Source organism: Malus sylvestris, chromosome 10 (genome assembly GCF_916048215.2).
Source record: "Malus sylvestris chromosome 10, drMalSylv7.2, whole genome shotgun sequence".
Classification (NCBI taxonomy): domain Eukaryota; kingdom Viridiplantae; phylum Streptophyta; class Magnoliopsida; order Rosales; family Rosaceae; genus Malus; species Malus sylvestris.
In genome coordinates, this window is record NC_062269.1 from 15555507 (window position 1) to 15693927 (window position 138421).

Genomic DNA, 138421 nt, shown 5'->3' on the forward strand with positions numbered 1-138421 from the left:
CATGATCACCCTTTCTTTAATTAATTAACGCTTTAACTAATTAAACTTGAATGCAACATTTTCATTTGGTTTTTGTATCCATAGAATTGTTTTAAATGGAGCTAAATGAAATGAAAATCCAATTCTCATTTAAAGATACAAAACTATTTTGTTCTCAACTAATTTGGGCCGAAAAACAATAACCTCAACCATTGGGCTATATTGCAAAACATAAACTTTTGAGGTCACTTTGTAAAAACACAAAAGTCCACTACTTCATGTAATTACAACTAGAACCCAAACATTTCATCGAATACAAAAACTTCATCAAAGGAGCAAAACAATTTGTCCTTTAGTGATTGGGCCTTTACGTAAAAACGTAAACTTTTGGGTCAAAGTACAAATACACAAAAGTATCAAAACTTTATGTAATTGCATAAAAACCTCAAAAGTACCCTACTTTTAGGGTGGCCGGTTTTGGTAGTGTGATAGTGTGGTTTTTTAATAAAAAACAAAGTCATAAAGTCATGCAAGTTGAAAAGGATGAGTGATGGGTTGGTGTGAAAAAGTAGGTACAGGTGTGTAAGAAAAAAGTACCAATCATGTACAAAAAATTCAAACACTATCAACATTTCAATCACCTTTTCATCTAATTGTCTTGTTGATAGAAAAGTCACATCAACCAACACAAAACAAAGACTTTATGTAATCAACAAAAAACTTTGAATCAAAAACACCAAACTTTTTGTTCTTGGTAAGAACATCAAGAACATTGAAGAACACACATGAAAACTCATAAGAGCTTCATGAATGTTTTCACTCAATAAAATTCAAAATTTCACTACTCAAAAGGGGGTTAACATCCTAGGGTACTTCAGGGTTCCAAAAGTCACCTTAAAACACTTTTAACAAGACAAACAACAACCCAAAAATCCACCCTTTGGATTTGGCCGAATTTCCCTAAAAACATGGCACCAAATTTTAGCTCCAAAATTCATGCTCATATGAACTACATCTACAACATTTGAGATGGCAAATTTTCTAACAAAATTTACATTCAAAGAAGCAAGAATAAAGCTTGCAACAATTACAACATTCAAATCAAAGACTATGAACTACAAAACCCAAAAGGATTCACCAACTACTAGACTTAGGCTCTTGATAACACTTGAAGGAGATTTTGTGAAAAACATGTTCATTTGAGCAACATCTATGGCATGCAATTAATATTTAAAGGCGGAATCATGCTTGTATGCACTCAAAAACAAAACATTACCCATGAAATTCAAAGCCTAGTAGAAAGGTGAACCAAGACTCAACTCAAGAACAAAGTGAGTTGAAAGATTTTATACCTTTGTTGATTCCTATTTGCATAAGCAAAGGCTAATCACCCAAGGAGAGGGCCTTCATTCCTTGCTTCTTAGTTCCATCGATTTCTTGGAGGAGGATGGTAGAAAGGATTCTCCAAGTTCCCAAAATTGAGAACCTCTAGTTTTTCCACACCAAGGAGGGACTTGAAGAAGAGATGAGTGACCTTGGAACATGAGAGATTGATAGCTAATCTCCTCCAAGGGGGCCGACCTCCTAGAGAGAAAGGGAGAGACATGTTCAGAGACATGTTCTCTCCAATTTTTCTCCAAAAGAAACCCTGAGGATGAAATGGCTATAAAGTTGCCTTTATACCACCTCATAATGAAGTGGCAAACTTGCAATTAAAGGAAGTTCATTACCCTCCTCTATTTGGCCAGCCTTAAGGGTTTATTGGGCTTTCAAGCCCTTTGTTTATTCAAGTTGTCATACAAGTTGAGTTAATGGGCTTGACATTCAAATCCCATTCGGCCTTGCGGCCCAAAACTAACCCTAGGTCTATAACAAACTTTTTGTTTCTTCAATCTCTACCTTACACAGTGTACGATCCATTAGGTTCCTTTTAGCGAGGCAGTGGGCGATTGTTACTCTTAACATTCGATTGTGAATTGAAACTTACTTTCAATTCTCCCTTTAGTGATTATACACGTTTAGGGCTTCCACAAACCATGAGTGACACCTAGCAGTATGTCATGGTTACCTAAGCTAATCAGAAGAGGTGGAGAACCTATTCAGTTTAGGATTACAATGCAATATGGTCTTTCTCTAATACAATACTCATGACCACATTGTTTGCTTTGATAGTTTATTCATGTCTTCTATCCAATGTGATTCTCTTACTTATATGATTACCATGAATGTGATTTGGAACGACTTCCTAAATCTCATTCATACTCTGGCCAGAGATTCTTAATCATATCATAGAGTATTCTCCCTCAAACAGTTTGAAGGTTAGAGATCCCTTGTCGCGCATTCACTTGCCTCCATGGCTAAGTGGCTTAACTCCAACTATGTCGTGGACACCCTCGGATGGAGTGACTTTGACATAGTCAAAGATCAAGGACCTAACCACAAGACAACTATGATGCCTCAGGTCAAATGACTACTTTGCATTATCCCAACCATGAGTTCTCATGTGACATGAGTATGAGAACTTCTTGTTGATCGCATTCAATGAACTCATTCTCTATTGAGCACCTACGTACTTGTCTTGGTGTCAGTCACACCAATGACTTGAGACCAGTCACTTTTTCTAAGAGAAGACATAGCACGTACTGATCTTAATGTATTGTCAATGCCCTATTGGCAATCCTATGATCAGGAACGTTTAGGATATGTATACGAAAGAGAATGGTCTCATGAATCTAACTTCTTTAGATCGCATTCTCCCAATTACATATTCCTTGGACTTAGTGTTTAAACGTATAACATTTATATGAGACGGCTTCAAACAATAATCTTTGCCCTTTATATTAAACTATATTAGTTTAACATGTGAAATGTCCGTAAAGTATCATCATATGATTGGTTTTAGGGCACATTTCCAGCACTCACACGAGAACTTCCTAGTGGATCACCCATCATGGGATTCAAAGCCTAGTAGTTATGTGAACCAAGACTTAACTTAAGAACAAAGTGAGTTGAGAAATTTTATACCTTTGTTAATTCCTCTTTGCATAAGCAAAGGCTAATCACCCAACGAGAGGGCCTTCATTCCTTGCTTCTTCGCTCCATGGATTTCTTGGATAAGAAGAAGAGATGAGTGACCTAGAGGAAGTAAGATTGCTAGCTAAAATCCTCTAGGGTGGCTGGCCTCTTGGAGAGAAAAGGGAGCTTATGTTCTAGTCTTTCCTCCAAAAGAAACCCTCAGGATGAAATGGCTATAATGTTGCCTTTATACAACCTCATAATGGAGTGGCAAACTTGCAATTAAGCCAAGTTCACTACCCCACTCTATATGGCCGGCCATTAAGGTTTCATTGGGCTTTCAAGCTCTTTATGGTTTCAAGTTGTCATACAACTTGAGTTAATGGGCTTGACATTCAAATCCCACTGGGCCTTGCGGCCCAAAACTAACCCGAGGTCTATAACGAACTTAGTCGTTTGATTAATTAACATATTAATTAATCCTAGCCATAAATAATTAAACCATTTAATTATCCTTACTCATCTCTATTGTTTCTTCAATCTCTACCTAACACGGTGTACGATCATTAGGTTCCTTTTAGCGAGGCAGTGGGCGATTAGAACTCTTTCAAATCGATTGTGAATTGAAACTTACTTTCAATTCTCCCTTTAGTGATTATACACGTTTAGGGCTTCCACAAACCATGAGTGACACCTAGCAGTATGTCATGGTTACCCAAGCTAATCAGAAGAGGTGGAGAACCTATTCAGTTTAGGATTACAATGCAATACGGTCTTTCTCTAATACAATACTCTTGACCACATTGTTTGCTTTGATAGTTTATTCATGTCTATTATCCAATGTGATTCATTTACTTATATGATTACCTTGAATGTGATTTGGAACGACTTCCTAAATCTCATTCATACTCTGGTCAGAGATTCTTAATCATATCATAGAGTATTCTCCCTTAAACAGTTTGAAGGTTAGAGATCCCTTGTTGCCCATTTACTTGCCTCCATGGCTAAGTGGCTTAACCCCAACTATGTCGTGGACACCCTCGGATGGAGTGACTTTGACATAGTCAAAGATCAAGGACCTAACCACAAGACAACTATGATGCCTCAGGTCAAAGGACCAATTTGCATTATCCCAACCATGAGTTCTCATGTGACATGAGTATGAGAACTTCTTGTTGATCGCATTCAGTGAACTCATTCTCTATTGAGCACCTACGTACTTGCCTTGGTGTCAGTCACACCAATGACTCGAGACCAGTCACTCTCCCTAAGAGAAGACATAGCACGTACTAATCTTAACGGACTGTCAATGCCCAATTGGCAATCCTATGATCAGGAACGTTTAGGATATGTATACGAAAGAGAATGGTCTCATGAATCTAACTTCTTTAGATCGCATTCTCCCAATTACCTATTCCTTGGACTTGTCGTTTAAGCGTATAACATTTATATGAGACGGCTTCAAACAATAATCTTTGCCCTTTATATTAAACTATATTAGTTTAACATGTGAAATGTCCGCAAAGTATCATCATATGATTGGTTTTAGGGCACATTTCCAACAATCTCCCACTTGCACTAATGCTAATCAGCTTGGTCATCAGTGATGATACCTCTTCTGTAGTCATTTCAAAAGTGGTTGAGTAGTAGGCCTAGACAATGGATATCTATATGTTATCCATAGAAGCAACCTTGAGAATAACGACGTCACCATTATACATGATTCTTAATCATGTGGTTTAGTCTCTCATTTGAGTACGGATCATGATGAGACCTTGATTCCCTGGCTTGAGCTATCGCCCCATTAGTGTCGTAGTGTCGGTACACTAGAGACACTTTCTGGTTGGAACCGAATAGAGAGTTCATGAATGAACTTTCTCATCCAAACAACATTGTTGTAAGCTTCTATATGGCAATATATTTTGCATTCACAATGGAACACACTAAAGTCATTACTTTTAATGTTTCCATCCAAATATCTCTTTAGTCATAATAAAGAGATATCTGATTATCTCTTCATTCATAATGAAGAAACATCTAATGATGGATTAGATTCATAATCTAATACATTAACGCTTCCATTACGTTACTCTAATTCTTCCTCATTCTTGAGGAATCCATCCTTTATTATTTCTCAAATACTTAAGGATTCATTTGACAGTTACCATGGTTTTGATCCTGGGCTTGCATTGATATCGTCTTGTACCGATCTTGGTACAACTCATATCAATGTTTTTCATACAATATGAAATACATAAATCACATTTCTGCGTATACATAAAGGATTCTATTTACGCATTATTTCTTTGGGAGTCAAAGGGTAAGTTCCCTTTCCGAAGAGCTACCTCCAAGTCTCACTAGAGTTGTTCTTCTAATTTAAGTTTATCATCATATGAGAAACTTCCTAGCATCTTTCGTCTATCATTAGGGCTTGACATAATCCAATTATATCCTGAAATCTATCATTATAGATTTCCATCCCATGTTTATAGACTATGTCTCCCATATACATTCTATCATTATAGAATGTTTAAAGTCATAACCTTAACGAAGAAGTATTCTTTTCATTTCCAGAATTAATTTATCATATATGTATATATTCAAATTTAGGAACATGATTGACTCCCACTAATCTTTTGTAAACCTAGTAAACAAAAGATTCATTTACATCTTTATGAGAAATCAAACGATTTGATCTTTCTCTCATAAGACGCTTATAGCTCCCACTAGCTTGCTAAGATTCATGATGGATGGATCTCTACAACTTACATGTCTTGTGATTCATAGTTTTAGACATATATTATCAAGACTATCTTAATAATGGTTTCGGAAACCCATATTATGTCCAAACATTGAATCACCATTAAGTTGTAGCTAGCAATCTTTGAATTAATTGAAACCAAGACTACGTCAAAGATGGTTTCTTCCAAGTCAACCAATCTCTTTGATTGTAGTCACCTTAAGCTACCAATTAGCTATTAAAGGTTTCACTATTTCGGGTCAAATGGTACTTTACCATTTCCTCGAGTATATTTTGTATATACACTCAATGTAGTCATAAGGATTTTCATTCTTATTTCTTTCGAATTCAGAGGTGTAACTCTATGACATAGTCATAAAGTTCAAACCATTCAACTGAGACGGTTTATAAATCCTTCTCGACTACCTTGGAGCTTGTAGGAACTAGGTTGTTATATTTGTTGATTACCATCTTGTCTCTCGAAGAACCCATTCTTTGAGTTCTATCTCTCGCTCATTTGTGCTTTAGACAAATTATATTGTAGGATTACAATGAACTACCCAACAAAACAACATTTCTTAGTTGGTTTATAGAAGTGATATCCAAAGGTTAATTTAAGGATATCCACAAGATAATTCTCAAACAAATATTGCTTATTAGCACACTGTTGGAAATGTGCCTTAAAACCAATCATATGATGATACTTTACAGACATTTCACATGTTAAACTAATCTAGTTTAATATCAAGGGAAAAGATTATTGTTTTAAGCCGTCTCATATAAATGTTATATGCTTAAACGATAAGTCCAAGGAATATGTAATTTAAACAAGTTAGATTTATGAGACCATTCTCTTTCGTATACATGTCCTAAAAGTTCCTGATCATAGGATTGCCAATTGGGCATTGACAATCCGTTAAGATCAGTACATGCTATGTCTTCTCTTAGGGAGAGTGACTAGTCTCGAGTCATTGGTGTGATTGACACCAAGACAAGCATGTAGGTGCTCAATAGCGAATGAGTTCACTGAACACGATCAACGAAGAGTTCTCATACTCATGTCACATGAGAACTCATGGTTGGGATTATGCAAAGTAGTCCTTTGACCTGACGCATCATAGTTATCTTGTGGTTAAGTACTTGATCTTTGATTATGTCAAAGTCACCCCATCCGTGGGTGTCCACGGCATCGTCGGGGTTAAGCCACTTAGCCATGGAGGCAAGTGAATGCGCAACAAGGGATCTCTAACCTTCAAACCGTTTGGGGGAGAATACTCTATGATATGATTAAGAATCTCTGGCCAGAGTATGAATGAGATTTAGGAAGTCATTCCAAATCACATTCAAGGTAATCATATAAGTAAATGAATCACATTGGATAGTAGACATGAATAAACTATCAAACCAAACAATGTGGTCAAGAGTATTGTATTAGAGAAAGACCGTATTGCATTTGTAATCCTAAACTGAATAGGTTCTCCACCTCTTCTGATTAGCTTGGGTAACCATGATATACTGCTAGGTGTCACTCATGGTTTGTGGAAGCCCTAAACGTGTATAATCACTAAAGGGAGAATTGAAAGTAAGTTTCAATTCACAATCGATTTGAAATGGTTTTAATCGCCCACTGCCTCGCTAAAAGGAACCTAATGGATCGTACACCGTGTAAGGTGGAGATTGAAGAAACAATGGAGATGAGTAAGAATAATTAAATGGTTTAATTATTTATGGCAAGGATTAATTAATATGTTAATTAATCAAACGAATAAGTTCGTTAAAGACCTGGGGATAGTTTTTGGACCTTAAGGCCCAATGGGCTTCGAACGTCAAGCCCATTGAATTAAGTTGTATGACAACTTAATGAATAATGATTCACAAAGGCCAAATTAGCCCAATAATACCCTAAGGCCGGCCATTTAGAGATGGAGTGAGTTTTGGACTTATTTACAAGTTTGCTACTCCAATGAATTAAGGTATAAATATGACTTTATAGCCAAAATTCATTTAGGGTTTTCTTTTGGGGAAAGGATGAGAACATAAGCTCTCCTTTCTCTCTAAAGTGGCCGGCCTCCTTGGAGGGTTTAGCTAGCAATCCTACTACTCCAAGGTCACTCATTTCTTCTCCAATCTAACCTTGGTGAAGAGACTTAGAGGTTCTCAATTTTGGGAACTTGGAGAACCATTTCATCCATCCAAATCCATAGATCTAAGAAGCAAGGAATGAAGGCCCTCTCCTTGGGTGATTAGCCTTTGCTTATGCAAAGAGGAATCTACAAAGCTATAAATTTCTCAGCTAACAAATGTTGTTTTAAGTTGAGTCAAGGTTCACCAATCTACTAGGCTTTGAATTTCATGGTTAATGTTTTGTTTTTAAGTGCATACAAGCATGATTCCACCTTTTAATTGTTAATTGCATGCTATAGATGTTGCTTAAATGAACATGTTTTTCACAAAATTTCCTTCACACACAACCCCAAATCTTAACACGATTAAGACTTATCTTTCTTTCCAACTACATCCTATGGAGTCATGAAAATTTTGGAAGATCTTCTATTTGATAATCATATTGTCTTAGAAGTATATATCCTATATATGGGTAATTGATAACATCCAACAAACTAAATCTTATTCAAGTTCATTCTTCTCCTAATGGAGAAATCCATTATCTTATGATGCTTCTTTCCTTGATATCTTTCAAGGAAACTGTTCTAAAGTGTTACCTTTCCTTGGATCAAATCTAAGGAGGTTGATGCGAAAGTTATCTTAACACACAAATTTAACCGTCTTTTGACAATTGTAGTACAAGTATAAGTAGGGATCGTTCTGGACCGGGGATTAGGAGGGCTTGCTAATAACCTCTAAACTGACTCAAAAATATAAAACTAAACTTAAAAACACTTAACATGACTCACAAGACTCAAAGCAAACTTAAAATACTCAAAACAGCTTAAAACAACTAAATAAACTTAAACTAGACACTAGGAATGACTTTGGATGAAAATTGACTTTTACTTGAATCAAAACACTTAAAAACACAAACTAAAACAGATTTGAAACAAAAAACTAAAAGGGGGGTTTTGATTTGGATGAAGTTGTAACAAACAAACAAGTATGAAAAACTAGACAGATTGTAAAACAAATTTGAGAAATAAGATGATGGATGGGATAGCTAGAGGCTTTTTCTCCACACATGACATGTATGCAAATAATTTGATTTCCAGTTACTACTTCATTGAATTATGAACGACAATGCTTCAAATTAACCGTGACATCACTAGTTAAGTCTCAGATTTTCCTTGTTTTATTGGATTGGATGACATCATTCGACAACCCAAAACATTCTTCTAAAGTTCCCTACATGACATCATAATAGAGATACAATCAAAGATCATTACGTTTAATGAAAATCATAAGCATTGACAAAGCACTTGCAACTATGACATCATGTCACTCATGCTAGGAATTGAACTTAACGCGATCGTTTATAAGCGACCTTCACTACATATGAATATAAGTTTGTAACGATTATGTGAAACTCCCTTATATTCTAGCAACGGATTTATGCATGCCAATTAAGTGTCGACCCTTAATTAACAAATACAAATAAGTTATCAATCAAATAGTTAAGCCAATTGCATTCATGATTCAAGAGTTGATAACTGGAATTTATCAAATTATATTGCACACATAATCATGGCTTTGAAATCACCCCTAGCTAAGAGGGGTTTAGCCACTCATATTTACAAAAAAACGAAAGGAAATGAATTTAAACATTAGAAACAAAAGAAAGAAAACACCTAAACGCTCCAACGATCCAAGTGGGACAACAAGCACGTCCAAGCACTTTCCTTCCCTTTCTTTGCTACGGCACAAGGTGTTGGTGAGTGTTTGAAGGTTTGTTTGGATGGAGGAATGGATGTAAGGATGAATGGAAGTGTTTGGATGAAGTGGTATTGAAATGGGGATGAATGATCAAGCCAAAAACTAAGCTATATGGCTGCCACACACACTTCCTTTTATAGAGGAAGTGCACGGCAATGGAGGGGAATTGGTGGTGTGTGTAATGATTCAAGGGTGAAAATGAAGTAATGATGCAAAGCATGGGGGGTAAAATGGAGTGGTGTTGCAGCAATGAGTGCATTGAGTGGTGTTTGAAATGATTCAAAGGTGAAAGTGCAATGATGATGCAAAGCATGGGGGGTAAAATGAAGTGGTGTTGCAGCTAGGGAACATGAATGATTATGCACATGGTAGAGAAAGAAAAGGGAGGTGGAATGGTGCAGAAATGAGTCAAAGGTGGAGCAAGACTCATGATGCAAGGCATGGGATTCCAAATGTGGTGGATGGTGCATTAAGGAGTGCATGTAGTGGAGGTAAAAGTTGTATGAAATCTGATGGGTGAAAGGGACAAGAAATGTGCAGAACTTCAGTGCAATGATTCAATGTTTTGATGCATGAAATCATAAATAATGAAGGAGACAAGGGTGGTGCATGGCATGGGTGGATAATGAGTGTAATGGTGCATGAAATAAGTGCAAGAAATCTAGTGCATGAAGGGGAGAAGGGTTTATGCATGGCATGGAGTGATTTATGGCAGAAAATAGGAAAGGAATGGCTCCCTTGCACGACAAGGAAGAGAATTGGTGAATGATGGTATGGCTTGGACTTGTAGGGCAGGTTTAGGACTTGTAGAATATGTAATGAAATGTCCCAAAGTATTTAGGAACCCTTCGTGTGACTAAATCTTTGGTAATTTAGGATTAGGAAAGGTAACGACAAGATAAGGAAAGTTTGACTAGTCTTTCCTCATTCTTAATGGTTTCCTTGTCTTCCTTGGTCCTCAATTTATTTTCTTCCTTTCCTTGGCACATTCCAAGCTTCTTTAGATCTTTAATTTTGTCCAACCACTTTGCTCCATGCATGTGATATCCATTCCATGCCAAAACTGCTCCAAAAGGCACCAAAATGCACTTTTTTTGCCTCTTTAACCCTTTGTACCAACAACCACACGAAAATGGCTTGAAATACTAAATCAACTAAGAAATAACAACATAAATGCACAAGAACAAGCTAAGTAAGTCGTATAAATATTCTCCTATCAGAGGTATATACTTTAGATGTCTTACTCATCAATTTGCATTCTTGAATTCTTTGAAACCTTTTGCAAAGTATTCGGACTTGTGTTTATTCAAAATAAACGATAGTCCAACCGAGAGCAATCTTTGGTGAATGTCATACATATTATGTTGTGGACAAGTGCCACACACATCTAAGTGAATTAACCTTAACAACTTTGTGATTCTTTTTTCCTTACCAAAAGAATAAAGATTCAAACATTTTGCCTCTATACAATTTTAACAAGAAGGCATTGGATCCGGATCTAATGATCCAAAGCATCCATCTATGACCAACTCGTAATTTATGTTTTAAAGGTATTGCAACTCAGTTGGGATTAGTCACTACCTTGCAACCTTTTGGGTTTAAAGCATCGTTATATTCTAAACAGTTAACACTACCATAACATCTCTACTATAGAGATAATTAATTAGATTACAATAATCTAATCATTCATTAATAAAGAACAATATTTTGTCAAACAAAACATTCATCCATTTCTCCTACAGAATTATGTTCCTTTATTCAAATTGGAATGTAAAGACAATCTTTGTTTTTCCATTTTCTTTGGTAGTTCATATGAGGAAGTAAGTACTACCTGCTTTCGCAGAGATCTACATTTGATTCATGTTCCGAATGGAACATGAAGTACTTTCTCTTCTCTCATTAATCTTCTACTTCTTATTAGCCACACTTTTACAACGATTGTAAAACATAGTTATTAATACGTAATCAAGCATTCAAGTAGAAGAACTAAATATTTTGAACTATTCAAGAACAATTTACAACACCTTCGAAAGGTGTGTTCTTGACATTTGCAAGACATTTCTTGCAAATACCCCTTCCAATATCCATCCTTTCATAAAGAAAGTTTGTTCCCTTGGAGTTATTTCGCCTTCTTCATTTGACTTCTCCTTTGACTACAATAGTCATGGTCCCTAAACTCCCACTATCTCTCTTGAAACTTATTTCAATTGTGTTATATACATCAAATAATTTGGAGAGCGTGTGGTTATTGTTCACTATATATAGTTTACAATAAACTTAGTGAACCATTTGGATAGGGACACAAAAGTGAAGTCCTTGCCTAGTTTTCGTCTCGTGGAGTGGTTTAACACTTCAACACTCAATGATTCAAGATCATCATAAGTCCATGTTGATGGACTATTTTTGTCAACCAACCATTATGTTCTAAACATAATTACAAACTTTCAAGAGTTGTTCAAGGCAACTCTCATTTCTTCATACAACAATTTGTAAGTGAAGAATCATGGCACAGAAAGTGTCCATGCCCTTGTGCTTACTTCTTAAGTTCCTTGTTCATATAACAAAGAAACGAGCACTAATGTTTGCGTTAACTAAGAGTTGTTCAAAGCAACTCTTACTACTTCATACAACAATTTGTAATTGAAGAATTATGACATTAACAGTGTTGTGCTCTTTATGATAGACTTATCTAACATGTTCTTCCAATGATACATTATCAATAGGAAGATTGTGAGGATGAGACTACGTAGGTACATATACAAGCCATTAAAGACAATCTATGGGATTGTAGTACCAAGTCCGGAAACTAAAGCTTTCAGCTTTTTCTTTGTCAAGTTTTGGATAGCGTTTGCAAATATATTGGTAAATAAATACATAATGAATATAAATTTATTGATTTTATGCCATTTGATCCGGGTCTTTAAATCAAATAGCATCACCCACTATTTTTGGCAAATTCCATATCCCTCATCGGAATTCGAGAGTTTTGGAGGAAACTCTTAGTAGGGTATGGGAGACTCATCATTACCAAGCCCACCTCACAATGATATGATGTTGGCTAGCATCAATAATAATGAGAGAGTACGCTTACTCATTTGCATCTCTTGCAAGTACCCATCTTATTTGGCCTTTAGAGAATGAAGCCTCACAATGATATGATGTTGGCTCCATTGCACTTAGTTAAGTGATTCCCACCATGCAAGTTCCAGTAAGGGTTCAAGAACAACCTCACAATGATATGATGTTGATCATTCTCGTTGCCTACCTTCACAACATCATGTATGCATATAGAACTCCTCCTGAGTGTAAGCACGCACTTTGTACTCCCCCATGATAGGGTGAAGTCGGTGTACGAGTCATAAACGATCGGAGCCTACCACGGTGGAAGGCCACGAAAGAGTGTTCAAAGCACTCTCATGCTTATCAACTTAATAATGGTTTGGTTGAGGGTTTTAGGTCTCATCACATATAAGTATGCATTTTAATCTTATTAAAACAATTTGGTCCTATTACAACTATTGGTCCATGTGATTGATTTAGTTGTATATGATACTCCCACTGTGCTTGTAAAACGGTTTTTAAAGCAAGAGTATATGGTACTACTAACATAAGGTTTGCATTCATTGATGGACTATATAGTTGCCTTAGGGCCTTAGGATGACTATGAACCTTTGATTCGATCCAACACGAGTCTAGTGTTGAATCTCAGTCTAGGGATGGTGATTGATTTTAGTTACACGTTTAATCACATTAAGGCATGTTTTCTTATTGGGCGTTGGACCCTCTACTTCATTTTCATGCATATCAAATAAAGCAAGGAAGAAGTACTTCAAAGTAAAGAACAGCTTATGCTCTTTTACAACATTTGATCAAAACAAATTACTTTAAAGTAAAGAAGAGCTTATGCTCTTTTAAAATATTTGATCATATCAAATTACAACCAAAATCTAATCTACACATCCCCATGGTTCAAACAAATTTGTGACGGCCTTTTACATAGCTCAATTATCGTAGGCTTAGGTTCATGATCACCCTTTCTTTAATTAATTAATGCTTTAACTAATTAAACTTGAATGCAACATTTTCATTTGGTTTTTGTATCCATAGAATTTTTTTAAATGGAGCTAAATGAAATGAAAATCCAATTCTCATTTAAAGATACAAAACTATTTTGTTCTCAACTAATTTGGGCCGAAAAACAATAACCTCAACCATTGGGCTATATTGCAAAACATAAACTTTTGAGGTCACTTTGTAAAAACACAAAAGTATCAAAACTTTATGTAATTGCATAAAAACTCCAAAAGTACCCTACTTTATAGGGTGGCCGGTTTGGGTAGTGAAAAAGGGGGAAGTAGGTTTTGGTGAAAATTCAAAAAAATTTAAAGAGTGTTGAAAAATGTGAAAGGGATGGGTGGGTGGAAAAGTTGATTGGTATGAGTGTTGATTGAAAAATGACAAATCATGTCATATCATTTATTACAATAAAGTCACACCAACCACCATAAACAAAACTTTAAGCAAAACATCAAACACTTTGAATCAAAATACCAAACCTTTTTGTTCTTGGTAAGAACTTCAAGAACTTTGAAGAACACACATGAAAACTCATAAGAGCTCCATGAATGTTTTCACTTAATAAAACTCAAATTTTCACTACACATAAGAGGGTTAACATCCTAGGGCACTTAGGGGTTCCAAAAGTCACTTTAAACTCTTTTAACAAGACAAACATGAATCCAAAAATCCTCCATTTGGATTTGGCCGAATTTCCCTAGAAACATGGCACCAAATTTTCGCTCCAAAATTCATGCTCATATGAACTACATCTACAACATTTGAGATGGCAAATTTTCTAACAAAATTTACATTCAAAGAAGCAAGAATAAAACTTGTAACAATTACAACATTCAAATCATAAACTATGAAAATACAAAACCCAAAAGGATTCATAAACTACTAGACCTAGGCCCTGATACCACTTGAAGGAAATTTTGTGAAAAACATGTTTATTTGAGCAACATCTATGGCATGCAATTAACATTTAAAGGCGGAATCATGCTTGTATGCACTCAAAACAAAATATTACCCATGAAATTCAAAGCCTAATAGTTATGTGAACCAAGACTCAACTCAAGAACAAAGTGAGTTGAGAAATTTTATACCTTTGTTGATTCCTCTTTGCATAAGCAAAGGCTAATCACCCAAGGATAGGGCCTGCATTCCTTGCTTCTTAGCTCTATGGATTTCTTGGATGAGGATGGTTGAAAGGATTTTCCGAGTTGCCAAAGTTGAGAACCTCTAAGTCTCCACACCAAGGTAGGACTTGAAGAAGAGATGAGTGACCTAGAGGAAGTAAGATTGCTAGCTAAAATCCTCTAGGGTGGCCGGCCTCTTAGAGAGAAAAGGGAGCTTCTGTTCTCGTCTTTTCTCCAAAAGAAACCCTAAGGATGAAATGGTTATAAAATTGCCTTTATACCACCTCATAATGGAGTGACAAACTTGCAATTAAGCCAAGTTGAGTTAATGGGCTTGACATTCAAATGGGCCGTCATACAACTTGAGTTAATGGGCTTGACATTCAAATCCCATTGGGCCTTGCGGCCCAAAACTAACCCGAGGTCTATAACGAACTTATTCGTTTGAATAATTAACATATTAATTAATCCTAGCCATCATAATTAAACCATTTAATTATCCTTACTCATCTCTGTTGTTTATTCAATCTCTACCTTACACGGTGTACGATCAATTAGGTTCCTTTTAGCGAGGTAGTGGGCGATTAGAAATCTTTCAAATCGATTGTGAATTGAAACTTACTTTCAATTCTCCTTTTAGTGATTATACATGTTTAGGGCTTCCATAAACCATGAGTGACACCTAGCAGTATGTCATGGTTACCCAAGCTAATCAGAAGAGGTGGAGAACCTATTCAGTTTAGGATTACAATGCAATACGGTATTTCTCTAATACAATACTCTTGACCACATTGTTTGGTTTGATAGTTTATTTATGTGTACTATCCAATGTGATTCATTTACTTATATGATTACCTTGAATGTGATTTGGAACGACTTCCTAAATCTCATTCATACTCTGGTCAGAGATTCTTAATCATATCATAGAGTATTCTCCCCCAACCAGTTTGAAGGTTAGAGATCCCTTGTTCTGCATTCACTTGCCTCCATGGCTAAGTGGCTTAACCCCAACTATGTCATGGACACCCTCGGATGGAGTGACTTTGACATAGTCAAAGATCAAGGGCCTAACCACAAGACAACTATGATGCCTCAGGTCAAAGAACTACTTTGCATTATCCCAACCATGAGTTCTCATGTGACATGAGTATGAGAACTCCTTGTTGATCGCGTTCAATGAACTCATTCTCTATTGAGCACCTATGTACTTGTCTTGGTGTCAGTCACACCAATGACTCGAGACTAGTTACTCTCCCTAAGAGAAGGCATAGCATGTACTGATCTTAACGGACTGTCAATGCCAAATTGGCAATCCTATGATTATCAACGTTTAGGATATGTATACGAAAGAGAATGGTCTCATGAATCTAACTTCTTTAGATCGCATTCTCCCAATTACATATTCTTTGGACTTATCGTTTAAGTGTATAACATTTATATGAGATGGCTTCAAACAATAATCTTTGCCCTTTAAATTAAACTATATTAGTTTAACATGTGAAATGTCCGTAAAGTATCATCATATGATTGGTTTTAGGGCACATTTCCAACAGCCTCATGCTAGGTAGAGATGGGAATATACATATATGGCTTACAGGATCCACTCCCCTGGGTGATACGGGATGTAACACTGACATGTAAATGTTCAATAATAACCTGAATAAGAACTAAACAGATTTGATAAAATAAATAAAGTTTCAATTAATGAAATAGAAAAATTAGATATAAGAACCTATGTCACATCTCGGTTCGGGCCCCCACCACATCCCGGACTCGACTCCACCGTAGCACGGTATTGTCCGCTTTGGGCCATGACCACGCCCTCAAGGTTTTGTTTCTGGGAACTCACGCGAGAACTTCCCAGTGGGTCACCCATCATGGGATTGCTCTCGAGCGTACTTGCTTAACTTCAGAGTTCCGATAGAACCCAAAACCAGTGAGCTCCCAAAAGGCCTCGTGCTAGGTAGAGATGAGAATATACATATAAGGCTTACAGGATCCACTCCCCTGAGCGATGTGGGATGTTATGACACACCTCGCCCCGAAGGAGGGCATGCTGGCCATCACGTGAAAGTGACGTAACCATTTACACAGTTCGGAAGCTTTTAAAATACAATTACTAAAATGGAAACCCCCCGAGGGTGAGTCCTACTTTTGTGAATTCTGTCAGAACGCCGATGGGTTCCTCGTGGCCACCAAAGCTCTGCTAACTTGAACCTGGAGGGGCGAAAAACAAAATTGAGTGGGTCAGTAAAACCAAAGCTTTTTCAAAAACATTTCGCCAAAAATAATTCTAACCCCTCTCTGTAAAACATGTATACTTTTCCCAGAAAATAACATAATAGTATATATAAAAAAAAATCCTCATATCTCAAATCATCAATCTGTATCAAAATCCAGAAATCATGCCATGCCATAAGTCAAAACAGAATATGGATGCATCAATATAACAGGTGAAATAATAAATCAATCGGAGACCCTACAATGGTCCTGTACGGCTGATTTTAAAGCTGAACATCCCACTCAGCCGGAGTCACCACAGTGACCTATACGGCCCTGCCGGAGTCACCAACTGTAACCTGTACGGCACTACACTGCACATCACTCGGAACTACCTATAGTAGTCTGTATGATGAAAGGTGTATAAATACGCTCTAGTGCTTCTCTCATCAATCATCAGCGCGCATAACTAAGGTCACCCACTAGTCAGAATCACATCTGGTGATCTATACGACTAGCATGTCAGAACCCTCACATGGTCTATACGACATCCACCTACTTGGATCCAAGACGAGCGTGCGGTGTGGTGAATAATAATATAAGCACTAACACCTAGGGTCCAGGTTATGAGCTTTCAATGCAATTTTCATAAATAAATCGTATGAATAATGTAAAAACTCAAATGTACGTCCACAGCGTCAATTCACATATATATGTATCAATTATTAATTCAAATATCTCATCAATTGCATGCATGGCATTTAAAAACAGATTTTCATTAAAACTCAATTTCTGGGAAATTCAATAGCATATAGGTGTAAATAGAAAATACTGCCCACTCACCTGGAGTTCGCCCTACAACTCCCTAGCACAATACGCCAAGGCGTCACGACGATCGGCGCCTAAAACAATAATCAAATCCAACCTCAGAATTCATATCGATAGAATATATAACTTATATACAATACGTCACTACGTAGTTCGATCCGGAAGATCTGCCACTCAAATTTTAAATCCATAACTTCCAGAGGTCCACAATATATCTCTAGGACAACATCCTAAAATTTCATTACCATCCAACGGTCGGATCTCCGTCAATTTCCAAAACCAAGTGACGGTTAACATTCTATTTTATGAACTTACAACTCCAATTCCGGAAGATCCATAAATCGGATTCCCGATCCATAAGTTCCTATAATCCTCAAATATTACGTATTACAACGTATCAAAGTTTGGTGACGATCCGACGGTTGGATCGTAAATTCACATTTTTTCCTAACCACGAATCGTAACCAACTTAGGTTCAATTACTTAATTTACGTCCATCCATTATCAAAACTGAACCTAGAACCTTAAACACATGCTAAGAATGACATTGGCGGGCCATTGGCCACGCGCCGCCGCACGGCCGCCGCGGTGAATACTATATAAACGTTGTTTAAAGCATATAACCAATAATTCTCAATAACTTCTCATACGGTGCTCAATTTGGGTACATGAATATACCACAGTGACCTACTTGACATCACGGACGTCGTGATATTTTTAGAAAAATTTTCTGAGGCCGCACGCGCCAGGAAGGTCACGGGTTCACGATGATTCTGAGGGTTTTAAGTTCCAAAAATCACATATACTAACTCACAAGCTTACTAGGAGTTCAAATCTTACCTTAGAACCTTCGATCCGTGAAGAAATGGGAGGTTCCTAGCTTGTCCGTACGTTCGAGAGTGAGGGAGAGACACTGAACGGAGAGGAAGAGAGAGAGAAGCACGAGGAAGAGAGAGAGAAGGGTTGACTGGATGTGTGGTCCAACCAAAACCATACATACTAATTTTAATCCCTAACCACACAAAATACAATCCAATTTAATCCAACTTAAATTATTTTCTCCAAAAGTTTAGGAATGTATATTTAGTCCAAATAATATATCATACACACACATACCTTAATACCCGTCAAGGGTAATTCCGTCTTTTCATGTCCTCGATGAATAAAATCCCGGGACGGGCTGTGACAATCTTCCCCCCTTATAGAATTTCGTCCTCGAAATTCATACAACCTACCAATCCACTTAATACTCATAAAATAACCTCGGATACATCTCTCTCATCCGATCTTCGATCTCCCAAGTAGCTTCTTCCACGGAGTGGTTCCTCCACAATACTTTTACCAAGCTCACTGTCTTATTCCTTAGAACCTTGTCTTTCCAATCAAGTATCGTCACCGGCTCCTCTTCGTAACACAAATCTAGGTTAAACTCTAAGGGTTGCAGAGGGATCACATGCGACGGATTTGTAACATAATGTCGAAGCATCGAAACGTGAAACACATTATGTATGCTGGACAGCTCTGACGGTAATTCAAGCCTGTAAACATCTTCACCGACTCACTCGGTGATCTGATAAGGTCCGGTGTACCTAGGACTCAACTTACCTTTCTTTCCAAATCGAACAACACCTCGCCATGGTGATAACTTCATAAATACCCAATCACTTACCTTGTACACTCGATCAATGGCATGTCTGTCTGTTAAACTTTTCTGGCGATCTTGGGCCGCTTTCCAAGTTAAAATTAATCACTCGAACATTCCAAGTAGACTCATTCATAACCTCAGGGCCCGCAAGAACTCTTTTGACAACTTCTGTCCAACACAAAGGTGTACTACAATCTTTACCAAAAAGTGCCTCAAATGGTCTCATACCCATGCCGAACAAACGCTATAGATGTAGGCAATTCCCCTCAAATCCAACCGCTTAATCTAAGGGTCGCCAACTGCAATACTGAAGATCTCAGCATATCCTCCAAAGTCTGGATAGTGCTCTCTGATTAACCATCTATTTGAGGTCGATAAGTTGTACTATAAGTTAACTTGGTAACCAAGCTTCCTGTACGCTATCCAAAACTTAGAAGTAATCAACATACCCAAAAAGCTTAACAGTGTACATCGTCAAAATTGCTTTATTTAATTCCACATAATTTGGCACATACGTCCCATTCTCTTGCATAAACATACCATCCAATTCTGCCTCGGTTAATTCTTGAATTCCTTCGTCAAATTTCTGGGCATCAAGTATACAATCAACTAAAATTGGTCTAACCTGAAAATTAGTCAATAAAGCTTCTTCTCAACTTTTACCTTAAGTTTCACTCCAGGGTCCCAAATCCGCAAGAAGGGAAAACACAACAAGCATACAAAGCATTAATTCTTACTGGAGCCTTCCTACCAAGTGCATCAGTCGCAACAATTTCACGATCACCCTGGTCGTGCAATCATAATTATTTAGTAACTCAATCCACCTTTGTTGCCTAAGATTAGAATACCTCCGAGTAAGCAGACATTGGAGACTCATTTGGTTCGTAAAAATCTTACACTTCTCACTATAAAAGTAATGTCTCCAAAACTTCCAAGTAAAGATGATAGCTACTAACTCCAAATTGTGAGTAGAGTAATTCATTTCATGCAGTTTCAATTGCCGGGAAGCATAGGCAATCTCCCTACCTTGCTGCATTAACACTTATCCAAGACCAACCAAAGAAGCATCACTAAAGACCTCATAATTACCGCTATCTTCTGGGAGTGCTAAAATACGTGTATGAGTGAGGAAATACTTCAACTGTTGAAATCTTTGCTCACAATTATTATCCACTCAAACTTAACCTCTGTTCTCGTCAATCTCGTCAGTGGCAAGCAATGACTGGGAAATCTTTCACGAACCGTCCACGATAGCCTGCCAAACTAAGAAAACTTCGAATCTCAATCACAGTTCGTGGTTGTTCCAAATTCTCAATTTCCGCTACCTTTTAAAAATTCACTTGAATACCTTTAGCAAATATAACTTATCTCATAAATGCTTCTTGATTCATCCAACATTGGCATTTGCTAAACTTAGCATACAATCGACGTTCCCTCAAACTTTGTACCATCAACTTAAAATATCTAACATGCTCTGCTCTAGGCTTAGAGTATCCCAGAATATCGTCAATGAAAACAATAACAAACTTGTCAATGCATTCCTGGAATACTTCATCCATCAAACTCATAAAACAGCAAGATAATCCATCAATCCGAATAACATCACTAAAACTCATAATGACCGTAACGAGTCCTGAACACAATCTTAGGAACGTTATCATTAACTCTTCAATCGGTAACAACCAGACCTTAAGTCAATCTTAGGAAATACGCAGACCTCTAAGTTGATCAACAAATCATCAATACGCAACAATGGATAACGGTTCTTGATCATTACCCGATTCAATTGCCTATAATTAAAACATAGCCTTAATGTCCATTTTCTTCCTCACCAATAAACTGGTGCTCCCCCAACGTGATGTACTTTAAATGATACCTTTATCAACCAATTCCTGTAACCGAATTTTCAATTCCCTTAACTCATCATGAACCAATCTTTAACATAAAATTTGTGCCTGGAGACAAATCAATAGTGACGGCAATCCAAGTAATTCCTTAGGGAAAACATCAAGAAAATGTCTAACCACCTTTACATCTCCCAAACTACTAGAAGCAACATCATTTAGCACCATATGAGCTAAGTATCCTTGGAAGCCTTTCGATAACAATCTCTTTGCTCTCACAGCATAAATAACGGCCTAACTCAATCCACTTTGCATACCCACAAAAGTAACCTCTAGTCATCCAAATTGGTGGAAGGTAACTGGTTTCCCGTAGCAATCTAACTTGTTATGATTATAACGCAACTAATATGTGCCTAAATTCACATCCAAATCCACGATGTCCAACGAAATAAGATTCACTGGCATAACTATATCTTCCACCATCATTAGGCATCCTGAATAAACCAAATCAACATAGAGTGCCCTACCTGTTTACTTGCTTAACGAATCTAACAAATAAGTTATAAATATTACGGTCTGCAGCCCGCAATACAAATAACTCACTGTTGTCTCGATAAGTAAGTAACAATTCCTGAAGGTGTAATATTATCATCTTGTTCTTCCTTAGAAATACATAAATACGCCTCGATCGTGTTCCAACATTACTCTTTTTGGCAACATCGTCCATAATAAGAAATATATCAGCCGGAGTCAGCTAGAATGACCTGTACGGCTGATTCTCTAGCTTAACCAACCATTCCAGCACATAAGTCGGAGTCAACTATAGTGACCTGTACGACTTACTCATCAATTTTCCAAATAATATGTCCGCCGGATCCACCTCTTGTGGCCTGTACGGCTGGACTTATAACTCATCAAATATCCCTGTACCCACGGCCCATCTGACCAAACTATTAAGTCCATAAACCTGCTGGATCGATATTGTGGTGTCAGGGAAGACTACTGGGTAACAACTGATTCTAGGGACCATTCATAACTCTATGTCCCATCTGTACACATGAACACATTCACTGATTCCCACACTTTCCAAAGTGTCTAATATTGTACCTACGGCACAAAGGTATATTTCCCTTACTCGAGTCACCTTGTCCTTAAGATCTGGGATCACCAGTAAATCTATCACTTCGCCTCTGACCAGTGGCATTAAAACCTAAGCTGGAAGAATTAGTTCTAACTTCACTTCCTTTGAAGCTCTGAGTCTTTCGATGTCCTTGATATGACGGATCTTTAACTTTATCGTCTTTCCTCTAATTACCATTCTTTTCTTATTCTTCTTTACTCTCACTGATCATGCTCTCAGAGTCCTCAATTCTCAACAACATCTCGTAAATTCTTGGTAAATAGTACATTGGATAGTGGTCGCCAAAGAACGCCACTTCTTATTATCCAGCCAAAAACGACATAACACCTCGACCGGATTAACAACAACATCCGAATGGAAACAAGGCAAGTCTGTTAACTTTCTATAATATTCATCCGTCGTCATTTTCCTTGTCTCACATTTGCAAATTCTTGCTTACTACCATCACATTATGCCGGAGGAATGAACTTTTTCTTAAACAATTCTTTAAACAACTTCCAAACAGCTGTCCTTCCAATATCATCGGATAACATTCCTATCTCCATCAGAATGCAGATTCAACACTCAAAAACTAGGTAGTCATCTCGACCCACCTGTCGGGAGAAAGATTCCCTTAACTTTGCATAATCCGAAACGCCTTTTGCCAAATGATTAAGCCATCAATCTGCTCCCTTAGGTCCTTCATATCCCTAAAGGGATTCAAATTTAACTTATAACCAGTCTCAAAGGTTCCTTTAGATAATAAACTGAATCATAGTGGCAATAATTTCCCCCCAAACTACTATATCAGGGAAATTAGGTTCATCCGAACTACGTGGCTCGCTACGAGGCGGTATAGTTCTGACAAAAGACACTAGGAAATTCTCAAGATGTCCAGAATTGCAACCTAGGCTCTGATACCAACTGACACACCCCGTCCCGAAGGAGGGCATGCTGGCCGTCACGTGAGAGTGACGTAACCATTTACACAGTTTGGAAGCTTTTAAAGTACAATTACTAAAATGGAAACCCCCCGAGGGTGAGTCCTACTTTTGTGAATTCTGTCAGAACGCCGATGGGTTCCTCGTGGCCACCAAAGCTCTGCTCCTGGAGGGGCGAAAAACAAAATTGAGGGGGTCAGTAAAACCAAAGCTTTTCAAAAACATTTCGCCAAAAATAATTCTAACCCCTCTCTGTAAAACCTGTATACTTTTCCCAGAAAATAACATAATAGTATATATAAAAAAAAATCCTCATATCTCAAATCATCAATCTGTATCAAAATCCAGAAATCATGCCATGCCATAAGTCAAAACAGAATATGGATGCATCAATATAACAGGTGAAATAATAAATCAACCGGATACCATACAATGGTCCTGTACGGCTGATTCTAAAGCTCAACATCCCACTCAGCCGGAGTCATCACAGTGACCTATACGGCCTTGCCGGAGTCACCAACTGTGACCTGTACGGCACTACACTGCACATCACTCGGAACTACGTATAGTAGTCTGTACGATGAAAGGTGTATAAATACGCTCTAGTGATTCTTTCATCAATCATCAGCGCGCATAACTAAGGTCACCCACTAGTCGGAATCACATATGGTGATCTATACGACTAGCATGTCGGAACCCTCACATGGTCTGTACGACATCCACCTACTTGGATCCAAGACGAGCGTGCGGTGTGGTGAATAATAATATAAGCACTAACACCTAGGGTGCAGGTTATGAGCTTTCAATGCAATTTTCATAAATAAATCGTATGAATAATGTAAAAACTCACATGTGCGTCCACAACGTCAATTCACATATATATGTATCAATTATTAATTCAAATATCTCATCAATTGCATGCATGGCATTTAAAAACATATTTTCATTAAAACTCAATTTCTGGGAAATTCAATAGCATATAGGTATAAATAGAAAATACTGCCCACACACCTAGAGTTCGCCCTACAACTCCCTAGCACAATACGCCAAGGCGTCACGACGATCGGCGCCTAAAACAATAATCAAATCCAACCTCAGAATTCATATCGATAGAATATATAACTTATATAAAATACGTCACTACGTAGTTCGATCCGGAAGATCTGCCACTCAGCTTTTAAATCCATAACTTTCAGAGGTCCACAATATATCTCTAGGACAACATCCTAAAATTTCATTACCATCCAACGGTCGGATCTCCGTCAATTTCCAAAACCAAGTGACGGTTAACATTCTATTTTATGAACTTACAACTCCAATTCCGGAAGATCCGTAAATCGGATTCCCGATCCGTAAGTTCCTATAATCCTCAAATATTACGTATTACAACGTATCAAAGTTTGGTGACGATCCGACGGTTGGATCGTAAATTCACATTTTCTCCTAACCACGAATCGTAACCAACTTAGGTTCAATTACTCAATTTACGTCCATCCATTATCAAAACTGAACCTAGAACCTTAAACACATGCTAAGAATGACATTGGCGGGCCATTGGCCATGCGCCGCCGCACGGCCGCCGCGGTGAATACTATATAAACGTTGTTTAAAGCATATAACCAATAATTCTCAATAACTTCTCATACGGTGCTCAATTTGGGTACATGAATATACCACAGTGACCTACTCGACGTCACGGACGTCGTGATATTTTTAGAAAAATTTTCTGAGGCCGCACGCGCCAGGAAGGTCACGGGTTCACGATGATTCTGAGGGTTTTAAGTTCCAAAAATCACATATACTAACTCACAAGCTTACTAGGAGTTCAAATCTTACCTTAGAACCTTCGATCCGTGAAGAAATGGGAGGTTCCTAGCTTGTCCGTACATTCGAGAGTGAGGGAGAGACACTGAACGGAGAGGAAGAGAGAGAGAAGCACGGGGAAGAGAGAGAGAAGGGTTGACTGGATGTGTGGTCCAACCAAAACCATACATACTAATTTTAATCCCTAACCACACAAAATACAATCCAATTTAATCCAACTTAAATTATTTTCTCCAAAAGTTTAGGAATGTATATTTAGTCCAAATAATATATCATACACACACATACCTTAATACCCGTCAAGGGTAATTCCGTCTTTTCACGTCCTCGATGAATAAAATCCCGGGACGGGCTGTGACATGTTACAACCTAATTTCTCTATTAAATAATATGCCAAATTAATTCAACTTTGAAACTCAATTATTTCTAACAAAAATTAGTTATGAGAACCTAATTTTCTATTAAATAATATGCCAATTTTATTCAATTATGAACCTACTTTCATAACCTTAATATTCTAACAAATAAGCCTCTAACCATGCGTACAACAACATTAATTTGGGAGTTTTGGGTGGATAAACTTGATACAAAATATTGCCTCAAACATTATTGATTTTTTTTTTAACATATTGATGCGAGAATTACTTGACACACAAATTAAACCCTCTTTTTGACAATTGTAGTATAGATGTAAGTAGGGTATCGTTCTAGGCCGGGGATTAGGAGGGATTGCTAATCTATTCTAAATTAATTTAAAAATATTAAACAAGACTCAAGGACACAAAACTAGGCTAAAAACTCTAATAACTCGAAACACACTTAGAATGAATCAAAATAATGAAAACAATCAAATTAGACACTAGGAACTGAAATAGACGGAAATTGAATTAAAAGACTAACAACAATGAAAACTAACTAAATAATATAATTTAATAATGGGGGGTGTTTGGTTTTGACGAGAAGTAAATTAAACTTAAATAAATTACAGAATTGACAAAAGCATGAATTAAGGTGAAAGGATAGGTGACGGACTAGCTAGAGGGTTCTTCTCCACACATGACACATATGCAACCTAAATTGATTTTCAGTTGTTCTTTCAATAAATTGTAAATCTCAACGCCCCAAATTAACCGTGAATTGCACTAATTAACCCTCAGTTTTTCCACAAGTTATTGGGTTGGATGATTGCATACGACAACCCAAAACATTCCCTACAAGTTCCCTACATGAATTGCATAATAGAGATACAAGCAAGAATCATTAAGTTCTATGAAAAACATAAGCATTGACGAGGCACTCGTTACTATGATTTGCATGAAACTTATGCCAAGAATTTACTTAACGTGATTGTGACTAGCAACCTTCACTACTTGTGAATATAAGTTCATAACGATTAGGTGAAATTCACTTATATTCTAGCATCAAATTCATGCATGTAAATTAAGTATGCATCCTTAATCGACATACAAAAATTAGTTATCAATCAAGCAGTTAAGCAAATTAAATCACAACTCAGAAATCACAACTGAAGGTAATCAATTCATATTACAAATATATTCATGGCTTTGAATTAACCTCTAGCCAAAATAAATTTAGTTACACATTATTAAAACAGAAATAAAATATGAGTTTGGAAAGATTTAACCAAGAGAGAAAGAAGTGAAGCCTTGCTCTCTGCCCTCACTGTGCTTCCTTATTCTTGCTGTCCCGTACTCCCTGACCTCCTTCTTTCCCGCAGCTCCTCGCAAGTCTCCCCTTCTCACCTTAGTCTCTCACGTTTTTCTGGTTTTCCACGCTGCCCAAAGGAAGCTTTCCTCCCCTCATTTTTCTGCGCCTGCTCTCTTTTATCCCGTTTTCTGCACTACTTTGGGCAGCATCTTTTTATTATTTTTTTCCTTTTCCTCCTGGCAGCCTCGCTGCCCTCACTAACTTTTTGACTTTTCTTTTTCTTCTTGTTTCTGACCTATCCAGCTGCCAAAGCAGCTCCTCTGCCCGCCTTGTCCAGCTGCAAAGCAGCTTCCTTTTCTAACGCTGGCCTTCTTCTTTTCACGCCAGCTGCAAAGGCAGCTTTGCTTTCCTTATTATTCTCCTCTCAATGCTCTTTAAGACTTTCAGTATATAATCCCACTGACTGCCAACTCTGAATAAAGAGATCCTGCATGCAAATTTCACACAAACATGTCGAAAATGAGTTTTTCATTAAATTACTTTTCAGTTTATGTTTTTGGCTAGATAGGAAAGACGTTAATTACTCTATGTACTTATTTCCAACTTATTTTAATGGAATACAATCTTGACGAAGTTATTACATAAAATTTCACTTGTTCTATTTTTATTTTCTTTGCATAACAAATCCTATAAACACAAAAATAACGTAAATAGCTCAAAAATATAAGGAACTAACTAAGAAAAGACGAGTGAATTTGAAGTAAAAATATATATAAATATGATCCGATCACATATATGAGATTAAAGTGGTTCACCAAGTCTCAACCTAAAAGAATTATAGAGAAACTACCACGGGGTGGTTCAATGGTTGGGGACTAATTCTAGGCCTATATTTCACATGGTACGTCTTGATTTTGATTCCTAACGCTCGTGAATCACACGATGGTGCTCAGAGAGAGGTTGAAATGCCTCTATGAGTCTTCTTGGCCTGCAAAAAAATATATTACCGTGGCTAAATATTTTAAGGGGTAAGTGGAGTTTAATCCTTGGCATAGATCAACTTTTCATAAAAACCTGGTACAAGATAAAAAATTTAAATTAGTCCCTTGACTGGATGTCCACCTTAGAATTAACATTAAAACTCATATTTCATTGGATTTAATGTCTTTATGTGTATTTTAGTTCCTAAAATACCCCCACAATTAATATTTAATTTGAGTGCTTCATTTCCTCCTATAAAATAAGAAATTCAGTTACATACCAAAAAAGAAAACGAAATTATTGATTAGAATTCAAAAAGTTTCATATCACAATGAAACAAAACTCTAGAAATCAAATTTTAATGAATACATCATACAAAATAAGTAAATAATATACCTAAACCATGGTACCTATACCACAGTATCTATAGCATGGTTCCTATAATATGGTACCTAATACATAGTACTTGCAAATTAAAAGACATTATTAGAATTTTAATGTACCTAAACCATGGTACCTATGTTGGATTAGTGTACCTCATTTCTATAGTGCGCCAAAATATAGAGGAGCTAATGGCATGAGAACTATTTGAAACCATGTGCAGCACAAATATGCAGATCATATACAAATATTGAACTAATATATCAAGTATTCCACAAAACAAACAACAAATCCTAACAAAAACCCATGTACACGATTTTAGTGGAAATGCTAAACTTCCTAGACAAAGAAAAGAATCTGCACAACACCATAGAAGAGGATGATGAAAGATTCATACAACTGAACGTTTTTGTTTAAAATGGACAACAATTGAAAATATATTAAGTAATAATTGCACACTCATAACTCAGCATTTAAAATTTGTTATTGTCCATAATCACATATGGGCAATGTTGGAAAAATAGAATCAATAAAACCACCAAAAAAAATAAAAGCTGACATGGATGTATAGTCAAAGGACTATAATCAATAATTAATCTTGCATAAGACATTTTTCTAACTGTAATCTTAACCAAGGATTAAAATCATATTTTCTAAATATTTTAATAGAAAAGAAAAGAAAAGAACTATAGAGAACAAATAGTCAAATATGAGCAAACAAGAAAGGCTGTCAACAAAAATGGTTGGTGAGTTGGTGAGTTGGTGGATGGAGTCCCGCACCATGACCACAATCACCACAATGACAAATTTCTATTGATTTTTATTTTTGAAATTCTTCAACTAGAAGATTCTATTCTTTTTTGTTTTTGGTTTAACGATAGATTTGTTAAATTAAATGTTAAATTAAGAACTCGATGGAGTTCGAAACTATGCCATAATGTAAGAGCTAACACTCATCTCTATAACTGTAATAAAAGACCACTTGCATGTTTACTTCAAACACAATTTAACCCAGAAAGCAAAAGAAACTAGAAAGTAAATTATTGCAGCAAATTTTGACAAGGGATTTTGCCGTATAATAATTCTCCCACATGAACATGAACATTCACAATCAATCCAAAATACAAAGTAAATTAAGAAAAATAATAAAAAGAAACACCATTTTTCTTCATCATATATGCATGATTGGCAGACCAATTAGGGTTGGTCGATCATTTGATCCGACGGCACAGAGTGATGCCATCACCAACAGGAAGCCTGCAAATCTCGATCCTAGGGTCAGCAGCGAGTGCCTTGTTGAGCTCGAGCACGAAGTCCCGGTAGTACCTGACGTACTTGCGGAGTGGAGCATCAGGGGGCGCGACCACAGACCCATTCCATAGGGTGTTGTCGTAGCCAATGAGACCCCCAACCTTGACCAAATCAATCAGCCTCTTGTGGTAGTTGATGTAGTTGTCTTTGTCAGCGTCCACGAAGATGAAATCGTACGACCCATGATTCTTCTTCTGCAATAACAACATTAATTCTGAGTTCCAAAGAATGCGTTTTATGTACCATGGTACATTGTCTCCTCGGATATGACCAAAAAACGACATAACATATTAGACTGTTAGGCGAACAATTTTTGAAAATTTGATACTTACATTTTCGATCAATAAGTCGAGCATTGGGAGGGCGGGGCCTTCTCTGAAGTCGATCTTGTGGGCAACACCGGCCTTTTCGATTATCGGAAGACCCAATTCATAATTTTCTTTGTTTATGTCCATGGCCAAGATCTGTGACATTTCCAAATCAATCAATATACAAAACTGTTAATAAATTTCAAGTTTTATTACTTTATTTTTTTAATATTTTTAGGTATTCTTTTTGTTGAAGGTGAGGCAATGAAAATTGACCTTTCCATCATCAGGAATGGCAAGGGCAGTGGCAAGGAGGGAGTAGCCAGTGTAGACTCCAATCTCCATGGTGTTTTTGGCATTGATCAACTTGAGAAGCATGTTCAAGAATTGGCCTTCGTCAGCTGATGTGGTCATGATGTTCCTATTTATTTACCATAAAAAAAAATTGAAATTATAAACAACAAATTAAGAAAATAATGTCTGAAAATTAATCTCCCAAAAAATAAAAAATCTGAAATTAATGAATTTAATTAGGTAATTGATGAAAATTAAATCAAAATTCACAAACCATGGATGCTTTGCAGTCACTTCTCTGAGCTCCTTCATGGATTCAGGCTCCCTTGGGTACACACTTGTCTCCAGTATATACTGCACAAATCAAAACCCAAAATCCAAAGCATGAGCTTCGTCATCAACCTTAATCACCTTTCAACTTTTGCACGCCTACGCATAGCCAAGTTGACGAGGGCAGTTTGCCCTTGACACCCAAGTTTATATTCCATTTTATTCCATCGTCGTAGTTTATATTAGATTATGATTGCTCGAATCAAAGATCGCCCACAAGATTACGAAAATATATACCTGGTAAAGAGCATCACTTTGGAGAAGGCTCTTGTGGCCAACCTCTTGGTGCCTTCCTGCCTGAGTTTGCTGCTCCTCTCCATTGGCGGCCATTGCTGCTCTGTGTTTTTTTTTTTCTTTTACTTCGCTTTGGATAGCACCAGATTTTCTTCTCTTATATGACTAAAAGGTACAAACAGGAAGATGAAGCTGAATTGTGAAAGAGGAAAGAACGGGTATATATATATGGAATGAAGTCTCCGGTTCAAACCGGATGGTTGGTTGGACCTGCCACCAGGAACCGGTCCGGGGTTGGTGAGTGGTTGGCTGGGCTCTCAGTTAATGGAATCAGGGAACCGGATACCCTCGTAAACTAAGCTTCCTAAGCAAAGGATCAGACCGTTGAAATTTGATCAAACGGTTATAAACTGAAAAGTCTTCTAAAAGTTATAATAATTGTAGCCATTTGATCAAATTTCAATATCTCAGATCCTTTGCTTAAGAGACTCTGTTTACAAAGCTCAGGAGGGGATCTGGTTCCTGGAATAAGACTCAATGCTTTGGGAATTGGGGCCCACCGATATGGTGAATAGTATCATCATCGGTTGTAGGACGTGTTGTGGTTGGGTTTTGGTGGGATGAGGGATCCTCTTCCCATTTTTCATAATCTTCATATTCTATTCGTTCGTCGTATATTTTGCAACAAAAAATTATTAGGTACTGTTTGTTTTTAATTTCAAAATCAAAAAATCAAAAAATCAAAATCTATTTTGGTGACACCATCTTTTGTAGCTATCACGTCATCATTATTTTGCCTTATATTGGTGAAACTGCAGCCACAATTTGCTAATCATATGGAAATAATACATTCACTAAGATTTCTTTAGAATTTCCTTATCAAATTTTGGGAATAAATATTGGCCACTCAAGGTAAGTAATTTTGCACTCTTTCTTCACGAAAACGTATGAGAGAAACTGCACAATGTGGAATTTATAGTATTATACTATGTATTTTTAAAGTACATTTGAAACCAAAACTATTTGATTTTTCACATATAAAATGTCATATCCCGGAAGGCATAGAAGATCCTCACCCCTGGGCGATGTCATATTTTTGAAGCCATCGAGCTCCCGAAAGGCCTAGTGTTATATGAAGGTGGACATGTACATATAAGGCATAGAAGATCCTCACCCTTAGGTGATGTGGGATCGAACAATCCACCGCCCTTAGGGGCTCGACGTCCTCGTCGGCACACTTCCGGCCAAGGATTGACTCTGATACCAAATTGTCACATCCGACCTCACTTTCGTCATAGCACGACATTGTCTGCTTCGCGCCCCGACCAAGCCCTCACGATTTTGTTTTTGGGAACTCACGCGAGCAAAACTTCCCAGTGGGTCACCCATCCTGGGAATGCTCTGGCCCATTCTCGCTTAACTTCGAAGTTCCTACGGAACCCGAAGTTATCGAGCTCCCAAAAGACCTTGTGCTATATAGAGGTGGGCATGTACATATATGGCATAGAGGATCCTCACCCCTGAGCGATATGGGATCTAACATAAAAAGTCATGCCTCATTTCAGGCAATTGTAATTTAAGAGTAATCATAAATTTTTCTTATTGTAATTTCAATAACATATTTTCACATTCACCGGGAGGATCACCCTTCCAATTCAAAGTTTTTCCTAGAAGTTCACACATCTCAAACAGTGATTTGTAATCGGAAAAAGTGACTTTTTTTCTATAAAGAGTCAAACAGAATTCGAACATGCATCATGTTTGTGAAAATTTTGGAATGGATGACCAATTTCCTTGGTGTATTATCATGTATCACTTGTGTGACATCCCACATCGCCTAGGGGAGTGATCCTTAAATGTATATTCCCATCTCTACCTAGCACGAGGTCTTTTGGGAGCTCACTGGCTTAGGGTTCCGTAGGAACTCCGAAGTTAAGCGAGAAGGAGGCCAGAGCACTCCCATGATGGGTGACCCACTGGGAAGTTGCTCGTGAGTTCCCAAAAACAAAACCGTGAGGGAATGGTAAGCCCAAATCGGACAATATCGTGCTATGATGGTAAAGGCTTGGGAAGTGGACTGTCCCGGGCCGGGATGTGACAAATGGTATCAGAGCCAATCCCTGGCCGGAAGTGTGCCGACAAGGATGCCGGGCCCCTAATGGGGGTGGATTGTGACATCCCACATCGCCCAAGGGAGTGATCCTTAAATGTATATTCTCATCCCTACTTAGCACGAGGCCTTTTGGGAGCTCACTGGCTTCGGGTTTCGTAGGAACTCCGAAGTTAAGCGAGAAGGAGGTTAGAGCACTCCCAGGATGGGTGACCCACTGGGAAGTTGCTCGTTAGTTCTCAAAAATAAAACCGTGAGGGAATGGTAAGCCCAAAGTGGACAATATCGTGCTATGGTGGTAGAGCGGGCCCGGGAAGTGGTCCTCCCCAGGCCGGGATGTGACAACTTGACACTTTCATGTTTTGGACTATAATTATATATATCGAGCTTAGTTAGTTAATGAATTTCAAAATTCTGACTTGGTTACTCCATTATAAAAATAGAATTTAACATAGTTAGGTAGGATCCACTTTCATTCCAATTGAAAACATAAGTTGGTGAGAGTTGGATGGACTTGGCATTTAGGCGTGGCAGTAAGTGAACTCTTCCTCCTTTCTTCCACTTTTGAGCCTCCTTTTGTCTTTTATTATTTTCTTTTTTCAAAAAAAAGAAAAAGATAACACATGTTAGATAGACAATATTTACGAGATTTGATAAGTGTGCCTACGTCTTAGGTGGAGCAGCATTGCTTTCTTTTATTATTTGAAATAATATGAGTGCACTATTTTTCTCTCTTCTATCTTGTCATGCCCGAAAAAAGGGCACGTAACAATGGCACGCTTTATTAGTAACGCAATACTATAGTGTTAAATTCCAACACTATAACACTGCAGTCCTAACAGAACATAAGCCTATTTAAGGGGAAGTAAAATCATTTATTTTTAAGCATTAGGGAAGTGTAAATCATTTTGGCAAGACGAAGAATAAAAAGGCAATGGAATTTGAATAATTTATTTTTGTCATTAAAGACGAAGTTTACAATTTACAACAAAACCAACTCTTAGGTACGATTTGGAAAGTACAAAGCGCTAAGTTTAGCTACAACAGATTCCTTCAAGATAGAGGGAATCAAGCATATGTACAAACAAAAACATGTGGAACGTCAATTAAAAATTAAGAAGTTGACAAGTAACAAACAACTCTTGTCCCATCTTTAGTCTAGATTGTCCAATTGTAGGTGCACCGGTCCTGTAATAAAGTAGTGGTGAGCATCACAAATGTTCATCACTCCACCTCAGGGAATCCACCCAGCTAAGTTTGAAAATAATATACAATAATATATATACTATAGGAAAATGATTGATGCACAACAAAAGCATTGTTTAGTTTTGAAAATAGATTGTATTCTCACACAATTTCCTTTTAAAAAGAAAGCAGGGATCCCAATAAATCACTACATGCCTGATGACCGGTCCAATGACCAACTACACCCTTACTTGGACCAACTCCAAACAAACATACTTATGGTAAGGTGTAGCGAGAGTGTCCTTTAATTCTCTACCCTTAGATATCCTAGTATCTCTCCTAGAAAGGTAGCGGTACTAATCCCTTAGTAGTAGCCCCTCTAAAGGTTTAGGGGATCGAAACCCAAGACGGTCGCTATGCCCCCTTCACTCCCAAGACGGTCGTCATTTTTTCTCATGGTTCTATCAAAGCAAAATATATACAGCTTTCACAGGTATTCGTATATTTACATATACATACACTCACAAAATTCCATAACTAGGGTAAGTGAGGATCCCCCTACCTGGTCTCCAAGCCAAGCAAGCAATATTCCTCACCAATACATTGATTGAAGGCAAGTGTCGTGACTAATTGGAGTCCTAGTTCAACAATTAAAATATGTCACTATGTGTCCATATATAATGACTAAACTTTATTCCTATAACACAACTGTAACCAATAGGGACCTTCACTTAACCAAAATAAAAATTTTGTATTTGAACTTTTATTAATTCGAATAGGTCCCCAAACTTTTGATAATTACACAATCGTCCTAATACAAAAACTGTTTTTGTTGTTCAGTCCCTAGTATGAAAACCAACAGCTTTGAGGTTTATTTTTCCCAGAATTTCAACATATCTTTCAAGCCAAAACACAATCCATCAACAGTAAAACTCACTTCTTCCATACAAACATCCTTTAAGGACCAAATTTGATGAATTTCAAGTCAAACATTAGATTTATCTAAATCTCATCCATATGAAACTTGTAAAAAATCCTAGAAATTTGATCATATGTAAATCTTAACCTTAATGTCTCAGAAATCATTGTCCAGTCATCAAATAGGCTTCAAAGCCCTCAAATTGTGCAAGAACAAGCTTGAATAGAAGATTTAAGCCTAATTAGTCATAAATCCAATCTGAACGAATTATTCAAACCTAAATAATAATTCCTCAAAATTTACCTTAGAATGTTAATAAATTCTTGGGATCTTACATATCTAGCCTTGTCAATTTAGGGTGGTGTTTGTATCGTGTTTTCCGTGTTCATGTCATTTTCTTGACTTACCTGATAATGTGTCGTGTAACACCCGTTAAAATGAACAGAGTAATATGACTCGACCCGAACTCGACCTATTAATATTAACGGGTAATATGGCCCGATCCTTTACCTGTTAAAAAATACATGATACTTCAATAAATAATCACATGATAAACATAAAATTAAATTAGTATCTTCATACCACATTGTCACATAAATATTACTTCAAAACATAAAAACACATTTGTCTTTCAAATATTACATACCCAATAAAACATTAGTACATAACCACGAGCTAGTGGCCCAGTGATAAAAGGCAGATTATGAGGTTTCCTTAAAACTAAAAACTGGAGGTCTTGGGTTCAAAACCCATTGTTGGTGTGGAAGCCCGACTTGTAGCCAGTGAGAGTCTGGAATGTCTCTGTGAGTCTCCCTAGCCCTCGTAAGAGGTGGATAACCATGGCTTGCCACCAGTTGTCTACCTTAAAAAAAACATTAGTACATTACTATATCAGTAAGATTAAACCCTAGAGCTATTGTTGTATTGTTGTAGCAAGGTTTTTTAATAGTTTTTAATTAATGTAGAAGTGTGAAAAGGTAAAAAAAAAATAATATACAAACACTCGTAATGATTCTACAGCTTTTATGAAAAGGTCAACTCTGAAATTCACCACAATAATCCCATAAACCATCGATTTAAATTTGACCACTGACTGTCGTTTATGTTATGCTACATTATTCTCACCAAATTTTGTTTTTCCAGATTTTTTTTTTGAAACCATGATCTTTTAGCAGATGCAGAAAGATAAACAGGTTCAGATTGTTGATATCACGTTCAGATTTTTATAGTTAATGGAAATATTGCTTGGAGTTTATTAAGTCTCTAGAAACTACAAAGCATCAACTCATATTTCAGTTAACCATAAACATCAAAATATGATATCAACGATTTCATTTTTCTACATTCGCTAAAAGATCATATTTCCACAAAGGAAAATCTAAAAAATAAAATCCAGTGAAAAGAATAGAGCATAAAGAGGGGTTTATGGATCATGGTGTCAAACCTTGTAGTTGACCCGACCCCTTCACAAAAGTTTTGAAGCTAGTCATACGTGCGATTGTTAGGACCCGTCCCTGATTTTACGATATTGTTGACCTTAAAAACTACCATGCCTATGTGGCGCGTAGGCTAAATAACTAATAAGCTAACTACGTCATTCGGTTATGTGCGGGGTGTGTCAACTCGACAGGCGAGCTTGGTCGAGGAGTAAAATATGCTGATGTTGCGTTGATCGTGTTGCTGACTTCTTGATCTTGTGACTGTGGCCGAGGAAGGAACACATCTCGACCTTCGGGTTCTAGAGCCTGAAGACAAGGCTACTAGTTCTGTGAAGTTCACAAATCATTGGTGCTGGGTTCAGTCACGTTAATTATATTCATAAGAGTATAAACACGTCGAACTAGCACCAAACTATCTAGGCATAAATACTTGAATGAGATAAATGTCTTAAGGGTAAATGTGGTTCGGCCATCAGAATGCCAAACTCTAAAATGTACTTGTGAATACCCAATCATAAAATAAAACTTGGCTTTCAATGTGCCGAGCCTAGTAACCTGGTAACACCTCACTTCGCCGAGAAGGCTAATAAGATGACCTTAACCAACAAGGATTCGAAAATCCTTGTCGACCGAGACTTGGATAATAACCAGTATGCCTCGAAGCAGTGCTGTCTATCCAAACTGAAGGTGCTCCTCGATCGGCTTGATAGGAGCATATTTATGTGACTTTGTTATCTTATTTCTTTGCATTTACTTAGTTAATTTCCATTTATTGTAGTAATTTAAGTTATTTTCGTATTATTGTAGGTCCAGTTGGTAAAGATGACAATAAATAGCTAAATGGAGCAATTTGGAGCAGTTTTGGACTTATATTGGATAGCCTGTGTGGATAGAATATGGGCTGGACGTTTTTGGTGTTTAAGAGGTACTAAACATGTGCAAAAATCTGGTGAAATTAAAGTAGAGGCTTGGAAGGCAAGGAATTACACAAGAAAAAGGAATCCTAGTTGGAGAGGAACATTATCTTATCTTATCTTATCCTATTTTATCCTATCTTATCCTATCTTATCCAACCTTATCTTGTCTTATCTCTAGCTACAAGGAGGAATCCTAATCACATTCCAACACTATATACCTGATTTTTAGAGTCCTAAAATAACTCAAAAACGCCAAAACTCTTTCCTCCTTAGATTCAACCATTTTGCCTTATATATATGAAATTCCTGTAGAGATTTAAGGTGTGCCATGCTTACCATTCATCCATTGAAGTTGCTGAAATTTTCAGAGTTCTTTCTATCTTTATTTTAAGTTTCAATGTTTATTTTATATTGCTTGTCAGTTATGATGAACATGTGTAACTAGGTTTCTTTATAGTTAGAGGTGAATTCGAAGCCATGATGATATGTTTTATATAAATTGATTACATACAATTATTGTTTCATAAAACATGAATGCGATTTACTTATCTGCTTTATAGAAAACTTATTCTTGTATGTTTATTAAGGGTGCATACTTAGTTTGCATGCATGGATTTGATGCTAGAATATGAGGAAATTGCACCTAATCGTTATGAACTTATATTTGCAAGTAGTAAAAGTCACTAGTCATGATTGAGTTAAGTAAATTCTTAGCAGGAGTATCATGCTTTTCATAGTTACAAATGTTTTATCAATGCCTATGATTTTCACAGAACTTAATGATCTTTGAGATGTATGTCTATCATGCTTTTCATATTTAGGGAACTTGAGAAGAATAATTTAGTTACGTCGCTGAGTCCAATTCAATGAACTTAGGAAAATCTGAGAGTTAATTAGTGTTGTTCACAGTTAATTTGGGGCTTGTCATTCATGGTTTATAAGAAGAATAACTGGAAATCGATTTGTATGCATATGTTTTATGTGTGGAGAAGAATCCTTTAGCTATCCTTTCATCCATATTTCATTCACAACTTAATTTACTTACTGCACTTTAATTTTGTTTTAATTAAATTCGTCCAAAATCCCCCCAGTCATTGTTTTGTTATTAGTTTAACTTAGTTTTCAGTTTTATAAGTTTAATTTGTGTTGATTAGAATCCCCCCAATCATTGTTTTGTTGCTCCTCGATCGGCTGATTCTCCGGCTTCAGTGTTGTTTATCCAAACTGAAGATGTTGCAGGTTGCTTTCACAGTGCTGTCTATCCAAACTGAAGATGTGTTGGCGGGAAGAAAGGGAAAGAGGATAAATCTCAAGGTTGTTGAGAAACTTTGCGTATGGCAATATGTGTGTTGATTTAGAGGGGTTGAATGATGCACTCCATTCTCTATTTATGGTAGCGAACCCCTTTCATGACCGAACTAGAAATGTATTCGGATTAGAATTCCTCAACCCAATCGGATTAGGTTTCGGCCAATCCTAGCTCCAATAAGACTTTGAACCAAGCTCCATAACGAACCAGATTCATCCCTTAATTCTAAGCATCTTCAGCTTTAGGACTCCTTGTTGCACTAGGGTTCGACTACCTCACCCTTATCTGAACCAATCCTTCTTGCAACAAGATTCAACCGACCTCGATTGGACGACCCATAACAAGATTCTAGACGAATGCTACTGGGCCGAGAATAACTCTAAGCTCGGCCCAAAACAATATTTTGGGCCCAAACATATATTTTATTACTAAATGAGTGAATTGACCAAAATGCCCCTAGAAGAGTAAGGGTTGACTTTCATCAACTGTCATGTTGTGAGATGTACGACCCATTTTGTTAGTATATCCTAGTAGTACTTGTCGTTATGAACGCATGGATGCTAGCGAAATTAAATTCGAAGCTACGATGAAGATTTTATGGACTTGCGAAGACGAAAGGCAATTTAGTAAATTCATTTTTCTAGATATTTTCTTTCTTGTTATTTTATTATTTTTCTATTTAGATTTCTGTATAGGGGGCCTTCACCTCAACTTTCCTTCTTCTCTATTGCTGCGTGTCTCTCTTTTCTTCCAATTCGCGGAACTCTTTCGATCTCTTCTCCCTCACTTCATCTCTCTCTCTCTCAGACTTTTCTCTCTTCCTCTGTGAAATACAGCATCACCACCACCATGCCTTGACAACTCCGATGAGCTGCACCCCAACCACAGTGTTTCCTTTTCTCTCTCTCTTTCTTTCTTTCTTTCTTTCTTTTTCTCTATCTCTCTCTCTCTCTCTCTCTCTTTCTCTCTCTCCTGTCACTCTCCCTCTATCTCAATCCTCTATCTCCCTCACCTTCCCTATGCGCACAGCACAGAGGCACCGAGACAACCACCGACATCAACTTTCCCTATGAATCCCTGTCGTTTAGGTCCTTAGTAAGCCTTAGAATACTCTAAACCCATCCTATTTGTCCTAGTGATTCGATTTTGGTTGTGTTCATGTGCTTTGGACAACAAATTATCACAGAAACACCTTGGGGAGCTTTTCCTCAGTTTTTTGGCAAGGAACACGAGATTTTGCAGGATTTTTCCGACCAACACTGGCCATGGCTCAATCTCACTTAGGTATGTTCTTGTTCCTTACGTTGTTAGCTTCATTTTGGCTTTTGAATTTTTGAATTGAGTTGAGAAATGAGCTCGAACAGAGCTCTAGAAAACAAGCCCATAATTTGGCAAGGTTGCAACGGCAACCAGCCTTAAGTTGGGTCGACCTGACTAACAACTCAAATTTGGATATAAACCTGGATCTGTGAATCAACACAAACCCAGGACCTGACCCGTTGATCCAGACCGAACTCAGATCCGATCCAAATTCATTTCAAAATCTAGAGGGAATATTTTGTTAACTTTATGTTAGTTTTAACAGTATATTCTGTCCAGTGACGAAATATTCTATACGCTTAACTGTTGACCTTGTTAGTAGACTTTTTGTTGACTTTTTTGAAATTCTATTGGGACCTCTACTAGGCTAATTTCCATTTTTGGTATTTGTTTAGTGAAATTTTAGAGTTTTAACATAGTTGACCTCCTCGGCGGCTCGGTTGACTTTTGGTTGACCGTTGACCTTTTACAAAATTTGCTCGAGACCCGTCTTAGGGTATTTCGACGCCCTGATTTCAAATCTACCATCCATTTTTCCAAATTCAAATGTTTTAACTGAGTTTTACTAATGGGCCTAATATTATGTTTAGGTTCGATTATTGTTGGAAAGTCCCGCTTTACTAGTTTGAACGGCTGAGATCTTGGAAGTAACTGTGAGTGGGTCTTTGCTTTCAAATATTATATATTTATTTAGTTTTCATATATGTATAATTATTAAATAATCTTTTATGTTATACTATGATTAGCATATTGACAGATTTAAGAAATTTTGATAAATTCTATCGGATGCACGTTTATGCATAATTATATAATGCCAAGATTATATGTATGTGTGGTAGTATAGTTATAATGCTGAGAATTACTAACCTACCTTGGTAAGATGATATATATTAATGCTCATCATGCATGCTACACTGGTGTTTGTACTCACTCGGGGCTAGGGCCAGCCTTCACGTGTATGTTCACATCGCACCGTTACGCTCACCTTGGATCCATGGTAGGTGCAAGTCCTGTCCTAGATTCACTTAGATAATTAGGACTCGTATGTGATGCACATAGCGCCAGTCTTCACATGATCGTAGTACTAGAGAGTAAATCATTATTACACCCAGTCCTGTTCATGTCAGAATATGTCTGCATGAACTCGTGTGTCAGCATATGTTGATGAGCACCAGATGTTATATGTTTTATATGCAAAATATTGTGCATAATTGCATTTTCAAGATATTGCTGTTTACGGTAAGTATTTTCATACTGTACGTGGTATGTTATATTTGGAAACTATATTTTATTTTACTGCGAGGGATTATTATGTTTTCGAAAAAGGTTTTACAAAGCTTTGTTTTTAGGTCAACTCACCCTTATTTTTCGCCCCTCTAGGATTTAATGACAGAGTTTTTGTGTCGACGAGGATCCTGGCAAATGTTGCCATAGGAGACTACTACCAATAGTATAATTCTTATAACTTTTATTGTACTTTACTTATGCTCTGACATCATGTGTGAAAATGAGTTCAATCCCACTCACATGTGCACTCTCTCATTTAGTCACTTTTAGGTTTACATTTATTCATATTTTCCATCTCACTACACTTTATGGCTTCGTCACCTTCTTGGTGTCGGCCAGCACAACTTGACTCGAAGTCCACTTGGACATTATGGGTCGGGGTATGTGATGATTGTTAATTATGTACTAAAACAAAAACACTATGAGTAGAGAATGTAATCACGAGCGTTTGTATATATATATATATATTTTTTTTTTCTTCACTTTTTTACACTCGTACATTAATTATTATGATTTATTTATTTATTTTGAACTTCACTAAAGACACTGTTCACAAGAGTTTGTAAGGTTTAGAAAATCCAAACAACAATGTACCCATTGGCTAAGCGTAAATGATGCGATCACAAGCGTTTGCTTGAATGTGCAAGCCATACAATATACAATAATTGTTACACTCATAACCTTTTGCCATTCCTTCAAGTTGGAGGTTGTGATTTTAATGTACTTTGTTTCCGATTGTAAGTCTAGGAATACCGAATAAAGGACTGTCTACGTACGAAAATGAACCCTTTATCATTGTCATCGAAGCCGATACACGATTAGAACTGATTGTCAAAGCCTTAAAAACAAGCTTCTGGGAATGGGTTGTGTAACTAAAAGCCACAATGTTGGTCTAGAGACCAACCGCCATTCTCGAACTGAGCTGCATATGAGCACAGCCTATCATTCGCGAACCGACTGGCATACCAAAATACTAGTCTACTCTTTCCTCCATATCCAACCAAATATGCAGATTTAGGGTGAAATTCTAAATCCTAATCCACTCAATTATCAAATGGTCACATAATTAAAGAGAGAAGTGGGATAGAGGTTTGGTTAGATTGTTTTTGTAGGATTTATACACCCAATATATGGTGTGTTATTGATATGTGGTATTTGTCACACATTGACCATTTTCCTTTTCTCTCTTCCCTCGTAGCCACTATATAAAGAGGGCTTTGGGAAAGGAGAAAATACACCAACAAAAATAATTCTTCTTGCTCTAGAGAGGAGATAATGCTCTCCACTCTCAGTAATGTTTTTCTCTCTTAGTATAGCCTCTAGGGTATCACCTTTACCTTAGGATTAGGAGGCTACTAAGAACTACGACGGTTTGATCCCTGTGCATTAGCATAAGGTACGTAGGAAATATAACGGGACTAGATGCAACCGAATCCTCCCTTGGATGACGCTTTCCTTAGTGGTTTGTGCAACAGTTCGTAGAAAAGGGACGACGATCCAAAATTCGCTAATTCCGCAAGGTATGTCCTATATCAAATTCCTTATATTATTAGTACGAATTAGAGCCGTAGTGCTCGTTCCTCGCTTTACAATTCGATGTAAATTGCGAGAACCACTATATCCACCATGGTTGCATAAACCCGAAAAAATCACGCTTTGATTCGTTGTGTTTTTTGAGAATTTCTTTTGAGAAGTATGTTATCCTATGTGTGAGAATCATTCCCTCTAAACTTCGTGCAAATATTTGTGATTTCTTGAAAATTTCAGTTTTTTTCAGCCGTTTTGCGGGCTGAATTTAGGGTACCTATAGCTGATTTTTCTGTGGTTTTTTGCTTGGGGTTTGTATTCGGCCACATAAGCTTCAAAAACATATAAAATACACGTCATTTGGATGAGTATTGAAGAAGATATGCCTTCACAAACATCCCTTAGCGAATATGTGAAATCTGCGATTCCAAGGGAAAAAAAAACGTGATTTTATGTTCAGATTTGGGAGCTCTTTTTCGTGCTATTCGAGTCCGTTTTTGAAATTTGTTCCTGAAACAGAAGTTGTAGCTCGTAATCTGGGCTTTCCAGTGGTATATAATATTCATCAAACGGACTCATATCAAGTGAGATACAGTCTTGGGAAAGTGGCCTTACGAAATTGAAAATCTAGGTTTTTCAGATTTCTTGGAGGAAGATAATCTCTAATATTTTGAGATATTATGTTAGTTTAAATTACTCATCTCGATTGAGTATTTTAAACGGGATAATATATCATTTTAATTGCTCCCTCTGAGACTTGAGCATTTAAATGGAGAAAAATATTCTTTAGTAGAATATTATCAAAACTTATTGTTAATCACTATTTATTGTATTATGTGTTTAAGCAATAAGGGAATCCAAGGAATGTACTTAATCTAAGAGAGAAGTGATCTAAGTAAGTTAGATTAACGAGACATTTCTCTTATGTTCATTCCTAAAACATTCCTAGCCATAGGATTGCAAATTGGGCATTGACTATGACTAGTATGTGTTATGTTAACTCAAGCGTGACTATGACTAGTCTCAAGTCATTTAATGTTAGACACTGAGACAAACACATAGGTGCGAAAAAGGTTAATTGAGTACACTGAACTATGATCAAAAGCGAGTTCGAACATTACATGTCATGTAAGAACTCGTAAGTTGTAATATGCAAAGTAGTCATTTGACTTGAGGCATCATAGATGTCTAATGGTTAGGTCCTTGATGTTTGATCATGTCAAAGACATTCCATCAAGAGTGTCCACGACTTTGTTGGGGTCAAGCTATCTAGTCATGTAGGCATATGAATGCACAACAAGGGATCTCTAACCTTCCATGGGGAAGGGAGAATACTCTGAGATATGATTTAGGAGTCTTTGGCCAAAGCATATTAATATGACTTAGGAAGCTTGTTCCAAATCATATTCAATTGAATCATATAGAGAAGTATCACATTGGATAGTAGACATAAAACAAACTATCATCAAATAATGTGATTAAGAGTATTGTATTAGAGAAGGACCATATTGCATTGTAATTGTAACTAGATAGGTTCTCCAACCAATTCTACTTAGCTTGGGTAGCCATGACATATTGCTAGGTGTCACTCATGGTTTGTGGAAGCCCTGAAGATTTGCAAACACTAATCTTCATCAAAGGGAGAATTGAAATGTAGTTTCAATTCACAATCGATCGTTAAGAGTAACAATTGCCCACTGCCTCGCTAATTGGAACCTAATAGATCATATATCGAGTAAGGATGAAAGTAAAGAAATATAAATGAAATGGATAAGCAATTAAATGGTTTAATTGAGAATGGTCAAGATTAATTAATTAGTTAATTAATTATTCGAAAGGTTTGTATTGGGATTTCAAGTTAGTTTCGGGTCTCGGGGCCCAAAAGTATTTTGGTCCACAAGGCCCATTATGTTTAAGTTGTATGACAACTAAAACAAAATGGGCAATTAGCCTAATAACTAAAGGATGGCCAGCCATAGGGTGAGTGGTAGTGAACTTGGCATAATTGCAAGTTTGCCACTCAAATGTGAGGTGCTATAAAAGGAACTTTATAGCTTTACCACATCAAGTTTTTTTTTTTTTTTTTTTTGAGGCAAAAGAGAAAAAATGGTTCTCTCTCTGTATTCCAAAGAGGCCAGCCACACTTAGAGAAAAATAGCTAGCCATCTTCCTTCCTCTAAGTCATCCATTTCATCTTCACACCTCATCCTTGGTGTGGAGACTTAGAGACACCAAACTTTTGGTGTTCTTGGAGTTCCCCTCCTCAAATCCTCAAGGAGCAAAGGAGAAGCAAAGAAGCAACCATCCAAGGAGCAAAGGAGGTGACTTGAAGGCCCTCCACTTGGGTGAATCCAATGTGTAAACAAGGATGAGCTTCAAGGGTAATGAAACTCAAACTCTCTCTTCTTTTTATTTTGTTAAAGAGTCTTTTGGTTCACCATTCACTAGGCTTTGAAAGTCATGGGTTTTAGAATTGTTTTTTAGTGCATGCCTACTTTAAAGTGTTAATAGTTTGCTTTTGTATTCAATGTTCTCACATGTTCTTAGCTTGGACAAATTTTTTTTTTCATTATCAAATTAGAATTAGAATTACTAAGAGATTATCTCCTATTATCACTTGAATTAATGTGGATTGATTATATAAGTGATTATCTTCTGATGATTGTTTATTCCTCATTATTTAATTATGAATAATTGAATATTGTTGTTGGGCTTATTATGAGCATGTCATTTAGTAAATTGATCCATATTTAGGATGTTCATCAAACATGGACTGGGGTTCACTAATGGTCACCTCTTACTTGATGAGGTGTCTAGAAAAATCTTTAAAGAGACACTTTGGGTGCCCAAGAGGGTCGGTTTTTAAAAGCTTAGCTCTGCCACCCCTCCCGGATTTTACCTAGCCACACTTACGGAGGCCCAATTGTCGAGGCCATTGTCTAAAACTCAAATTTAATCCCAATGAAAGGCCTATTGTATGCATGAGTACTATATGATTGTTTATGCTTTTGCCCATAATTATTTTTTTCTTGCACTCAATTGGATGTAGCATGAAAATGAAATGGAAATGTGTTTGGAAAAATGTTTGGACAATTTTTTCCAAAAATAAATATTTGTTTCCCTAATAATTAAAATTGTGAACTCAACCTATAATATTGAGTGGTAATTACGAGTGACTTAGCGAATTTTTCGATCTTAATTTATAGGATAGGTTCATATTTCTTAATTAAGACTTGTGAAATAAATAAGTAAAATGTGTAGTTAATATATATCAATGTTTATATATTACTTTTGTGCATAGTGATATGGCTTAAATTATTGAGAGTTGCAAAAGATATTTTTTAGGGAAATTTTATTTAAACCCACATAACCTCTCTCTACACCCAACTTAAACTTTAAATGTGAACTGTCTTTTATACTCTATTGCATAATTACCATAAAGTACAATGACACACCCTGCCTCGGAATGTGCACTAAGACTCCGAATCGAGTTGTGCTGGCCAACACCTGGAAGGTTACGAAGCCATAAAGTGTAGTGGTGTGGAAAATGTGAATAAATTTAAACCTAAAAGTGCCTAAATACAAGAGTGCGCTATGAGTGGGAATGAACCAATTTCACACATGATGTCAGAGCATAAGTAAAGTACAATAAAGTGGATAAGGATTATACCCTCAGAGGCAACCACCTATACTGAGATTCTCCAAGGAATCCTCGTCGATAAGATAGTTCAGCTACTAAAATCTGGAGGGGCGAAAAACAAGGGTTAGTGGGCCTAAAAATAAAGCTTTATAAAAACCTTTCTGAAAACATTGTAACCCTTCGCCGTAAAACAAGTATAGTTTCCCGAAAATCATTCTACATATAAGTATAAAATCAAATGCATGCCATCAATAAATCCAAAAATATGCCACAACAAAATTTCTCAAAGGCAATATGAATATAATCATAAGCTCAACAATATATACTAGCATGCAAGTTGGAGTCACCAAATGTGACCTGTATGACTGCACCTATAGCTCATCAATCTATGCTAGCACACGAGTCGGAGTCACCTGATGTGACTTGTACAACAGGCTAGGTGCAATAATATACGTTCTAGTGCTACGATAAAACGAAGGCTAGCGCTATGCGTGGGTCACCTACGAGTTGGAGTCGCCTAATGCGCCCTGTATGACAGGCTAGCACCTAACTTGGATCAAAGACGAGCGTGCGGTGCGAGAGGTGAACAATCACGTGAAGGCTGGCCCTGGCCCGGGGCGGGAACACTAACACCAGGGTGCAGAAATGATGAGCGAACTATATGAGTATAAGCATGCCATAATGATGCAATAATTCCAATCAACATAATAAACTTACCTGAACTTACTTGTGCATCTCGTAGGATCATCTTGGTATTTCATAGCAGTGCAACATTTCTCATAGCATAATTTAATCATAGCTTGAAGTGCATGAATCAATTCAAAAGTATTTGTGGAAACTATCAATCAAATATCTATACTATAAAAAAGAAAAGTCTCACTCACCTGAGGTCCGCGCTACAACTCCCTAGCATGAATATCGAGGCGCCACGAACGATCAGCGCCTAGAACAATTATCAAATCACGTCTCAAAATTCTTATCGATAGAACATGTAACTTACATAAAACACATCCCCAAGGACGTTCTAGAATGATTTGAAACCCATTGACCAAAAGGACATGCTTGGAACACAAGGTTGGGATGAAATTGAAGAGTTCGAGATTTGAGGTTTCCTACTTGAAGTAGGAAAGCTAAGCCTAAAAGTTTCCATTTTGGGTTGATCTTTCCTAAATCGGAATTGGCAACCAAAGTTTCTAAAGTTGGAAGTTTCTATTCTTGGAGGTTTCCATTTTCGTGAGTTTCTATTCTCGGCTTTGGGCTTTTAGATGACTTAAACCCTAATTCCTTGTGAACCCTAAGTCCATGCCGCATCCTAGGGCCTCATCATTCAAATTCTGCCATGTTAAACCCTAATCCAATTCTCCTAAGCCCATGCCGCACATGCCCATCCTAGAAGCCCTATTTCACAAACCTTAACCCTAGCCCATTGTTTCAATCTGATTTAATTAGGGTTTTAGGTGCCTATATATAGGTGTTTTACCCCCTTTGCCGCACATCACATCCCTCTCCACAAATCAGAAATTATCTAAACCCTATTCCCCCACCTTGCCGCAGCCACCATCACCCATACACCTCCTTGCCGCAGCCTTCATCCATTCCAGCCACTTCCCAACCTTGCCGCAGCCACCATCCACCTCCATACACCATTCTACACTTCCCTACACCACCCACACACCTTGCCGCACCACCATATCATCCTAACTCCATTCTCAAACCAAAACCACATCCAAAACCCCCAAAACCATCTCTGCCGCAGCAAGGAGAAGAGAAGAGGAGCTTGACGTGCAGAAATTTAAAGTGGAGTTCTTGAGCGTTTTAGGTGTAATCTTTCTTATGTCTTCGATGTTTCGATTCAATAAACTTTATGTTGTGAGTATGAGGAACTAAACCCCCTTAGTTGGGGGGGTAATTCGAAACCATGTACATGCTTGCAATATGATTTGATTATATTCAGTTGTTATTTCATAAGTTGTGAATTCAATTCGTTCATCTATTTGATTGATAACTTATTTGTGTATGTTGATTGAGAGTGCACGCTTAGTTTTCATGCATGAATATGATGCTAGATTATGAGGGAGTTTCACCTAATAGTTACAATCTTATAATCACAAGTAGTGAAGATCGCTTGAAAACGATCGCGTTGAATGAATTCTTAGCATAAGTTTCATGCAATTCATAGTAACGAATGCTTCGTCAATGCTTATGTTTTTCATAGAACGTAATGATTCTTGCTTGTTTCTCTATCATGCAATTCATGTAGGGAACTTGTAGGGAATGTTTTGGGTTGTCGTATGCAATCATCCAACTTAATAACTTGTGGAAAAACTGAGGGTTAATTAGTGCAATTCACGGTTAATTTGGGGCGTTGAGTATTCATAATTCATTGGAAGAACAACTGAAAATCGTTTTGTTTGCAAGTGTGACATGTGTGGAGAAGAACCTCCTAACTAGCCTTTTACCCATCTATTTCACCAAAATCGTTTTTACAATCTGACCTATTTCCAATCTGTTTTCGTTATTTCAATTTTCGTCCAAAACAATTCCCCCTTTATTTTGAGGTCTTAGATTAGTTAGAAAGTGTTTTGATTTGTGTTTCTAAGTGTTTTGATTCAAGTTTTCACCCAATTTCGTCCAAATTAGTGTAGGTGCTCAAAACTGCCCAGAAAGTGGTTTTTAGGCAGTTTTGAGCCTTCTAGTTGCTGTTTTGAGTTCTAGGTTTGTTTAAGTGTTTTAAACTTTAGTTTTGCATTCTTTGAGTCTAGTTTAGTGTTTTAACTTTGTTTTTGAGTTTTTACGTCAGTTTCCAAGTGTTTAGCAATCCCTCCTAATCCCCGGTCTAGAACGATCCCTACTTACATCTTTACTACAATTTGACAAAAAGAGGGTTTAATTTGTGTGCTTATCTATTTCGCATCAAATTTTTGGCGCCGTTGCCGGGGATTAGCAATTTTGCTAATCCCTTGGATTGTTTTTGTTTCTTTTATTTCATTTTGTTTCTGACTTTGTTTAAGTTTCTGACCTAATTTTGTTTCTTGTTCTTAGGTACTAATGTATGACTAGAAGCTCTCAACCGATTCGTGCGAACATCTTGGATTTTGACGACGATTTTGAGAGGAAGTTGAGAAGAGCTAGAAATCAGCAAGAACACCCTCCACCCAATTCCGAATCTGACCTTGAAGAAAACGTACAAGAAGAGGAGGAGGAAGCCACGGCAGGGATATTTGAAGAAGTCCAAGGCATGGCCATGGACAATCATACACTCAAGGAGCTTTCCGCCTCGGGTTTGGATAATGCCACACCCTTGTGCATCCAATACCCCGCGGCTGCCCAAGGTAAGACGGATGAGTTTGAATTAAAGTCAAGTTTGCTTCATCATATTCCTAAATACCATGGCTTGTCCATGGAAGATCCTAACAAACATTTGAAAGAATTTGAAGTAGTTTGCTCTAGTATGACTCCCGTCAATGTTGACGTAAATATCTTGAAGATGAAGGCTTTTCCATTCTCTTTGATGGATAAAGCCAAGGATTGGTTATACGAGTTAGCTCCCGGCACTGTCACTTCTTGGGAGAGTATGAAGAGAGCGTTCTTGGAGAAGTTCTTTCCAACTTCTCGCATCATCCTCCTACGTAAAAAGATAAGCTGAATTCAGCAAGAAGAAGGTGAGTCTTTCCCTACATATTATGAACGATTTAAATCACTTGTTGCTTCTTGTCCACATCATCAGATGAAGGAGGAGTTGCTTTTGCAATACTTCTACGAGGGTCTCCTACCTCTAGAACGTCAAATGCTTGATGCTTCGGCGGGGGGAGCATTGGTGGACAAAACACCCATGGCTGCCAAGGTCTTGATTGCTAATAGAGCGTTGAACGCTCAACAGTACGAGGGTGTAGGCCAAAGAGGACCCCCACGGCACCAAGTACATGAGGTAAGTACAACTTCCGATCTTCACTCACAATTGGCTAATCTTACTTCTCTTGTGTCTCAGATGGCCGAGGGCATGAAGATGCAAGGACCAATTGTATGTGGTGTATGTACCATCCAAGGACATGTCTCTGAAAAATGTCCACAGTTGATTGAAAATGGTGGATGGGAAAGCGCCCATGCAATTGGGTTTCAAGGTCAAAACCAACCAAGGCACGATCCATATTCAAACACATATAATCCCGGTTGGAGAGACCACCCAAATTTCAAGTGGAGGGAGCCCCAACAACCTCAAAACCAAGGAGGCTTTAGGCAACAACCCCCGGGGTTCTTCACCAAGCCGTACACACCCAACCAAAATCAAGCCCAATCCGGCCCAAATGCCTCAGGTACGTCTCTTGACAATGATGCACTTCTTAAGATACTAACTAAGTTGTCTAATGGGCAGGAAGATCAAGCTAAGGCTATGCAAAACCAAGAAAAAAGGGTGGATCAACTTGAGAAACAAATTGGGCAGATTGCGGAATTTGTTGGGCAGTTTAGAGAACAAGGAAAGCTTCCTAGTTCAACCATTGCGAATCCAAAATGAGGCTTTGAAACCGCAAATGCAATCATGCTAAGGAGTGGAAAAGAAGTTGGGGCAGGTCCTACACCACCAAAATCAGGCCCCAAGGAGGATGAGAAGTTGAAAATTGAAGAGGAGGACCAAGCAAAGGCCACGGCAAGGATTGAGCAATCCTTGCCGCAACCACCCAAGCATTCCAATTCGGCCAACACAGGTAAGAAAGGTCCAATTCCAGTTAATTCTAATGTTATTCCTCCGGATGTACCCTTTCCTAGCAGATTTTTGCAATCCAAGAACGAAGAGGAGGCGAAAGATATTCTAGAGACATTTAGGAAAGTTCAAGTCAACATACCCCTTTTGGATGCAATCAAGCAAATCCCGAAGTATGCCAAGTTCTTAAAGAAGCTTTGTACAACAAGGAAACGTGTCCGGGATAAAGAAGTGGTACATGTTAGCGAGAACGTCTCCGCCATCTTGCAACGCAAACTACCCCCCAAATGCAAAGATCCGGGGAGTTTTACAATCCCGTGTGTCATTGGTAATACCCGTTTCAAATCTGCCATGCTAGATTTAGGAGCATCTATTAATGTTATGCCATATTCTGTTTATGCATCTATGAATCTAGGAGCACTTAAACATGATGGTGTAATAATACAATTGGCTGATAGATCTAACGCCTATCCAAAGGGAGTTTTGGAAGATGTTCTTGTGCAGGTTAATCATTTAGTCTACCCGGCGGATTTCTATGTCCTCGAAATGGATGAATCGGACCATGCTCCTTCATTGCCTATTCTCCTTGGACGGCCTTTCATGAAAACGGCTCAAACCAAGATTGATGTAGCCAAAGGAGAAGTAACTATGGCATTTGGTGGTGATATGATTTGTTTAAAATTCCTGAATCCATTGAGACTCCTAACGTGCAGAAATTCAAAGTGGAGTTCTTGAGCGTCAAGCTCCTCTTCTCTTCTCCTTGCTGCGGCAGAGATGGTTTTGGGGGTTTTTGGATGTGGTTTTGGTTTGAGAATGGAGTTAGGATGATATGGTGGTGCGGCAAGGTGTGTGGGTGGTGTAGGGAAGTGTAGAATGGTGTATGGAGGTGGATGGTGGCTGCGGCAAGGTTGGGAAGTGGCTGGAATGGATGAAGGCTGCGGCAAGGAGGTGTATGGGTGATGGTGGCTGCGGCAAGGTGGGGGAATAGGGTTTAGATAATTTATGATTTGTGGAGAGGGATGTGATGTGCGGCAAAGGGGGTAAAACACCTATATATAGGCACCTAAAACCCTAATTAAATCAGATTGAAACAATGGGCTAGGGTTAAGGTTTGTGAAATAGGGCTTCTAGGATGGGCATGTGCGGCATGGGCTTAGGAGAATTGGATTAGGGTTTAACATGGCAGAATTTGAATGATGAGGCCCTAGGATGCGGCATGGACTTAGGGTTCACAAGGAATTAGGGTTTAAGTCATCTAAAAGCCCAAAGCCGAGAATAGAAACTCACGAAAATGGAAACCTCCAAGAATAGAAACTTCCAACTTTAGAAACTTTGGTTGCCAATTCCGATTTAGGAAAGATCAACCCAAAATGGAAACTTTTAGGCTTAGCTTTCCTACTTCAAGTAGGAAACCTCAAATCTCGAACTCTTCAATTTCATCCCAACCTTGTGTTCCAAGCATGTCCTTTTCATTCCAAGCTCACTTTTTGCTCCAAAAGCTCCAAATTGCATCATTTCATGTAATATGTCCTTTAAACCTGAAAACACATGAAAGTAGCTTAAAAGACTACTTTAACGAAGAAAACATAACAAAGATGCATAAGAACTAGCTAACTAAGGCGCATAAATATGCTCCTATCAGAAACTATCAATCAAATATCTATATTATAAAAAATAAAAGTCTCACTCACCTGAGGTCCGCGCTACAACTCCCTAGCATGAATATCGAGGCGCCACGAACGATCGGCGCCTAGAACAATTATCAAATCACGTCTCAAAATTCTTATCGATAGAACATGTAACTTACATAAAACACATCCCCAAGGACGTTCTAGAATGATTTGAAACCCATTGACCAAAAGTCAACCGTTGGTCAAAGGTCGACGGTAGAGTCCACTACCCTACGTAACTCAATCTGGAAGATATGCACCTTGAATTTCCGATCCGTAACTACCCAAGAGTTTCAATACCCTTCCAGAACAACGTCCTAAAGTTTCGGAACGATTCAACTGTCGAATCTCCACAAATTGCTAAAATTAAGTGGCGGCCGACGTTTTATTTTACGAACTTACAAATCCAATTCGGGAAGATCCGTACGTCAGATTCCCAATTCTTAAGTTCTTATTGTCCTCAAATATTACATACTATAATGTGTTAAGGTTTGGTGACAATCCAATGGTTGGATCGTCAATTCATATAAGGATCAAGTGGCAGTCCCTATCGAAATTATGTTCAAATGATAATATTTCATCAATCAAACGTCACATATGAAATTAGAGTAACCAAATTAGTCTAGGAAGGGCAGGTGGGGTCTTAGCCCACGCGCCGCCACACGCGGTGGCTGGCCGCCCCTACTTGTCCGAAAATTCAACTAATTCAAAAAATTCTCAAATTTTACAAAAATGAAGATCTTAATGAGTAGAGCAATTTTTATAATTGTGGCCAAGTACAATTTGGCCAGGAAAAGCTTCAAATAGTCTTCAAACCGTCGGAAACCCTATAAAGGGTATGCTTGTCAATTCCAAAGCTCTGCCGCCCCTACCACTGGTTGTGTCTTGTTCCTAAGTTTAAGGAAAGGCTAATGGTGGTGCTAATCGAAGGAAATTGTTGCAGGAGTGGCGGATTTGCCGCTGTGTACCATTTAGATTCCCTGTTCGTTTTCCAAGAATTGGAGCCCCAAATGACTCGGGTTTTTGGTGGAAATGGGAAATGAGAGGTCATGAACAAGTTCCCAAGTGAAAGCTCGATGAATTTCGCCTGAAAATTGATAAAGGAGCACCGGAATTTAGATTGTAGCCGCCGAGTTTACAGCCGGGTCATAGGTCCGAAACGGGTTAAAGAGAAAGGGTCCCTGATCCTCTGTTCTCTCCTTCCATCCTTGGCCCTTTCTTTTCTCCTCACGATTGGGCATCTCCTCAGCTCATTCTTCTAGTTGGCCACTTAGTCCCTCTTCTTTCTAATTGGGTAGTAGCCTTCTCTTTTCTTCCTTCTCTCGTTCTCCACTTCTTCTTTCCTTCACTTTCCATTCACAGCCACTCATGTGGCTCCCTAAAACAAGTCGCAAGAAAAACATCTCCCAAATAAGAAATTTATCAACTTGTCTTCGATACTCAATGTTTCGTAAAATTTTTATTGTAGCTCCGATTTCTATTCCGCTTGCGCCTACGCATTCATATCGTTAAGTATGTAAAGAATACGCTAAAACAATATTTCGTACATCTCACTATACGTTGGTCAACGAAAGTCAATACCCTCGCCTCTAGGGCATTTTCGTAAATTCACATTTTAAAAATTTATAAAATCGTAGAACTAGGTATGGGTTGTCACAATCTACCCAACTTAAAAAAATTTCATCCCCAAAATTTGAAATCATTTGTTGTACCAAAATATACTCAAGATAGAAAGAAAATATATAAAGAAGAAATCAAGCTAGAGTGGTTGCATAAAAGAGAATGCCATTCTGTCGTGATCGGAGTGGAGTGATTCCTTCTTTCATGCCCCCAAACTCCAACTTTCCTTCTCCTTTAGTATAATACTATAATACACTACTTTTATAAAACAGAAAGTCAAAATAGGTATATAATAACATACGCCAAAATATGTGTATATTAGCGTAAGATTTAAAATAGTTGTACTGAAATCCAAACTAAACATAGAAGGATTTCACCTACGCACTGGTAGCTTCACATACTCCGAGAATAAGTGTTTAGTATCTTTGGGTCACGCCCAAACAATAAATAAATAAATAACTAAATGAAAATATTGACGTAAACAAACCTAAATGTCCACTTGCTTAACGAGTTCAACAAATAAGTTCTCAATATTACGGTCTGCAGCTTGCAATACCAACAACTCATTGTTGTCCCGATAAGTAAGTAACAAATTCCCGATGGTGCAATATTACCATCATGCGCATAAAGTCTCCATACAATGTCTTAAACTGTGTCATATCCAAACCAAAACTTGTAACCGTAGTTACAAGCAACTAAAATAAAAAATAATTGTATGTTGTAATCATGCTAATTGTAGGACAAACAAAATGCAACACGTCCACTAAGGTCTGTGCAGTTCATTTTAGACTAATCATTAGCTTAGGGGTGAAATTGTGGTACCATACAAAACTTAGTACTCATAACCTTCAAAAAGGCTTCCCAAGACTTGGAAATAAAATGCGTGTCACAGAGATATGCAATCGTGATATGCACACCAAGTAGTAAAACAATGTAGTCCAGGATGTCTTAGCGAGCAACTTTATATTGAATTTCCCTCTCAAATTTAATGAAAAATGGCATCGAGAAGGCTAAAAGAATAATCAAGAATCTGAGGGTCAAAACAAGTCCAACAAATCTAGAATATAAGGTAACTCAGATTAATGCATAACATCTCGATACCTTGGTAGTTTCTAGAACATTCAATCACCAACAGTTAAGATTCAATTCGTAGAGTATTTGCTGGGTGATTAAGAAATTAATGATCACAACTAGATTTCAATGTCCGAGCAACTCTTTTAGACGGTTTGTCTGTTTCAAGAATAATACAAAGTGTAGTAGGGTAGACACAAACCCAAGATTGACTAGAATACCTTCCAGCATAAAGAGGTGAATATGGAATCCCCATCGGAATAGACGCTGGTCTAAATGCCTGAGAAATCTGATAATTTTAAGAATGAGGAATTTTACCAAGTGGTCGAAAATGTAGTCCCTCTGGACTAATGGAAAGTAAGCGAACTTGTCAAGTCGGTCGATTATCACCCAAAACATCACCATAATCTAGACATGTGCAAGATACCTTATACTTGGAGTCTATGGTGATATTTCCCCAATAGCATTTGGATACATGAAGTCATTATAACCACTCGAACAATTTCTTGATGATTTGAAAGTAACGTCAAATTAATGCTCGTGGATTCCAGCTAAAATGGAATAGGACAGGCTAAAAGTATTTCAAGGGTACTTAATGTCTTTTTGCACAACCGGGATAATACACGATAGTGTGTAGACATTGATTTAGTTTTTCTACTGCCGCTGTCCGAAGTTTAGCTCTTTCCAAAAGGAGGTGTATTTAAGAGGTTTAAGATTAATAAATGTCCTAGACATGTTTTTCCACTGAGAAATACCATTCGGTTTGCAAATGAAAATGACAACTGTTGACTTTAGGTCGTATATGATGGTTCATTTTGAACGGTTCTACACATTGAGGAAATATAAGCGATACTCCACCATGATGCCTCTACACAACCGAAACATCCAAATAATACGTCATCATGGATTTCCAAAATGATCATTATCCTCGAAAGGTGTAAAGCAAAGGTAAGTTGAGACAATAGTTAAGTTGTTAGAAACTTTATTCATAATCAACATCCCAAACCAAACTAATTTTCCTAGGTCGACAAGTGAGGAAATACACTATATTCAAAAAATCGATAACAATTTGTCAATAAGGTCGACAAGTTACAGGAGAAAACTTGAGTTCCAAAGATGGTCGGGTAGACCATTAATTCGAAGTCTGGGTTAACGGTTTTAATCGTTACCTAATTAAGTTACTAAAATCTAGATACGATCTTAAGATTCAGCCTTTCACCTTCGCAGATAAGTTTGAGGTTACCAAGATAAAGTGTTTAGTCCCTGGTTGGGTAAATGCCTAATTGGTCAACTTTGTAACTAAGTTCTCTTAATGATGTAGGAGTGGTTCGATAAGAAATAGGGAGATTAAATGTGGTGTTAACAAGGTGGGTCGATGGTGTATTCTACTTCTCACATTTGGTTGCATCCCAAGTAGAATTTTGAGAAATGACGCCAAAGGTATACAGCCTCGAAACGTACTATACTACTAACCAACTCTACGACACGAACTAAAAAGTCTTCACAATTTTCTTGACACTCAAAACATTCTAACAATGAGATATCCTTTTGTATTTCGATCCTACTGTCTACCTGTGGAAGTGATCGAGAGGTGGCTAGTCGACGAAGTTTTGATTGCCTAAATAGGTAATATGGTTAACATAAATGTGAGTTTACTGTCTCAATACAATATCTGCTCCTAAGTTTCCACGATTTAGTTTGTTCGGCACAAGTAGTCACTGTTAATTAGTTTATCAGTCACGCTGCTAATTAACGCATATACGATATTTTGATATTGTTTGCTACCTTGAAACTGTAAACCGGCGTCCTGGCATAAGGGTATCACTCCCGGATACTAGCATGTGTTCGGTATCAGAAATCATACCGCCTGAATACTGGTTGACAGTTCCTGGATATCGGACAATATCATCAATTAATAGTGCCACCATAGGCTGATTACAGGCTAGAGCTCACTCGGATAGTTGGTTTTGGATGATTGGTAAGGAACTGGTCCGGTGAGGTGGTTTCATTAATTCTAGAGAAAATACTTACTACTTCGGGGATTTCTACTAACTGTAGGTATAATAACTCGTACACCGGTGCCTATGCTCATCGAAATAACGAGTACATCACCAAAAGAAAACTTAGGAACTAGCGTTAGCTGTAACGTCCTAAGACCGGAAAAAGAATTTTCTAATAATCTACTTTAGGATAGACATAAATGGAAGTCGATCTTCCTCCTGAAGATCTGGAATGATCACTAGTGCATTTGGAAAGATTAGTGCTATTAGGGTTCAAAAGTGATTGTCCCCCTGATATTCTTACGTCGAGTGTTACCCCTTTAGTACCACATTGTCACTAGAGGCATTTCCAGAAGTTATGACAAAAGTACAACTTCGTAGGAATTCCAATAAAAGGTATACTAACGGATACTGCCAAGGGATCAAAATTATTCTTAGGTTCCATTCTCGAAAGGATTGGTAATAAGGATGGGCAGATGGTAAAGTCTTCGGTCGTACTCAATTATCGACACATTAGCCCTGCTTCAGGGTCATAAACTTGTCTCAAATCCATATCTTTCCTTGGCAGGGAGGTTCATCGCTTAAATTTAGAGGCTTCCACCAAAACGATGTTCTAAAATGTCGATAAGTCGTCTAAGTCACTCAAAACTTAAAGAAAAAGTTAACACATTCTTCGTACTCGACAAGGTGGCAAGATTCGACGTTTAGGTTCAAGAATCAAGAATGCTTACATCACACGTGTGATGAGCGCAATACTGCCCAACTTATGCTCTGATACGAAACTATTATGTCACATCCCAGTCTCGGCTCTGCTGTAGCACGATATTGTTCGCTTTCGACCCCTGCCACGCTCTCACGGTTTTGTTTCTGGGAACTCAGACAAGAACTTACTAGTGGGTCATCCATCCTAGGATTGCTCTCGCCCGAACTCGCTTAACTTCGGAGTTCCGATGGAATCCAAAGCCAATGAGTTCCCAAAAGGCCTCGTGCTATAGGGAGGGGAGCATGTACATATAAGGCATATGACCCCCTCTCTATTGGTTGATGTGGGATGTTACAACCATAGTCTGAAATATCGATAATATCAACAAAATATCGAGGATATTTCGGTTTTTTCGAATCACGGATATTTCGGAACATATCCATGTACATATCGTACAAATATCCACAATATTGACGATAATATCGGAAAATATCGATGTCGATAATTTCGCTCACACTTAAGCAATATTTTGTCAAAATATCGATGTAATATCGCTAAAATATCGAAAATATTGATGTAAAGGAAGGAAAAAAAAAAAGAAGAAAAAAAGGGAAAAAAGGGAGTAAAAAAAAACACAAAGGGGATTTGAACCCCTCCCATTTTACTCCTCCAACACCGTAACCACCATATATCACTTATGTTTTAGTGATAATATGCTAAAATATTTATATTTATATGAGTAGCATGTTAACAATTACATGCAAAACTATTTTGGGGATTTATCATTTGATGAATTCTCTTCACAATAAACTTACTCTACACATAGAGATGATGAAGATAGTGAAAATTTTGAACCTCATAGGAACTTTATGTGGTACTAAATCACTCATGTATCTCACCATGCAATGTATAAAGTGTAAAATATTGTAGTAAATCATTATATATAAATGATTATGGTGTGTTTAATCTTTTTTTCATTAATTACTACATATTTTTTACATTCACAGTGTTTGCCAGCTCACTGTATAATCAACTTAAATCAGTTAAATCCATCACGTAATGCATTTCCTTCTAATTTTTTATGATAAACTAATAGATAATTGACTAAATAAACCTTCTCCAAAGTTTCAATAAAAATTTCCAAGTTTTTCTTACAATTTCTGTGGTTTTTATTCAATTTTTATCGATATCGATAATATCCCGATATTTCCATCGAAATTCCATGTTTTTGGACTACCGATATTTCCGATATCATCGATATTTTATACCATGGTTACAACAAGATGAAGTTAACAATAAAACTAAAATTTATGAATAAACCCACACCCTATAATTAAACTGTACCATCACTCCTTGTTTATCCTACATTCATTCCGACAAAACCCTAATAGCTCTTATAATAAAAACAATGGTTTAAGAAAAAGATCAAATCAAGAAATCTTTCTACATCACTAGTCTCTGCTGGGTTGGGTTTTCAAAAGTCCATTTGGAAATTTGAAACTTTAGGAAAAAGATCAAATAAAAATTCATTGAAGCAATTGATAGAAAAATTAAAAAAAAAATTAAAAAAAGCAGAAATCTCTATTTTTAAAGAACTAAAAATTCAAAGAAATTTTAAACCCACATAACCGTAGATCTTCCAGCTCTCAAAATGACATTAATTTGTAAGAATTCAAAATTTTCAAGGAGGACCATTTGAAGTTTTGTTGTGGGTTTGATGTCTGAAATAATTTGGGGTTGCCTTTCATGTAGATGCAGATATTGGGCATGAGGCAATGCTACATTGATAGGTTCTGGAAAATTGAAGGCAGAGATTTTGGTGACTACATTGTAAATAAATAGGTGTATAGCTAAATTTACAAATTGAATTGGGTTTGTGAGGATAGTTTAGGTAATAAATTTGCATTTAAAGAGATATTAGTATCGTAATTAAAAGTAATATGGTTGTAAAAAGTAAGTTGGGTGTAGAAAGAGGTATGGGTTCAAATAAAATTTTCCTATTTTTAATGCTTAAGTAGATAACTGCTTCTCATGTAATTAGAGCAAAAGGCTCCATCACGAGGTGAGATGTTGGCTATAATCGAACGTCTCTAATGCTCCTAGGAATTGGATACACTTTGACCCTTAAGAGAACCGAGATCTTGATGAGAATTCTCATCAAGAATTAGCTTGAAAGTTAAGGAAGTGGCCTAGGTGGCATGCTAAAAGTAGTCCAATTGAAGAAGTCGAGAGAGAAGGGATAAAATTTCTCAAGTATATTTGGTTCTATTAATGTTAAAGATAAGACATCTCACTCGCATTGGTTGAGTGAGTACTACTATGATCTTCAATTTTAACTCTCTACTTAATGAAGTATTCACGGTGAAAATTTGGCTTGTACTTCTTTTCTAGTTGTACTCAAAGCAATTTTGGCATATGTGGTGATAACTTAAATGAAGATAAGATAACTTGGTTATCTAATTCTATTCCTTGAATTACTAAGCGATTTGCCAAGAAAAGTATTGTCACACACCATATAAAGTGGTGTAGGCACAATTGAACTCTTCCAACCTAGTGGGAAATGTTTTTTGGAAGTTTGCTACCAACAATTAGTCCATAAAACCCTAAAGCAATTGAATGAGCAAAGTAACGACTTTGAATTTTCAATTAGCTTGCACCAGTTCTCACATATGATGAGACGGTTGTCTAGGATATAAATTGAAGGGTTCACTAATTTCTTGTGACATTTAAATTGCAATAGACTAAAGTAAGTGTACCATTAAACTACAAGAATCTTCCACCTTAGGGAAGTACAACCGAAGAAAATGTACTAAACAACAGTGGGAGTACAACTTATGGAATCATACCATTGCAGTTTTGCGAGAGGAACAAAGTTTTCACAAAACAATATAGGTTGTGAATATGATATAGTCAATAAATTGAGTGGCTTGTGATAGAAGTCATACAAAGAATGTGAATTGAAACTTATTATAAAAATAAATAAATAAATGTTCTTAGAAGGTGCATAATCCCACTTAGTAGTTGAACCAGTAAAGTTGTTGACTTTTGTGGATCTTTGAACTTAAGAACCTGGCACATTGCGAAAAGGCTATTACATCTTAAAGACATTGAAAAGAGATGGTCCTCATAGACAAATCTTTCATTAATGAGCGAAATTGAAAATTTTTCTTTTTATAAAAGAAATGATTTTTCAATAGGAGATGGAAAGTATGAGATGTCTTCCCAAGGTGGGGTCAGACGTGACTCTTTTTTTTTCATGACCTAGCCTATGTGAAAAATTCTCAATCCGAGAAGAGAATTGGATTCACACACTATTTTCTAGACAAGTGTCCTTATTTGTGTTGACATTTGAAAGTCCTTCTAACTGTTGTTGTTGTACATTAAGACTTAGAGCCCAAGGTGTTCCTGTTTTTCCATGAGTACTGACAATTGATGTCTTTATTGAAAAATAGATCGTCTCCATAATTGTGGTGTGAGACACAAAGCATTTTTGACATGCTAGAGAAGTTTAAGTGATACTCTTAGATGCTCCTTAGTTAATTTGCTAAAGATTAACATATAGAAGCTCTACGGTTGCCATTTGGGCTATACTGAAACTCAAGACATCTTAGAAGAGATAGAGTGCCGTGTGATTCTAGACCAAAGCTTCCTAGAATATGAAATGAGGAATAATGTTAACCATTGTCTTAACATGTGCATCTCGACGATAAGATAAATCATACGTGCGCCAATTGTAAGGCACCATGTATGACCCACGTGTCTATATCTAGATAGTAAAAGAGCTAATACGTGCCTCAATGTGGGATGCCATGTATGACTTTTTTTGTCTATGCGCTAATTAAGTAGCGGCAAGTATGACACACAAGTGTGGACAAGAAATAATATAATTATCATTTTTGAAGGTGTTTATATATAAACTCATCAGTCCTCGTGATAAAATGGTGTACGCCGGCTATTCACTAAGCGTTGATGCGTAGTCTATCCGAGTAGTGGATGATTGTCTAAACCAAGCCATTTTGAAGTAATCATAAGTCATTGACTTAGAGCAATAAAAGGATTTTCGATGTCCATAAAACATCATTTTGGTTCTTATATCATCTTAGGGTTGACATAAGATCGTTCATGGAAAAAATGATTGTTCAAGGTACAAGTAATTCCATGTTTACTCATGGTTGAAATATTTTCTCAATACAGTGATAAAAATATACTTGCATTTACCTTATATGGAATTGAAAGAGCCCACCTACTTTTGAAAAACATAAGTTCTCCTTATGGAATTATTTTGGAGGTATTTTGCATTAACAAGAGAGATTTTATGTGAGTCTACTCTGATCTATGCAAAAGAAGTCCGTAAGTTGGAGGGAACCCGAATTTGTTCATGATTACTTGCAATAGCACAAAGTAAAAGAGTCTAAAAGATGTAGCCTTGGTGATGCGAAATATATAAGCACACAAATTAAACCCTCTTTTTATCAATTGTAGCAAAGTATGTAGTAGGGATCGTTCTAGGCCGGGGATTAGGAGGGATTGCTACATCACTTGAAAACTGACTCAAAACGTAAAAACAAAGTTTAAAACACTAAACTAGACTCAAAGAATGCAAAACTAAACTCTAAATCACTAAAACAAACCTAAAGACTCAAAACAGCCCAGAAACACTCAAAACTGCCTTAAAAACACAATCTAGGCAGTTTTAAACACAAACACCAATTTGGACGAAAATAGGTTATAACTTGACTCAAGACACTTAAAAACACAAACTAAATTGATTTCTAACTAATCTAACACTTCAAAATAAATGGGGATTGAGTTTTGACAAAAATTGAAAACAAAAACAAAACTTTGTAAATTGAACAGATTCTAAAACGAATTTGATAAAAGTGAATGGATGGAAAGCTAGCTAAGGGGTTCTTCTCCACACATGTCACACTTGCATACAAAACGATTTCCAATTGTTTCACAATAAGCCATGAATTCCGAACGCCCCAGATTAACCGTGAATTGCACTAATTAACCCTCAGATTTTCCTAAGGTTATCGAATTGGATGAATTGCATACGACAACCCAAAGCATTCCTCACAAGTTCCCTGCATGAATTGCATAACAAAGATACAAGCAAAGATCATTAAGTTCTATGAAAATCATAAGCATTGGTGAGGCACTTGTTACTATGAATTGCATGAAACTTATGCCAAGAATTTACTTAACACGATTGTGATCAACAACCTTTACTACTTGCGAATATAAGTTCATAACGATTAGGTGAAATTCCCTTATATCCTAGCATCAAACTTATGCATGAAAATTAAGCGTGCACTCTCAACCAACACACACAAATCAGTTTTAATTCATATAGATAAGTAAATTGAATTCACAACTTATGAAACGCAATTAGAAGTAATCAAATCATATAGCAAGCATAAACATGGTCTCGAATCCCCCCTAGCCAAGGGGGGGTTTTAGTTCCTCATACGCACAAAGCAAAGATAAATAAGTTTAAACATTGAAATCCAAGGAAAGAAAACACCTAAATACTCCAACTTGGACAGCAAGTGCATCCATGAAGTTCCTCCTTCCTCCTTGCTACGGCAAAGAGTTTGTAGACAGGTTTTGGGTTATTAAATGGTGTAGAATGGATGGGGGAGAGTGTGGTAGTGCTTAGGGTTGATGGTTGGTGCGGCAAGGGATGATTTTTGGCTGGAATTAGAGAGAATGATGGTGGAAGGCTGCGGCAAAGAGTGGTGTATGTTTCTGGCGTGAATGATGTATATGGGAGGTGGTAATTCAGCCAAGGGGTGAATGAGAGTATATATAGGCACTTAAAACCCTAGGGTAATCAGATATGGACTTGGATAACCCAAATCCACAAGGAAAAAGGCTTAGAAATCAGAATTCACAAGGAAAAAGGCCTAAGGGTGCGGCAGATAAGGATAGGGTAGGATAAGGCTTCTAGAAAGCCTTGCAAGGCAAGAAAACAAGTTCTAGAAAGGGGGAAGTGCGGCAAGGGTTAGGGGAAAAAGGATAGGGCTTCTAGAAACCCAAAACTAAGAGGAAATAGACCCTACCCCACGACAAGGATAAGGAATTGCTCTCTAACCTTTCTTTGTGTCTTCCAACGCTTAAGAACCTTCTAATGTCGCTGAAACTTAAGGCCATTTAGGTTTAGGAAAGATCAACCCAAAATAGCAACTTTTAGGCTTAACTTTCCTACTTCAAGTAGGAAACCTTGTTTGAGTTCTTCAAGGAATCCATCTTCAACTAGGAATCCCTCGTTGATTAGGAATCCTTCTTCAATTAGGACTCCCTCGTTGATTAGGAATCCTTCTTGGACTAGGAATCCTCAAATCTTCAAATCTTCAATTTCGTCCAAACCTTTTGTTCCAAGCATGTGCTATTCAATCCAAACTCACTTTTTCTCCAAAAAGCTCCAATCTGCATCTTTTTGTATAATATGCCCTTAAAATCTGAAAACACATAAAACTAGCTTAAAAGACTACTTAAACTAAGAAAACATAACGAAAATGCATAAGAACTAGCTAACTACGGCGCATAAATATGCTCCTATCACTTGGCGATAATGCTGATATGTCACACTCTTTGGTATAAAAGCTACAAGAGACTCATTAGAATTAATGTTTTTTCAGAGAATGTTATGATGAACATTTTTTTAGTGTCACCAAGCTAGAATCAATTTCACTCATACAAAACGATTTGCCCTAACGCTGAGGTGCGAGCAAGATGTGACATATATGTCTGAAACACATTTGAGTGCGAGACCAAACATGTATGATTTCACGTACAAAACATATACTAGATATACGTAGATGTCGCCTTAGATCTGTCTAAGATGAAACCTAGCAAAGGTCGAACATGGAGATTTTTTCGCTTGAAATCCATGTTAAAGCTTGTCAAGCTGGATGTGAGTAACTAGGTAGGTGCCGAGATGAGTGACTAGGGTAGATGCTCAAGTTAGGCATTTGTGTAGCAGTTAGACTAAGATCCATATGGTGTATGTCCAATAGACATGTGACACACTCAAAAAATTGAGAATACGCCATAGCATACATTTCATACTGTATCTGGTTGCGGCTGACAATGGGATTGACGAATGGCCACTATATCTATGTGATCCTACCCTTATACCATTTGAACTAAAGTCTATGTAAAAAAGAGAAGGTTTGATGATCACTACTTTAGCACGTTTATCTAAGACTGTGAAGTTAGTAACTGTCCCAAGAGGCTTGTCTAGGCAAGTAGTTAACCTAAATTAGAATGACATGAGAGCTTGGGGAAGATAGTTTAAAGACTACACTATGTCATGTGATTCATTAGCTGGCCAGTGTCTGTTTGATATTAGTTGTCAAGTGTAAAACATGGATACTTGATACTTGTGGAACATGACATTTCTTTTAATATCGTAACGAGGGATAAAGAATGTCATGTTCGGTGTATGACGAACTGTCTGGGGTATAAAGCAATGAACTTCTGAGTGATGCACTCTTGTTAAGTTTGGTGATAGCTTAATGACAACGTTCCTGGATATGTACATTCATTCTTGCAAGGTCGCGTGTCCCATATCTAGTATGAGGAGGTAAATTGTAATGGATGAGAATTAGATGAGCTAATTGAGATGAGACCAACACCCTATATGGGTGAGTGGGAAATGTAGGATTTATACACCCAATATAGGGTGTGTTATCAATATGTGGTATTTGTCCCACATTGACCATTTCCCTTTTCTCTCTTCCTTCCTAGCCACTATATAAAGAGGTCTTTGGGAAGGGAGAAAATACACCAACAAAAACAATACTCTTAGGTCTAGAGAGGAGAGATAATGCTTTCCATTCTCAGTAATCTTTCTCTCTCTTTGTTACCCTCTAGGGTATGACCTTGGCCCTAGGATTAGGATAATACTAAGAACTACGGTGGTTTGATCCCTGTGCAATGGCACAAGGTACGTAGGCAATCTAACAGGGCTAGATGCAACCGAATCCTCCCTTGGATGACATTTCCCTATGTGGTTCGTACAACAGTTTGTAGAAATGAAACAACAATTTAGAATTCGTTAATTCTGCAAGGTATGTCCTATAGTGAATTCTTTATTTTATTGTACAAATTCCCAACATCAATCGAATTCTCCTCCAAACTTGTATCCCTAAAATATTGAGAGTTGTGATCATACAAGGAGCAAACATCCATCCCACCACACATTGCAGAAAAGTCCTCCCTACTCAATAAACTATTATGCAATATCGAACAAGCACCGATATAAATAATTGCGAGCTTCATCTCCTCTTGTATTGGTTTGCTCAAAACACCCTAATTCTTCAGACTAACAATCGTCTTAAGTGTCAAAAGGCGCATCACATTGTGTGCTGCATTGAAATGCTCTTCATTTGAGCTCTTTGAAGCATCAATAAAAGGCAACATGTTGAAGGAGAATAAAGTGTGTTCTAATGGGTTTAGGGTTAGCTACCACATGTGTATCTCAAGGGTAAACTTAAGGCCTTATCGTTGTAAATAAGCTTTTCCTTAATTTAAGGGAAGTGACTAATTAGTGTAAAGTAGATAAAGCTCTTTTCCTCACATCCTTAAGGAGCAAAGGAGTATCAAAAGGAAGAAAATCACAAGGAAGATCTAAGGAGCTAGGAGGTGACTTGAAGGCCCTCCACTTGGGTGAATCCCTCATGTAAACAAGGATGAGCTTCAAGGGTAATGAATCTCAAAATCCTTTTTTCTCTTTAATGTTGTTAAAGAGTCTTGTGGTTCACCATTCACTAGGCTTTGAAAGTCATGGGTTTTAGAATTGTTTTTGAATGCATGCCTACTTTAAAGTGTTATTAGTTTGCATATGTGTTCAAATGTTCTCACATGTTCTTAGCTAAGACAAAATTATTCCTTCAAGTGGTATCAAAGCCTAGGTCTATTGTATGGTGAATCCTTTTGGGTTTTGTGTTTTTGATGGTTTGTGATTTAAATGTTGTAAATGTTACAAGCTTTGTTCTTGCTTTTGAATATAAATTTTGCTTGAAAATTTATCATCTCAAATGTTGTAGATGTAGTTCATTTAAGCATGAAAATTGGAACTAAAATTTGGTGCCATGTGTGTGGGGAAATTCGGCCAAATCGAATGGGTGGATTTTTTGGTTCATGTTTGTCCTGCTAAAGGAGTTTTAAAGTGACTTTTGGAACCCCTAAGTACCCTAGGATGTCAACCCTCTTTTGTGTAGTGTATTTTTGAGTTTTATTGAGTGAAAACATTCATGGAGCTCTTATGAGTTTTCATGTGTGTTCTTCAATGTTCTTGATGTTCTTAACAAGAACAAAAAGGTTTGGTGTTTTGATTCAATTTGTTTGTTGTTTTTCATAAGGTTTTGGTTTGTTATTGGTTGGTGATGGATGATTGGTGATGGCTGATTTGTGTCCTTATTGTTTGACTAACCTTTTCTTACAAATCATACCAATCAAACTTTTCAACCATGCTAATCAACTATTCAACCCATAGCTTTCACTTTTTCAACACACTTTAAAATTTTGAATTTTCACCAAAAACCAACCCCCCTTTTACACTACCAAAACCGGCCACCCCTTAGTGGGGGTACTTTTGGGGCTTTTATACAATTATATAAAGTTTTAATACTTTTGTGTATTTGCACTTTGACCCAAAAATTTGCGTTTTTACGTTAAGGCCCAAAAACACTAAAGGACAAATTGTTTTGCTCCTTTAATGAAGTTTTTATAATTGTTGAAATTTTTGGGTTCTAGTTGTAATTACATGAAGTGGTGGACTTTGCGTTTTTACAAAGTAACCCCAAAAGTTTATGTTTTTGCATTGTGGCCCAATAGTTGAGGTCATTGTTTTTCGGCCGAAATATGATGAGAACAAAATAATTTTGTCTCTTTAATGAGAATTGGATTTTCATTTCATTTAATTCCATTAAAATCAATTCTATGAATCCGAAAACCAATTGTTTAAGTTGCTTTCTTAGTTAATGTGATTGATTAAGAAAAGGGTGATTATGAACCAAGGCCTCGATAATTGAGCTATGTCATTGGCCGCTTTACATTGTGAATGTTTGGGTTAAGTAGTTTAGATTTGAATGTAATTTGATTAGTTCAAATGTGTTGTAAATGGGCCTAAGTCCATCAATGTGTTGTAAAAGGGCATAAGCCCTTCTCTTTATTTCTTGTATTCCTTTTTGTTTATTTGCATGAAAAATTGGAATAGTTGGGTCCAACGCCCAATAGGAAATAATGGTTTAATTAGATTAAACAAATAACTAAAATCAACAACTACCTACCTTAGACCCAAGGTCAAACACAAGGCTCGCGTTGGATCAAATCAAACGGTTCATAATCATCCTAATACCTAAAATGACTATATAGTCCATATGAAGATGCTATGCATTCATTAGTAGTTCCATATAGTCTTGCTTGTTTCATTGAAATAGTGGGAGTATTATATGCTACTAATTCATATAAACTTGGACCAATTGTTGTGATAGGCCTAAGTTCTTTTAATAAGATTAAAATGAAATTAATGTGGCCTAACACTACTCCCTCGACAAAACGAATATTAAGTTGATAAGCGAGAGATGCTTTGAACATCTCTTCGTAGCCCTTCCACCGTGGTAGGCTCCAATTGTTTAAGACTTGTACACCGGCCTCACCCTATAATGGTGAAGTTCAACGTATGTGCTTACACCCAGGAGGAGTCTATAAATACATATGATGAAGTGAGTGTAGACAACGAGTGTGACCAACATGATATAATTCTGAGGTTGTGCTTGAACCCCTACATAAACTAGCATGGTGGGAATGACTTAACTAAGTGTAATGACGCCAATATGATATAATTCTGAGGCAATCATTCTCTAGAGGCCAAAAAATAGATGGTGATTACAAAAGTTGTAAATGGCTAAGAGTTATCCTCTCATCATTATTGTTGCTAGCCAAAATGATATAATTCTAAGGTGGGCTTGGTAATGGTGAGTCTCCCATACCCCGCTAAGAGTTTAACATAACTCTCGGATTCTATTGCGGGATGTGGAATTTGCCAAAAATAGTGGGTGGTACTATTTGATTTAAGACCCAATCAAGTAGTTTTAAAATCAACAATCTAATACGATTTCTGTTATGTTCTGTAGTTAACGACATGCCTAAAATTACTCCTACCATTATACTTGACAAAAGGGGCTGATAAAAAAGGCCTTAGGGGCTAACATTTCCTTGCTTGGTACCATCACATTGAGAATGTCTCAAAGATGAATAACATATCATATATGCTCAAGCAATCTGATGTGATGAAAGTTAAGCACTCAAATTAAACCCTCTTGCTGTCAAATTGTAGTATAAATGCAAGTAGGGATCGTTCTAAACCGGGGATTATGAGGGCTTGCTAAAACCTCTTAACTAACTCAAAGACATAAAAACGAAGTTAAAAACGTATGAATAGATTCAAAGGACTCAAAACAGATTCTAAAGACGCAAAACAACTTAAAAAACACTCAAAATTGCCTAAAAACACTTACTGGGCAAATTTGACTCTAACACAACTTTGGACGAAATTTGGGTTTTGACTTGAATCAAAACACTAAAAAACACTAACGAAATAGAAATTTAACACTTTGAAACAACAAAGTAAAAGGGGGATTTTGGTTTTGACGAATTCGAAACAAACAAACAACGTATAAAATTAGACAGATTGTAAAGCGAATTTAAGAAATGAGATGATGGATGGATTAGTTAGAGGTCCGTTCTTCGCACATGACACACTTGTGCATAAATTGATTTCCAATTGCTTTTCAATAAACTATGATGCTCAACACCCCAGATTAACCGTGATGCACAAATTAACCCTCAGATTTTCCTTTACTCATTGAATTGGATGAATGCATGCGACAACCCAAATCATTTTCTATAAGTCCCCTATATGAATGCTGATAGGAGCATATGTATGCGACTTAGTGGGCTTGTTCTTGTGCATTTATGTTGTTTTTCTTTAGTTATTTTAGTGTTTAAAGTCATTTTCGTGCAATTTCAGGTTTAGAGACGAAGTATGCAAAGAAGTGCGAAATGGAGCATTTTAGAGCAAAATTGAGCCGGAATGTTGTGTATGCTAATGGAGCACGAGGAATGGACGAGTTTGAAGGTCAAAGGAGCTTAAGAAATGAAGAAATAAAAGTGAAGGACAAAGAAGTCGGAATTGGCAACCAAAGTTTCTAAAGTTGGAAGTTCCTATTCTTGGAGGTTTCCATTTTCGTGAGTTTCTATTCTTGGCTTTGGGCTTTTATGTGACCTAAACCCTAATTCCTTGTGGATCCTAAGCCCATGCCGCACCCTAGGGCCTAATCATTTAATTTCTGCCAAGTTAAACCCTAATCTATCTCCCCTAGGGTTTGGGCCGCACCTAATGTTCTAGAAACCCATTTTCTGATGGACTTTAAGCCCTTTGCCGCACCTAAACCCTAGCCCATTGCTTAAACCTGATTTCCCTAGGGTTTGTGGTGCCTATATATATGTGTTCTAAAGCCTTGCTGCACATATCACCCCCTCCACAATTCAGAAATTCGTAAAACACATCCATCACACTTTGCCGCAGCCTTCATTCACCAACCAACCACTTCCCACTCCTTGCCGCAGCCATTCCTTTACTCCAGCCACCATTCTACACCTCCATACACCACCCATACCCCTTGCCGCACCACCATACCATCCTAACTCTCTTCCAAAACCAAAATCACATCCAAAAATCCCCTAAACCCTCTCTGCCGCAGCAAGGAGAAGAAGAAAGAGGAGCTTGACGTGCAAAAATTCAAAGTGGAATTGTTGGGCGTTTTAGGTGTAATCTTTCTTATGTCTTCGATGTTTCAATTCAATAAACTTTGTGTTGTGAGTATGAGGAACTAAACCCCCCTTGGTTAGGGGGGAATTCGAAACCATGTACATGCTTGCAATATGATTTGATTACATTCGGTTGTTATTTCATAAGTTGTGGATTCAATTCGTTCATCTACTTGATTGATAACTTATTTGTGTATGTTGATTGAGAGTGCACGCTTAGTTTTCATGCATGAATATGATGCTAGATTATGAGGGAGTTTCACCTAATAGTTACAATCTTATAATCACAAGTAGTGAAGGTCGCTTGAAAACGATCGCGTTGAATGAATTCTTGGCATAAGTTTCATGCAATTCATAGTAACGAATGCTTTGTCAATGCTTATGTTTTTCATAGAACTTAATGATTCTTGCTTGTATCTCTATTATGCAATTCATGTAGGGAACTTGTAGGGAATGTTTTGGGTTGTCGTATGCAATCATCCAACTCAATAACTTGTGGAAAAACTGAGGGTTAATTAGTGCAATTCACTGTTAATTTGGGGCGTTGAGTATTCATAATTTATTGGAAGAACAACTGAAAATCGTTTTGTTTGCAAGTGTGTCATGTGTGGAGAAGAACCTCTTAACTAGCCTTTTATCCATCCTTTTCATCCAAAACGTTTTTACAATCTGTTTGTTTTAAAGTTTCTGTTTTGTTTTCAATTTTCGTCCAAAACAAATCCCGCTTTATTTTGAAGTCTTAGATTAGTTAGTAGGTGTTTGATTTGTGTTTCTAAGTGTTTTGATTCAAGTTTTCACCCAAATTCGTCCAAGTTCCTGTTAGGTTCTCAAAACTGCCCAGAAAGTGGTTTTTAGGCAGTTTTGAGTCATTAGGTTGCTGTTTTGAGTTTTAGGTTTGTTTAAGTGTTTTAACCTTTAGTTTTGCATTCTTTGAGTCTAGTTTAGTGTTTTAAACTTTGTTTTTGAGTGTTTAAGTCAGTTTCCAAGTGTTTAGCAATCCCTCCTAATCCCCGGTCCAGAACGATCCCTACTTACATACTTTACTACGATTGTCAAAAGAGGGTTTAATTTGTGTGCTTATCTATTTCGCATCAAATTTTTGGCGCCGTTGCCGGGGATTAGCAATGCTAATCCCTTGGATTGTTTTTGTTTCTTTTATTTCACTTTGTTTTTTATTTTGTTTAAGTTTCTGACCTAAATTTGTTTCTTGTTTCTTAGGTACTAGTGTATGACTAGAAGCTCTCAAACGATTGGTGCGAACATCTTGGATTTTGACGACGACTTTGAGAGGAAATTGAGAAGAGCTAGAAATCAGCAAGAACACCATCCACCCAATTCCGAATCTGACCTTGAAGAAAACGTACAAGAAGAGGAGGAGGAGGCCACGGCAGGGATATTTGAAGAAGTCCAAGGCATGGCGGTGGACAACCGTACACTCAAAGAGCTTTCCGCCTCAGGTTTGGATAATGCCGCACCCTTGTGCATTCAATACCCCACGGCTGCCCAAGGTAAGACGGACGAGTTTGAATTAAAGTCAAGTTTGCTTCATCATATTCCTAAATACCATGGCTTGTCCATGGAAGATCCTAACAAACATTTGAAAGAATTTGAAGTAGTTTGCTCTAGTATGACTCCCGTCAATGTTGACAGAAATATCTTGAAGATGAAGGCTTTTCCATTCTCTTTGATGGATAAAGCCAAGGATTGGTTATACGAGTTAGCTCCCGGCACTGTCACTTCTTGGGAGAGTATGAAGAGAGCGTTCTTGGAGAAGTTCTTTCCAACTTCTCGCATCATCCTCCTACGCAAAAAGATAAGCGGAATTCAGCAAGAAGAAGGTGAGTCTTTTCCTACATATTATGAACGATTTAAATCACTTGTTGCTTCTTGTCCACAGCATCAGATGAAGGAGGAGTTGCTTTTGCAATACTTCTATGAGGGTCTCCTACCTCTAGAACGTCAAATGCTTGATGCTTCGGCGGGGGGAGCATTGGTGGACAAAACACCCATGGCTACCAAGATCTTGATCTCTAATCGAGCGTTGAACGCTCAACAATACGAGGGAGTAGGCCAAAGGGGACCCCCACGGCACCAAGTACATGAGGTAAGTTCAACTTCCGATCTTCATTCACAATTGGCTAATCTTACTTCTATTGTTTCACAGATGGCCGAAGGAATGAAGATGCAAGGACCTGTGGTGTGTGGCGTATGTTCTATCCAAGGACATGTCTCCGAGAAATGTCCTCAACTCATCGAGAATGGCGGATGGGAGAGTGCGAATGCCATTGGGTTTCAAAGCCAAAATCAGTCAAGACATGATCCATACTCCAACACGTATAATCCGGGGTGGCGAGACCACCCAAATTTCAAGTGGAGGGATCCCCAACAACCTCAAAATCAAGGAGGCTTTAGGCAACAACCCCCGGGGTTCTTTTCCAAAACCTATGGCCAACCCCAAAATCAAGCCCAATCCGGCCCAAGTGCCTCAGGTACGTCTCTTGACAATGATGCACTTCTTAAGATACTAACTAAGTTGTCTAATGGGCAGGAAGATCAAGCTAAGGCTATGCAAAACCAAGATAAAAGGGTGGATCAACTTGAGAAACAAATTGGGCAGATTGCCGAGTTTGTAGGTAAGTTTCGAGATCCCGAACAACTCCCTAGTTCCACCATTCCAAATCCAAAAGGAGGGTTTGAATCAGCCAAAGCAATCACCCTAAGAAGTGGTAAGGAAGTTGGGGAAGGTCCTACATCAAAAACAGGTCATAACGAGGATGAAATTTTGCAAATGGAAGAGGAGGAATCAAGGCTGCCCACGGCAAAGGTGGTTCCACCTTTGCCGCAAGCTCCTAGTATCCCAAATCTGCCCAATTCGTCCCACAAAGGTAAGAATGTGTCCAATTCAGTTCATACTAATGTTTTCCCTTCAAATGTGCCTTTTCCTAGTAGGTTCATGCAAACGAAGAAATAAGAGGCAGAAAAGGATATCCTTGAAACCTTTAGGAAAGTTCAAGTTAACATACCTTTGTTAGATGCAATCAAGCAAGTTCCGAGGTATGCTAAGTTCTTGAAAGAGTTGTGTACCACTAGGAAGAGGATGTCGACTAAGGAAGTGGTAAAGGTAGGCGAGAATGTGTCCGCCATCTTGCAACGTAAACTACCTCCCAAATGCAAAGATCCAGGTAGCTTTACCATTCCTTGTGTCATTGGGAACACTAGATTTGAATCTGCCATGCTTGATTTAGGTGCTTCTATAAATGTTATGCCATATTCCATTTATGCATCTATGAACTTAGGAGCATTGAAAAATGATGGGGTAATAATACAATTGGCCGATAGATCTAACGCCTATCCAAAGGGAGTTTTGGAAGATGTTCTTGTGCAGGTTAATCATTTAGTCTTCCCGGTGGATTTCTATGTCCTCGAAATGGATAAATCGGACCATACTCCTTCGCTGCCCATTCTACTTGGAAGGCCATTCATGAAGACGGCCCGGACGAAGATTGACGTGTATAGTGGAACTTTGTCCATGGAATTCGATGGGGAAGTTGTTAATTTTAATCTTTCTGATTCCATTAAATACCCTAGTGAGGACCATTCATGTTTCTCTATTGATATAATTGACTCTTTGGCGCAGGGATATCTCGACGATTTGAATGACGATGCGCTTGAAAAAGTCATTACACGAGGCATGGAACTCACAACTAAGGGGGCAGATTCTAGTGTAACCCACGGCATACATGGACTAGGCCATGCCGTGCCCCCTAGTGAGGATCTAATTGAAGTTGTGGCTGCCCTTGAGTCCTCACCTAAGCTTGAAGGTAAGTATATTAACCGTGAGTCCATTCCCATTTCGACTAACAAATTGCTTCCATCCATAATTCAGGCACCTACCCTTGAACTCAAGCCTTTGCCAAGCCATTTGAAGTACATTTTCTTGGGAGAAAATGAAACACTACCTGCCATCATTTCCTCCTCCCTCACGGCACAAGAGGAGGAGAAATTGCTTCGAGTTTTGAAGGAGTTCAAATCTGCTCTAGGTTGGACATTGGCCGACATCAAAGGTATAAGCCCTACGACTTGTATGCATCACATATTTCTTGAGGAGGGGGCCAAACCAACTCGAGAGGCTCAACGCCGTCTCAACCCTCCTATGATGGAAGTTGTGAAAAAGGAGATCATAAAGCTTCTAGATTGTGGGGTTATCTATCCAATCTCGGATAGTAGGTGGGTTTCGCCCGTTCAATGCGTACCAAAGAAATCCGGAGTGACGGTGGTAGCTAATGCCGAGAATGAGCTTGTCCCTCAACGTATTCAAACCGATTGGAGGGTGTGCATTGACTATAGGAAGCTAAACACCACCACGAGGAAGGACCACTTCCCATTGCCGTTCATTGACCAAATGCTTGAGAGGTTAGCGGGTTATGCTTTCTATTGTTTTCTTAATGGTTATTCTGGTTATAATCAAATTGTCATTGCACCCGAGGACCAAGAAAAAACCACTTTTACATGCCCGTTTGGAACATTTGCATATCGTCGCATGCCTTTTGGTTTACGTAGAAAAGATAATTGAAGTGTTTATGGATGATTTTAGTGTATTTGGTGATTCGTTTGATAGTTGCTTGCATAATCTAAGTTTGATCCTAAAACGTTGTGTTGAAACTAACCTTGTACTTAATTGGGAAAAGTGTCATTTTATGGTTAAACAAGGCATCGTTTTAGGTCATATAATCTCTGAAAAGGGTATTGAGGTTGATAAGTCGAAAATAGATCTTGTACGTCACTTACCCTCTCCGACTTCGGTTAGAGAGGTTCGTTCGTTTCTTGGCCACGCAGGATTTTATCGTAGGTTTATCAAAGATTTCTCGAAGATAGCACAACCTCTTTGCCGACTCCTACAAAAAGAAGTGGCGTTTGAATTCACCAAGGAGTGCACGGCATCATTCAACCAACTCAAGGAGTTGTTGACCACGGCACCCATCATTGTTCCACCGGATTGGAGTCTACCTTTCGAGCTCATGTGTGATGAGTCCGATTATGCTTTAGGAGCTGTTTCAGGAAAAAGAAAGGACAAGAGGCCGCATGTCATTTACTACGCCTCACGGACGTTGAACGATGCACAATTGAACTATTCCACTACGGAAAAAGAACTCCTTGCCGTTGTCTTTGCTTTAGATAAATTTCGATCATATTTAATTGGAACTAAAGGAATTGTTTTCACTGATCATGCAGCTCTGAAGTACTTGCTCACCAAAAATGAGGCCAAGCCACGGCTAATTCGATGGATATTGCTACTTCAAGAGTTCGACATAGAGATTTGGGACAAGAAGGGAAGTGAAAACGTGGTGGCTGACCACCCAAGCCGAATGGTGCATAATGAGGAGTCTTTGCCGATTTTGGAGACATTCCCCGATGAACAATTGCTGTCCATTAAGGTTAGTGCACCTTGGTATGCCGATATTGTTAATTTTTTGGTGTCAAAACGTATCCCAAGTGAGTTCACTAGGCACCAACGTGATAAACTTAGGCATGATGCACGGTTTTATGTGTGGGATGACCCGTACTTATGGAAATTTTGCCCCGATCAGATTATACGTCGTTGTGTGCACGATTCTGAATGTTATTCAATTTTGAGTTTTTGTCACACATATGCATGTGGAGGGCACTTTGGCACACAACGCACAGCCCTCAAGGTGTTACAATGTGGATTCTATTGGCCTAGTATTTTTAAAGATGCTAAAACTTTTTGCTTAACATGTGATAAATGCCAACGAATGGGTGGTATTAGTGCAAAGGACCAAATGCCGCAGGTTTCTGTCCTAAATGTTGAAATTTTTGATGTTTGGGGTATTGATTTTATGGGTCCCTTCCCTTCATCGTATGGTTTCATGTATATTTTGCTTGCGGTTGATTATGTGTAGAAATGGGTGGAAGCCAAGGCCACCCGGACTAATGATTCTAAAGTGGTTGCAGATTTTATTAGAACTAACATTTTTGCAAGGTTCGGAATGCCACGAGTGATCATTAGTGATGGAGGGTCACATTTTTGTAATCGGACCATTGAAGCATTATTGAGGAAATACAGTGTCACCCATAAGGTTTCTACACCTTACCATCCTCAAACGAATGGCCAAGCCGAGGTTTCCAACCGAGAGATCAAGCAAATACTTGAGAAGACCGTTGGGCCAACAAGGAAGGATTGGAGCTTACAGTTAGATGATGCACTTTGGGCGTATCGTACGGCATACAAAACCCCCATTGGGATGTCCCCCTTTCGACTTGTCTATGGCAAGGCGTGCCATCTTCCTGTTGAATTGGAACACAAAGCACTTTGGGCCATCAAGAAGTTTAACATGAACCTCGAGGAAGCAGGAAGTCAAAGGAGATTGCAATTGAATGAGCTTGATGAGATACGGCACGAGGCGTACGATAATGCAAGCATTTACAAGCAAAAGACCAAAGCTTTCCATGACAACATGATCCGTGGGAAATCATTCTCAATTGGGCAGAAAGTGCTATTGTTCAATTCCCGTTTACGTTTGTTTCCCGGTAAGTTACGTTCTAAGTGGATTGGACCGTTTGTTATTACTAATGTATCTTCTTATGGTGCCATCCAGATTCAAAGTCTCAAAACAGGTCATGAATTCAAAGTGAACGGACACCGTTTGAAGCCATATTATGAGAACTTTGTTGAACAAACCGTGGATGATATTTCTTTGGGTGCCGTGGGCACAAATGGAGAATGACTGAGCTCTTCGTCCGGCTGTACGACGTTAAAGGAAGCGCTACTTGGGAGGCAACCCATGCAATTCAACAATGGAAGACCAAGGAATTGCTCCAATTCCAGATTTGCGTTCCTAAACTCTTCCCTTTGTTGTTTATTTCGAATCTGCCTATTTAGTTGTTTTAGTTGCTGTTTGTGTGTTTCTTTTTGTTTAGTATCATTTTATGCTTGAAACATTGAGGACAATGTTGGATTGAAGTGGGGGGGGGGGGGTAACTAAGTGTTTTAGATGCAAATTCGTGGGATTTTATCACCCTTAACTTGGAGACTTGTTCCTTGCTGTTTTTAAGTGTTTTTGAGCAATTTTGGTGTGTTTTAGTGTGTTTTGAAGTAAAAATCCGAAAATCACATAAAAATTTGAAAAATTTGTTTTAAAAACCCAAAAAGAGTTGTTTTTGTGTGTTTGTTTGTGTCTTAGGGTACCTTCCAACACAATGATGAGGATTTGGTTTTTAATTGCATGACTGTTAAAGAGAGTGATTAACATGGATGAAAGTTTGAATTACTCTTTGTTTATGCTTGGTTGTGGTTATAACTTATGAATTCACATGCAATCATAAAGGAAAAATCAGTTTTTGTAACATGCTTGAAGGAAGGAACTCGAATTAACGCTACAACCTTGTGAGACTTGAGCCTACACATTTATTTGGAGAGTTAAAATCTGTGCATTCTTTGTTTTCTAAGTCGTTGCATGATCTCATTATTCCTTGCTTGGTTGCTACTTAGAAGGCGTTTCATCATTTAGTTCCAAATGCTAGAACTCATGCCCATTTCATTCAAAGCATGTCATTGAATTGCATAACACATATTCAAGATGAAGTTGTGTAGTGACCACCACCTTAGCCAAAATGCCGTGTGCCCTATGTCATTATGTTTTGTAGGTTTTTAACGCCGTTGAGCCTTGTTTAGCCTATTCTTTGTTAACCCATGTTTTCCTCACCTAGCCTAGTTTAGGACCATCCATACCCTTGTTCTTAAAGCATAGTAAAGCATGATTCAAATTGAATTCCTTTTGATTTATGTTGGCAGAAAACAAGTGTGGGGGAAGTGTTGTTCATGAGGAATTGTGTGCCATAGGCACAGCAAAGAAAAGAAAAGAAAAAAAAAAAGAAAAAAAATTTCGTGGAAAAAGAAAAATTGAAGAAAAAAAATATGAAAAGTTTGAAAAAAAAAATATGAAAAGTTGAGAAAAAGAGTTCCAAAGTATTGTTTGTTGAAGTAAGGGTCCAAAACAATGAATTCAGCCCTAAGGAGTTGTTTAAGTCTTCCCCTTGTGTTTTAAAGTTAATTTCTGCAATCTAAGTGAATTCTAAGTCTCAATTTCAGTGCTTTGCTTACTATTGCTTGAAGAACGTTTGTTTTCCCTATCCTTTCCGTGTTAACCAACACCCCAAGCCCCATTACAACCCTTAACTTTTATCTTGAGTGTTATGTGTTTCAATTTGTGGAGTTTGAATTTGGTATGAGCATATGGTGTCACTGGTTCTCGCATCTAAGTAGTAGCATTCCATTAATGAGATCATATCTAAACATGCTTCTTAACTCTAGAAATTGCGTTCTTTGTGAAACATATATGTGAGCATTCGTTTTCATATCTACATCAATCTTCTCACATATGACTAGTGTAGGGTGTGGGGTTAGATAATCTGAGTGAAAATAGAGTGTATATCCTGTAAGGAATTGAGGAAATTCTCTAAGGCATGTTACCACATTCAAAGCATTGTTTTAATTGATTACTTGTGAACTAGTAAGTAGTGGCTTTAATTAAGTATGTGCTTACGAGTAAAGATGACTAAAATTTGTGGGGATAACAATCTTTAACATGTCATGTGCATTGGAAATCCCTGAGGCAAACGTTGGAAGGTTTAGGTTTTGTTTTGGTTAGTTTGTTTCGTTTTGTTTTCTTTCTCTTGTTTGTTTTGCTCGAGGACTAGCAAAAGCTAAGTGTGGGGGAATTTGATAGGAGCATATGTATGCGACTTAGTGGGCTTGTTCTTGTGCATTTATGTTGTTTTTCTTTAGTTATTTTAGTGTTTAAAGTCATTTTCGTGCAATTTCAGGTTTAGAGACGAAGTATGCAAAGAAGTGCGAAATGGAGCATTTTAGAGCAAAATTGAGCCGGAATGTTGTGTATGCTAATGGAGCACGAGGAATGGACGAGTTTGAAGGTCAAAGGAGCTTAAGAAATGAAGAAATAAAAGTGAAGAACAAAGAAGTCGGAATTGGCAACCAAAGTTTCTAAAGTTGGAAGTTCCTATTCTTGGAGGTTTCCATTTTCGTGAGTTTCTATTCTTGGCTTTGGGCTTTTAGATGACCTAAACCCTAATTCCTTGTGGATCCTAAGCCCATGCCGCACCCTAGGGCCTAATCATTTAATTTCTGCCAAGTTAAACCCTAATCTATCTCCCCTAGGGTTTGGGCCGCACCTAATGTTCTAGAAACCCTATTTTCTGATGGACTTTAAGCCCTTTGCCGCACCTAAACCCTAGCCCATTGCTTAAACCTGATTTCCCTAGGGTTTGTGGTGCCTATATATATGTGTTCTAAAGCCTTGCCGCACATATCACCCCCTCCACAATTCAGAAATTCATAAAACACATCCATCACACTTTGCCGCAGCCTTCATTCACCAACCAGCCACTTCCCACTCCTTGCCGCAGCCATTCCTTTACTCCAGCCATCATTCTACACCTCCATACACCACCCATACCCCTTGCCGCACCACCATACCATCCTAACTCTCTTCCAAAACCAAAATCACATCCAAAAATCCCCTAAACCCTCTCTGCCGCAGCAAGGAGAAGAAGAAAGAGGAGCTTGACGTGCAGAAATTCAAAGTGGAATTGTTGGGCGTTTTAGGTGTAATCTTTCTTATGTCTTCGATGTTTCAATTCAATAAACTTTGTGTTGTGAGTATGAGGAACTAAACCCCCCTTGGTTAGGGGGGAATTCGAAACCATGTACATGCTTGCAATATGATTTGATTACATTCGGTTGTTATTTCATAAGTTGTGGATTCAATTCGTTCATCTACTTGATTGATAACTTATTTGTGTATATTGATTGAGAGTGCACGCTTAGTTTTCATGCATGAATATGATGCTAGATTATGAGGGAGTTTCACCTAATAGTTACAATCTTATAATCACAAGTAGTGAAGGTCGCTTGAAAACGATCGCGTTGAATGAATTCTTGGCATAAGTTTCATGCAATTCATAGTAACGAATGCTTTGTCAATGCTTATGTTTTTCATAGAACTTAATGATTCTTGCTTGTATCTCTATTATGCAATTCATGTAGGGAACTTGTAGGGAATGTTTTGGGTTGTCTTATGCAATCATCCAACTCAATAACTTGTGGAAAAACTGAGGGTTAATTAGTGCAATTCACGGTTAATTTGGGGCGTTGAGTATTCATAATTTATTGGAAGAACAACTGAAAATCGTTTTGTTTGCAAGTGTGTCATGTGTGGAGAAGAACCTCCTAACTAGCCTTTTATCCATCATTTTCATCCAAAACGTTTTTACAATCTGTTTGTTTTAAAGTTTCTGTTTTGTTTTCAATTTTCGTCCAAAACAAATCCCCCTTTATTTTGAAGTCTTAGATTAGTTAGTAGGTGTTTGATTTGTGTTTCTAAGTGTTTTGATTCAAGTTTTCACCCAAATTCGTCCAAGTTCTTGTTAGGTTCTCAAAACTGCCCAGAAAGTGGTTTTTAGGCAGTTTTGAGTCATTAGGTTGCTGTTTTGAGTTTTAGGTTTGTTTAAGTGTTTTAACCTTTAGTTTTGCATTCTTTGAGTCTAGTTTAGTGTTTTAAACTTTGTTTTTGAGTTTTTAAGTTAGTTTCCAAGTGTTTAGCAATCCCTCCTAATCCCCGGTCCAGAACGATCCCTACTTACATACTTTACTACGATTGTCAAAAGAGGATTTAATTTGTGTGCTTATCTATTTCGCATCAAATGCATAATAGAGATACAATCAGAGATCATTATGTTCAATGAAAATCATAAGTGTTGATGAGGCAATTATAACTATGAATGCATGATACAATTGCCAAGAATTCAATTAACGCGATTGTGATAAACAACCTTCACAACTCATGAATATAAACTTGTAACGATTAGGTGAAACTCATTTATATTCTAGCATCTAATTCATGCATGAAAACTAAGTATGCATCCTTAATAAACATACAAGAATCAGTTATGAATAAAATAGATAATTGAATTGCAATCACAACTTATCAAATCACAATTGGAAGAAATCAATTCAAATCTCAAGCATGTTCATGGCTTCAAACTTCCCCCTAACTAAATAGGGGTTTAGCCACTCATAATTGCAACAAAATTAGAAAATAACAAAGTAGACATTGAAAGCAAGAACGAAGTACACCTAAAATGCTCCAAAGTTCCAAGCTTGAAACTCCAAGGACCTTTGTTTTCACCACCTTGTTGTAGCACAAGTGTCTAGGATGTGTATGGATATATGGATGGAATGGATTTGCACGGCATGGAAAATGGAAATGTATGGAGATGTGCTTGAATGTATGGATGAAATGGAATGGAGCTCAAGGCAAGGGACTTGTGTTTGTGAATGAAGCTCTTTTGATGGATCCAAATTGTTCTTAGGAAGGGGAATGGTGGATGTATTTATAGGCTAAGGAGAGGACCACTTCAATTCGTTGCATGTGCAGTTTGTATGGGTGTGTGATGTCCATGTTTCCCTTTACATTTGCACACACATGACCTCCATCATTTCAGCCACAAATCAACCCATTTTCTGCCCATGTGTGTGTCTTTCCTTTGCCCATGTGTGTGTTTTTCTTTGCCCATGTGTGTGTGTTTTTCCTTTACATTTTCACACACATGTTCTTCATTATTTCAGCCAACAATCCACCCATTCTCTGCCCATGCCAAGCCCTCCATGCAGTGCCTTTCTTGTTGTGTGTGTGCTGTCCATGTAGAGTGTGTGTATGCCCTCCAACCTGTGCAGTTTGCATGTGTGTAGCTGTCCATATTTCTCTTTTTCATGTGCATTTCCACTTGCTCCAAAGCCCAATGAGTGCAATCATAACCTCATTTGCTGCTGAGTGTTGATGACAAAGCAAAACACAAAACAAGTGCCTTTACTTTCTCATTTTATTAGCCAAATCTGCTTAGCCCTTTTCTGAACCTTTTAGTGTTACAATGCCCATAACTTCTTCTAGAAAAATGATATTAACAATCTGTAAATTTCTCCAGCAAATAGACATCCGTAGCTTTCCAAGCATATAAGGTTCATTCTCTCATTCATTCTGAGCTGTTCTTAACGTGCTTCCAAAGTCAGCTAATCTGCACAGGCAGTTTTGACGAATTTGTTACTTAATATCTCACTTGTGCTACTTTTCTTTTCTTTGCTTGATAAATCACACAAAACACAAAAACATAGTAAATAACTAAAAAATATAAGGAACTAACTAAGAAAAGACAAGTGAATTTTATGTAAAATATATATAAATATGAGCTTATCACAATCCCCTCCTCATGTACCTCCTACGAAACTAGCTTCAAAGGAGGAGTGTCAAAATTATGCTAGACACTTTGAGGATGACTTACAAACCAAATGCTTAATCCTCACTTCACTTAGCAAGGAGCTTAAGAAGTTATATAAGCACATCGACACTTCATGTGCCATGGTTGATAGTTTGCATAGGATGCATGACATTGAGACAGGTAACGTACGATTCTCAATTGTTTGTAGTCTATTGAATGCCAAAATGGCAAATGGGGCATCAGTCCATAAACATGGACAAAAGATGGAAAGGATCTTTCAAGATCTTGAGAGTTTAGGAACTTCCATCAATTGGAAAATGGCCCAAGACTTTTTCCTTGCATCTCTCTCGAATGATTTCACTAAGCTTATAATAAACTATAAAGTTAATAGATTTGATCATACTCTTTCTGAGATGATTGACATGTGTTGTAAGTTTGAACAAGGTTTCAAAAGGGACAGTGGGAGTGAGAATGCAATCACAAGGAAAAGGTTGCATAAGAAGAAGGCAATAAAATCCAAAGGAACATGCTTTCATTGTGGAAGGGATGAACATTGGAAGAAGAAATACAGGGTGCGTATTGCGAGCCTTATGACATGAAATTTTGAAGGGACTATTTCTGTCATAGAGAGTGCTTTTATAGTAAGCTCCAATTCCTGGATATTTGATTCAGGCGCTAGTCAACATATCTGCAATTCGTTGCAATGACTAACAGGGAGCAGGACACTGCACAATAGGGAGATAATTGTGTGAGTTAGGAGCGACACTAAGATCTCTACAAAAGTCGTAGGCACCTACATGCTTAAACTACCCTTTGGGGAAGTCTTGGAACTTACAAATTGTTTATATTTTCCTTCATGTATAAAGAATTTGATTTCTATCTCTATGCTTTTACAAGATGGGAACTCAGTATTGTTTGACAAAAAAAGTTGCACTTTATACTTGAACAGTCGTATTATCTCTCATGGTAATATGATAGAGGGACTTTTTCACCTAGAGACAAGTAGTGGGATGCACTATATCGAGAGCGGGAATACCTCAAAACCCAAAAGAGCTAGAGAAGAAGTTAACCAAGTTAGACTTTGGCATTTTAAACTTCAACATGTAAACTAGGATAAGATTAGCAAGATGTCGAAAGACGGATATCTTAGCCCATTGGGTAATGACCACATGGGCACTTGTGAACCTTGTCCACTAGTGAAGATGTCTAAATCTCCATTCACTAGGAAAGGAGAGCGGGCCAAAGATATACTAGCATTAATCCACACAGATGTATGTGGACCTATGTCGACGATATCAAGGGGAGGCTTCTTCTACTATATCACATTCACCGATGATCATTCTCGGTTTAGCTATGTGTATCTTATGAAGTACAAGTCAGAATCCTTTGAAAAGTTCAAAGAATTCAAGAATGAAGTGGAGAAGCAAAATGGGAAACATATAAAGACCCTAAGATCAGATCGAGGGGGTGAGTATCTGAGTACTGAATTCCCAGATTATCTCAAAGAGTGTGGAATAGTATCACAGTGGACTCCACCAGGAACTCCTCAACATAACGGAGTTTCTGAGAGGAGAAACTGAACCTTAATAACATGGTTCATTCTATGATGAGTTCTGCTGATCTACCAATATCATTCTAGGGATATGCACTACACACAGTAGCTTATTTGCTAAATACAGTGCTTTCTAAATCTGTTCCACAAACACCATATGAGATATGGTATGGGAAGAAGCCAAGTCTTCAACATTTTAAGATTTGGGGTTATCCTGCATACGTTAAGAAACAAGATGTAGGAAAGCTTGAAGCAAGATTTGTTAAATGCTATTTTGTAGGGTATCCTAAACAAACCTATGGATAAGAATTCTATCACCTTGACGACCAGAAAGTCTTTGTCGCCAGAAATGCTATATTCCTTGAGGATGAATTTGTTCTCAATGGAACTAGCAAAAGAATGATAGAATTAAAGGAAATTCCTGATGAGCCACAAACAAGCAATCAATAGATGGACAACCCTGTTCCTAAACGCTTAGCTCTACGTAGATCTGAACGGGTTAGCAAGCCACCTAGGAGGTATGGCTTGGATAATGACTTTGGGGAATTGCACCTTCTAGGTGACAATGACACAAAGGAGGACCCTAAAGACTACACTGAAACAATGTCTGACGTTTGCACCTTCTAGGTGACAATTGCACCTTCTAGAAGGTATAATACATGTTGGAAACAAATGGGTCTTCAAAAGGAAGATAGGCGCTGATGGGAACGTGGAGACTTATAAGGCTAGACTAGTAGCCAAGGGTTACAGGCAACGAAAAGGGATTGACTATGAAGAAACCTTCTCTCCTGTAGCTATGGTTAAGTCCGTTCGGATTTTGCTTGCTATAGCTGCATACCATGATTATGAGATATGCCAAATGGATATGAAGACGGCCTTTCTTAATGGCTACCTAGAGGAATAGCTCTATATGACTCAGCCCGAAGGTTTCGTGTCCAAGTCTGAAAAGACTAAGGTATGCAAGCTTCAGAGGTCCATTTATGGACTTAAGCAAGCCTCTAGAAGCTGGAATATTCGTTTTGACATTGACATCAAATCGTTTGGTTTTAGTCAAAATTAAGACGACAATTGTGTTTATCAAAAGGTCGTTAGGGATGTAGTTGTATTCCTAATGTTATATGTAGATGACATATTACTATTCGGGAATGCAACTGCAGTACTTTCTTCTGTAAAAGTATGGTTATCCAAAACCTTCCACATCAAAGATTTGGGAGATGCATCTTATGTACTTGGGATAAAGCTCTGTCGTGATAAATCTAGAAAATTAATTGGATTATCCCAATATATGTACATAGATAAGGTGCTAAGTAGGTTCCAGATGGAATAGTCTAAGAAAGGTTTTCTTCCTGTGAGACATGGAATTCATCTTTCTAAATCCATGAGACCTAAGACTCCTGAAGAAATACGGCAAATGAGTGCTATTCCATATGCTTCCACCATAGGAAGTCTCATGTATGCCATGATATGCACAAGGCTTGATATCGCATATGATGTGAGCATTACTAGTCGATATCAATCTAACCCAGGATCAGAACACTGGGCAGCTGTCAAGACAGTCCTTAAGTACTTGAGAAGAACTAAAGACATGTTCCTCGTTTATGGAGGAGCAACAGAGTTGCGAGTGGAAGCCTATATAGACGCAGATTTTCAATCTGACGTCGATGATAGAAGTTCCAACTCCAGATATATGTTCACTCTAAATGGTGGGGCTGTCAGCTGGAAAAGCAAGAAATAAGATGCAATTGTTGATTCCACGACAGAGGCTAAATATGTCGTTGCAACTGAAGCCGGCAAAGAAGCGTTATGGATGAAGAAGTTCATTACTGAACTTAGAGTGGTTCCAACTATTACATCACCAGTAACTTTGTATTGTGATAATAGTGGGGCGATAGCTCAAGCCAAGGAACCCAGGGCTCAACAAAAGAACAAGCATTTTGACAGATGCTTTAATATCATCAGAAGATATGCCACCGAGGGGAAAGTCAACATCCTCAAGGTTGCCTCAGTCGATAATGTAGCAGATCCACTGACAAAGCCAATGTCTCAAATCCAACTTGACCACCATATGAAAAAGATGGGTATTAGATACATGGGAATGTGGCTTTGAGTGCAAGTGGGAGATTGTTGGAAGTATGCCCACAAAGCCACTCATTTGATGTAATAGTTTTTGGAATACTTATTGTGTTAAACTATTACATGTTTAATGCAAGGCAAATCTTATTGTTAATCATTATTTAATGTATTATGCGTTTAAGCAATAAGGGAATCCAAAGAATGTATTTAATCTAAGAGAGAAGTGATCTAAGTAAGTTAGATTAATGAGACCCTTCTTTTATGTTCATTCCTAAAACGTTCCTAGCCATAGGATTGCCAATTGGGCATTGACAATCTGTTAAGGTTAGTATGTGTTATGTTAACTCAAGCATAAGTATGACTAGTCTCAAGCCATTTAGTGTTGGACACTGGGACAAACACATAGTTGCTCAAAAGGTAATTGAGTACATTGAACAACGATCAAAAGGGAGTTCGAACATACATGTCATGTAAGAACTCTTAAGTTGCAATATGCAAAGTAGTCATTTGACCTGAGGCATCATAGATGTCTAATGGTTAGGTCCTTGATCTTTGATCATGTTAAAGGCATTCCATTGAGAGTGTCCACGACATTGTTGGGGTCAAGCTATCTAGTCATGTAGGCATATGAATGCACAAAAAGGGATCTATAACCTTCCATGGTGGAGGGAGAATACTCTGAGATATGATTCGGGAGTCTTTGGCCAAAGCATACGAATATGACTTAGGAAGTTTGTTCCAAATCATATTCAATTGAATCATATAGAGAAGTATCACATTAGATAGTAGATGATCGGATCATATTTATATATATTTTTACTTCAAATTCACTCGTCTTTTATTAGTTAGTTCCTTATATTTTTGAGCTATTTACGTTATTTTTGTGTTTATAGGATTTGTTATAAAAATGGCACAAATGAGTTTTAAATAATAAATTCGTCGAAAATTGCTTTAGTCGTTCTCATTCTGTCATGGGTTATTGGTAGAATTATGTCACGGATTATAGGTCATGGAAGTTAGGCTAAATTTGTTAGGTATGCATTAGAAATTATATGGCGTGACATCTTCCATACCCACTGATGATATACTTCCATATCCACTGAATTCAGGTTGGTGCATCACATTTATATATATATATGATATATCTAAAAGCTGGTAAGTGTGGTAGGTGAGAGAAGAGAAAACTGAGTGGAATGATTAAAGCGGCTTGGGCAGGGTGAAAAGGCAGGAGGAGGGAATAAGAGGTCAGAGGGCAGAAAGACTGGGAGAGACAGCTGCCTTGCGGAGCAGAAAATCGAGGGGGCTGCCTGGCGCAGCGTGAAGCCTCGGAGGGGGAGAAACGAAAGAGGACAGAGGAGAGGGACGGTGTGCAGAAGAGGCAGGTCAGGGAGAGGAATCAGAAGCAGACAGCTGCCTTAGGCAGCGAGAAAAACAAAGAAGAAAAGCTGCCAGGCAGCGAGAAAGAGAGGGAGCTCGCAGAAAATGGTTCAAAGGCACGGACAGGCAGAGAGCAAAGCTTCACTTTCTTCTCTCTCGGTTAAATCTTTCCAAACTTATATTTTATTTCTGTTTTAATAATGTGTAACTAAATTTATTTTGGCTAGAGGTTAATTCAAAGCCATGAATATATTTGTAATATGAATTGATTACCTTCAGTTGTGATTTCTGAGTTGTGATTTAATTTGCTTAACTGCTTGATTGATAACTTATTTTTGTATGTCGATTAAGGATGCATACTTAATTTACATGCATTAATTTGATGCTAGAATATAAGTAAATTTCACCTAATCGTTATGAACTTATATTCACAAGTAGTGAAGGTTGTTATCCACAATCGTGTTAAGTAAATTCTTGGCATAAGTTTCATGCAAATCATAGTAACGAGTGCCTCGTCAATGCTTATGTTTTTCATAGAACTTAATGATTCTTGCTTGTATCTCTATTATGCAATTCATGTAGGGAACTTGTAGGGAATGTTTTGGGTTGTCGTATGCAATCATCCAACCCAATAACTTGTGGAAAAACTGAGGGTTAATTAGTGCAATTCACGGTTAATTTGGGGCGTTGAGATTTACAATTTATTGAAAGAACAACTGAAAATCAATTTAGGTTGCATATGTGTCATGTGTGGAGAAGAACCCTCTAGCTAGTCCGTCACCTATCCTTTCACCTTAATTTCATGCTTTTGTCAATTCTGTAATTTATTTAAGTTTAATTTACTTCTCGTCAAAACCAAACACCCCCCTCATTATTAAATTATATTATTTAGTTAGTTTTCATTGTTGTTAGTCTTTTAATTCAATTTCCGTCCATTGCAGTTCCTAGTGTCTAATTTGATTGTTTTCATTATTTTGAGTCATTCTAAGTGTGTTTCGAGTTATTAGAGTTTTTAGCCTAGTTTTGTGTCCTTGAGTCTTGTTTAATATTTTTAAATTATTTTAGAATAGATTAGCAATCCCTCCTAATCCCCGGCCTAGAACGATACCCTACTTACATCTTTACTACAATTGTCAAAAAGAGGGTTTAATTTGTGTGTCAAGTAATTCTCGCATCAGTAGACATGACACAAACTATCACTTAAACAATGTGATTAAGAGTATTGTATTAGAGAAGGACCGTATTGCATTGTAATTGTAACTGGATAGGTTCTCCAACCATTTCTACTTAGCTTGGGTAGCCATGACATACTGCTAGGTGTCACTCATGGTTTGTGGAAGCCCTGAGGATTAGCAAATGCTAATCTTCATCAAAGGGAGAATTGAAATGTAGTTTCAATTCACAATCGATCGTTAAGAGTAACAATCGCCCACTGCCTCACTAATTGGAACCTAATGGATCGTACACTGAGTAAGGATGAAAGTGAAGAAATATATATGAGATGGATAAGCAATTAAATAGTTTAATTGAGAATGGTCAAGATGAATTAATTAGTTAATTAATCTTACAAAAGGTTTGTATTGGGCTTTTCAGTTGGTTTTGGGTATCAGGGCCCAAAAGGGTTTTTGGTCCACAATCCCTATTGAGTTTAGGTTGTGTGACAACTAAAACTAAATGGAAATTAACCCAAAAACAAAGTCAAAAGCAGCCTAGGGTAAGCGGATGCAAACTTAGCTTAATTGCAAGTTTGCCACTCACATGTGAGGTGGTATAAAGGCAACTTTATAGCCATTATCTCACTAAGGGTTTTCTTGAGAAAAGAAGAGAAACTTTTTCTCTCTTTTTCTCCATAGAGGCCGGCCATATAGGGGAAGGATAGCTAGCAATCTTTCTTCCTCTCAGTCATCCATTTCATCTTTACATCTCATCCTTGGTGTGGAGACTTAGAGACACCAAACCTTTGGTATTCTTGGAGACCCTTTCCTCACATCCTCAAGGAGCAAAGGAGTATCAAAAGGAAGAAAATCACAAGGAATATCTAAGGAGCTAGGAGGTGACTTGAAGACCCTCCACTTGGGTGAATCCCTTGTGTAAACAAGGACGAGCTTCAAGGGTAATGAATCTCAAAATCCTTTCTTCTCTTTAATGTTTTTAAAGAGTCTTATGGTTCACCATTCACTAGGCTTTGAAAGTCATGGATTTTAGAATTGTTTTTGAATGCATGCCTACTTTAAAGTGTTATTAGTTTGCATATGTGTTCAAATGTTCTCACATGTTCTTAGCTAGGACAATATTATTCCTTCAGGCAAAGTGTTGACCACGAACACAACCGATTGGTTTCTAGTAAAGTATCCAACCAAGTTTTTGCTAATCTAAAGTTTGGAAATTCTGATGTTAGGTGTGTTTTTGAATTTTTTTAAGTGTTTTACAACCATTTTGGTTTATTTTATAATTATGGACAAACGTATTGTGAGCGGGAGCCGTTTTCTACATCATGGTTGGTGGATGTGGAGAAGGTGTACAAGGCCATCAACCTTGATCACTATTGGATTGTTGTTGAGATGAATCTTGCAGTTGGGAGAATAATGGTGTACGACTCATTGATGTCTACAAACCAACACACATAAAGCAATTGCCAAATTGGCTCCCTTCCAAAGCTTATTGAATGAGATGAAGAACCAACCTTGGCTCATCATTGCAAGTCCAAAGTCCCCAAAGCTAGCCAATGGGTGAGGGAAAATTTAATTACATTGTTAGTCAGTTTAAATTGAATTGTCTATGAATTGATTTTCAAAGTTGTTGAATTGTTGTGTGCAGCAGGGGGGATTGCGGTATTTTCACTTTAAAAGTGATTGAGTTCTTATCATGTGGCCTTCCTTTGGATAGAATTATGGTCGCCAATGTTCTCAAATACCAACTGAGGATGGCGATCGACATGTTACATAGCCTTCACAATGTGTAGTGCGTGGTGTATGATTCAAACTTATGGTTCACAAACAATTTTATGTACATTTACTGCTAAAGAACAATGGTAGTTTGTAAATAAATATTACATTGTTTGTGTTTGGTGTTGGATAATTTTTTAATTTCTTGAGATTGTTTGTAGTTTGTTTAGATGAATTATGTTTGTTCAACACCTGGTTCATTGTGGATGTTTGTAACTGATTTCTCCATATTATTACTTCTTAAGTGACATCCCTCACACTTTTATATATTGAAACATTGTTTGGGACAATATCTGAAACCGTCCCTTATGTTTTATTGTGGTGTCACAATTGCTCAACCGAACATTATAAGTAATGAAGGTTTGTCACAATATATGAAACCACCACCTATGTGCCATGAGCGTTTGTGAACGTTTATGAAGCAGGAATTTTTCTTAAGAAGCTATCACATTTCTAGCAACCAACCATTATGTGTTATGAAAACTTGTGAATGTTTATGAATCAAGAACTAATTATTAAAGAGCTGTGATAGTTCTAGCAACCAACCATTATGAGTTATGAAAACTTGTGAATGTTTATGAAAAACACACTTGGCGAGAGACAACCCTAATCTATCATGCCTAAACCCTAAACTGAACAAAAACAAAATTAAAGTTATAGGATTATCAGGTCGTAGCCACAATCCAGCTTCAATCCACCTTTCCCTCTCTTCCTCTCTTCAACGCATGCAACACCTAACCCCTCTTTCCCGCTTACTCCTATTTTTGTTCATTAGACAAAAGATACCAGTTGAATACAAAAAGTTGAAAATTTTCTATAACCACCAAGTTCTACGCGTGAGCTCGTCCATTCTCAACCATTAGATCCTTGTCCGCACAGATGATCCCCACGCTTCGTCCGCACCTTAGAAATGCCCTTAAAAACATTAGAATTGTGGGCCACAAACTCTTAACTCACTTTAACAAGGCCCAATATTGCGGAACTGGATTTCCTTCATAAAAATAGTAAGGGGTATATTGCAAATAGATCCATGCATAGAAACAACATCATCCTTTGATTAATTTCAGAATTATAGTGCGACAGGAGGAAGACTCACTGTATCACAGGGGAGCACACTTGCAACAAAGGAGCACGCCACGTGCACTTGCACTTGCACATAAAATAAATAAACAGAATTATACAAATAAAATAGAGAAAAACTTGGCTTGCTTAAGGTTAAAGAGAAGTTCCTAGCTCTCCAAAATATTTTGGGGTCTATTCAAATAACTTCGTGCTTATAATCGAAATTGATCATATTATAAATACCTTATACAAATTTTCTTTGCAAAAAAATCAATTTAGACTAAGATTGTTTAGTCAAACAATTATAACAGATAGATAGACAGTTCATAATGTTTTTACCAAATCCGTCTTGTTCAAATGGTGCTTGTGTGTTACTCTTCCTACTGATTTGGTTTTGTGTTTTGAATTTGGCCAATTTCATATCTACGTTTAACTCAATTACTTAATGTTTCAAAATCATTCATATTATAAAATTAAGAATGAAATGTACAAACATGTTTCAAATTGATAAAGAAAAATAATAAAATTATGCAAATAAAAAAATATAAAAGAATTTAAAAATAAAGACGAGAAAATAATATAATTTCATTAAAAAAAAAATTGAAACTCTTCTGCCTCGTACTGTTCCCATAATAGCACCTACCACCATCATCTAATCCATCCAAAACCAACACTCCAACCACCATGAATCGCCCCATAATCACCCATCCTATCTCTTTTCGAACAAATTTTATTTCACTGTTGTCACGCCCGCAAACCCAAGGCCTATATTGAGAAACCACAATCTACCTTAGAATAGAAACATTATCAATTTTCCTTTCCTCAAATCGAAAAGTACACTGGACTCTCTCGTAAAATATAACTGCAGCAGAATATTACTTGACAATACAACTTTGATGACATAATATTACTTGGCAGTACACTGGACTCTCATTAAAAGTCCTGCAACACGACATGGGTGTATTAGTATTTCCTTGTCAGTATAACTTGACAATACTTAATATAAAAACTCGTACACATACCTCGCAAATCATATAGCACTATTTGTTGTAACTCCTCTAGAGTACAAAGCCACCACTATTTGTTTCATAGCCACAACTTTGATGACATAATATATAAATACTTCTTGTAACTCCTCTAGAGTACAAAGCCACCACTATTTGTTTCATAGCCACTCTTGGCCCAACAATCTTTCTCATAAGTCCTGTAACATAATACAGGTGCATGACATTTATACCGAACATGTATTTCCTCATAATTTGTGTAACACAATACAGGACGTGTATGATAAACATGGTTCGTAAGTCCTACAACATAATACATGTATCACCGAACATATATCTCCTCCTCATAATTCGTGTAACACAATACAAGTGCATGTATATTGAGCATGTATCTCCTAAAACATGTATCTCACCGTAATTCCTGTAACACAATACAGGTTCCTGTGTACTTGACAAGCTGACATCATACTAAGGTTTAAACTTCGGACCTGGATTGTCTGTCCTCCCTCATCACATCCCATACTCATCCCCTCTTATTTCTGTGGTCACAGTTAAGCCACGTCAACATTTTATATTGATTTTTTATAAAAATAATAAGACAAAAAGCAATGGGAATATAAAATATTGACGTGACTTAACCGTGATCACAAAAATAAAAGAGGATGAGAAGGGTATAGGATGGGGAGGGCAGACAATTCTGGTCGTTAAACTTCCACATTTCCAAAATATGTATACCCAATGTGTCAGGGTTCTCATTTAGACACGGATGGGTATAATAATGGACTCTTATGTGGGACACCCCTATACACACTAACGGGTTGGTCACATAATGCTAAGGTTTAAACTTCCAGAATTCCAAAGCATGCAAACCCGAGTATCGGTAACCCACGAGTATAATAGTCCAATATCTACACAGACTAGGGCCCATAGCTTCACATCCACAAACTTTCTAAGTATATATATGTATATGAATGATGTATGTATGAAAGATCATCATCAAACTTCTCATTTCGCTCGGGACTTATTACTCCTTGTAATCCCGACTTCATAACTACACATAACAAATTCATTGTAATATATAATATTACTCAAATATATAAAACTCGTGATAAGACTATGATTCAGCACCATCCATGTAAATAAATCTATAATAATATGAAGAGGGTTATGACTTCACACCTCTAAAATGATACTTACTAGATATAGTCGATATTAGTTTGTACTCAAGTGAGACGTGTTCATACTCAAATAAGGCCGCATAGGCTAACATTAACTATGTGACAACCCATCCCAAATTTTATTATTCTATAAATTTTAAAATGTGAATTTACGAGAACACCCTAGAGGCTAGGGTATTGATTTCCGTTGATCACTAGTTCATGATGCGTATGAATTATTATTGTTATTATTTTAAGGGTTGTGGTTGGAAAAAAAAATAAAATAAAAGGAAAGAGGGCTGCCTGATGGCAGCAAAGGAGAGAGGGGAGAAGATGGGCGCTACCCAATTAGGAAAGAAGGGGAAAGTGAGAGGGGACGAATCAGAGGGAGAGACGGGAGGGAAAGGAGGAAGGAGAGAATGAGAGGACCGGCCGGGTTCCCCTTGGACCCGCGCGACCCGTTTCAAAACCCGGCAACCCCGTGTGATTTTCCGATGGTTTTGCACCATTCCTCCGGCGAATTTCAGCCACCCACCATCTGGAAATCAACTCAGCATCATCTCCGCTTCCATATTCAACCATAAACCAACACGAATTGATCATGTTTTCGTGAGATAACACCGGAGGGGTGTGCGGTGCATGGTGGCAAAATCCATCATTTCTAAAATGAATTTCCCCGATCTCCACCACCGTTAGACTCCCCTTAAGCCCCTGAACAAAGCCCAACCAATTATGTATGTATATAATGGGAAATGCTATAACATGGTTGAGTATCAGATTTCATTATGGTTTATCTATATGTATGTTACCTGCACATAATTATTATGAACGCTTTGAAGTGCAAAGGTGAACGCAGGACACCCAGGTAAGTTTAGGTGATTTTATGGTATTAGCTGAAATGATGGGGTTATGGTATGACTACATGTATGTTTAGGCAACTCCAACCTTGTCTTATAGGTTGCAATGATAGGCAACTCCGACACTGTCGTACCGATTACCCATGAATCGTATATGTTACAATAGATACAGTTAGAGCTCATAAACCTGCACCCCGGTGTTAGTGTCAGGGCGCAGTCCTTCACGTGATGTTCACCTCCTACACCTTACGCTCACCTTGGATCCAAGGTAGGTGCACAGTCATGTCGTACAGACCACTATAGGTGGTTCCGACTCATAGGTGACCCGTGATTATTCGCACAATCTTCATGTGATCGTATCACTTGAGCGTATTTATTTACACCCAGTCCTGTTTTATAAACCACTTTAGGTGGTTTCGACTCGCGTGCAGGTATGCTTATTGAGCTATGGATAAGTCGTACAGGTCACTAAAGGTGACTCCAACTTATAAGCTAGCATATGTGATGAAATATGTGATAAGCTAGCATATGTGATGAGATATGTGATAAGCTAGCATATGTGATGAAATATGTGATGAGCTAGCATATGTGATGAGATATGGGTAAGTTGTATAGGTCACCATAGGTAACTCCTACTTGCATGCTAGTATGGGTTATTAATCACATGATTATTGATATTGGTGATGAGATGCTTTGTTGTGGTATATTTATGATTTTTCTGGAAACTATACAGGTGTTGTAGTGAGAGGTTATAATGTTTTATACGGTTTCTATTAAAATTTCATTTCCAGGACCACTCACCCTTGTTTTGTCTTCACCCTCCAGTTTTATTAGATGAGCTTTCTTATCGTCGAAGATTCGTGGCGATTCTTAGTATTGGAGATTATTTCGAGGGTACGATTCTTAATTCACTCCACTGTACTTGCTTATGCTCTAATGTCACGTGTGAAGTGGGTTCATTCTCGCTCACCAGCACATTCTGGTATTTAGGCACTCTTAGGTTTAAATTTATTCACATTTTTCCACATCATCACACTTTATGACTTCGTCACCCTCTAGGTGTCGACCGACACAGCTCGATTCAGAGTCCTAATGGACATCCCGGGTCGGGGTGTGTCAGTTTGGTATCAGAGCATAAGTTGGGCAGTATTGCGTTCATCACACACGTGATGTGAGCATTCTTGGTTCTTGAGTCTAATGTTTGAATCTTACCACCTCGGTAGATTTGACGACTTGTTGATCTTTAGAAGATCATTTTGTCGAGTGTCTCTATAGTATAAGCAAATGACTGTTTGCCAAGGAAAGGTGTGGGATTAAGACTAGTTGATGACCCTAACATGGGGTTAATGTATTATTATTGGTGTATCGGCAAGGATTTATGGGTCAATCTCATCACTATTGTTAACCGTCATTATTAAACCTTTTGGAGAGTAGAAATCAAAAATAGTTTTGATTCCTTGGCGATATCCGTGAGAATACCACCATTTCATTTCTTCGTACTACATTAGTTTTCTTGCATTTTTTCGCACAAATCCTATTTCAAGTTGGTGGTCTATGTAACAAATTTTTGAAAGTCAGAGTTTTCTCGTGAAGCTTGTTAAATCCATAGTAGTCTCATCAATGTATAGAACCATTTAGAATGAACTATTTTATCCATGATTTAAAGTTAACAATTATCATCTTTGCTTGGGAAATAGAATGTGTGACAGCCCGTCCCGAAAGATATTCTCTGATGGTGTGAAGTGTCTAATTTACCCTTAAACGTTTGTGGTGTTATGTGATTTAAGTTGTGTTGTGGACCAATTATTTTCTTTCCTAAGTACTTGGACCCAATTAGAACTTAAGGTTTTAGTTGTTTTTGGTTTGGTTGGCCAAACCTGGACCACACACAAACACACCCTTACTATCAAACCTGGACCACACACAAACACACCCTCACTATCACCTTCCGTTGACACTTTCTCTCTCTCCTCATTCCCTCAGATTTTAACCATTTTTCATACAACATACGGACAACCTTCAAACCTTCACTTCCAGTCACAGATTGGGGTTGTAGTTGGCACCTTTGAACTCCTAGTAAGTTCAGGAGTTGTTCTATACCATTTTTGGTACTTGAAACCATCGAAAACCTGAGAACCCAAGAACCCCGATTTGGAGTACTGTTCATCCACTTATGATTGTGAAACGTTTTAGTAGTTTTAAGGTTATAGGAAGCCTTAAAACGCCTTCACAAAGCTCGGGGAAGAAAGTTGGAGTGTTTTGGACGTCGGGAATTCCCAGTTCGTGAGTTTCAAACTTTGGCCCGATTATCGAGGTTTTTTCGGTAAGATTCCATGGATTTTAGGGCTTTAAATTGGTAAGGTTTTGTTCTACTCGTTGTAAGCTTCAAGTTGGTATAAATTTCGTGAATTTTGGTTAAGAATCTAAGAAGATATGAAGGTTTGATTATTTTTCAAGTTTTCGGGAATAGTAGCTGCACCATCGCCGGGCTTTGGCGACCTAAGGAAGGAGGAGGAGAATATTCCGTCAAAATTGACGGATTATTCTGATGCCGTCAGGTAAACATAATGGCATATTTTGATTTTTGACAGAATATTCCCTAATGCCGTTAGGGAATCCGTTTGGTGTGCTAGACACGTGGGTCAAGTGGGTCGCGCTTTTGGCCGTGCCTTGGCCAGTGCGTGAGGACGCATGGGTGCTCGAATTTTTTTTCTAAAAATATGGGGATGTTCGTGTTGCTGAGTAGATCATGTTAGTATATTCAAACACCCCATTTGAGCAGTGTATGAGAAGTTATTTCCTAGTTTTGTATATGTGCTTTAAATAACGTTTATTCAGTTATTTCGCATATGGGTGAGACCTATCCCGAGGATGAGCACCATCAATCGAGGTTCGAGGGCTACGACCCTTCAACATATCAGTGAGTGGGCTTTTGGTTTTCCGTATATACCTATATACTTGAGATTTTTCCCAAAAAATAAAAATTGAATGATTATACGTTTTGAAATGCCATGCAAAGTATCTGCCTATTTTATTTATGCATTAGTAGTGCTTTTCTCCTATAAAAAGGCTTAGGAGTTTTCTAACATCTGACACATTTATATCCTTAAATTGACTCTCATTTTTAGCTCATTACAATCAGCTTTGAGTATAGGAGTAACTAAAAACTAGCTGTTATCAGAATTTGTAATTGAACAACTCCTCTTTATTTTGTCATAATTTCTGGTCGAAACCTCCAAATCACAAGTTGTAAAGACCATCAGAAATAAGACTTCCAGGGCTTTCCAACCATATATGGCCCATTTTATAATTCATTATGAGCACTTCAGGGCAAAGCTCGCAAGTTGGCTATTCTGGAAGGGCCTTTTTATGGCAAATCTTGGGTCACTTGTGGGCTATGGTTTGGTCTTGGGTGAGTTGGGCTTCAAACTATCCATTCTAGGCTCTTAAAATATTCAAAATAAGATTATTTCTTCAAGCCATTACTTTCATCCTAAAATACAATATAAACAACAAAATACCTTGTGATGCATAGAGATTTTAAGTAAAAAACCTAAGTAAAAGAAGGCATAAAAGTATAACTTTATGCACTCAACACAAGCTCTTCTAGAGTCTTAGTGACATCCATGTCAATGACAGCAATTCAGAATATGACTTTATAGTTTATCACGCAAGGGCATAATTCATCCCTAACTGATTAAATAATCACTTAGACAAGTATACCACATCCGTCGGATTGCTTCAATCTGTAAGTGAACGCCTTAAACGAGTTGGCAGGGTATTCTGTGGTTTGGAACTATTTGAGTTAGTCCATTTAAATCTTTGGGAACTTACATGTCAATCTCTATATCAATATCCCCATGAAGAAACACTAACCAAATTTGTAATGCTGTAGTAAATCACAAAGAGTTTGAGAGAAACCTTAAGCCGTAACGCGTGCATCATATTGCACTATTTCATTCATCTCATTACGCTTCCTTTCTCTCTTGTAACACAACAAGGTTACCTTGGGCAGTGTAGGAACGATAGGTCCAAAACACATTTTGGTAAGGAATTTAAACCTAGATTGTGATTTTGGTTGTCCAATCAGTTCTACGTTGTCACTAATCAATGGAACACAGTTTGATATCGTCACTTTTCATTTATTTCAGTAGCTACCATATAAGTGAAAACATCATCAATGATAATCTCATTCCAATTCCATTATCTCACCCAAACTAGTATACTGGACCAAGAACTTTAAGTCTTGGGAGTAATCTGGATTATCTCATAAGATGGAAATGATTTGAGATAGTGATCGAGTATAGATTCATTTTGTGTCGTGACCTTCATCTTCTAGGGAAGTGAATCCTATGAACCAAGTGATCTATTGTGCTTTAGGCTGAGACAGATTGATTGGCTATCCATCGATGTACCAGACTATCCAACAAGAGTGGCCAAACTATCCAATAGAAGCGGCATACTCTTCGTGGACATTGACTCGACGTCCGTTAAGTACGTATATCCTTACAGGCATATTTGCAATTGGTATATGATCTCGTCACTTTAGCTAGATCAGAGGAATGCATCTGGAGCAACATTCTGAAAGCTAGAATACATTGTACTTGCTTATCACACTTGTGCGGTACGGGAATCAAGATGAGACATAGTGGGCAACGTCCACAGAAATTCATGCTGTTCTACATGAATGTTGATGTTCATATCTTCTCCTAACGGCGGGAAGACTATCTCATTGAAGTGACAATCCGCAAATGAGCGATAAAGAGATCACATGCAATGGCTCTAAAAGAGCTAGTGTGAAGGAGAATGATGATCGACAAAGATTCACATCCTTCTTTGAGGACCCATATTGGTACATTGTGGTAGCGCAACTTGGCACTTTGAATGCACAACCAAATACGTAAGTACAAAATGTTAGGTTCGTACCTAGTAACCAATTGTAACGTCCAAAATGGTTGGGTGGCAATGGGCCTCAAGGTAGACCAACATAACTGCGTGCAAGATTGCATAGCCAAAACGAAAGCTTGGTGTGTTCACCAAGGTCCAAGTGATCATTGAAATTGCACTTTATGATTGATGCGAAATATATAAGCACACAAATTAAACCCTTTTTTTATCAATTGTAGTAAAGTATGTAAGTAGGGATCGTTCTAGGCCGGGGATTAGGAGGGATTGCTAAATCACTTGGAAACTGACTTGAAAACGTAAAAACAAAGTTTAAAATACTAACTAGACTCAAAGAATGCAAAACTATACTTTAAAACACTAAAACAAACCAAAAGACTCAAAACAGCCCCTAAACACTCAAAACTACCTTAAACACACAATCTGGGCAGTTTTGGGACTCTAACACAAACTTGGACGAATTTTGGTTTTCTAATGAACTAAAACACTTAAAAACATAATCGAAGACAAGTTCTAATTAATATGACTCAAAGAAATAAGATGGGGTTGATTTTGGACGAAAATAATTAAATTAAGACAAGAACAAAGTAAACAAATTCTTAGACAAATTTAAGTGAATCAAAACAGATTGTAAAATGAATTTGAATGAAACTTATGGATGGAAGGCTAGCTAGGAGGTTCTTCTCCACACATGTCACACTTGCATACAAAACGATTTCCAGTTGCTTTTCGATAAGCTATGAATACTCAACGCCCCAAATTAACCGTGAATTGCACTAATTAACCCTCAGTTTTTCCACAAGTTATTGGATTGGATGATTGCATACGACAACCCAAAACATTCCCTACAAGTTCCCTACATGAATTGCATAATAGAGATACAAGCAAGAATCATTAAGTTCTATGAAAAACATAAGCATTGACGAGGCACTCGTTACTATGATTTGCATGAAACTTATGCCAAGAATTTACTTAACGTGATTGTGACTAGCAACCTTCACTACTTGTGAATATAAGTTCATAACGATTAGGTGAAACTCCCTTATATTCTAGCGTTAAATTCATGCATGAAAACTAAGCGTGCACTCTCAACCAACATACACAAATCATTTTTTATACGATCGGATAAGTAAATTGAATTCACAACTTATGAATCACAACTGGATGTAATCAAATCATATTGCAAGTATGAACATGGTTTCGAATCACCCCCTAACTAAGACGGGTTTAGTTCCTCATACTCACAAAGCAAAGATACATAAAATTAGACATTAAAATCAAAGGAAAGAAAACACCTAAAATGCTCCAACTTGGGTAGCAAGTGCATCCAAGAATTCTCCTTTGCTTGCTTGCGGCAGATTGCTTTGTGGACGGATTTTTGGGTAGTTTTATGATGTAGAATGGATGGGGAATGGTATGGAAAGGTTTAGGGTAAGTGTGGAGGAGTGTTTGAGGGTTGGAGGGTGGTGGAGAATGATAGGAGCATATTTATGCGACTTAGTTGGCTTGTTCTTGTGCATTTATGTCGTGTTTCCTTAGTTATTTTAATGTTTAAAGTCATTTTTGTGTGTTTTCAGACTCTAAGTACAAAGTATGCAAGAAGATGCATTTTGGAGGCCTTTGGAGCATGTTTCGGGCTTGGAATGGATAGCAAATGCATGGGCCAAGTGGATGGACGAATTTGAGAACTAAAGAGACCAAGAATATGAAGAATTATGGTCCAAAAGATGAAGAAAATAGCCCAAAAATCTGTCACCCCAACTTGCATTTCTTGCCATGCAAACCACATAGAATTCCCTTTGGATTCCATGCCATGCTTGATCACTCTTGTCCCCTACATAATTTCTAATTTCATGCTTCAATTCATTTAATTATTACACTCAATTGCTTGATACCTCTTGTTCCCTTCACTCATTAGATTTTAGACAACATTTACATCTATTACATGCACCAATTGATGCTCCATCATTCACATTTGGAATCCCATGCCTTGTGTACCACATGTTGCTGCACCTTTGACCCATTTATTGACACATTTTCACCTCCCTTTCCATCTCTATGCAATGTACACAATCATTCATGCCCCCTAGCTACAAGACCACTCCATTTTACCCTTCACACTTTGCATCATCACTTCATTTTCACCCTTGGACCATTGCACACCACACACACAAATTGCCATGCATTTCATCCTTAACCTAACCTGATTTTCTAAGGTTTTTGGGGCCTATAAATACATGTTTACACCCCTTGGCCAAAGAACAATCCCCCATATTCATCATTTTATCACAGAAATTCGTCCATACACACCTTAGGAAGCAAAACACCCCAAAAACACCATTCTAGTGCCTAGAAAACATAATAGCCACTCCACCTTCTTCCACCCTCTTTGCCTAGTTGATGCGAGAATTACTTGACACACAAATTAAACCCTCTTTTTGACAATTGTAGTATAAATGTAAGTAGGGTATCGTTCTAGGCCGGGGATTAGGAGGGCTTGCTAAAACCTCTTAAAAACATAAAAAAACAAAGTTAAAAATATTAAACAAGACTCAAGGACACAAAACTAGGCTAAAAACTCTAATAATTCGAAACACACTTAAAATGACTCAAAATAATAAAAACAATCAAAATAAACACTAGGAATTGAAATGGACGGAAATTGAATTAAAAGACTAAAAACAATGAAAACTAACTAAATAATATAATTTAATAATGGGGGTGATTGGTTTTGACGAGAAGTAAATTAAACTTAAATAAATTACAGAATTGACAAAAACATAAAATTAAGGTGAAATGATAAATGACGGACTAGCTAGAGGGTTCTTCTCCACACATGACACATATGCAACCTAAATTGATTTTCAGTTGTTCTTTCAATAAATTGTGAATCTCAATACTCCAGATTAACCGTGAACAGCACTTTTTTAATCTTCAAGTTTTCCTTAAGTTATTGAATTGGACGGGAAAACGCATACAACAATTCAAAACATTCTTCAAAAGTCCCCTACGTGAAAAGCACAATAGAGATACAATCAAAGATCATTAAACTTTGTGAAAACTATAAGCATTGACGAGGCATTCGTAACTATGAAAAGCATGATACTCTTGCCAAGAATTTACTTAACGTGATTGTGACTAGCAACCTTTACTACTTGTGAAAATAAGTTCATAACGATTAGGTGAAATTCACTTATATTCTAGCATCAAATTCATGCATGTAAATTAAGCGTGCACTCTCAACCAACATACACAAATCAGTTTTTATACGAACGGATAAGTAAATTGAAATCACAACTTATGAAATCACAACCGAAGGTAATCAATTCATATTACAAATATATACATGGTTTCGAATTAACCTCTAGCCAAAATAAGTTTATTTACACATTATTAACACAAAAATAAAATAGAAGTTTGGAAGGATTTAACCGAGAGAGAAGGCAGCTTGCTGCTTCTGTCTTTCAAGGCTGCAAGGGCAGCCTTTCTTCTCTTTCTCCCCGCGAGCTGCCTTTCTTTCTCGCTGCTCTCCTTTCCGCTTTCCCTCTCTCCCCGCGTCAATCTCTCCCCGTCTCTTCTTCATTTTTTTTTTTATTCTTTTTCTTTCTGGCAGCCTTGCTGCCTTCCTGTCCGTGACCTCTGACTTCTCTCTGTCCTCTTATGTCTCTTCCTCTCTCTCACGCTGCCAAGGGCAGCTCCCCCACTCTCCCCCCGATTTTTCTTCTTTTTTTTCTGCGCGCACCCGTCTTTACTCCCTTATCCCCTTTTTCTGTTCCTCCTTTTAATCTGTCAGTGGGCACTCCACTCTCCACTCAGTCTTCCACTCTTCTTTGTCTTCCTTGGATTCTTCTTTCCGCCAGCTGCAAAGGCAGCTTTTCCAGATATATCAATTAATTAAAAATTAAATAATGTCCAAACATGACAAGATAAACGCCCCAACGACTCCATCATTTTCTTATTATTTTTTTTTTCTTTTCTTTTCTTTACAAAACATAAATCATGATTTTTTTTTTATTAATTTATTTAAAAGCTGATCTACACAGTTTTGACGAATTTATTACATAAAATTTCACTTGTTCTATTTTTATTTTCTTTGCATAACAAATCCTATAAACACAAAAATAACGTAAATAGCTCAAAAATATAAGGAACTAACTAAGAAAAGACGAGTGAATTCGAAGTAAAAATATATATAAATATGATCCGATCAAATACCCCCACACTTAACTTTTGCTAGTCCTCGAGCAAAACAAAGAAAACTAGAACAAGAAGAAACAAGAAAAACATTAGCTTCCTCCTATGTGACCCTCATAGAATTTCATTCGAGAAAACAAATCATCAAGAACCATAGCTAACACCAACAAACTAATCCAAGTTCATCTTCCTCATTCAAATATTAGCAGTAATCTTTAAATCATCCTTGAAGTGTAGTGTGTGAGATAGCCATGCTAATGCAATTTCAAGTTTTTATTTTTAAAATCATCATATGCAAACTAGCGACATTCTCACGGGATATGCACTCAATCACACATGTGTTTAGTTTTAATGTGTTTCGCTCAAAGAATCAAATGTGAAAGTTCTACCATAAGCTTGCATAAAGATCACTTCTCCACAGTCATAATTGCAAAACTTAAATCAAGAGGACTTTTATTGGATGTAATGAGGTTTAGGGAGAGGGTTATTGAAATGAAAGAATAGGTAAACACAAGTTCCAAGCTACATTGCAAGCAATTCTTTTCTTTAAATTTATAAGAACTCAACCTTTCCAACGATTCTTTTAGCACCTCCAACCACACCCTTAAACTGAAATTTGAACAACTTTTTATTTTCTTTGTATACAATCTTTCTTTTTTTTTTTTTTTTTTTTTTTTTTTTTAAATACAAACATGAAATACCCCCACACTTATTCTTTTGCCAAACACCTTCAAAGTACTTCACAACCGTTTCTCATAAGACAATCTCGCATTGCTCGCTTGGAAAGGGTAAGGAAAAAAAAGTTTCAGGTATAAGGGTAGACATATCTGGTGATAAGAAATAAAAGGCTCAACATACACGGCTCAAATTGGCAATCTAATGATATCATTTTTCTTTTGGAAAACATGGTTATTTGGGCCATGGTGGTAAACCTAATGCCTCTATCATTTCCAAGTTCATGCAATCAATGACAAACATTTCGAAAGATCGTTACGCAAGTTCTAGAGATGTATCTCACATAAGTTCATCACACATGAAAGAATAGGAGTGTATGAAAAATGCACACACTTTCAATCGGCTCAAAAACTCACATAGGATGTATATGGTCACTAAATTCACATATGAAGCTTTAAGTCATACTTTAGTTTCACATTAACAAGGCTATGTGCATTTGGTTTTTCAAAGATGATCAAACATGTACAAAACTAACAAGAGAATTAGGAATTTCACAAAACACATGTTAACTAAGTTCTTGATGATCATGGTTCAAATTTGATCCAATTATATCATTGGGTCGGGAAACTAACAAAAAATCTAATTCAAAACAATAAGGGAAACAAGACAATATTTTTGGATTTTTTAAATTTTCCGATTTTTTTTTTTTTTTTTTTTTTATAGAGAAAACAAAACTAAAAAAAAATAAAAAATAAAAAGCAACAACACAGAAACAAATGAAATTCTAGAGATTTCTACCCCCACACTTAAACTTGACATTGTCCCCAATGTCAGAAAACACTATAATGCAAAAATAAATAAAATAAACAAAATAATAAAAAAAAACAAAATAAAGCAATTGGACTGAAAACTTCCCTAATTTGCAGTAAAATCAAGCGATGACCCTCAAGCTAAAATTCTGCAATCAACTTCAAGGGTGGAAATAACCAAAAGTTCCTGCAAAGAAAAGGAAAAATTCAGTTAAGTACGCAAGAAAATTAATTAAAAAAAATATTGCAAACGAAACATTGAAAATTACGATAAAAGATAATGAATAAAACTAATAAGTAATCATTGGTCGTGCTTGTTGACTTTCCACAGCTTTCCTCTTGAACAGGGTGACACTTAGCTTTTTACTTGCAAGTGATGATTTGATGATATTGTACGGCGAAGCTTTGCTCTTTGGTTATGTTGCAGTTCCTTATTTGTTCTCCAAGCAGATGTGGCAGCTTCTCTAGTTCCTCAGTTCGGACTCCTTCCGCTGGGATGATTGTGCAAGCTGCATTCTTCTCTGCTTGTTTCTTCTGCACAACGGGCAGGCACGAGGGAAAGGTGTTGGTCCTTATTTCTTTCTTCAATCTTTCCAAGTGCCCACCTCTTGCTCTCTTTCTCCTTGTCCCTAGCTGAATTGTCTCCACATGCTTCGAGGTATCATTTTCACTTCCCTTACTGTCCCCCAGGCAGATGTGGTAGACGAAGAGAAAGCATAAAATGATGAAGATGAGTACTCGAGAGCAAGGCTAGGTAAGCAATCAGGAAAGGGTTCCAGGCAGTTGGCTCCAGATTGGAAGATTGATACCAAATGCTGGCTGATTGCTCTCTTTCTCCTTGTCGGAAAACAAAGACAAGGAGAAGGACATGGAGAAAGCATGATATGAGATACTCTTGCTTTCAACCTTTATGATATGAAATACTTTTGCTTTGAATAGGTTGTTCGCAGGAGTATCCCAAGGAATGAGGAACACAGAGTGACTCGAGAGGATTCTTTGGGAATGCATTTTCGGAGATGAAGAGGTGTTGAGAGGGTGTGCTGAGAGAGTGTGCTTTTGCTGTGGAAGGCGAAGGTAGAAACTTATAGGACTTGTCTTCACAACCGGAACTGTTCTCTCACTTAGTGTCGGCAGCCGGTGGATGGGTGAAGAATACAAATTACGCGCTTTCTGACAAAGCTGCCCGTAATTTCCGCAAAGCTGATTCCTCATTGATATCTGTAATCGGCGCTTCGAGCTCTGAGCATCGTCGATTGTAGAGGTAGCATGTGACACGTGCGGATAAATCTGGAAAAGAAGATTTTCCCGTGGGTTGAAGCCCAGCTTTTGAGAAAGCTAGCGTGTCTTTGACTGTTGAATTTCCCTCTTCGATTTCTGAATTGGTGCTTCGACAAATTGCCCGAGATTTCCGCAAAGCAATTTGCGTGTGACAAGTGACGACACGTCTGGGCAAATTGATCTTTTGAAATCCGGGGTTCGGCTCGTGGTTTCTGAGCAAGCCCAGCCTTTGAGAAATGAAACGCCTCTTTTGAGAAAAGAATCCGGCTTTTGAGAAAGGAAACTCCTCTTTTGAGAAAAGAATCAGACGTTTGAGAACGGAGCCCCGACTCTTCGATTTGCGAGAGGACGCTTCTCTGAGGAGCGCCTCTTTGATTTCTTCCTTTTTATAGAGACGTTAAGCTTGTTCCACAACACACTTGAGCTCCCTCCTGTAAACACTCCCTTCTTGCACTTGTTTAATCTTGATCATTCCGACTCTCTTCTTTCTTCACCACCTCTGAAAAATGTCTGGCCCTTCCGATCGTCGTTTTGACTTGAACCGTGGTGAAGAGGCAGCTCCGCCTTCACCAGACAACATATGGCGGCCATCCTTCATATCCCCTACCGGTCCCCTTACCGTGGGGGATTCGATGATGAAAAATGACATGACCGCTGCGGTGGTGGCCCGAAACCTTGTCACTCCCAGAGATAACAGACTGCTCGCAAGGCGGTCTGATGAATTGGCGGTCAAGGAGTCTCTGGCTCTCAGTGTGCAGTGTGCGGGTTCCGTATCCAACATGGCCCAACGCCTATATGCCCGAACCCGTCACGTTGAATCCTTGGTGGCTGAAATACAGAGTCTCAAGCAAGAGATTAAAGGGCTCAAGCATGAGAATAAGGAATTGCACAAGCTCGCACACAGCTATGCCACCAGCATGAAGAGGAAGATTGACCAGATGCAGGACACCGATGGTCAAATTTTACTTGATCATCGGAGGTTTGTGGGTTTGTTCCAACCGCATCTGCCTTCGTCTTCTGGAGCGGCACCGCGTAGTGAAGCTCCAACTGATCAACCTCTGCCGCCTCCTCCTTCCGTGGCCCCGCCGACTGCTGAAGCCCCGCCTACTACTGAAGCACCACCCGACCAATGAATACTATTAGTTTACATTATTGTAAAATATTTGCTTTTTTTTTTTTTTTTTTTTTTTTTTTTTTTTTTTTTTTTTATTTTTTTTTTTTTTTTTTTAATTAACATTAATTTTAAATTTATCTTTTTTTTTTTTTTTTTTTTTTTTTTTTTTAATTTTTTTTTTTTTTATTTTTTTTTTATTTTTTTATTTTTTTATTTTTTTATTTTTTTTTTTTTTTTTTTTAAATTAAAGTAGAAAGACTTTGGTTAACCTTCCCCCATACTTAAACTAAATAACACAAACTCACAGAAATCAAACAAATAACACAACTAACTAAACAAAACAAAATGAAAGCAGTAAAGATAAGGGTGTAAAATTGCAAATCTGATTGGGTTAGCGATTCCAAAGTCTCCCTTCGTTGAATGCTTGGGTTGCCTCCCAAGAAGCGCTTGATTTAACGTCTTTAGCCGGACGCATCTTTCCTTTAAATTTCCCTCAGCTCCATTTGAACCTAAAATCAAAGAAAGAAAAATAAATCAAATATCAAAAGTAAAATACACAAACACCAATATAAACATAAACAAAAACAAAAATAAAAGGATTAGCAAAGTTACTAATCCCCGGCAACGGCGCCAAAATTTGATGCGAGAATTACTTGACACACAAATTAAACCCTCTTTTTGACAATTGTAGTATAAATGTAAGTAGGGTATCGTTCTAGGCCGGGGATTAGGAGGGCTTGCTAAAACCTCTTAAAAACATAAAAAAACAAAGTTAAAAATATTAAACAAGACTCAAGGACACAAAACTAGGCTAAAAACTCTAATAATTCGAAACACACTTAAAATGACTCAAAATAATAAAAACAATCAAAATAAACACTAGGAATTGAAATGGACGGAAATTGAATTAAAAGACTAAGAACAATGAAAACTAACTAAATAATATAATTTAATAATGGGGGTGATTGGTTTTGACGAGAAGTAAATTAAACTTAAATAAATTACAGAATTGACAAAAACATAAAATTAAGGTGAAATGATAAATGACGGACTAGCTAGAGGGTTCTTCTCCACACATGACACATATGCAACCTAAATTGATTTTCAGTTGTTCTTTCAATAAATTGTGAATCTCAATACTCCAGATTAACCGTGAACAGCACTTTTTTAATCTTCAAGTTTTCCTTAAGTTATTGAATTGGACGGGAAAACGCATACAACAATTCAAAACATTCTTCAAAAGTCCCCTACGTGAAAAGCACAATAGAGATACAATCAAAGATCATTAAACTTTGTGAAAACTATAAGCATTGACGAGGCATTCGTAACTATGAAAAGCATGATACTCTTGCCAAGAATTTACTTAACGTGATTGTGACTAGCAACCTTTACTACTTGTGAAAATAAGTTCATAACGATTAGGTGAAATTCACTTATATTCTAGCATCAAATTCATGCATGTAAATTAAGCGTGCACTCTCAACCAACATACACAAATCAGTTTTTATACGAACGGATAAGTAAATTGAAATCACAACTTATGAAATCACAACCGAAGGTAATCAATTCATATTACAAATATATACATGGTTTCGAATTAACCTCTAGCCAAAATAAGTTTATTTACACATTATTAACACAAAAATAAAATAGAAGTTTGGAAGGATTTAACCGAGAGAGAAGGCAGCTTGCTGCTTCTGTCTTTCAAGGCTGCAAGGGCAGCCTTTCTTCTCTTTCTCCCCGCGAGCTGCCTTTCTTTCTCGCTGCTCTCCTTTCCGCTTTCCCTCTCTCCCCGCGTCAATCTCTCCCCGTCTCTTCTTCATTTTTTTTTTTATTCTTTTTCTTTCTGGCAGCCTTGCTGCCTTCCTGTCCGTGACCTCTGACTTCTCTCTGTCCTCTTATGTCTCTTCCTCTCTCTCACGCTGCCAAGGGCAGCTCCCCCACTCTCCCCCCGATTTTTCTTCTTTTTTTTCTGCGCGCACCCGTCTTTACTCCCTTATCCCCTTTTTCTGTTCCTCCTTTTAATCTGTCAGTGGGCACTCCACTCTCCACTCAGTCTTCCACTCTTCTTTGTCTTCCTTGGATTCTTCTTTCCGCCAGCTGCAAAGGCAGCTTTTCCAGATATATCAATTAATTAAAAATTAAATAATGTCCAAACATGACAAGATAAACGCCCCAACGACTCCATCATTTTCTTATTATTTTTTTTTTCTTTTCTTTTCTTTACAAAACATAAATCATGATTTTTTTTTTATTAATTTATTTAAAAGCTGATCTACACAGTTTTGACGAATTTATTACATAAAATTTCACTTGTTCTATTTTTATTTTCTTTGCATAACAAATCCTATAAACACAAAAATAACGTAAATAGCTCAAAAATATAAGGAACTAACTAAGAAAAGACGAGTGAATTCGAAGTAAAAATATATATAAATATGATCCGATCACTAGTTCTCCACCATCTTCCAACCATCAAACACTCTTCCACACTCACCCTAAACCCCTCCATATCATTCCCCATCCATTCTACACCATAAATCCACCCAAAAATCTGTCCACAAGCTTCATGCCGTAACAAGGAGGAAGGGAGATCCATTGATGCACTTGCTTTCCAAGTTGGAGCATTTTAGGTGTTTTCTTTCCTTTGATTTTAATGTCTAATTTTATGTATCTTTGTATTGCAAGAATGAGGAACTAAACCCCCTTAGTTGGGGGGTGATTCGAAACCATGTACATGCTTGCAATATGATTTGATTACATTCAGTTGTTATTTCATAAGTTGCGGATTCAATTCGTTCATCTACTTGATTGATAACTTATTTGTGTATGTTGATTGAGAGTGCACGCTTAGTTTTCATGCATGAATATGATGCTAGATTATGAGGGAGTTTCACCTAATAGTTACAATTTTATAATTACAAGTAGTGAAGGTCGCTTGAAAACGATCGCGTTGAATGAATTCTTGGCACTAGTTTCATGCTCATCATAGTAACGAATGCCTCGTCAACACTTATAGTTCTCATTGTGCTTCACGATTCTTGATTGTATCTTTATTGTGCTCATCACGTAAGGAACCTTTGAGGAATGCTTTGAATTGTTGTATGCGCTTTTCCATCCAATTCATTAATTTAAGGAGAACTTGAAGGTTAATTTAAGCGTATCTAATTAACTTGGGGTGTTGAGTTTCATAATTTATTGAAAGAACAACTGAAAATCATTTTGTTTGCATGTGTCATGTGTGGAGAAGAACCTCCTAACTAGCCTTTTATCCATCCTTTTCATCCAAAAACGGTTTACAATCTGTTTTGTTTTAAAGTTTCTGTTTTGTTTTCAATTTTCGTCCAAAACAAATCCCCCTTTATTTTGAAGTCTTAGATTAGTTAGAAAGTGTTTTGATTTGTGTTTCTAAGTGTTTTGATTCAAGTTTTCATCCAACTTCGTCCAAGTTCTTGTTAGGTTCTCAAAACTGCCCTGAAAGTGGTTTTTAGGCAGTTTTGAGTCATTAGGTTGCTGTTTTGAGTTTTATGTTTGTTTAAGTATTTTAAAGTATAGTTTTGCATTCTTTGAGTCTAGTTTAGTGTTTTAAATTTTGTTTTTATGTTTTTAAGTCAGTTTTCAAGTGTTTAGCAATCCCTCCTAATCCCCGGCCTAGAACGATCCCTACTTACATACTTTACTACATTTGATAAAAAGAGGGTTTAATTTTGTGTGTTAACTTATTTTTCACATCAGAGAACTAGGCAAAGAGGGTGGAAGAAGGTGGAGTGGCTGTTATGTTTTCTAGGCACTAGAATGGTGTTTTTGGGGTGTTTTGCCACCTAGGGTGAGTATGGACGAATTTCTGTGATGAATGGTGAATATGAGAGTGTGAACCCTTTGCCAAGGGGTGTAAACATGTATATATAGGCCCCAAAAACCTTAGAGAATCAGGTTAGGCTAGGGAGAATGCACGGCAAAGAGTGTATGTGGTGTGCAATGGTCCAAGGGTGAAAAATGAAGTGATGATGCAAAGTGTGAAGGGTAAAATGGAGTGGTCTTGTAGGTAGGGGGCATGAATGATTGTGTACATTGCATAGAGATGGAAAGGGAGGTGAAAATGTGTCAATAAATGGGTCAAAGGTGCAGCAACATGTGGTACACAAGGCATGGGATTCCAAATGTGAATGATGGAGCATCAATTGGTGCATGTTATGGTTGTGAAAGTTGTATAAAATTTTGTGGGTGAAGGGAACAAGAGGTATCAAGCAATTAAGTGTAATAATTAAATGAATTGAAGCATGAAATCAGAAATTATGTAGGGGATAAGAGTGATCAAGCATGGCATGGGAATCCAAAGGGAATTCTATGTTGTTTTGCATGGCAATGAAGGCAAGTTGGGGTGACAAATTTTTGGGCTGTGTTCTTCATCTTTTGGACCATAATTCTTCACATTCTTGGCCTCTTTAGTTCTCAAATTCGTCCATCCACTTTGGCCCAAATATGTGACATGCATTCCAAGCTCCATTTTGCTCCAAAATGCTCCAAAATGCATCTTCTTGCCTACTTTGTCCATAAAATCTGAAAACACACGAAAATGACTTTAAACATTAAAATAACTAAGGAAACACGACGTAAATGCACAAGAACAAGCCAACTAAGTCGCATAAATATGCTCCTATCAAATTCCCCCACACTTAGCTTTTGCTAGTCCTCGAGCAAAACAAAGAGATAAAACGAAACAAAGTAAAAAAAAACACAACCTAAACCTTCCAACATTTGCCTCAGGGATTTCCAATGCACATGACATGTTAAAAATTATTATCCCCACAGATTTGAGTCATCTTCACACTTAAGCACGTACTTAATCATAGTCACCACTTACTTGTTCACAATTAATCGATTAAAATAATGTTTTTGATATAGTAACATACCTTAGAGAAATCACTCAATTCCTTACAAGATATGCACTCAATTTTCACTCAGATTTTCTAACTACACACCCTATACTAGTTATATGTGAGAAGATTGATGTAGATATGAAAACGAACGCTCACATATATGTATCACAAAGAAAGCAATTTCTGGAGTTAATAAGCATGTTTAGATATGATCTCATGAATGGAATGCTACTACTTAGATGCGAGAACCAGTGACACCATATGCTCATATCAATTTCAAACTCCACATATTGAAACGCATGACACTCAAGATGAAGTTAAGGGTTGTAACGGGGCTTGGGGTGATGGCTAACAAATGAAGGATAAGGATAACAATCGTTCTTAAAGCAATAGCAAGTAAAGTAATGAAATTGAAACTTAGAATTCACTTAGATTGCAGAAATCAGCTTTTAGACACGAACAGAAAATTCAAGCAATATTTAGGGCCGAATTCTATGTTTTGGACCCTTTCTTCAACAAGCAGCACTTTAAAACTCTTTTTCGCATATTTTTCAACTCCTTTTTTTTTTTTTTTTTTTTTTTCTCAACTCTTCTTTTCTTTTCAACAAGCATAATAACTCACACTTCCCCCACACTTGTTTTCTGCCCTACATTAATCAAAAGAAATTCAATTTGAATCATGCTTTACTATGCTTCAAGAATAAGGGTATGGATGGTCCTAAACTAGGCTAGGTAAGGATAATGTGGTTTAACAAAGAATGTAGGCTATCAAGGCTCAATGGGGTTAACTTAAACATATAACGATATGGGATACATGGCAGTTTGGCTTTGGTGGTGGTAACTACACAACTTCATCTTGAATATGTTTTATGCAAATCAATAGCATGCTTTGAATGAAATAGGCATGAGTTCTAGCATTTGGAACTAAATGATGAAACGCCTTCTAAGTAATAACCAAGCAAAGAATAATGAGATCATGCAACGACTTTAGAAAACAAGAATGCACAGATTTTAACTCTCCAAATAAACGTTTAAGCTCAAGTCTCACAAGGTTGTAGCGTTAGTTTGAGTTCTTTCCTTCAAGCATGTTACAAAAACTAATTTTTTCTTTGATGATTACATGTGATTTCATAAGTTATAACCACAACCACGCATAAATAAAGAGTAAATCAAACTTTCATCCATGTTTATAACTCTCTTTAACAGTCATGCAATTACAAACCGAATTCTCATCATTGTGTTGGAAGGTACCCTAAGACACAAATAAGCGCACAAAAACAACTCTTTTTTGGATTTTCAAAAACAATTTTTCAAATTTTTATGAATTTTCGGATTTTTATGTCAAAACACACTGAAACACTCCAAAACAGCTTAAAAATACTTAAAACAACAAGGAACAACACTAGAAGTAATGGGTGATAAATTTCTACGAATTTCATGCAAAACAATGGTTACCCCCCACACTTAAATCAAAGATTGTCCGCAATGTTTCAAGCATATACTCACACCAAAAACAAGCAAATAACAAACGACAAATAAACATGACAAATATGGCAAAGTAAAAACCAGACAGAGTAGAGTTTAAGAACGCAAATCTAGTTTTGGAGATAGTTGATCTTGTTGACTTTCCACAGCTTTGATCTTGAACTGGATTGGAATTGTACAGTGAAGCTTTGCTCTTTGGTGATGTTGCAGTTCCTTATTTGTTCTCCAAGCAGATGTGGCAGCTTCTTTAGTTCTTCATCTTAGACTCCTTGTGCTGGGTTGATTGTGCAAGCTGCATTCTTCTCTGCTTGTTTCTTCTGCACGACGGGCGAGCACGAGGTAAAGGTGTTGGTCTGTTTCTTTCTTCAATCTTTCCAAGTGCCCACCTCTTGCTTTCTTTCTCCTTGTCCCTAGTTGAGGATGAATCAGCACGTTGTCTCCACATGCTTCGAGGTATCATCTTCACTTCCCTTATACGTGAGAGACGAAGCGGAAGCATAAGATGATGAGTACTCGAGAGCAGGTGCTGGCTGGAGAAAGGACAGGGAGAAAGCATGATATGAGATACTCGTGCTCTCAACCTTTATGATATGAAATACTTGTGCTCTGGATGGGTTGTTTGCAGGGGTATCCCAGGGGATGAAAAATACAGAGTGACTTGAGAGGGTTTGTTGGAAAGCCATTTCAGAGAGGATGAAGGGTTAAGTGAGGCTGAAAGTTGGGTGAGACTGCTTCACTTTGAAGTTTAGCATTTATAGAATTTTCTTAATGGCTGGGAAGGCATTGTTCCATTACTCGTGTCGGCAAGCCTGGGATAATTTAATAGTAGTTTTCACGTGCATTCCGCTTCTCCAAAAATTTTTGATAGATTGCGCGTGATTTACGCAACGCAGATGTGCAAATTGACAGATGCTGACACGTCTCGATAAAGCAGAGGCCTCTTTAATATCCAGAATTTACGCTTCGAGTTCTGAGCTTCGTTGAGGGCAGAGATTGCATGTGACAAGTGCTGACGAGGCTGAGAGAGACAGATGGTTGGAATCGGTGCTTCGACAGACTGCCCGTAATTTTCGCAAAGCTGAGTTGCGTGTGATCGGTGCTGACGAGGCTGAGACAGTTGACACTCTTCGGTATCTGGAATTGGTGGTTTGTGAGCAAGCCCAACTTTTGAGAAAGCTGGCGCCTCTTCGATCTCTGAATGGCTTCTTCGATTTCTGAGCTCACCTCTTCGATCTCTGAAATCCCATCGCATGCTGATTTTTATAGAGGTATGCAGGACATTCAAAGCACTCTTGAATTTCTGCCTGTAAAAACTCCCGTTTTGCACTTCTACGATCTTGACTTGTCCGATCTCCTCTTTCTTTAACACCTTTGAAAAATGTCTGGCCCTTCCGACCGTCGTTTTGACTTGAACCTTGGTGAAGGAGCAGCCCCTCCTTTTCCAGACAACATATGGCGCCCGTCCCTCATATCCCCTACTGGTCCTCTGACCGTTGGGGATTCGGTGATGAAAAATGACATGACCGCTGCGGTGGTGGCCCGGAACCTTGTCACCCCCAGAGATAACAGACTGCTCGCTAGACGGTCTGATGAATTGGCGGTTAAGGAGTCTCTGGCTCTTAGCGTGCAGTGTGCGGGTTCTGTGTCCAACATGGCCCAACGCCTATTTGCTCGAACCCGTCACGTTGAATCGTTGGCGGCTGAAATACAGAGTCTCAAAGAGGAGATTAGAGGACTCAAGCATGAAAATAAACAATTGCACAAGCTTGCACACAATTATGCCACAAACATGAAGAGGAAAATTGACCAGCTGCAGGAAACTGATGGTCAGATTTTACTTGATCACCGGAGGTTTGTGGGTTTGTTCCAACAGCATCTGCCTTCGTCTTCTGGGGCGGCAGCGCGTAGTGAAGCTTCAATTGATCAACCTCCGATACCTCCTCCTTCCGTGGCCCCACCGACTGCTGAGACTCCGCCGACTACTGCAACCTCTCCCACGCAGCCTTTGTGAAGGCTCCCTCTTGTATTATGCTATGTTTCTTTATTTCCCAGTTTCCTGTTCATTTCCATGAAGTTTAATGTTAAAATCCTTTGCATATTTGTTAATGTTTCAAAATAGAAAGTCACAACCAAAAATAATTAAACAAGTAATAAAATTGACAATCAAGCAGAATAAATGGGTTGCCTCCCTTAAAGCGCTTGCTTTAACGTCTTCCAGCCGGACGATGAACACCTTGATCAACCTTCATGGGAACCCATGGCATAGTGGGTTGTCTCCTCCACATCTTGTTCTACAAAGCTCTCGTACATTGCATCCTTGAACGGAAATGGATAGTGATGTTTGTTGATGGGTGTGTTGTGTTGCCTAAGGTTCACGTTCCTGTGCCCACCGTCGGGGATCTCTAACCTTCAAACTGTTTGAGGGAGAATACTCTATGATATGATTAAGAATCTCTGGCCAGAGTATGAATGAGATTTAGGAAGTCGTTCCAAATCACATTGAAGGTAATCATATAAGCACAAGAATCACATTGGATAGTAGACATGAATAAACTATCAAACCAAACAATGTGGTCAAGAGTATTGTATTAGAGAAAGATCGTATTGCATTTGTAATCCTAAACTGAATAGGTTCTCCACCTCTTCTGATTAGCATGGGTAACCATGATATGCTGCTAGGTGTCACTCATGGTTTGTGGAAGCCCTAAACGTGTATAATCACTAAAGGGAGAATTGAAAGTAAGTTTCAATTCACAATCGATTTGAAATGGTTTTAATCGCCCACTGCCTTGCTAAAAGGAACCTAATGGATCGTACACCGTGTAAGGTGGAGATTAAAGAAACAATGGAGATGAGTAAGAATAATTAAATGGTTTAATTGTTTATGGCAAGGATTAATTAATATGTTAATTAATCAAACGAAGAAGTTCGTTAAAGACCTCGGGATAGTTTTGGACCTTAAGGCCCAATGGGCTTCGAACGTCAAGCCCATTGACTTAAGTTGTATGACAATTTAATGAATAAAGATTCACAAGGGCCCAAAAGCCCAAATCCCTTTTGTGGCCGGCCATTTGATATGAATTAGGGTTTTTGGTTCTTTAGGTCACTTAAAGAAGTGACTATATAAAGAACTTTATAGCCAAAATTCATTAAGGGTTTCTTTTGGAGAAAATTGGAGAGAACATGTCTCTCCCTTTCTCTCTAAAGAGGCCGGTCCCCTTGGAGGGATTAGCTAGTAATCTTTCTCCTCCAAGGTCACTCATTTCTTCATCAATCTTACCTTGGTGTGGAGACTTAGAGGTTCTCAATTTTGGGAACTTGGAGAACCATTTCATCCATCCAAATCCATAGATCTAAGATGCAAGGAATGAAGGCCCTCTCTTTGGGTGATTAGCCTTTGCTTATGCAAAGAGGAATCTACAAAGGTATAATTTCTCAACTCACTTTGATTTGAGTTGAGTCTTGGTTCACCAATCTACTAGGCTTTGAATTTCATGGTTAATGTTTTGTTTTTAAGTGCATACAAGCATGATTCCGCCTTTTAATTGTTAATTGCATGCTATAGATGTTGCTTAAATGAACATGTTTTTCACAAAATTTCCTTCAAGTGTTATCAGAGCCTAGGTCTAGTAGTTGGTGAATCCTTTTGGGTTTTGTAGTTCATAGTTTGTGATTTAAAAGTTGTAATATGTTACAAGCTTTATTCTTGTTTCTTTGAATGTAAATTTTGTTAGAAAATTTGCCATCTCAAATGTTGTAGATGTAGTTCATATGAGCATGAATATTGGAGCTAAAATTTGGTGCCATGTTTTTGGGAATTTTCGGCCAAATCCAAAGGGTGGATTTTTGGGTTCTTGTTTGACTTGTTGAATGTGTTTTCAAGTGACTTTTGGAACCCCTATGTACCCTAGTTTGGTTATATGTTATTTCCCTTTAGTTTGTGTGGTTTTGGGATTTCTTTGGATGAAAAATGTTCATGGAGCTCTTATGGGTTTTTCATGAATGTTCTTCATTGTTCTTGACATTTTAGCCAAGAACAAAAGGTTTGGTGTTTTGATTCAAAGTTTTGATTTATTTCATAAAGTCTTTGTTTTGTGCTTTATCAAATGTTTTAATGTGATAGAAATTGTGTAAGGTGATAGAAATGGTGATGGGTGTGTAAGAAGTACTTCTCTTACACACACATCACTTGCATGACTTTATGTCATGCACCACTTGCATGAATTAATGTCACACTTATCTTGCACCACTTGCAAGGCTTTTTGTGGACCCCTTTCCCAAAACTGGCCACTCCCTCAATGGGAGTACTTTTGGGGCTTTTATGCAATTACATAAAGTTTTGATACTTTTGTGTATTTGCACTTTGGCCCAAAAGTTTACGTTTAGGTCCAAAAACGCTAAAGGACGAATTGTTTTGCTCCTTTAATGAAGTTTTTGCATTGTTTAAATTTTGGGTTCTAGTTGTAATTACATGAAGTAGTGGACTTTTGTGTTTTTACAAAGTGACCCCAAAAGTTTATGTTTTTGAAATATAGCCCAAAGGTTGTGGTAATTGCATATTGGCCCAAATTAGGATGAGATCAAAATGGTTTTGTCTCTTTAAATGAGAATTGGATTTTCATTTCATTTAGCTCCATTTAAATCAATTTTATGGATACAAAAACCAAATGAAAATGTTGCATTCAATTTAATTAGTTAAAGTGTTAATTAATTAAAGGGTGATTATGAACCTAAGCCTACGATAATTGAGCTATGTGAAAGGCCGTTTCAAATTTGTTTGAACCATGGGAATGTGTAGATTAGATTTTGGTTGTAATTTGATTTGATCAAATGTTGTAAAAGGGCATAAGCTCTTCTTTACTTTAAAGTAATTTATTTTGATCAATTGTTGTAAAAGAGCATAAGCTCTTCTTTGCTTTAAAGTACTCCTTTTCTTGTTTTATTTGATATGCATGAAATTGGAGTAGTTGGGTCCAACGCCCCTAGGAATAACACGCCTTAATGTGATTAAACGCGTAACTAAAATCAATCACCATCCCTAGACCGAGATTCAACACTAGGCTCGTGTTGAATCTAAACAAAGGTTCATAGTCATCCTAAGGCCCTAAGGCAACTATATAGTCCATCAATGAATGCAAACCTTATGTTAGTAGTATCATATACTCTTGCTTTAAAAACCGTTTTATAAGCATAGTGGGAGTATTATATACAACTAAAACAATCAAATGGACCACTAGTTGTAATAGGACCAAAATTGTTTGAATAAAGATTAAAATGAATATTTATATGTGATGAGACCTAAAAACCCTCAACCAAACCATTATTAAGTTGATAAGCGTGAGAGTGCTTTGAACACTCTTTCGTAGGCCTTCCACCATGGTGGGCTTCAATCGTTTGTGACTCATACACCGTATTCGTCCAGTTCTGGGGTATGCAAAGTATGTGCTTACATTCAGGAGAAGCCTATAAACATATGATGAAGTGAAGGTAGGCAACGAGTATGGTCAATATGATATTCTTCTGAGGCCATTCTTGAACCCCTACTTGAACTAGCATGGTGGGAATGACTTAACTAAGTACAATGGTGCCAATATGATATTCTTCTGAGACATCATTTTCTAGAGGCCAAATTAGATGGGTAATTACAAAAGTTGTAAATGGCTAAAGCGTTATCCTCTCATCATTATTGTTGCTAGCCAATATGATATTCTTCTGAGGTGGGCTTGGTAATGGTGAGTCTCGCATACCCTACTAAGAGTTTCATCCAAAACTCTCGAATTCCAATGAGGGATATGGAATTTGCCAAAAATAGTGGGTGGTGCTATTTGATTTAAAGACCCGGATCAAATGGCTTAAAATCAATCAATTTATATTCGTTATGTATTTGTTTACCAATATATTTGCAAACGCTATCCAAAACTTGACAAAGAAAAGCCAAATGCTTTAGTTTCCGGACTTGGTACCACAATCCCAAAGATTGTCTTAAATGGATTGTATATGTACCTAAGTAGTCTAATCCTCCCAGTCTTCCTATTGATAATGTATCATTGGAAGAACATGTTAGATAAGTCTATCATAAAGAGGACAACACTTTTAATGTCATAGTTCTTCACTTACAAATCGTTGTATGAAGAAATAAGAGTTGCTTTGAACAACCCTTAGCTAATGCAAACACTAGTGCTTGTTTCTTTGTTAAATGAACAAAGAACTTGAGAAGAAAGCACAAGGGCATGGACACTTTATGTGCCATGATTCTTCATTTACAAATTGTTGTATGAAGAAATGAGAGTTGCCTTGAACAACTCTTGAAAGTTTGTAATTATGTTTAGAACATAATGGTTGGTTGACAAAAATAGTCCATCAACATGGACTTATGATGATTTTGAATCATTGAGTGTTGAAGTGTTACACCACTTCTAGAAGCGGAAACTAGGCAAGGACTTCACCTTTGTGTCCCTATCCAAATGGTTCACTAAGTTTATTGTAAACTATATAGTGAACAATAACCACACACTCTCCAAATCATTTGATGTGTATAACACAATTGAAATAAGTTTCAAGAGAGATAGTGGGAGTTTAAGGACCATGACTATTGTAGTCAAAGGAGAAGTCAAATGAAGAAGATAAAATTAACTCCAAGGGAACAAACTTTCTTTATGAAAGGATGGACATTGGAAGGGGTATTTGCAAGAAATGTCTTGCAAGTGTCAAGAACACACCTTTCGAAGGTGTTGTAAATTGTTCTTGAATAGTTCAAAACAGTTGGTTCTTCTACTTGAATGCTTGATTCCGTATTAGTAACTATGTTTCACAGTCGTTGTAAAAGTGTGACTAATAAGAAGTAGAAGATATGTGAGAGAAGAAAAAGGTGCTTCACATTCGGAACGTGAATAAAATATAGATCTCTGCGAAAGCAGATAGTACTTACTTCCTCATATGAACTACCAAAGAAATTGGAAAAACCTGAAGGAAAAATTTTGTCCTAGCTAAGAACAACTATGAACATTTGAATACATATGCAAGCTATTAACACTTTAAAGTAGACATGCATTAAAAAACAATTCATAAAACCCATGACTTTCAAAGCCTAGTATATGGTGAACCAATAAACTCTTTAACAACATTAAAGAGAAGTAAAGATTTAGAGTTTATTTACCCTTGAAGCTCATCCTTGTTTACACAAGGGATTCACCCAAGTGGAGGGCCTTCAAGTCACCTCCAAGCTCCTTGAATATTCCTTGTGATTTTCCTCCTTTTAGTGCTCTTTTGATTCTTTGAGGATTTGAGGATTTGTTCTCCAAAACACCAAAAGTTTGATGTCTCTAAGTCTCCACACCAAGGATGTATTTTGTGAAGATAATATGGATGACTTAGGGAAGAAGAGATTGCTAGATATCCCTCCCCTAAGTGGCCGGCCTCTTTAGAGAAAAATGAGAGAAAGTGTTTCACCCAATTTCTTTAAGAAAACCCTTAGTAGAAATAAAGCTATAAAGTTGATTTTATACTTCATTTCAAGTGAGTGGCAAACTTGTAATTAATCCAAGTTTGCTACCCTCACCCTTATGGCCGGCCTTACCTTTGTTATTGGGCTAATTGCCCATTTTGTTTTAGTTGTCATACAACTTAAACATAATGGGCCTTGTGGACCAAAACGCTTTTGAGCCCCGAAGCCCAAAACCAACTTAAAAGCCCAATACGAACTTTTCGTAAAATTAATTAACTAATTAATTAATCTTGACCATTCTTCAATTAAACCATTTAATTGCTTATCCATTTCAATTAATTTCCTCACATACATCCTTACTCGGTGTACGATCCATTAGGTTCCAATTAGCGAGGTAGTGGGCGATTGTTACTCTTAACGATCGATTGTGAAATTGAAACCGCATTTAAATTCTCCCTTAATGATTAGTGTTTGCTAATCGTTTAGGGCTTCCACAAACCATGAGTGACACCTAGCAGTATGTCATGGTTACCCAAGCTAAGTAGAATTGGTTGGAGAACCTATCCAGTTGCAACTACAATGCAATACGGTCCTTCTCTAATACAATACTCTTAATCACATTGTTTGAGTGATAGTTTGTTTCATGTCTACTATCCAATGTGATACATCTCTATATGATTCCCTTGAATATGATTTGGAACAAACTTCCTAAGTCATATTCATATGCTTTGGCCAAAGACTTTAGAATCATATCTTAGAGTATTCTCCTTCCACCATGGAAGGTTAGAGATCCCTTCTTGTGCATTCATATGCCTACATGACTAGATAGCTTGACCCCAACAATGCCGTGGACACTCCGATGGAATGCCGTTTGACATGATCAAAGATCAAGGACCTAACCATTAGACATCTATGATGCCTCAAGTCAAAGGACTACTTTGCATATTGCAACTTTAGAGTTCATACATGACATGTATGTTCGAACTCTCTTTTGATCGTAGTTCAGTGTACTCGATTACTCTTTCGAGCACTTATGTGTTTGTCTTAGTGTCCAACACCAAATGACTTGAGACTAGTCATACTCACGCTTGAGTCAACATAACACATACTAACCTTAGCGGATTGTCAATGCCCAATTGGAAATCCTATGGCTAGGAACGTTTTAGGAATGAACATAAGAGAATGGTCTCGATAATCTAACTTACTTAGATCACTTGTCTCTTAGATCAAATACATCCCTTGGATTCCCTTATTGCTTAAACACATGATACAATAAATAGTGATTAACAATAAGCTTTGCCCTCCATTAAACATATAAAAGTTTAATACATTAAGTATTCCAAAAAGCTATTACATCAAATGAGTGGCTTTGTGGGCATACTTCCAACAATCTCCCACTTGCACTCAAAGCCATCCTCCCATGTGTCTAATACCAATCTTTTCCATATGACGGTCAAGCTGGATTTGAGACATTGGCTTTATCAGTGGATCTGCTACGTTATCGGCTGAAGCAACTTTGAGGATGTTAACTTTCCCCTCGGCAGCATATCTTCTAATGATATTAAAGCGCCTGTCAAAATGCTTGTTCTTTTGATGTGCCCTGGGTTCCTTGGCTTGAGCTATCGCCCCACTATTATCACAGTACAAAGTTACTGGTGATGTAATGGTTGGAACCACTCCAAGTTCAGTGATGAACTTCTTCATCCAGAACGCTTCTTTGCCGGCTTCAGCTGCAGCGACATATTCAGCCTCTGTTGTGGAATCAGCAATTACACTTTGTTTCTTGCTCTTCCAACTGACAGCCCTACCATTCAGAGTGAATACATATCCGGAGTTGGAACTTTTATCATCGACGTCAGATTGGAAATCTACGTCTGTATTGGCTTCCACTCGCAACTCTGCTGCTCCTCCATATACGAGGAACATGTCCTTAGTTCTTCTTAAGTACTTAAGGACTGTCTTGACAGCTGCCCAGTGTTCGGGTCCTGGGTTAGATTGATATCGACTAGTAATGCTCACAGCATATGCGATATCAGGCCTTGTGCATATCATGGCATACATGAGACTCCCTATGGCAGAAGCATAAGGAATAACATTCATTTGCCGTATCTCTTCAGGAGTCTTAGGTTCCATGGACTTAGAAAGGTGAATTCCATGTCTAACAGGAAGAAAACCTTTCTTAGATTGTTCCATCTGGAACTTACTTAGCACCTTATCAATGTACATAGATTGGGATAATCCAATTAATCTTCTGGATCTATCACGATAGAGCTTTATCCCAAGTACATAAGATGCATCTCCTAAATCTTTCATGTGGAAGGTTTTGGACAACCACACTTTTACAGAAGAAAGTATTGCAGTGTCATTCCCGAATAGTAATATGTCATCTACATATAACACTAGGAATACTACTGCTTCCCCAACGACCTTTTGATAAACACAATTGTCGTCTTCGTTTTGAGTAAAACCAAACGTTTTGATTTCAGTGTCGAAACGAATGTTCCAGCTCCTGGAGGCTTGCTTAAGTCCATAAATGGACCTTTGAAGCTTGCATACCTTAGTCTTTTCAGACTTGGACATGAAACCTTCGGGTTGAGTCATATAGAGCTCTTCCTCTAGGTAGCCGTTCAGAAAGGCCGTCTTCACGTCCATTTGCCATATCTCATAATCATGGTACGCAGCTATAGCAAGCAAAATCCGAATGGACTTAATCATGGCTACAGGAGAGAAAGTTTCTTCATAGTCAATCCCTTCTCTTTGCCTGTAACCCTTGGCTACTAGTCTAGCCTTATAAGTCTCCACGTTCCCATCAACGCCTATCTTCCTCTTGAAGACCCATTTGTTTCCAACAAGTACAATACTGAAGGAATTATTTTGAAAAACATGTTCATTTGAGCAACATCATATAGCATGCAATTAACAATTAAAGGCGGAATCATGCTTGTATGCACTCAAAAACAAAACATTACCATGAAATTCAAAGCCTAGTAGATTGGTGAACCAATTAATCAACTCAAAACAAAGTGAGTTGAAATTAATACCTTTGTAGATTCCTCTTTGCATAAGCAAAGGCTAATCACCCAAAGAGATAGGGCCTTCATTCCTTGCTTCTTAGATCCATGGATTTGGATGGAAGAATAGGTTCTCTAAGTTCCCAAAATTGAGAACCTCTAAGTCTCTTCACCAAGGTTAGATTGTAGAAGAAAATGAGTGACCTTGGAGTAGTAGGATTGCTAGATGTACCCTCCAAGGTGTTGGCCTCTTTAGAGAGAAAAATAGAGAGACAATTCTCACCAATTTTCCCCAAAAATAAACCCTTTTAATCCTTAATGAATATTTGGCTATAAAGTCATTTATATAGTCACTTCTTTAAGTGACCTAAATAACCAAAACCCTAATTCATCACCATATGGTCGGCCACCTAAGGAATTTTGGGCTTTTGGGCTTTAATGAATCTTTATTCATTAAATTGTCATAAAACTTAAGTTAATGGGCTTGACGTTCGAAGCCCATTGGGCCTTAAGGTCCAAAACTATCCCCGAGGTCTTTAACGAACTTATTCGTTTGATTAATTAACATATTAATTAATCTTTGCCATAAATAACTGATTAAACCATTTAATCATTCTTACTCATTTCCGTTTAATCTCCAATCTCTACCTTTTATGGTGTGCGATCCATTAGGTTCCTTTTAGCGAGGTAGTGGGCGATTAAAACCATTTTACATCGATTGTGAATTGAAACTATTTTCAATTCTCCCTTTAGTGATTACACACGTTTAGGGCTTCCACAAACCATGGTTGACGCCTAGCAGCATGTCATGGTTACCCAAGCTAATCAGAAGAGGTTAGAGAACCTATTCAGTTCGGGATTACAAATGCAATACGGTCTTTCTCTAATCTAATACTCTTGACCACATTGTTTGGTTTGATAGTTTATTTGTTCATGTCTACTATCCAATGTGAATCTTGTGCTTATATGATTTACTTGAATGTGATTTGGAACTCATTCCCTAATCTCATTCATACTCTGGCCAGAGATTCTAAATCATATCATAGAGTATTCTCCCTCAACTGTTTGAAGGTTAGAGATCCCTTGTTGCGCATTCACTTGTCTCCATAGCTAAGTCACTTGACCCCAACGATGCCGTGGACACCCCGAGGGGGTGACTTTGACATAATCAAAGATCAAGGACTTAACCACAAGACAACTGTGATGCCTCAGGTCAAAAGACTACTTTGCATTATCCCAACCATGAGTTCTTATGTGACATGGAATATGAGAACTCTTCGTTGATCACGTTCAGTGTACTCATTCTCTATTGAGCACCTACGTACTTGTCTTGATGTCACACACACCAATGACTCGAGACTAATCACTCTCCCTGAGAGAAGACATAGTACGTACCGATCTTAACGGACTGTCAATGCCCAATTGACAATCCTATGATTAGGAACATTTAGGATGTGTCTACGAAAGAATGGTCTCATGAATCTAACTTCATTAGATTACATTCTCCCAATCACATATTCCTTGGACTTTATCGTTTAACATGTGAAATGTCCGTAAAGTATCATCACATGATTGGCTTTAGGGCACATTTCCAACAATCTCCCACTTGCACTAGAGCCAATCAGCTTGGTCATCAGTATGATACCTCTTCTGTAGTCATTTCATAAATGGCTGAGTAGTAGGCCTAGTCAATGGATATCTATATGTTATCCATAGAAGCAACGTTGAGAATAACGACGTCACCATTATACATGATTCTCAATCATGTGGTTCAGTCTCTCATTTGTGTTCGGATCTTGATGAGACCTTGATTCCCAGGCTTGAGCTATCGCCCCATTAGTGTCAAACACTTTCTGGTTGGAACCGAATAGAGAGTTCATAAATGAACTTTCCCATCCAAACAACATTGTTGTAAACTTCTATATGGCAATATATCTTGCATTCATAATGGAACACACTAAAGTCATTACTTTAATGTTTCCATCCAAATATCTCTTTAGTCATAATAAAGAGATATCTGTTTATCTCTTCATTCATAATGAAGAAACATCCAATGATGGATTAGATTCATAATCTAATACATTTACGCTTCCATTACGTTACTTTGATTCTTCCTCGATCTTTGAGGAATTTATCCTTTAGTATTTCTTAAATACTTAAGGACTCACTTGACAGTTGCCATGGTTCTGATCCTGGGCTTGCATTGATATCGTCTTGTACCGTTCTAGGTACAACTCATATCAATGTTTTTCATACAATATGAAATACATAAATAACCTTTCTGCGTATGCATAAAGGATTCAATTTACGCATTATTTCTTTGGGAGTCAAAGGGTACGTTCCCTTTGAGAAGGGCAACTTGCTAGTCTCACTAGAATTGTCCTTCTTATTGAAGTTTATCATCATATGAGAAACTTCCTAGCATCCATTGTCTATTATTAGGGATTGATATAATCCAATTATATCATGAAATATATCATTATAGATTTCCATCCCATGTATATAGACTATATCTCCCATATACATTCTATCTTCATATAATGTATTAAAGTCATAACTTTAACGAAGAAGTATTCTTTTCATTTCCAAAATTAATATATCATATATATTTAAATTTTAGGAACATGATTAACTCCCACTAATCTTTTGTAAACCTAGTAAACAAAAGATTCATTTACATCTTTATGAGAAATCAAACGATTTGATCCTTTTTCTCATAAAATGCAAATAGCTCCCACTAACTTGCTAAGATCCATGATGGATGGATCTAAACAACTTACATGTCTTGTGATTTATAGTTTTAGACATATATTATCAAGACTATCTTAATAATGGTTTCGGAAACCCATATTATGTCAAAACATTGAATCACCATTTAGTTGTAGCTAGCAATCTTCGAATTAATTGAAACTAAGACTACGTCAAAAAATGGTTCCTTTAAAGTCAACCATTTTCTTTTATTGTAGTCACCTTAAGCTACCAATTAGCTATGAAGGTTTCATTATTTCGTGTCAAATGGTACTTTACCATTTTCTTGAGTATATATCGTATATGTACTCAATGTAGTCATAAAGTTCAAAACCATTCAACTGAGACGGTTTATAAATCCTTATCGACTACCTTGGAGCTTGTGGTATAGGAACTAGGTTGTTATATTTTGTTGATTACTATCTTGTCTCTCAAAGAACCCATTCTTCGAGTTCTATCTCTCGTTCATTTGCTTTTAGGCAAATCACATTGTAGAATTACAATGAACTACCCAACAAAACAACATTTGTTAGTTGGTTTATAGAAGCGATATCCAAAAGTTATTTTAAGGATATCCTACAAGATTGTTATCTAACAAATATTGCTTATTAGCACACAACTCCAAATCTTTAACATGCTTAAGATTTGTTTTTCTTTCCAACTACATCTTATGGAGTCATGAAAATATTGGAAGATCTTCTCATTGACAATCATATTGTTTTTAGAAGTATATATCCTATATATGGGTAATAGATAACATCTAACGAACTAAATCTTATTCAAGTTCGTTCTTCTCCTAATGGAGAAATACATTATCTTATGATGCTTATTTCCTTGATATCTTTCAAGGAAACTGTTCTAAAGTGTTACCTTATCTTGGATCAAATCTAAGGAGGTAAATACTTTAGACGTCTTACTCATCAACTTACATTTCTTGAATTCTTTGAAACATTTTGCAAAGTATTCGGACTTGTATTTATTCAAAATAAACTATAGTCCAACCAAGAGTGTTCTTCGGTGAATGTCATACAACATGAGTAGTATTATGTTTGTGGACAAATGCCACTAACATTTAAGTGAATTAACCTCAACAACTTTGTGATTCCTTCTTCTTTCCAAAAGAATAAAGATTCGAACATTTCACCTCCATACAATTTTAACAAGAAGGTATTGGATCCGGATCTAACGATCCAAAGCATCCATCTTTCACCAACTCATAACTTATGTTTTTAGAGGTATCACAACTTTAGTTGGGATTAGTCACTACCTTGCAACCTTTTGGGTTTTAAGCATCATTATTTTCTAGACAGTTAACACTACCATATTATCTCTACTATAGAGACAATTAATTAGATTACCATAATCCAATCATTGATTAATAAAGAACATTGTTTTGTCAAACAAAACATTTATCCATTTCACATAGTGACGGAATTTAGTTCCTTAAAATTGGAATATAAAGACAATCTATGTTTTTCCAATTTCTTTGGTAGTTCATATGAGGAAGTAAGTACCATCTGCTTTCGCAGAGATCTATATTTGATTCACGTTTCCGAATGTGAAGCACGTTTTCTTCACTCATATATCTTCTACTTCTTATTAGTCACACTTTTACAACGATTTGTAAAACATAGTTACTAATACGGAATCAAGCATTCAAGTAGAAGAACCAACTGTTTGGAACTATTCAAGAACAATTTACAACACCTTCGAAAGGTGTGTTCTTGACACTTGCAAGACATTTCTTGCAAATACCCCTTCCAATATCCATCCTTTCATAAAGAAAGTTTGTTCCCTTGGAGTTATTTATCTTCTTTATCTGACTTCTCCTTTTGACTACAATAGTCATGGTCCCTAAACTCCCACTATCTCTCTTGAAACCTTTTTTTCAATTGTGTTATACACATCAAACATTTTGGAGAGCATGTGGTTATTTTTCACTACATAGTTTACAATAAACTTAGTGAACGATTAGGATAGGGAAACAAAGGTGAAGTCCTTGCCTAGTTTCCGTCTCATTAAGTGGTTTTATCACTTCAACACTTAATGATTCAAAATCATTATAAATCCATGTTAATGGACTATTTTTGTCAACCAACCATTATGTTCTAAACATAATTACAAACTTTAAAGAGTTGTACAAGGCAACTCTTATTTCTTCACACAACAAATTGTAAGTGAAGAATCATGGCACATAAAGTGTCCATGCCTTTGTGCTTTCTTCTCAAGTTCCTTGTTCATGTAACAAAGAAACAAGCACTAAGTGTTTGCATTGACTAAGGGTTGTTCAAAGCAACTCCTATTTCTTCATACAACAATTTGTAATTGAAGAATTATGACATTAAAAGTGTTGTCCTCTTTATGATAGACCTTTTCTAACATATTCTTCCAATGATACATTATCAATAGTAAGATTGTGAGGATGAGACTACTTAGATACATATGCAATCCTTTTAAGACATTCTTTGGGATTGTGTTACCTAAGTACGGAAACTAAAACATTCGGTTTTTATTTGTCAAGTGTTGGATAGCGTTTGCAAATATATTGGTAAACAAATACATAACGAATATAAATTGATTGATTTTAAGCCATTTGATTCGGGTCTTTAAATCAAAATAGCACCACCCACTATTTTTGGCAAATTCCATATCCCTCATCGGAATTCGAGAGTTTTGGATGAAACTCTTAGTAGGTTATGGGAGACTCACTATTACCAAGCCCACCTCAGAAGAACTCCATATTGGCTAGCAACAATAATAATGAGAGAGTACGCTTACTCATTTGCAACTAATGCAAGTACCCATCTCGTTTGGCCTCTAGAGAATGATGCCTCAGAAGAACTCCATATTGGCACCATTGCACTTAGTTAAGTCATTCCCACCATGCTAGTTCAAGTAGGGGTTCAAGAATGGCCTCAGAAGAACTCCATATTGGCCACACTCGTTGCCTACCTTTCACTTCATCATATGTGTATAGGCTTCTCCTGAATGTAAGCACATACTTTGCAACCCCAGAATTGGACGAATACGGTGTATGAGTCACACACGATTGAAGCCTACCACGGTGGAAGGCCACGAAAGAGTGTTCTAAGCACTCTCCGCTTATCAACTTAATATTGGTTTGGTTGAGGGTTTTAGGTCTCATCACATATAAACATTCATTTTAATCTCTATTAAAACAATTTTGGTCCTCTTACAACTATTGGTCCATTTGATTGTTTTAGTTGTACATAATACTCCCACTATGCTTTTAAAACGGTTTTTAAAGCAAGAGTATATGTTACTACTAACATAAGGTTTGCATTCATTTGATGGACTATATAGTTGCCTTAGGGCCTTAGGATGACTATGAACCTTTGTTTAGATTCAACACGAGCCTTGTGTTGAATCTCGGTCTAGGGATGGAGATTGATTTTAATTACGCGTTTAATCACATTAAGGCGTGTTGTCATAGGGGCGTTGGACCCAATTACTTCATTTTCATGCATATCATATAAAGCAAGAAAGAAATACTTCAAAGTAAAAGTGAGCTTATGCTCATTACAACATTTGAACAATTCAAATTACAACCAAAATCTTATCTACACATTCCCATGGTTCAAACAAATTTGAAACGGCCTTTCACATAGCTCAATTATTATAGGCTTAGGTTCATAATCATCCTTTAATTAATTAACATTTTAACTAATTAAATTGAATGCAACATTTTCATTTGGATTTTGTATCCATAAAATTGATTTAAGTGGAGCTAAACAAAATGAAAATCCAATTCTCATTTAAAGAGACAAAACAATTTTGTTCTCATCCTATTTGGGCCATCATGCAATAACCACAACTTTTTGGGTCATATTGCAAAAACATAAACTTTTGGGGTCACTTTGTAAAAACACAAAAGTCACTACTTCATGTAAATACAACTAGAACCCAAAATTTAAATAAACTCAAAACTTCATTAAAGGAGCAAAACAATTTGTCCTTTAGCGTTTTTAGGCCTTAACGTCAAAACGTAAACTTTCGGGTCAAAGTACAAATACACAAAAGTATCAAAACTTTATGTAATTGCATAAAAGCCCCAAAAATACCCTATTTTAATAGGGTGGCCGGCCATTTAGGGATAAAAGGTGTGGTGTGTGTTTTGATTTATTAGTTTTGTCAAAAACATTCAAGTGGTGCATAAGAAAAGAAATTCTTATCACCTTTTCTTTTACCTTTCATAATGATGATATATATTTCTTTTGCTATTTAATCAAATATCTAATATTTTAAATATATGATAAATCATTTGAAAAACATATAACATAAACTTTATGAAATAATCAAAACTTTGAATCAAAACACAAAACCTTTTAGTTCTTGGCAAGAACATCAAGAACAATGAAGAACATCCATGAAAACCCATAAGAGCTCCATGAATGTTTTCAAGCCATAAAACTCAAATTTTCACCATTCAAAATGATGTTAACATCCTAGGGTACTTAGGGGTTACAAAAGTCACCTTAAAACACTTTTAACAAGACAAACATGAACCCAAAAAATCACCCTTTGGATTTGGCCGAAAATCCCCAAAATCATGGCACCAAATTTTAGCTCCAATATTCATCCTCATATGAACTACATCTACAACATTTGAGATGGCAAATTTTCAAACAAAATTTACATTCAAAGAAGCAAGAATAAAGCTTGTAACAATTACAACTTTTAAATCATAAACTTATGAACTACAAAACCCAAAAGGATTCACCAACTACTAGACCTAGGCTCTTGATACCACTTGAAGGAATTATTTTGAAAAACATGTTCATTTGAGCAACATCATATAGCATGCAATTAACAATTAAAGGCGGAATCATGCTTGTATGCACTCAAAAACAAAACATTACCATGAAATTCAAAGCCTAGTAGATTGGTGAACCAATTAATCAACTCAAAACAAAGTGAGTTGAAATTAATACCTTTGTAGATTCCTCTTTGCATAAGCAAAGGCTAATCACCCAAAGAGATAGGGCCTTCATTCCTTGCTTCTTAGATCCATGGATTTGGATGGAAGAATAGGTTCTCTAAGTTCCCAAAATTGAGAACCTCTAAGTCTCTTCACCAAGGTTAGATTGTAGAAGAAAATGAGTGACCTTGGAGTAGTAGGATTGCTAGATGTACCCTCCAAGGTGTTGGCCTCTTTAGAGAGAAAAATGGAGAGACAATTCTCACCAATTTTCCCCAAAAATAAACCCTTTTAATCCTTAATGAATATTTGGCTATAAAGTCATTTATATAGTCACTTCTTTAAGTGACCTAAATAACCAAAACCCTAATTCATCACCATATGGTCGGCCACCTAAGGAATTTTGGGCTTTTGGGCTTTAATGAATCTTTATTCATTAAATTGTCATACAACTTAAGTTAATGGGCTTGACGTTCGAAGCCCATTGGGCCTTAAGGTCCAAAACTATCCCCGAGGTCTTTAACGAACTTATTCGTTTGATTAATTAACATATTAATTAATCTTTGCCATAAATAAATGATTAAACCATTTAATCATTCTTACTCATTTCCGTTTAATCTCCAATCTCTACCTTTTATGGTGTGCGATCCATTAGGTTCCTTTTAGCGAGGTAGTGGGCGATTAAAACCATTTTACATCGATTGTGAATTGAAACTATTTTCAATTCTCCCTTTAGTGATTACACACGTTTAGGGCTTCCACAAACCATGGTTGACGCCTAGCAGCATGTCATGGTTACCCAAGCTAATCAGAAGAGGTTAGAGAACCTATTCAGTTCGGGATTACAAATGCAATACGGTCTTTCTCTAATCTAATACTCTTGACCACATTGTTTGGTTTGATAGTTTATTTGTTCATGTCTACTATCCAATGTGAATCTTGTGCTTATATGATTTACTTGAATGTGATTTGGAACTCATTCCCTAATCTCATTCATACTCTGGCCAGAGATTCTAAATCATATCATAGAGTATTCTCCCTCAACTGTTTGAAGGTTAGAGATCCCTTGTTGCGCATTCACTTGTCTCCATAGCTAAGTCACTTGACCCCAACGATGCCGTGGACACCCCGAGGGGGTGACTTTGACATAATCAAAGATCAAGGACTTAACCACAAGACAACTGTGATGCCTCAGGTCAAAGGACTACTTTGCATTATCCCAACCATGAGTTCTTATGTGACATGGAATATGAGAACTCTTCGTTGATCACGTTCAGTGTACTCATTCTCTATTGAGCACCTACGTACTTGTCTTGATGTCACACACACCAATGACTCGAGACTAATCACTCTCCCTGAGAGAAGACATAGTACGTACCGATCTTAACGGACTGTCAATGCCCAATTGACAATCCTATGATTAGGAACATTTAGGATGTGTCTACGAAAGAATGGTCTCATGAATCTAACTTCATTAGATTACATTCTCCCAATCACATATTGATCGGATCATATTTATATATATTTTTACTTCGAATTCACTCGTCTTTTCTTGGTTAGTTCCTTATATTTTTGAGCTATTTACGTTATTTTTGTGTTTATAGGATTTGTTATGCAAAGAAAATAAAAATAGAACAAGTGAAATTTTATTCGTGAAAAGCAAATTTAAATTACAAAATTACTAACCCATTGTGACGCTAAATGATAAACTAATATTTAAACTATATGTTTCATCATTTTATATTTCTTTTCTTGTCTAATTTATTTGGAAGCTTTAAGTATTTATGATACTTTTGATATATTGTGTTTGTAGGAGTAACATGATCGAAAGAACTTATTTTTCTGCTATGTGGGGCTGCTAGAAACTAAATGAAAATAAAAGGAGAGCATCGGGAGGAGAATATAGAGGAAAGCAAGCTACCTTTGCAGCTGGAGGAAAGCATAGACGAGAAAAAAAAAAAAAAGACAAAGGGATCCAAGGAAGTCAGAAGACTTAGGGGACAGCATCTGGCAAAGCAGAGAATGGAGGAGTCCACGCGGAGGGAGCTTTGAAAAAAGGGGCGAAAAGAATAAGAGAAAGGAGACAGCTGCCTTGCACAGCAGATATCACGGGCCAGGGAAAAGAATAAAAAAAGAACAAAAAAGCACAGATGGGGATTTGGCAGAAGAGAGAAGTGGGCGGTCTTGGGGGGGAATTAAGGAAGAGGGGGAGCTGCCCTTTGGGCAGCTGGAGAAGAAAAGTCAGCGAGAGCTAGCGGGGGAGATAGAAGCTGCCTTTGGCAGCTGGGGCGTGAGCAAGAGAGATAGAGAGGTGAGCATGGGGGAGCTGAGCTTCCCTGGCAGCTCAGAGACTGACGCGGAGCAGTGAGGTCAGCACAGAGAAACAGAAAATGAGGTCAGAGGGCAGAGAGACGTAGCAGGGTGACGAGGAGAAGCAGGAGAGATAGACACGGAGCAGGAGGGCAGAAGCACAGAAACACAACAGATCTTCTTTTCTCGGTTTAATCTTTCCAAACTTCTATTTTATTTTTGTTTTAATAATGTGTAATTAAATTTATTTTGGCTAGAGGTTAATTCAAAGCCATGAATATATTTGTAATATGAATTGATTACCTTCGGTTGTGATTTCATAAGTTGTGATTTCAATTTACTTATCCGTTCGTATAAAAACTGATTTGTGTATGTTGGTTGAGAGTGCACGCTTAATTTACATGCATGAATTTGATGCTAGAATATAAGTGAATTTCACCTAATCGTTATGAACTTATTTTCACAAGTAGTAAAGGTTGCTAGTCACAATCACGTTAAGTAAATTCTTGGCAAGAGTATCATGCTTTTCATAGTTACGAATGCCTCGTCAATGCTTATAGTTTTCACAAAGTTTAATGATCTTTGATTGTATCTCTATTGTGCTTTTCACGTAGGGGACTTTTGAAGAATGTTTTGAATTGTTGTATGCGTTTTCCCGTCCAATTCAATAACTTAAGGAAAACTTGAAGATTAAAAAAGTGCTGTTCACGGTTAATCTGAAGTGTTGAGATTCACAATTTATTGAAAGAACAACTGAAAATCAATTTAAGTTGCATATGTGTCATGTGTGGAGAAGAACCCTCTAGCTAGTCCGTCATTTATCATTTTACCTTAATTTCATGTTTTTGTCAATTCTGTAATTTAATTAAGTTTAATTTACTTTTCATCAAAACCAAACACCCATCCATTATTAAATTATATTATTTAGTTAGTTTTCTTTATTGTTAGTCTTTTAATTTAATTTCCGTCCATTTCAGTTCCTAGTGTTTAATTTAATTGTTTTCATTATTTTGAGTCATTTTAAGTGTGTTTCGAGTTATTAGAGTTTTTAGCCTAATTTTATGTCCTTGAGTCTTATTTAATATTTTTAAATTAATTTAGAATAGATTAGCAATCCCTCCTAATCCCCGGCCTAGAACGATACCCTACTTACATCTATACTACAATTGTCAAAAAGAGGGTTTAATTTGTGTGTCAAGTAATTCTCGCACCAAATTTTGGCGCCGTTGCCGGGGATTAGTAACTTTGCTAATCCTTTTATTTTTGTTTTTGTTTATGTTTATATTGGTGTTTGTGTATTTTACTTTTGATATTTGATTTATTTTTCTTTCTTTGATTTTAGGCACAAATGGAGCTGAGGGAAATTTAAAGGAAAGATGCGTCCGGCTAAAGACGTTAAATCAAGCGCTTCTTGGGAGGCAACCCAAGCATTCAACGAAGGGAGACTTTGGAATCGCTAACACAATCAGATTTGCATTTTTACACCCTTATCTTTACTGCTTTCATTTTGTTTTGTTTAGTTAGTTGTGTTATTTGGTTGATTTCTGTGAGTTTGTATTATTTAGTTTAAGTGTGGGGGAAGGTTAACCAAAGTCTTTCTACTTTAATTTACATATATATAAAAAAAAAAAAAAAAAAAAAGATAAAATTTAAAATTAATGATAAAAAAAAAAAAAAAAAAAAAAACAATTAAAAAAATACAAAAAAAAAAAAAAAAAAAAAAAAAAAAAAAAAATTTAAAATTAAAATTTTACAATGATGTAAACTAATAGTATTCATTGGTCGGGTGATGCTTCAGTAGTAGGCGGGGCTTCAGCAGTCGGCGGGGCCACAGAAGGAAGAGGCAGCAGAGGTTGATCAGTTGGAGCTTCACTACGCGGTGCCGCCCCAGAAGACGAAGGCAGATGCGGTTGGAACAAACCCACAAACCTCCGATGATCAAGTAAAATTTGACCATCGGTGTCCTGCATCTGGTCAATCTTCCTCTTCATGCTGGTGGCATAGCTGTGTGCGAGCTTGTGCAATTCCTTATTCTCATGCTTGAGCCCTTTAATCTCTTGCTTGAGACTCTGTATTTCAGCCACCAAGGATTCAACGTGACGGGTTCGGGCATATAGGCGTTGGGCCATGTTGGATACGGAACCCGCACACTGCACACTGAGAGCCAGAGACTCCTTGACTGCCAATTCATCAGACCGCCTTGCGAGCAGTCTGTTATCTCTGGGAGTGACAAGGTTTCGGGCCACCACCGCAGCGGTCATGTCATTTTTCATCATCGAATCCCCCACGGTAAGGGGACCGGTAGGGGATATGAAGGATGGCCGCCATATGTTGTCTGGTGAAGGCGGAACTGCCTCTTCACCAATGTTCAAGTCAAAACGACGATCAGAAGGGCCAGACATTTTTCAGAGGTGGTAAAGAATGAAGAGAGTTGGACTGATCAAGATTAAACAAGTGCAAGAAGGGAGTGTTTACAGGAGGGTACTCAAGTGTGTTGTGGAACAAGCTTAACGTCTCTATAAAAAGGAAGAAATCAAAGAGGCGCTCCTCAGAGAAGCGTCCTCTCGCAAATCGAAGAGTCGGGGCTCCGTTCTCAAACGTCTGATTCTTTTCTCAAAAGAGGAGTTTCCTTTCTCAAAAGCCGGATTCTTTTCTCAAAAGAGGCGTTTCATTTCTTAAAGGCTGGGCTTGCTCAGAAACCACGAGCCGAACCCCGGATTTCAAAAGATCAATTTGTCCAGACGTGTCGTCACTTGTCACACGCAAATTGCTTTGCGGAAATCTCGGGCAATTTGTCGAAGCACCAATTCAGAAATCGAAGAGGGAAATTCAACAGTCAAAGACACGCTAGCTTTCTCAAAAGCTGGGCTTCAACCCACGGGAAAATCTTCTTTTCCAGATTTATCCGCACGTGTCACATGCTACCTCTACAATCGACGATGCTCAGAGCTCGAAGCGCCGATTACAGATATCAATGAGGAATCAGCTTTGCGGAAATTACGGGCAGCTTTGTCAGAAAGCGCGTAATTTGTATTCTTCACCCATCCACCGGCTGCCGACACTAAGTGAGAGAACAGTTCCGGTTGTGAAGACAAGTCCTATAAGTTTCTACTTTCGCCTTCCACAGCAAAAGCACACTCTCTCAGCACACCCTCTCAACACCTCTTCATCTCCGAAAATGCATTCCCAAAGAATCCTCTCGAGTCACTCTGTGTTCCTCATTCCTTGGGATACTCCTGCGAACAACCCATTCAAAGCAAAAGTATTTCATATCATAAAGGTTGAAAG

At 37.4% G+C, this 138421-nt stretch overlaps 1 protein-coding gene and 1 long non-coding RNA gene across 4 annotated transcripts; both read right to left on the reverse strand.

Annotated features, from left to right (window-relative positions):
- Positions 1-26672: 26672 nt before the first annotated feature.
- LOC126585527 (uncharacterized) lies at positions 26673-104019 on the reverse strand. Its single transcript, XR_007610567.1, has 2 exons — positions 103609-104019; positions 26673-26811 (listed from the first exon to the last, which is right to left on the reverse strand). It is a non-coding gene; the product is annotated as an uncharacterized LOC126585527 (long non-coding RNA).
- On the reverse strand, positions 29202-30932 carry LOC126585520 (caffeoyl-CoA O-methyltransferase-like). 3 transcript variants are annotated; one of them, XM_050249973.1, is made up of 5 exons: positions 30747-30932; positions 30454-30521; positions 30162-30306; positions 29910-30041; positions 29202-29771 (listed from the first exon to the last, which is right to left on the reverse strand). In XM_050249973.1, exons 1-5 carry the CDS (start codon positions 30837-30839, stop codon positions 29478-29480), a joined length of 732 nt encoding a protein of 243 aa, XP_050105930.1. In that variant the 5' UTR covers positions 30840-30932; the 3' UTR covers positions 29202-29477. The 3 variants fall into 3 exon arrangements, with proteins under 3 accessions (XP_050105930.1, XP_050105929.1, XP_050105928.1); XM_050249972.1 differs by having other exon boundaries at positions 30454-30530; XM_050249971.1 differs by having other exon boundaries at positions 30454-30533.
- Positions 104020-138421: the final 34402 nt, after the last annotated feature.

What these genes read in the sequence shown, in the direction of transcription:
- LOC126585520 (XM_050249971.1), bottom strand. Translation starts at nt 30,839, where the DNA reads ATGGCCGCCAATGGAGAGGAGCAGCAAACTCAGGCAGGAAGGCACCAA. An exon ending in AAAGTGATGCTCTTTACCAG is followed by an intron (nt 30,534 to 30,746) that starts GTATATATTTTC and finishes TGATTTGTGCAG; the next exon opens with TATATACTGGAGACAAGTGT. An exon ending in TCGACTTATTGATCGAAAAT is followed by an intron (nt 29,772 to 29,909) that starts GTAAGTATCAAA and finishes TTGTTATTGCAG; the next exon opens with AAGAAGAATCATGGGTCGTA.